This window comes from Polistes dominula, unplaced genomic scaffold (assembly GCF_049000335.1).
Source record: "Polistes dominula isolate Pdom_NZ unplaced genomic scaffold, Pdom_raw_medaka contig_26, whole genome shotgun sequence".
Classification (NCBI taxonomy): Eukaryota; Metazoa; Arthropoda; class Insecta; order Hymenoptera; family Vespidae; genus Polistes; species Polistes dominula.
The window spans coordinates 1,068,561-1,212,739 of NW_028300939.1; the positions used below are offsets into that span (position 1 = coordinate 1,068,561).

Genomic DNA, 144,179 nt, shown 5'->3' on the forward strand with positions numbered 1-144,179 from the left:
TTCTTGAAAGCCGTGTCTTAAAACTAGTATTTAAAGTACCAAATTAATGCAGGACTTTAAAATTTTATAAGAGTGATAGATATATTTTTCTTCTATCACTCTCCGTTGTCGTGACGTCACGCCGAATAAATTTTATTTAAAATAAAATAAATTTAATTTTTCACGACTGCCGGGATTCGAACCCGCGATCCGCGGATGCAAATCCGAGACTCTAGCACCGAGCCACGAACAGTTCTTGAAAGCAATGTCTTAAAACTAGTATTTAAGGTACAGAATTTGTAAAAATTAATAAGATATTATTTACCTTGAGATGTTACAACTCTGCAATTATTTTTTTGATGAATGTTGAGATTTTTTATTAAGGAATTGGTTTTACAAGATAGAAATAATCTTAACAAATTTTTTCATTTTATTTAAGTATAATTCATTCATTTTAATCTCTTACAGACACTCTCTTTTACAATTCTTTATTGTAATTTTCATTTTTGAGATAGATAAATTTTAATTTACATAAAAATTTAACACTGTAAAACGTAGTACGTTGTCCTTTAGCCGCTGATGTGTGTTAAAAATTCAATGGATGTCTTATGATTGTCCTCTTAGTACCAGGAAACTTTTTGTAAGTTCTCAAATATGATGGGAATCAAATATATTTTTCGTCTGCTTCAATAATATGTCGTGCACCTGTAACAATAATGTACAATTTACATTAAAAAATACATCCAAGTATTTTACCAGATGTATTAAAAATCCTAAAAGAATGAAATTATACTTTAACATTCTTTTCGGTATTCGTTGAATCTTACCTTTTCTTTTCATAGAAGCTTCAATATTGGTGAAGAACGTTGATCGATTCTGCCATTTATTCAGTCAAACACATGGGGAAATGAAATAGTGCATAGTTTTGCAAGTCTGTTGAAGACTAGACGACAACGACAACGACAACTACTACAACGATAGAAGATAGGATTATATTGAAATTCGTAGGAGAATTTCCTTCTCTGGAGGTGTCTCTCGATTGGTGACAACTCGCGAACACATCAAGATGAGGAATGAGTAAGGAAACTGAAACAGAGAGTATCACCTAACGTAATACAATATACGTGAGTTAACGTTATCTATGTGGCTTTAAATCTCTTACCAACTCTCTCTCTCTCTCTCTCACACACACCACACACACACTCTCTCTCTCTCAACATTTACGAATAAAACTAAAACAACTCGTCGAATACGGATTTTCCCCCTTTTCTCTGGATTACCAAAAGATTGGAGGTAAACCTGATGAATTCGGCTAGTAGTAGTAGTACTAAATAAATAATTCAAAAAACAACAAATAAAATGTAAAAAGAAATACCTTAATGAATAAAAACAAAGAGATCCGTAGAGTTTTTTTTTTTTTTATTGGATATGTCCATTACTTGTTTTCTTTTTTCTTTTCCCATCGAATTCGAACGTCCAAACTTATCCTCTTTCACCAGCAATGGTCTCAAATGATTTTACCTAAAACCAATTAAAAATTAATTAATAAAGTATCTCGATGAATAAACTCCTGTACTTTAATTTTTTTTTTTTCAAACTCACGTCAGTAAAACACAAAAGAAAAAAAAAACAGTTTTATTTTACCTTTCTTCTTGTATCTGCAAAAAAAGAAAAAATGATCCGTGAACTTGGTTGAGATTGGTTGATCAATTCTAATCGTCCATTAATTTGTCTGATCTAAAACAAATAAAATAAAATAAAATAAAATAAAAATATTAGAAAAATGTAGAAACAATATAATTGTGTTAGTAAATCTAAGATCAATTAGGAATGTTAAATGGTAATTGCAAGATTGCTAGATGATACCCAGAATTGGTTCTTCCTCTCGTTACTTTAGGTATTCTCGTTTGAGTAAAGTGTATGAGAGAGAAATAGAGAGTGGGTGTGTGTGTGTGTGTGTGTGTAAGAGAGAGAGAGAGAGATAGAGAATGCCAAGAAACAAGATCGACGTTCTCACCTAGGTTAACTTCCTCTCCTTTATATCTCTATCTTTGTCTCTCTCACTTTCCCTAACATGAATCCGAGCTTTTAACTGCGTTACGTTCAATCTCTCTCTCTCTCTCTCTCTCTCTCTCTCTCTCTCTCACTCTCCCACTCTCTTTCTCAAGAGCCAAGAGAGAAGCCAATACAGATCTCTTCTCTCTGTAAATTTGTTCTTAAACGATACCGTAAGGTGCAATCGAAAATTTATCGACTTCTTTGCCAATAAAAAAATTTCAGATAGAAAATGTAGAGGAAATGGACAGGAAAAGAATGATAGAAAAAAAGAGAGAGAACAAAAATATATTATATATGTATATGTAAAGAATGAGAAAGAAAGAGAAAGAGAGAGATTAAGAAAATGATAGAATGAAAGTTAAAAACGAAGAGAGAGAACAAAAATGAATTATATATGTAAAGAAAAGAGAGAGAGAGAGAGAGAGAGAGAGAGAGAGAAAGAGATAATCGTTTAAAGTACCTTTGATATTTTTCAAAGAAAATAAAAAATACAAAAAGTTTATAGTAGAGATTTATTATTTCCTTTCTTTTTTTTTTTTTTTGAAGTTAAGAGATAGAAAGAAAAGAATAGAAAGATATAGAAAAAAAGGGTTGCTTGAAAGGTATGTGTGTGTGTGTGTGTGTGTGTGTGTGTGCTTTCACAAGAGATTTCATCGCGAATTTTCACTTTTATTCGCAAAACTTGGTCCCCAAAACCCTTCCCCTTTACCTCTAACCCCACTTCCCGAAAAGGCACAGTTTTCGTTTGAATAAAAAGAAATAAAACAAAAAAAAAAAATCAAAAGAAAGGTACTTCTTCGTTATAGTACATAGAATGGAAGTGAAATGAGCTGCACGAGTGAAGGTACACGATTTAAAACGATGAAAAGGGTTGGCTTTTGGCAATGAAGAAGCATCAAGGGACGATAGAAAATGCCACGAAATGAGAAAGAAATGGAAATAAACGAAAAGTGCAAAGAAAACTAAGAGAATGATGAGGTGGGTTGAGAAAAGGAAGAGATGAGGAGAGGGTTTGAAAAAGTCAAATGTGTATTATTTAACATTGAATCAGTATTGGTAATATGTCATTTGTATAAAATTGTATATCAAAAATTAAAATAATATTAATAGAATATTTGTATACAATTAATATAATTAAATAAATTAATAAAATTAAAATTACATATATATGAATTAACGAATTGAAACGAAGGGAAATGAAATGTGAAATGAAAGGAAAAGAAAGGATCGATACGTTCAGTACATTCAAATGTTCTCCTCCCTTGAATATTAGCATCCCCTTTTTTTATTTGTTTCATCTACCACCTACCACCTATTAATACCCCCCACAATAATTCCTCGCGTGACTTTATAAATAAAACATCGTCACGTTTCCGTGTTTTAGTTAAGGAATATTATTACGGTCACCATAAGTTCGTCGTCCTGTAAGATTGTTGAATATTTATTTCCAAAAGAAAGCAACATTTGTAATGTTTCCAAGATTTATTTCGTAGCAAATAAAAAGGGGGATATTTTGTAATCGTATTCAACGTTCCTTCGATTGGATAAATTATATCGATGGTTAAAAAATTGTTATTTGTTTCGTTTTTTTCTTCTTCTTCTTCTTCTTCTTCTTCTTCACTTATAAATCCTATTAATGTTAATTACATTCAACATTAGGATCAACATTTACAATAAAAGAAACATGTGTGCATATCACACAAGTTAGAAATGAAACCTTCAAATATAAACAAGTTTCGAGGATAATTTACTATATAATATTATTTGTATACTTTTAATTTGTAATTATTTATTTAATTATTAATTTAATTATAAATATGTGCGCCTGCAGAGATGCAACCCTCCAGACACACTTTGAAAATGTTGCTTGCAAGCGACATCTACTGGGACGGAATTTTTTTGCAGTCAAAACTGTTCATACACACGTGTATTACGGGTTGCCTATCTTTCAGGCAGAATAGAAATATATATAGTGTCTGGCGGGTTGCATACGAACAGGCGCACATTTTTATAATTAAATTAATAATTAAATAAATAATTGCAAATAAAAAGTACAAATAATATTATATAATAAATTATATATATATATATATATATATATATATATATATGTATATATAGTTACTCGTACTATTCTAGCCATTTCGAAAATAGTTCACAAACGATGTAAAAACTTTCTAAACTACAATACATATATATCCTACCTACCCAGAAAGATAATCTTTTTGCACTTTCGAGTTAGATCAATCGAATGGAAAATCTGTTATTTTCTTTTTTCCTATTACATTTCTCTCTCTCTCTCTCTCTTTTAAGAATGAAACTTTGGTGAAATCTAGAATGTTACTTTCGTTGCTTATCCAAATTCGAACGTCTTTGCATGGGCCATATACTTCAAGGAAAGCTTTGCAAAGAAAGAGAGAGACAGAGAGAGAGAGAGAGAGAGAGTCTTACAGAAATAGAAAGACAGAAAGAGAAAGAGAGTGAGAGAGAGAGAGAGAGAGATTTTGCAATCAATAGTTCGAAAGACATACGCTCGTAAAATTCTCCTTTTACCTCGAAAGACTTTACAACTATCCGGTGTGTGTGTACAATTTCCTATATCTCAACCCTTCCTATCCCCCACCCAATGGTTTTGATGGTGATAGTTTGATGGTGATAGTGTTGTCTAGTCCTTTTGATGTATACAAGCGTAAACCTCCTACTCTCTGCTATAGTATTCACGATCTTTTACACAATGAAATCGTCTACTACCACCATCACTTCTCTAAGATTCATCCTATCCTCCCCATTGCCTCTTCCCCATCATTCTGCCAACGCCAACGGCACCATAGGAATATACCACTTGATCACGATAAAGCGGAATAGTTAATTTACTGACACGAGAGGAGAATCACGTTAAAGTGAACTTACGAATAAACCGTACGTACTTCCCTTTCCCTTACCAACCAACCAACCACCCACCCACCCCCTCGGCCCCTCGCCCCTCTTTTCCTTCCACTTTCTAAATCTATCAATAAACTTACCAAGTCCACTTCCTTTAAACTCTTGACAATTTGAGTCAATTAAATCTTTGATTGAATTTCTATCTCACTTTCTCCTATTTCTATTTCTATTTCTATTTCTTCGTTTTTTAACAACTAAACCAGTAATATAAGTTTTTTTTTTTTTTTGAACACCTTTGAGATGAGAGTTAAAAATGTCAGATTTTTTTTTATTAATTATAATTTAATTAATTTTAATAATATTATAATTTAATTTTTATATATATATATATATATTTAAATATAATTAAAAATTAATTAGAAATAATTTAAATTAAAATTACAAGTAATTAAATTACAATCAAATTGTAACACATTATATATAATATATATATATATATATTATATATATATTTTCTTTTAGTTTGAGACTTTTTTGTAAAAAGAAAACAAGAGAAAAGGGTTTTTCCTAGAAAAAGCGTCGGATTTCTTAACACGAATCGCGTGTACGGTTATTCATACGGATACAGTTCGAGCTTGTCTGGCAAAAGCGGAAATATTTATGCGCTCGCGTTACTCGATAATGTACAACGTAAAATACGAGGAACGATAAGGATTTCTCTCTCTCTCTCTCTCTCTCTCTCTCTCATACACTCTTACACTCACAACGTCTCTTATATACGAAAAAACGAGACGGAGAAGAAGAAGAAGAAGAAGAAGAAGGAGAGAGAAAAAGAAAGGGGTGGAATAAAAAATAGGAAAAATTGTGAAGAGCTTCAACGTAAGTAAAGAAGGGGACGCTAACGTTGGATTATGCTACAGAATGTAATTTTAACTACGCAAAACCGGTGTTCTTTCTTTCTTTCTTTCATTTTTTTTTTTTTTTAAGACTTTTTTTATTTTTTTTATTAGCTCTCCGAACAACGCTCAGTTTTTTTCCACCATGTCCAGAGTTCTATGTGTGTGTGTGTGTGTGTGTCTGTGCATGAGTGAGAGAGTTACTTTGAACAAGTGTTAGTTACCTTTCATTTCTCATTCCATTCTTTTGATTACCTTCTTAATTTATGCATGTATAACAAACAAACAAAATAATTATTATAAGAAAAAAAAAATTGTCCTATTACTCAATCGTTGAATTATTTTTCGAAAAAAAAAAAAAGAAAAAAAAAAACAATTAAATATCTTCTGAATAGTATGTTGCACGTTTTATTTGATTGATTTGGGTGGGTGAGTAGGGGGAATACTTTCTTTTTGATTTTATTCGTTGATTTTTGTTTGATATTTTTTTTTTTTATAATTTGCTATGGTTTTTTTCTTTCTCATTTTATTTAAAGAGATTTTTTTTCTTTTTTTTAAACGAACGAACGAACGAACGACTAGAAAAGTGATTAACGATTTTGTTCAAGTAATCTAAAGAAGAGTTCATTAATTAATTTTATTCAAAGTTATTTTACACATTGTCTTTTTTATCATCTAAGATATATATATATATCTTGAATTGAAAAGGTTCTTTTACCTAAAAAAACATAAAATCAAAGAAAAAACACGTTTGATAGATAATAATTTTGGTCTCGTTATTATAATAACCCTATCCTTCGTCTACTTTTTAATTTATTTTATAAAAAAAAGAGGGAAAGAAGAAGAAGAAGAAGAAGAAGAAGTAAGAGTGGAATAAATAAAAGTAAAAAAAAGAAATTAAAACGTAAGAAAGAAAGAGATAGAGAGAGAGAGAGAGAGATAAGAAGTAAAAAAAGAACGAAAAAAATAGAAAGAAAATCCATATCTTTTTCGTTGATAAATTTCAAACGAATAAATCGCATTTTTTATCCCCTTTGACACTTTCCGCTCGAAGGAGGAGAAGAAAGCTCTCCTGGTTGGATCCTTACTCGTCCGCACGTAATAAATTATACCAAGAGAAGCTTTTGAAAGGCTCGAGAGCTTACCATTTTTTTTTTGTGCTCTTTCTCTTTTTATTTTCTTATTTTTTTTTTTTTTTTCATTTTTTCATTTCTTTTTTTTTTCATAGAAGAAGAAAATTACCAAACGCCTTGAAGGAGGAGGAGGAAGAGGAGGAGTAGGAGAATGGGTTGCTTTAAATATTACAAAAACATAAAAAAAAATATATATATATATATAATAATAATAATAATATTAATAATTAAATTAAAAAATTTAAATATTATATTATTTATTTAATTATAAAATATCAAATTAATATTAAAATAAATTTCACAATTAACCACTAATACTCCAAAATAAACCCCATATAAAAAAGAATAAAAAATAAACAAATACCAACCTAACTTCTGATAATGAATCGAAAAACTAATTAACAACCATAAGTTAGTTTCCATAAGTATGTTACTAATTATAATAACATACATTTGCTAGAAATCTGTTTTTGGTAGTGTAAAATTAGTAAAAGTCATAAATCTTACGAGATAGATCTTTCACCCTCTCACCCATGGTCAAACTGGTAAGCCAATGTCCCATTTGCCACCGCAGTTTCTAGCTAATGCTAGGAAGCATACCTGAACACCCACGTTGACTATGGTTTCGATGGTTCTACGAACGGAAGAGAAGGTGATGGTGAGGTGAAGTGAGAAGTGAAGAGGGTTGCACAATGCAAACGATGCACATATGCATTCACGAACAATCCGTATGTATGCGATGTCACACGCGTGTATGCTACCTGCCGACAAGGATTTCACCATCAAAACCCATCTTCCCCCTCTCCTTCCCTCACACCTTTACCTTCTCATTATCTCTCTCTCTCTCTCTCTCTCTCTCTCTCTCTCTCTCTCTCAGATTAGTATCACTATACCTATATCTATTACTATCTTTGTCTATCTACTTATCTCTGTCTCTGTTCCTAATATCTTCGTAAGCTCTCACTCACTCACTCACTCACTCACTCACACACTCATTCACTCACTCACTCACTCACTCACTCACTCACTCACTCACTCACTCACTCACTCACTCACTCACACACACACACGAATCACTTAGGGATTCGAAGCTTATGTTAAATCTATGCAGATATGTCATACTCGTCACGTTAATTACATGCTTATGAACAATCCTGACGTGATAATTGACACCATTAATTATTATTATAATTATTATTATTGTTAGTATTGTTATTATTATACTTAGAATGATAATAATGATGATGATGATGATTGCTGTGAAGATCTATTCGTAGATAGAATTGATTTAGAATATCGTAGGAGGAGTTACATCTATAATCAAATCATTTCTATTAGCTTCAATATAGGAAGCATTACTATACAATGTAGAATAGTTATATACATTATGGGGATATGTGTATAAGTGTGTATGTATGTATGCATGTATGTGTATTCATAGATTAAATACGACGGATGTTATTATTATTATTGCTAATTAATTCTATTAATTGAATATTATATGATGTTAATTGACAATAATATATATAAAATATAATTAATAATAAATAAAAATATAATAATTAATAAAATATTATATATTATATATAATTAATAATTTTTATATATTATAATAAATAATTGATTAGAAATTATTCATCAATAATTATTTCACATCAGTAATCATCGTGTAATAAATCATTTAATTATATTCATTCATTCTTCATTGTTTTCTATTTCCTTCTCCTCCCCTTCTTTTCTCACCCCCACGTTTCTTTCCTCCCTCTTTTTTTTTTTGTTCCTTTTTCTAATCACCGAGACCATTTGAAAAAAAAAGAAAAAAGAAAAAAAAGGAAGTCCAGACGAGAGTGCGTTTCGGTAACCGCAAAAGTACCCCGTGTGTACAAAGACCCTCCTACTGGAAATGGGAAACTTGAGACGCGTTAAGTCGAGTCTTTGGGGGGGGGGGTGAGGGGGGTTGGAAAAGGGCGGGGGAGGATACAGAGGTAGTTTCAGAGAAAAAGAACGAAAAAGAAAAAGCCAAAAAAAAAGGAGAAGTAAAAAAAGAAGAAGATGGAAGGACCGGAAGATCGACAAGGAGACCAAAGGGAGAGGAGTACAGGGTGGAAGGGATAAGGGTGAAAAAGGTGTACCGACGAAACTTTAAAGGGCAAGCTTCAAGGATTTACGAGATCCTCGTGTCTTAAATCTTAAATATTAAATCATCATGTAACCCCTTCTTTCTTTCTTTTTTTTCTTTCTTTTACTTGGTGAAAAGGGACACGAGTTGTGGTTTAAATCTTTCGAGGATATTTGCATTAAAAACTTTCACTTTAATTTTTTTTTTTTTTTATATATTCGTAAAGTTTAATAAATCAAACGACTTTCTTTTCCATCTCTCTCTCTCTCTCTCTCTCTCTCTCTCTCTCTCTCTCTCTCTCTTATTCGTCTTAATTATTCTTCAAACGAAATTTTTACTTTGATGTTGCCAATTACTTTCTCAACTATATTAAAATGTATTTATAGAGTATACTAACATATGTAATTATGTATTATATATTTTCCACATAATTATTTTTTTAAATTGAATAAAAAAAAATAAAACAGTAATTAAATTATGTATATATAGTATACTTTTATATTTTTTCATTATTTTATTAATTAATAAAAATTTGAATTAATAATCATAAAAATGTGCGCCTGTAGAGATGCAACCCACCAAACATACTTTGAAAATGTTACTATAATTATTTTTGAAAATTAAATAAAAGAATACAAATATAATTAAAATATATATTTATATAAATATAGTATACTTTTATTTTTTAATTATTTTACTATTTAATAAAATATGAATTCCGTCCCAAGAGGTGTCGCTCGGAAGCAACATTTTTAAAAGTATGTCTGGAGGGTTGCATCTCTACAGGCGCACATTCTTATAAATAAATAATTTATCACTCATTCTCATTTGATACAATTGAATATATTTATTGATTTAGATTACTATAAATTTATATTTTATTATTATTATTATTATATATTATTTTATATTTATCAATATCATATTGTTTTTATTATTCTATTTGGTTAATATCAAATAGAAAGAGAGAGAAAAATGAAATATTATATGACAGATAAAATATTTGAACGATTCAATATTACATTTTATTAATATCTTCCTATAAGTGCAATTGACTTTTTGTTCATTTATCTTTTTTTTTTTTATGATAACATTTCGTTTCTTTCTTATTCTACGTTATATTTTCTCATTTGAAAAGAGAGAGCAAATAATAATAATAAAAAGTAACTGACCTATCTAAAAACTTGACTTTCTTTACTGTACTGTCAATTCGAGTTCATATAAGTCGGGTGAAACACATTTCCGAGAATATAATCTAGGTCAGAGTAGATCATGCGCAGAGTTTACTAAGAGTAAACATTATTGCGTATACTTTAACTTATTAACGATTCGATGATTTAATGTAACGTGTTCTATTATTTCGTCTCTTTTTATGTTTTTTCTTTTATTTTTTATTCAACATTATTACCAATAAATTAAAACAAACAATTCTGCTATTGATACACATAATACATATATACATTATATCACCACATACATACTAATCATCATATACATAAAAACACATATTCTCGAATGAATTAAAAAAAGGTCTATGAAAGTCTATGGAAAAAGATTGTTATGTGTACTCATGTACACCATACTACAGTACAAACATTAAAAGAATAAATTCATGGAAAATTTCGATGATAAAAAGTGCATACTTGTGTTAAAGAAAACTCATGATTTTGCATAATTTTGACACATAGACAACGACTTTCAGAAAAATACACATACAGGTGAAACGATAAACGAGTGAACATGGGAAAAGAAAGAGAGAAGGGACGGGGGGGGTGGTTTATATGAAAGGGAAGAGGAGATCATGCAACCTCTTTTGTAAACTTCTTCTGACTGTTTTCATAGTTATGGGGGGAGGGAGGGGGGAGTGATAGTAATAGTAGCTTTGAACGAGTTGAAAAAGAGAGATAGTAATGAGACAAAGAAAGATACATAAACGTTCTTAATGGTATAAAGGAAATTGTTTGTTTGTTCTTCTTCTTTGCTTACAAGGCTAGCTAAAGCTTTTCTAAGGTTTCTTTTTTTTTCATGCTTTTTCGTGTAATTACAAAACGTTGTCGTATGTGAAATTTTTATTGGTGGGTCGGTGGGTGGGTGAAAGGTGAAGAGGAGAAGGAGGGAATTAGTGGTGGTGGTAGGTTGAAACAAGAAAAATAAAAGTAAAAATAAAAATTAAAAAGAAAAATGATGAATGAAATAAAAAAAAAAACACACACACACACACAAACATAAGAGAAAGTATGCAACTAAAAATAAAAATAAAAATAGTGAAGAATGTGATAGGCTGCCCTCTTTTTATTTTCCTATTTTTTTTTCTTTTTGACTTTTATCAAGAGGTCTCATATTTTTCTTCGAGAATTTAATAATTCGAAGCACACGTGAAAAACCAGAGTAAAAATGAGTGAGAAAATATATGTGTGTGTGTTTATGTATATATGTATATGTATATGTGTGTATATATGTGTATGTTTTGAGAGAAAGAAAATTTATTGCACGAAACTCGCTATCTTTCATTTAAAAATGTCGAACTTTCTTCGTAGAAACGTTTTGAGGAAAAATTTATGTGCTTGCTAGAGAAGTTCGCCAGGTGAAAGTCGAATTCGTAGTCTTTGGTGGTAGTAATGGTGGTGGTGGTGGTGGTGGTAATGGTGGTGTTTGTGTTGTGTTAGTGGGGTACTTCGAAGGAGAAATAAGGAAAAGGGTATGTGGAAGAATTTACACAATATTTACGAAGTAAAAGTTGGAAAATACATAGCCCACTTGTTTATCGATTTATCCACCTTTTCCTATCTGCAAATTTCATTCTCGCAATTTGCGTCTTTTTCAAATATCTTCAGAAATTTTCATATGCATATGTGTATATGTGTGTGTGTGTGTGTGTGTTACTGCAAAATTCGACGTTCTTAAAAATACTTACATTTATGTATAGTTGGTTCAATATATATATTTTTTATTTAAGAAATTTTTTAAAGTAATATATAATTTTTTAGTTTAAAAATCTTGTCATTGAATGTACGAACGAACGAACGAACGAACGAACGAACGAACGAACGAACGATTTCAATTAAATGTTAAAAATTATCATTTTTATATGAAGAAATAAATTATTACCTTTCTTTAATTCTTTTTATTATATATATATATATATATATATATATATATATATATATATATATATATAATTTAATTATTTTTTATCTTTTATTTATTATAATATAATTAATTTAATTGTGTTTTTTAAAATTAGATTATTATTCATTAGAATTATATTATTATTTATTCCTAATGCCAATTATTAATAATAATATAATTTTTTTAAATAATTGTGTAGAGCAACATTTTCAAAGTGTGTCTGGTGGGTTGCATATCTACAGGTGCACATTTTTATAACTATTCACCCTAAATATATATATATGTAGAAGAGACAGGGCGTCAAGATCCTTGATCTTTGACTGAAGAAAAAAAAAGGGAAAGGGACTTTTCAGGAGAATGAAACGATAACACTAGGTTTCAATTTACGAGGGTGGTAGAGTGTGTGGTGGTGGTGGTTCGTACAACTAGCAGGCTTACATCTTGCTTTGATGTGACAGTATAAATATATATATATATATATATATATATAGAAATGAAGTAGTACATCTTTTTCATTCTCTCCCTTATTCTCTCATCTCATGTCTGAACAGTTCATTCCACGTGACAAAGAGAGAGGAAAATAAGAAGAAGAAGAAGAAGTAGAAGAAGAAGAAGAAGAATAAGTGAACGATCTTCTCTGACAATCCCTTCTAGGTGGTATTATATATATATATATATATTTCTTTTCACTTTTTATTCTGTTCAACCAATCTAATTCGATTTTCTTGTTAACCTTTAAAACCTTCGTGTAAGGGATCATTGTCTGTTGATAGAAACACTTCTCTTATATTCTTTTCTTTTTTTCTTTTTTTATTTTTATACTCATATTTATTTTCCTTTATTTAAATATAAATATATATATATATATATATATATATATATATATATATATAAAATATATAATCATTAATTTTTGAATTATTAATTAAATATATTTTGATAAATTAATATAATAAACAAAAATTAACTAAATAAATAAATATAATATCCTATATAAAACAAGATTGAAATAATATTCGAAAAAAAAAAAGAAAAAAACCAAACAGAACAAAACTAAAAACCATCATCCCAATTCGTTTTTATCTAATGAAGTAGAAAAAAGAAAAAAATAAAGAGACAAATATAGAGAAATGAAAAGACAGAGAGAGAGAGAGAGAGAGAGAGAGAGAGAATGATAGAGAGGAAGAGGAAGAAGAAGAAGGAATAGAAGGAAAATAGTTGAAAATAGTTAAAGTAAAATAACCAACAGAGAAAACAATTACCGTAGAAGTAGAGGGCTCTTTCAAATAGGCATTCCAAAGGCCATTTATCAAACGGACACCTCGTAGAACTTTATCCTTGGTAATCAATCAATGTTCCATTTAATGGAAAATCTTCCTATCTAATTCGCGATGTCCTTTCTTTCTAGTAAAGGCAGGCAAATCTTTATTCAAGATGATAGAACGAGAACTTAGTGTAAATCGTTGAAATATGCATTTCCGTCATTTCTACCACCACTTCCTCTTCTTCTACTTCTTCTTCTTCTTGTCAAAAAAAAAAAATTAAAAAAAAAAAATTATTAAGATGATATTTCTATCATCTTACAAAAAAATTAGAAAAAACGAATCACAAAGAGTAAGAGTAAGAGTAAGAGAGAGAAAGAGAGAGAAAATAAGAGAGTGTAAGGATAAAGTAAGAGAATATTTTTAAATGCACGCTCATGAACATGCACGGCTTTTATATTCGAATCGTTCAAGAAAATCCTTCAGTCTTGTCGTTTAAATTTACGATCGAGCACGTTCTACGAGTATCAAGCAAGCAACCCACCAAGCATACAACCCACCAGAGTAAGAAAGAAAGAGAAAGGAACTGAATGAATGAATGAGTGAGCAAGTAAGTGACTGAGTGAATGAAAGAGATAAAATAAAACTCATGGTAATTTTCAAAGTGATTGTACCATACGATACATAAAATGTAAATCTATTTAACGTTGTAACATTCGAGAATATTTGTTCTTTTTGTTTTTCCAAGTTCACATTCTAATGAAAACTTGTATAAAATGGGTGAGGTGATTTGTAAACAGATGGGAGACTTTAAAACGACAGGTAGACATTAATAAAACAAACGAACTCGATTAAACGAATAAAAGAATGACAAATACTCATTTAGAAAATATGAAAGTTTAATTTGTATGATTTATTATTTATTAAGAATGGGCGCCTGTAAGGATGCAACCCTACAGACACACTTTGAATATGTCGCTTACAAACGACATCTGTTGGGGAAAACAATTCCGTCCCAACAGGTGGCTCTAGTAAGCAACATTTTCAAAGTGTGTCTGGAGGGTTGCATTCCTACAGGCGCGCCCAATATTTATAAAATAAATGTGATCAAGATTTAACTATAAAAATATTAACTTTATATATTTATAATTATAATTTAACTTTATAAATATTTTGTAAAATTAATTATATATATATATATATATGTTTAGAATAATATTTAATATCTTAAATAAAAAAAATAAATTGGTAAAGATTCAAAATTACTCAATGTTACGATATCGAAAAATAAAAAATATTTCTAGTGTTAAATCTTTAATCATTTTGATGGTTTAACTTGAACGAAAGGTGCATTGTAATTAACGGGTTTTCACGTTAGCGGTTTTGAGCTTCAGCCACAGCCCTATCATGCCGTTTACCTCGTTCACCTCGCGTCCACCACCTATTTATATGCTTTGTCTTTAGGATAGCTTTGTGATCCATGCTCTGTAAAGGAACCAACCAGAAAGAGAGAGAGAGAGAGAGAGAGAGAAAGCTTGGTTGTCTGTTGCCCAGAGCTTCGCTGGAATATTGACAACGACCATGGAAATTAACTGCGCTTCGTTGATTTTTGCTTAAGTGAAGAATCCAAAAAAAAAAAAAAATAGGAAACAAAAAATCCGAAAAAGAATAAAATAAAGAATAAGGGAGGAAAGAGATGGGTGTAGAAAAAAAAATAAATAAATAAATGAGAAAGAAAAATATTGTGAGGAATGTTGTTAATTAGTGTCCAATGGTTGTTGAAAGTAGATATTATGAAGTATCTGAATAAAAGGATTGAAAGGTAGATAAGATGACAAAAAAATGTATTAGATAAACGAATAAAAAGGTTGGAAAGGGATTGGTGAGATTAAAAACTCATTAGTTATTCTTGAATTTTGACGTAATCGTGAAAAAAATACTTCATTGCTTGTGTAATTACCATTTGTAAGTTTGGTATTTTAGTAAGTTCAGAAAAAAGAAAATATAAAAAATATAATATATATATATATATAAAAAAAATCATTTCTACCAAAAAAATGAAACTCAAAAATACAAAATTAATATATACATGTGAATATAAATATATATATTCATTCTTTTTTTTTTTTTTTTTTTATAATAATATCTTAAATTCTCTTTAACGTTTATTGACGATCGAAATTTTTATGATGGAAGAAGAATAAAGAAGAAGTCTTAGAAAGCTATTCCAAGAACTTTATAAAAATGTCGAGTATTAAGAGGATGATCTATAAGCCAACGATAAATAGCCTGATGTTCCACGAGCATACGTAGTTGGAGAGTTCATAAGAGAGATCTAAGCATAAGAGAGAGAGAGAGAGAGAGAGAGAGAGAGAGAGAGAGAGAGAGAAAGAAAAAGAAACTAGGAAGAAAAGGTTATATAAAAAAAAAAAAAAAATGGGTAAAAGACTATGCCACGTGTTTTATACAAAAGAAAAATAAAAAATAAAATGAAAAGTAAAAAAATGAGCAAATAAGAAAAAGAAATGAATAAAAATAAAAAAATAACATTTCTTTCTCTCTCTCTCTCTCTCTCTCTCCTTTCTCATTCTCTTTCTCTTACAGCCCTTTTTTCTCTTCTCCCGCTCTTTCTCTTTCCGAACACATTTTTTTTTCTAGAAATTTCACAAAAAAATAAAAAAGTACCGAGGACACAAAAGGACTGAACTAAGTTTTTCCATTAAACTGAAAGTCTTCTTCTTACCCCTCCCCTCTTCTTCTTTTTATATATTTCTATCGGTTTCTTTTTCTTTCTCAATTGCCACCATAGTTCTCTCTCTCTCTCTCTTTCTCTTTCTCTTGCACTTGCGATCAACGAAACACAATTACATAATGTTCACGTTTAAGTGAACATAATTAGACTATATAAACATGAAAAGAGAAAAGGATAGAGAGAGAGAGAGAGAGAGAGAGAGAGAGAGAGAGAGAGAGAGAGAGAGAGAGAGAATTTGATCTCGAGGGATGAATGCACCAATTCTCAATATTGAGAACAACCATAAGTGAACAAGCATTACCGTAACTTCAATGGGGTGGTCTCTGTATAGTTTGTATTGTCGAAAATTCTCAGAATTAATTAATACAATTGATACATACCGATATATATATATATATATAGAAATCATGCATATATGCATCACTATGTTGTTGCACCAGAATAGGAATGAAATTATATTACAAAGTTATATTTATGTTTTTTAATTATTTTTTTTTATCAATAAATGTAATGGTTAATATAAAAGCAACATATAGTTATTTTAATTTGTAGATGATACTAGAAATAAAATGTAGAAGGTTTTTAAAAATAAAATTTACTATAAATGATACATGAAAGGTTTCTACAAATAAAAATTACTATAAATGATACATGAAAGGTTTCTACAAATAAAAATTACTATAAATGATACATGAAAGGTTTATAAAAATAAAACTTATTATAAATGAAACGTGAAAGGTTTATAAAAATTTTTTAAAAAGTATATTAAAAAGATAGAAAACAAATGTACTATATTATGAATAAAATATTGAAATAAAAATTATGATATTATCATAATTAAACTATTATTAATATAATACTACAAAGAGCTTCTACTACTATTATTACTATTATTATTATTATTATTATTGTTATTATACCAATATCAAGAACGTAATATTGAATTTTGAAATGCACATTGATCGTGAATAACGTCGTGATTTTAAGTACTATGCTAGAATATGTACTATATAGGATCAATTGCAATACCAAACAATTGCTATATTACAATTCACGTGAACGGTGTTGCAATGACCGTAGCAAATGTTCCACATTCGTATGATTCAAATAACACAATCCTGATGGACAATAACATATTATTATTATAATAAATGTTGTAATTTAATGATTCATACCGATTTATATGTAAACCTAAATACATATATAGTACATATACGTTGTTAAATCTATTACTGAATATTCAACCAACAAAACCTTTTACCAAAATGATGATTACTGTATATATATGTATATATATCTACATAAATATATAAAAAATAGAAAATAACATAAAAAAAGAGAGAGAGAGAGAGAACATACATTTACATACATTTACTTATGGGTTTAAAACGGAGTTATATTTTTGGTTAGAACAAAATACATCTTTAACACATGTAATGCGAATGTTCTGTTAAAATTATCGAAATTTTACATGAAATCATCACATGTCGTACATATGAAATCTTGTTTGAAAATATTTGTCGTATATCAAGAAATAAATAAGAAAGTAACGAAAATTCAATTCATTCATAACTATAACAAATTGTAAAACAACTTTTAACCTGTTTTTTCTAAATAAAGTGGTTTTAAAAGGTTGAAAGAAATTTTTATTATTTTAGAATACCTAGGAGTTTAAACTATTCGTAGGAAATATAAAACCATTTAAAAGAACACTTGTCGTATATAAAAAAAAATTAGAAAGTGACCAAGATCAAGCAGGTTTATACCATGACAAATTGTAAAACAACCTGCACCTATTTTTTCTAAATAAAGTGCCTTTTAAAGGTTGAAAGAAATTTTTATTATTTTAGGATACCTAGGAGTTTGAAGATATTCGTAGGAAATAGAAAACCATTTAAAAGAACACTTGTCGTATATAAAAAAAAAATTAGAAAGGAACCAAGATCAAGCAGGTTTATACCATGACAAATTGTAAAACAACCTGCACCTATTTTTTCTAAATAAAATTCTTTTAACAGGTTGAAAGACATTGTGTGTTCGTTTAGAATGTCAAGGATTTTTAGGTTTTTTTTTGTTTTCTACACAAAATTTCCTATTGTCAAAAGTCTTCCTTTTATGTTGAATAGACAGTCATAAATTTTTATTGGAAAAAAAAAAAAAAAGGAAACAATGAAATTTTCGTATTTTCGAAAGGGTCGCTTTGTAAAAATATTAAAGAAATGTTTATTTCCACATTTTATTTCTTAGTGGTTCACCAAATCTATTCGTTCCAAAGGGGGGGGGGGGGGAGGGAAAAGAGAATCGAATTGATTTCTTTTCATTCTCTTCTTTTTGATTCAGAGTTTATTAAAAAGTATTTTTCTTCTCATTTTCTTTTTTTCTTCTATTCTTCTTAGTAACCTTAGATATAATTTTTTTCTTTAATTCTTCCAGATTCTTCAAGGCTTCCTAGATTTTTTATTTTATTCTATTATCTACATAAAACCTATTCCATTTATTTAACCTATCATTAATCTTACTTTTTCCATTGACAGTTGAAAAGCTGTCAGTTGTAATATGTCATCTTTTATATTTTTTTAACAATAAAATTTTTATTATTCTGTCGAATTTATGAAAAATTTAATATCTTTGTATAAACTAGCACTTACTTTTTTTTCAAAAAAAAAAAAAAGAATTGAAGAAAACATTACAAGGTTATTTTCGCATTCAGATTCCTAAATCCAAATACCCCACTTTCTCTTTTAATTGTCTCCCTTTGAAATCTTTTCTCTCTTTTTTTTTTCCATCTATTTCTATTTCAGACTTTTCACTTGTTAGTAATTGTAAGTTGTATCAGTTTAATTACTCATCCTTCTGTTTTTCGTAATTCAAGCGTTTTCCAGCAATTAACGTGATAACGTTGTTTTGTCCTGCTTACGTTTCATTAAAGTACCATAAAACATTGCTAGAGATAGTTCTGTAGTATTATTATCATGCAATTAACTTCATTGTCTTTTCTATCTCTTCTTGTTCACTAATATCTTCTTTCTCTTGTTTTTTTTATATATATATTTTCTATTTATTATAAATTTTATTTTATTCTGTGGACAGGTTCTTTCTCATGGTCACTTATAGATAATTTTTTTAAATAAAATATTCAAATAAATTATATTATTTCTATAGAAATTCTTTTTATTCAAATGTAATGTTTGATAGATTGAAAAGAAATATACAATTTAGATTATTAATTTATATTTTAAATATTATTAAATATATTTATTATTTTAATTCGTGGATAGAATCAGTTATAGATATTTTTATTAAATAAAATAATATAAAATAAATTACAGTATTTCTATATACATTTCTTTTACTCAAATCTAAAGTTTGATAGGTAGAAATATAATATATTATAAAATTTATATTATTAATTTATATTTCAAATATTATAAAATAAAATATTAAAGTAAATTATACTATTTCTATAAAAATTCTTTTTATTTAAATCTAAGGTTTGATAGGTAGAAATATAATATATTATAAAATTTAGATTATTAATTTATATTTTAAATATTATAAAATATATTTATATTTTATTTTGTGGATAGAATCAGTTATAGATATTTTTATAAAATAAAATAATATAAAATAAATTAAAGTATATATACATATAAAATTCCTTTTTTTACAAATCTAACGTTTGATAGGTCAATTAAAAATTTACTTCAGTTAATTGTTATATACAAAATTTATATATATATTTATTTATTTCTATTTCTTTTTCTCTCCTGGTCATCCACTCATTTTATCTTTCTTCTTGTTCCAATTTTTTTGCTTTTTTTTATTCTATCTCAGAGTCATCACCTTTCTCTCTTTCTATTTAACAAAGGAGATACTTTAAGCCGTTCTTTGTCATTTCCTTTAGAGAAACTTTAGCGTTCTTCGTGGCTTTAATATTACCGACGGGAAGATATATATATATATATATATATATATATATATATATATAAATGAATTTAATTCCAGAGGGCAAGCTTTAACGAGTCACGTGCAATGTATTTCTCTTTTCTATCCCTATTCTTTTTATATTATTTTCTTTTTTTTTCTTTTCTAGCTATTATCATAGTCACCACTACCTACCACCACCACCACTACTACTATCACTGTTGTCATCATTGTCGTTATCCGTCTGTTTGAAAAATTATTCCTCGTAGACTTTTTTAAAGCTTCTGTCATCTAACAGTTGTGACACACTCGTTGTCATTTTCTATGTCATCTCTCTGTCTCCCTTTTTCTCACTTTTTTTCGTTGATCAGCTTATTATGATAAAAACAAATTAAAAAATAAAAAATGATTTAGAAGTAATTCTTTTATTTATTTTATTTATTTTATATAATATATTATTCATTTTTGTTTTAATTAACGAATTTATTCTGTCACACGAACAACAAATATCTATCTATATATATAATATAATAAAATAAATATAAAATAAATATATATATAAATAAAATAATATAAAATATATAAATATATAATATATTCGTATTTTTAATATATATTTAGAATATATAAAAATAAATAAAATATATATATAACAAAACCGATACCAATTGACAATTATTTTGACAATTACCTTTTCATATCATTTTATATTCTATCAATTAAAATTTCACCATATACATATATACTATTAAATTAATTCTATATACTTGTGCATTACCTTACGTCTTACTTTATCGTATGCAAGTATCCTTGATAAGCGATTCATACTAATTACTATACGAGTTAATAAGAACATTTTGGAACGATGCCAACCAAGTCGCAGCTGGCTGATTCTGTACACGTGTATTTGTTAGACAGAAGGAGACAGAAACACAAAGAGAAATAGAGAGAGAGAGAGAGAGAGAGAGAGATAGAAAGTAGTTTGATAGGACAGGATAGCTGACAACGGTGATACTGTCCTGAGTCCTAATTCGTTAGTATTAGTGACCACATAGTACATACATTCATACATGCATATATATGTGGATCATAACACACATGTACATACATATATAGATACAATTGAGGTTGGAAAAATCGCTGATTCGTGCGTACATGTTCTGCACACGAACGAACAAATGCATGTGCACAGAACCGAAACGTGAAACGCGTTCTGCGTTACTTCGAAACCAATATATGTATAGATAGATATATATATATATATAGTATTAGGATTAAATCCATTGTCACGGTTATCGAGGCGAAATGTTTCCGATGCATTAATAACGCATAAATGTCAGTTTGGTCGGGCGCGTGATTTCTGGCACTTTGCCAATGAACGACGTGTTTCTGGTTTCCTCTATTTAGGAGAAATCCATCACTTTATTCATCTATCTTTATCTAACATATCTAACTATCTTCTGTTATTCATCTTTTATCATTATCATTTATCGATAGTTGTTGTTATTGCTTTTTCATGACTTAATACAATAACACACTTACGATTAGTTCATCTTATGATCATTATCTATCTTCATTATGGTTATTATCATTAACATATTAATGGATTATTCATTTTTTATTATTTTGAAAATTTAGTTAGGAAATTATTAGAAAAGTGTTTGGAAATAATATTATCATTTTTATGTAATCAATATTGTCACACATTGATGACAATTAGTATATTGCAACATGCGAGTATTTGATATATAATATTTTTGTATTTTGTCTTATTTTTATTTTTATTTTTTTTTCTATAAAACATTTTTTATATTATTATAATAAATATAAAAATATATAAATAATAATATAATATTAAAATAATAATCTAATAATCATATAATATAATATATAAAAATATAAAATTTAATTATTATATATTTATCGTTATCTTTATTATAATGAATTTTTTCTTTTTATTTAATGTTACGTGTCAAATAATAATTATATTAATCGTTATTTATTATTATTATTATTATTATTATATATTATTTATATACTATATAAATATTAAAGATTGTATATTTTATATTAAATAATGTAATTTCTATAACATTGCAATATAACATTGAGCTATGTTAAGTTAAGCATAGTACATATACATTTACTTAATACATAATATAACTAAATAAGTTACATTCTGTTGGTAGTACATATATATATATGTATATATATGAAATGAGAACTTAGGAAACACGAATTAACTTTTAGGTAATAATAATACTAAGAGATACCAAATTTAGTGACTGACGAGAAGAGGTTTACGTGGAATATGACATTTGAAGTGTACAGATAAAGGAGAAGATGATGTTTCAAACAGTTAATGTTATATTCAAACATATACATTTTCTTCACGAGATAAAAGATAAAGTGTTATAAAATGAACAAGAAAAATTAAAAAGAAATCGTCCCCCCCCCCCCATACAATATTCTCTCACGTTTAGAAACATTCCATCTCTTCCTAAATTTATTTTATTCTCATTTTATTCTCCTTTTCTTTTTTATTTGTCTTTTTTCTTCTTCTTCTTCTTCTTACATCTTTTCAATGAATTTTTTTTCTTACGTGCATTCATTCTCAAATGAATAATTTAAAATGCAACTGAAATTATATTTCATTCTTTTCTCACCAATGTATGTATGTATGTATGTATGTATGTGTGTGTTTTTTTTTTATGATTTTACTTAACTTAAATCATATTTGAGATGAATTTCGTTAGAAAACAGCTGTTACGAGCATGGACTTGCATAAATGAAGACCGATAGTATTCGTTATGATGAAGAAAACGGAAAAAGTTGTAGAATGGGTGGTGGCGGGGGGTTTAGGGGGTTGGTAGAAAGAGGGATGAGTAAACGGGAGTGGGGGGGGGTGGGGTAGTTTCTGCGGTCGGATAACGAGCGAGCCCACGGCCCATGGAAATATGGAAAAACTCGTTTCATCGTTGAACAAAATTGGCCCTGGTCTGCAGAAAAATCCCTAGTGCGAAATATGATTAAGGGATAAGCGTGAATTCGTATGAAAAATCTCCTAGACTTTTACATACATTCGCAGCATGTGTGTGTAGGTTAATACACACACACACACACACACACTATGTAGATATATACATGTACACATATACATTTGACATAAAATTGTGTATGTAACAGACACAAGTCAGACGCGTGTCAGACACTTGGCGACTTTTCCTACAATGAAAAGCAATTTTTTCTTTTTTTTTTCTTTTTACTATTCTATTTTTCATGGTATTTTATGGTGGAAAAAATGTTCTCCAACATTTTCTTTGAAAAAAAAAAAAAAAAAAAAGAGAGAACTTTGTTAAGTGAAACAATTTGAATAAAAATTGACAATAAGAATAGAAAAACATTTGAAAGAAAATTTGTACGTTCACGTTTCTTCTGTACAATCAGTTATATGAGTTATGTGTATGTGTGTACATGTAAATATGTCATATATATAGGTATATATATAAGGGTATTAGATAGAACGTTTAACGGATGATTACAACGATCATTAAAGTACCCTTTCAATGATAGAATTATTAAGCTCGTAACTAAAGGGTCTTTATAATTAATCGCATAATTGATCTAACGATAATGTAACACATATTGTAACACCCTATACATATATGTCATCAAGTACGATAGATAGATAGATGCTATATTTTCATTTGACGTTGACATTATGTTAACATAAATGTAATTGCATTTCATTTATAATCATTAAAAAGATCAAATATAATAACACATGTAGTAACACATGTACATATATGTCTTATATGTATGATATATAATCAATAAATAATATATATATATTGGTAAAATGTAAATGTATGGAAACGTATAAAAGCATCAATCTTGTCAGCATAGTGCACGTACGTTATCATAATGACTATTATCGTCTGGACAATATGACCTATTAATTTAGATTTAGATTATAACGTACACCACACAATTTCAATTATTCACGCGTTGCAAAACGATTTCTGATTCATTGTTATCACGTTTATAATCATTCATCGGTGGATTGAAATTCTCCTAAATTAAGGAACAATTGATAACGAGAATTATTGCAATTATAAAACAAAAATGCTACTCTTGTCACATTTTTTTTAATGTAACTAATCTTCAAAAATAAATGGAACAGTAAAAAGAATGAAAAAAGATAGATAGAAGTTTGTTTAATTTTTAATAAAAAAAAAAAATTTTTATATATATATATGTACATGACAACGTGGTACAATTTATTTCAAAAATTGTCAACAATCTTTCAGACAACTGTTAATAAAATATTTCTTTCATTCTTTCATTCTTTCTTTCTTTCTTTTAATCTCGTTTTTATTTTATTTGAAATAAAATATCGATTAAAAAAAGAAAGAAAAAGAAAAAAAATGTAATAAAAAGAAAAGATAATGAAGAAGGATCTTACGGTTAGTTATATCAACAAATCGACTAAGAAACGATATATCGAAAAGGAAGTTTACTTGAGCTAGAAACGCTTATCGTGGCAACCAACCACGAAAAGTTGTTAAAGAAGGAAATTGAAAGGTAAAGCCTTAACTCAATTGGACTATCTCTATTCTATCTATCTATCAATCTATTTATTTCTTTCTCTATCTCATACACATACACATACACATACATATATACACTAGAAAATATACACACACACACGCAGGCAGGCAGACATACACACACACACACATTGTTTTAAAATACTATTTCAAGTAAAGGAAAAGTTCAAACAGGTATGGAGAAGAAGACCAGGGAGAAAAGAAAAAGAAAAAGAAAAAAAAGGAAATCAAACAAGACGAGAGAATTAACGTTGAACTTTTTTGCGATGCCGGATTTGATCATGTTCTTTCTTATTTTTTAATTCCAACCTTTTATTTTTTTTCTTTTTTTTTTTTTTAGTTTGTAACGAATTTTATAAAGAAACATCACAGGGAAATATTTAAATTGAGGAAAATTCTAAATACCTTTTTTTTTCTTGTTTTTTTTTTTTTTTTTTAATATCCCATTTTACCTCACAGTCTATACATTTTTTTTTTATTACTTAAAATAATATTATTTATTAAAATTATATTATTTTTTTCTTTTGTTCTTCAATATTCTACTTTACCTGACATTTTATTGAACATTTCTTTTTCTTTTTCTTTTCTTCTTTTTCTTTTTTTTTTTTTTTTTTCAAGTATTACCGAAGGCTCGTTAAAAAGTACATCGTTCACGTCGTCATAGTTTTCATCGTCATAGTTTTCGTCGTCATAGTTTTCGTCGTCATAGTTCTCGTCGTGATCATAGGAAATGTTCGCGGATCGTTATTTGGCTTATCGGACCGTATGTGGGTGAATACCACCCACGATGCAGTTAAATTATGCAGTGAATGCTAATGACCTAAAACGGACTGACTGATGAGCTCGTCTATGGAATTTTCCCTACGAAAATTCACATTCGATGTTATTGAAAAATCATCGAATTTTCTAACTTCTTCATCATCTACACATATCATACGTGTATATATACATAATATGATGTAATAACAAACAAAACAAGTAACAATTTCAATGTAGTTTACTAATCAATGTATTAGGTGATTCGAAAAGTCCTTTCATTTTTTGTTGACACAATAATGGTTGCATTAGTTGATGCAAACCGACAAATAGTAACACCTAAGATCGATCGACAGGTTAATTCAATTTATCAAATTCAATTATTTATGACCACTTCAAAGATTGACGTTTAATCTCCAAGCAATAATTGTTGTCTTCATTTTTACAAAAGAAAAACGAAACGAAACTTTCGACTTTCGACTTTCCCAATCGCCTAATTTATATTTGGGAATAAACTCTCGTTAATTATTCTAAAAACGGGTTCAAAGTATTCAAAATACTCTTTCCTTTTTTCTTACATTCATTTCTTTTGTTTGTTTACTTGTTTACTCATTCAAACATGCAGCAGGTTCATGCACGCATGCACATATACGCACGTACATACGTACGTAAATATTGTAATATTACAGTCACTAAATTCTATTGAGAAATATCAAGTTTAAAGATGTAAAATATTGAATCATGAAAATCTGGGTGTATTCTGATATTCTGAATAAATCTGTATAAACCTTTCGAGTGTACACGTGTTACGTAATGTTGTGTGATTGCATAAACAATGTATATTTATGCGATAGCAGAAATTGCGGTTGATTTGCTGTCATTTTTTGAAGATTTTCATTATCTGTCTCCGAAACTCATCATCAGATTTATATGAATTTTAAATGGGATCATTTCGAAATAAACCTTTTATATGACCAAGTTATTCTCGAACATACATATAAAGAAGAAAAAAATACAAACATCCGAATTGAGAACCTCCTCCTCCTCCTCCTCCTCCTCCTCCTTTTGGAAATCGGTTAAAATTCTTCTGTAATTATCAAAACGGTTGAATGTTAATTTTTTTCTTTTTGGTCATTAAAAAGATATTTAAAATTTATCTAATCTCAACCCCTTTTGTATCAAATCAAAAGACGCGTTGACGAATGTAAATGTCGTAAAATTACAGGTACAGGTAGTAATTCCATTGCAAAAGAAAACGCCGAATGATGTAAAATGATATTGAATGAAAAAAAAAAATATTCTGTAACTTGGGAATCGGTTGAATGTTATCTCATCTTTTTCTTTTGGTTATTAAAAAAAGATATTTAGAATTTATCAAATCTAAATTCATGTTGCGTTCAATCAAAAGATGCTGTAATAGTCCGACGGAATATTAACTCAACCTTTTTTTTCTTTTGATAAAACTTTATCAATTTAAATAGATCCTTTCGAAATCATTTCTGTATATTTCAATTTTTCTATCTACATTTTCATGAAGGAAGATATTATTCGTGATAAGCAAGTTAATTATCAAAAAAGAATTTTGTTATCTTTATCAAAAGAATATTGTTCAGCCTTATATGTTCAAAATTTTGTTTCTTGACCATGAAACCAATTTTAAACGTCGTAGAAATCCTTTGTAGAAATGTGTGAGGGGGAAGAATGGAAAAGTACGTGTTGGATCATGTTTAAATCAAAGAGAAAAACTCGGAGATGATTCGGAATCATCAAAAGATCTGTTGTAATTCCAAGAAAATTTTCCTTTTCTTTTTTTCGGTTTTTTTTTTCATCTTCTTTTGAATAAACCCCAGTCAAGATTTGATGGATCTGCGCGCCCTTCCTATTATCATTGTATCCAATTACATTTTTATTATTCTACATTTGAAAAAAGAAAAAAAAATATCATTCGTGAGAATAACAACGTCGGCAAATATCTCAAAGAATTTATTTTTACAATGGACCAATTTGGCCTTGAATTTAAAATGTTTTTTTACCTTCTTTTAATACAGTTTCCAGCTCCAGGGGGTCCATTTGTTTATGGGCAAGGGGGAAGGAAGAGAAAGATTAACTACAAAAGATATTTGACGAAAAAAAATCCTTTTCATCTTAACACAATGGATAAACCTTTTTTTCATCAAAAGTTGGAAACATTAAATATTTTCTAATACAATTGTATTTCAGAACTATTAGATTTTAAAATGTTTTTAAAACCTTCAATGCAATAAAACTTTCTCTTTTCTAAAGATTTATCTCAACGAAATTCTAAACCCTAGATACACGAAATACTTTCTAAAATTGTTTCATATTGAAGATTTATTTTTTTTTCTTTTTTTTTTTCAAATAAAATAATACATTGATTAGTTTAATAAGTTTTGTTAAATGAAACGTTAAATTCATTTAAATATTACATTTTATATGTATATTAGTATTTTATATTTGTCGACCATTTCATTTTAACGTTCAGCTGCCATGATAGTAAAGTGAGCCTTGTGCACGACCCTATGGACGTCTCGTGACGCTATTCGGGCAGGCAGGAGGAGGGATCTACTGGGAATGGAGGAAATATGTTACTACGCCCTTCACTTTTGGTTTGCTTAGGCTTTACTATTTCCTCATATATATAGTATTTTTTAAATTAATAATAATAATAATAATCATATATACTATATTTACTACTAATAATAATATTGTAAATAAAATTAATTTATTAATATATATTCTTATCACATAAATATATGATATATAATATAATATAATATAATATAATATATATATATATATATATATATATATATATATATATATATATATATATATATATATATATATTATATTATATTATATTAATAATAAAAGTTTTTTCTCTAAGCATCAAAAATGACATTCTCTTATTAATTTACATTTCTATTTCCCTGTTTAAAATACAACCATCAAATAACTTTGCATTTGAAGCTTAATATGTCAATGTTTAATAATAATTTAAATATTTAATTATAAACAATTGTAAACGTCTTTAATTCTCAATGTTCCATCAATATTTTTGTCCAATATTCTAAACTACGTAGAACTATACACATAAAAGATCAGAAAAGTCTTGATAAACATTTTTTTTTCTAACTCTCCCCATCTCCCTCCCTCCCTCCCACCCCTCTTACCTTTCAGTTCCCCTTATCACCGAATTTTGAAAATTGCCGTAAGGTAATTAAGGTAATCTTACAAAATGAACCAATAGAAAGACAATAGAATTGTATTATGCGCAAGCGCGTCGTTTAATTAAGGTATTCTTGGGACTTACGAAATATTAAATATCTATAGTCTTATTGAAGACGTTTGACATAAACGAACTTTTATCTTTGACGTTAATTCAGTGTATCGTAAAAGTTTGTTTGTAATATTCTAGTAGCTTCAGTTGAGTCAGATGTTTCAAATCTATTGAAACATTAATTGTAAAATTTTATCAAAAGTGACGAATAAATTGAAAGTGTACGAGACTTGTTGTTGTGCTACATTAATTAGTGAAATTAAGAAATTATCGCAAAGATGAACAACAAACATCGAGTGAATAATAAACGTAAAGGAAGACGTAATCAATCAAATAGAACATGGATCAACAGACAGTCTCATACGGAAATTATGAATCACGTACCATCGAGACATCAACAGATGAATTTGCAATTGGATAGAAATCAAATTGATTATCAACCATCGATCCCACAAATGCGACATCACAATTCTTATCAACATTTGATGCCACAAATGCCTGATCCGCAATATTTAAATAGAATTACAAGGAGGAATCCATCAGCTTATACAAGAACAAGTATGGATAGGAATGATATACCAAACGTCTATGACTATTGGAGGCAACCATCTACTTCACGAATAGATAATTATATGCCTAATATACCTGATCTGAATGAGGAGGAATGGTGGCATCAACGATCTACTTCACGTATAGTTAATTATATACCTAATATTCCAAATATAAATGAAGTATCATATTGGAGAAGAAAACAACAATCTACTTCTCATTCATCTAATGAAGTAACAAATGTAATTATTAAAAATGAACCATCGACTTCACAATCACGAGAAAATAAACGATCACCTTTAGAAATTGCTAATGTAACGCCTAGAGAAAAAAAACAAGTGGATTTGGGATTTGGTGAAACAATTGATGTTCAGATTAATTCAATACCAAGCAAAAACGAAGAAGGATACTTTACAGGAGCACCTGTTCCATCAAACGACACAAAATTCCAACATCCAAATGAGGCTAATGAAGTTCTAGGCCCCGTTAATTATCTACCTGTACAGAATGTTTATGAACATATGAAGATGGACGAAGATGACAAATACATGTCTCCAACTTCGGTATTTTCAATAGGAAATATTGTAATAAGCCAAAACTATACGGAAAATATTGTTCATAATGTTACTTCAAAATCGGGATCATCATCTATGGGAAATATTGTAATAACAAAAAACTATTCGCAAAATATTATTCATAATATGCCAACACAATCAAATTTAACTACTGGCAATATTATAACTGCTCAAAATTCTCATGTAAATATTGTTAATGTGCCATCATCAACGTCGTCGGGGATAATTACAAAAGATTATCAACAATGTCAAGAACTATGTGAGATAATTTTGAATTATTTTAAATCGTACAAACAAACAACAACTGTTCAACAAACAGTTACTACTCAACAAACGACAAAAACCACACAAACTATAACTACACGAAATAATAGTCCAGAACAAAAGAAACAAATGCAATCACCTAATGAAAAATTAAAATTTGAACATAGACGAGTGTTTATGGCAGAACAACAGGACCCTGATGATTATATAAGAGAAAACAACAACACCATGGAACGAGAAAATGGCAATAGTGGTGTTATACAGAGTACAACTGGAACAAATTATAGAAATAAACAAAATTATAAACAAAAATGCAATACGAGAACAAATAACAGATATCAACCATACAATCTACAAAGAAATAATTTAAATAACAGTAATTATAATTTTATAACTCAACAAAACAATAGTGATAGTAGCTACTCGAATAATCAGCAAAACAATCACGATAAGGAAAACGATAATAACAATACTTCTAATGATCATCAATAAATTGATGATGATGATGATAATAACAGTCGTTCAAAGATTAAAATTAAAACTGTTGACAATTGAACACTGACAATATACAAGAAATTACACAAAACAAATAACAATAATAAAATATATAATTTGACTGTACTTTCTACAAGAATTCTCAAACGTAATTTTCAACGCCATTCTCAATGCCAGAAAACGAAACCAGTTAAGATACCATTTTTTAACACAGATAAAGTTGCCGACAAGCTTACATGGAAAATATTCATAGAACATTGTAGAAGGTTTTAATTTCAAAATTGAAAGTAACGTACTCTTTTAACGATAATTAACTATTGCAATTTTTGTCTTTGTTTTTGTTTTTTTACAAATTTTGATATATTGACTTTTTTTTATATATATAAAAATTCTTGTTTTCGTAAAATCTTTTTTAACATGATATACAAATTTTTTTTATAAAACTTTATTGACATCATCAAAAAATGTATTTAGATTGGAGTGACAAATAATTAATTGTGGATTTTTGAAAAAAAGAAAATAATTAGTGTATCATTTTTTTTTTGATTAGTTAATTGAATTGTTAATTAATTGTCAGACAAAATTCAATTCTTTTTTTAACGTATAATGTAAATAAAAATATTCATATCCCTTGAACATTGTAAAAAATATACATTTGTAACGATGATTAATTGAATGCTACAATTTTTTATAAAAATAAAATATGATTTTTACCAAACTTAATTTTGTTTTTAATTAATAAAAAAAATCTAACCCTCAATGTAATCCCAAATCGTTTATGTTATATATGCTATATCTACGAAAATATTATACATGTAAGTATAAGTTTCAATATAAATGAACATTAACTTTTGAAATAATAAATATTATAAAATATATATTTTTATTTTCTTCTTGAAAAACGTTATATTTAATTGATCATTTTTATTAATAAGTAAAAGTTTTAAACTTTTATCAATTTCCTGATATACTTGCCATATACCTTATTTCTCTTCTTCAAGTTTTGAAACTAATAAAACATTTTTATATAAATAAAAGTATTTCATTTATTATAACGAATTAAATTTCATTTTTAAATAATCCAAAAGTTTCTAATTAACGTGAATAAAAAAAGAAGTATAGGTTATTAAACCTTTTGAATACAGAATTAATTAACATTAGATATATAAGACCAGTCATTTTAATTAATTTGACAGAAATTCATTTACATATTATATATATATATATTATAGAATTATGAATTAGAATTATACATATTATAGAATTATGGGCATAAAATATTTGGAAAAATCTTACAAGATGGTTATGTTCATTTTATCCCTTTCCCTCTTTTTTCCCTTAGCGTCTACATCCCTTCTCTTTTCCCTTAAATCTCAACCCCCCTCTCTTCACCATTCATCTCTCTCACACATATTTCTCAATCAACGAATCAACGCAGTTTTTACTGTGTCACTTTGAAACGCGACCAATAGGAAGATGACAAAAGTGCATTTCGTTTTACCGCCTAAATAAATTTTCGGTCCTGAACCAAATAATATATACGAGACTTACAGTCATAGCATAGACGCCTAACAGACAAGAACCTGTATCTTTAACGTTACTTCAGTCTGTGGTAAAAGTTTCTTGGAAAATACTAGTAGCTTCAGTTGAGTCAGTGTTTCAAATATATTGAAAAAATATTAGAAAAAGTTATCAGACGTGACAATATATTGAAATATAAACTAAAATATTCACTGCAGTTTAGTAAAAGTGCAAGAGACATTTGTTGAAAGACATTCATATTGTATGAACTAGTAAAATTCATCATTTCATTTTTACTTTCTCAAAATATCAGTTAAAGAAGTTATTACGAAAATGGATAACGAATCTTTTGAAGTAAGATATATATATTTGTGTTACCCGCCTTACGGCAGTTTTACCTATTCATCGATCTATAGAGATTACATAGATAGTATTTTACAGTCGCCAGTACATATTAATCCTCATACAATTCCTGAACTTATTCCTTACCCACAACCGGTAGACCACCAAATTTATGCACAACCGGTAGACCACCAAATTTATGCACAACCGGTAGACCACCAAATTTATCCACAAATGATTGACGGTCTATTGCCTAATCAACCTAATCAACAAATCAATGAAATAAGATATGAAGAGGGTCACCAAAATATAAGAATTTTTCATGAAAATGCTTATGCACCTGATGAAATAAGAAATGAAGAGGGTAACCCAAACATCATGAATTTTAGAAATGCTTACGAAAATGCACCTGATGAAATAAGATATGAAGAGGGTCATCAAAATATAAGATTTTTTAATGAAAATGCTTATGCACCTGATGAAATAAGAAATGCAGAGGGTCACCAGAATATAAGATTTTTTAATGAAAATGCTTATGCACCTGATGAAATAAGATATGAAGAGGATCCTAACATGATGATCAACGATGTGGGTGATCCGAATGAAATAGTTTTGGATTCTGATGATGAGGAGATGTACGAGAACGAAGCATCAAGTCCAGAAAGTATTGAAGTAATAGATATAACTAGCGACGACGATATGATAAGCGAGAATGTAGTGTCTTCTACAACAGTTGAGTTTGTAGACCTCACAGAAGATACAGAAGACATGAATTACGAACATACAGAATGACATTATGCATATAATAGTCATTAACTTATGACAATTAAAAAAATTGACGACGTTGGGGAGTACAACTGACCAAAGCTTTACTCCAAATGATATTTATGACATGGCCACGTCTGGCATGTCAGCAAGCAATATTACAACTGATTACAATTTAACAACAAACGGATTAATATCAACTATCACAGAAACATGAAGAAGACTAGACGAACCAGTACACCTGAACAACCGACGAGAATTGCAACACCTCAAAGATGACTTAATATGTAAGGACAAGAAAGAATCCTGATATAGGAGGAACACTTGCCAATGGTATAATTTCTCGGAATGCAAGAGGAGCAAATAATGTAAAATGAATCTAAAAAGTAAAAAAAAAATAAAAAATAAAGTAATAAAAAAAAACTAACAAATATTAACGATAAACTAAATATAATAAAACATTAACTATTTTGTAATAATAAATATTATAATGTATGCATGTTATATTTGTTTCATGAAAAACGTAATATTTTTGTAATTGAACATTTTTCTATGTAACATTTTTTGAATATTCTCTACTGATTTCTGATAAAAATAAAATATATTTTTTACCAAACTTAATTTTGTTTTCAATTAATAAAAAAATCTAACCCTCGATGTAATCCTAAATCCTTTAAATCATATATGCTATATCTACGAAAATATTAGACATGTGAAAATAAATTCAATATAAATAAAGGTTAACCTTTAAAATTATTAATATTATAAAATATATTGCAATTATCTTTTTGAAGATAGTAATATTTGTAATTGATCATTTAAAATTTACAATTTTGTTTTATTAGAAATAAATTTAACTATAACAATTTGAATTAGAATATTCTTTGGTATTACCGAATGGCAAATAATGTAATACTTGTCATAGGTAAAATAATATTCAATTTGTCTTCCTAAAGGTTTTTTCAATCTACTGTACAGATTTGTGATAAAAATAAAATATGATTTTTACCAAACCTAATTTTGTTTTCAATTAATAAAAAAATCTAACCCTCAATGTAATCCCAAATCCTTTATATCATATATGCTTTATCTCCGAAAATATTATACATGTAAGTATAAGTTTCAATATAAATAAAGGTTAACCTTTAAAATTATAAATATTATAAAATATATTGCAATTATCTTTTTGAAGATAGTAATATTTGTAATTGATCATTTAAAATTTACAATTTTGTTTTATTAAAAATAAATTTAACTATAACAATTTTAATTAGAAAATTCTTTGGTATTACCGAATGGCAAATAATGTAATACTTGCCATAGGTAAAATAATATTCAATTTGTGTTCCTAAAGGTTTTTTCAATCTACTGTACAGATTTGTGATAAAAATAAAATATGATTTTTACCAAACTTAATTTTGTTTTCAATTAATAAAAAAATCTAGCCCTCAATGTAATCCCAAATCCTTTTTATCATATATGCTATATCTCCGAAAATATTATACATGTGAAAATAAATTCAATATAAATAAAGGTTAACTTTTGAAATAGGAAAAATATTATAAAATATATTGTAATTATCTTTTTGAAGATAGTAATATTTGTAATTGATCATTTAAAATTTACAATTTTGTTTTATTAGAAATAAATTTAACTATAACAATTTTAATTAGAAAGTTCTTTGGTATTACCGAATGGCAAATAATGTAATACTTGCCATAGGTAAAATAATATTCAATTTGTGTTCCTAAAGGTTTTTTCAATCTACTGTACAGATTTGTGATAAAAATAAAATATGATTTTTACCAAACTTAATTTTGTTTTCAATTAATAAAAAAATCTAACCCTCAATGTAATCCCAAATCCTTTATATCATATATGCTTTATCTCCGAAAATATTATACATGTAAGTATAAGTTTTAATATAAATAAAGGTTAACCTTTAAAATTATTAATATTATAAAATAAATTGCAATTATCTTTTTGAAGATAGTAATATTTGTAATTGATCATTTAAAATTTACAATTTTGTTTTATTAGAAATAAATTTAACTATAACAATTTTAATTAGAAAGTTCTTTGGTATTACCGAATGGCAAATAATGTAATACTTGCCATAGGTAAAATAATATTCAATTTGTGTTCCTAAAGGTTTTTTCAATCTACTGTACAGATTTGTGATAAAAATAAAATATGATTTTTACCAAACTTAATTTTGTTTTCAATTAATAAAAAAATCTAACCCTCAATGTAATCCCAAATCTTTTTTATCATATATGCTATATCTCCGAAAATATTATACATGTGAAAATAAATTCAATATAAATAAAGGTTAACTTTTGAAATAGGAAAAATATTATAAAATATATTGTAATTATCTTTTTGAAGATAGTAATATTTGTAATTGATCATTTAAAATTTACAATTTTGTTTTATTAGAAATAAATGTATCTATAACAATTTTAATTAGAAAATTCTTTGGTATTACCGAATGGCAAATAATGTAATACTTGCCATAGGTAAAATAATATTCAATTTGTGGTCCTAAAGGTTTTTTCAATCTACTGTACAGATTTGTGATAAAAATAAAATATGATTTTTACCAAACTTAATTTTGTTTTCAATTAATAAAAAAATCTAACCCTTAATGTAATCCCAAATCCTTTATATCATATATGCTTTATCTCCGAAAATATTATACATGTAAGTATAAGTTTTAATATAAATAAAGGTTAACCTTTAAAATTATTAATATTATAAAATAAATTGCAATTATCTTTTTGAAGATAGTAATATTTGTAATTGATCATTTAAAATTTACAATTTTGTTTTATTAGAAATAAATTTAACTATAACAATTTTAATTAGAAAATTCTTTGGTATTACCGAATGGCAAATAATGTAATACTTGCCATAGGTAAAATAATATTCAATTTGTGGTCCTAAAGGTTTTTTCAATCTACTGTACAGATTTGTGATAAAAATAAAATATGATTTTTACCAAACTTAATTTTGTTTTTAATTAATAAAAAAATCTAACCCTCAATGTAATCCCAAATCCTTTTTATCATATATGCTATATCTCCGAAAATATTATACATGTGAAAATAAGTTCAATATAAATAAAGGTTAACTTTTGAAATAGGAAAAATATTATAAAATATATTGTAATTATCTTTTTGAAGATAGTAATATTTGTAATTGATCATTTAAAATTTACAATTTTGTTTTATTAGAAATAAATTTAACTATAACAATTTTAATTAGAAAATTCTTTGGTATTACCGAATGGCAAATAATGTAATACTTGCCATAGGTAAAATAATATTCAATTTGTGGTCCTAAAGGTTTTTTCAATCTACTGTACAGATTTGTGATAAAAATAAAATATGATTTTTACCAAACTTAATTTTGTTTTCAATTAATAAAAAAATCTAACCCTCAATGTAATCCCAAATCCTTTATATCATATATGCTTTATCTCCGAAAATATTATACATGTAAAAATAAATTCAATATAAATAAAGGTTAACTTTAAAAATTAGAAAAATATTATAAAATATATATTTTTATTTTCTTCTTTGAAAACGTTATATTTAATTGATCATTTTTATTAATAAGTAAAAGTTTTAAACTTTTATCAATTTCCTGATATACTTGCCATATACCTTATTTCTCTTCTTCAAGTTTTGAAACTAATATAAACATTTTTATATAAATAAAAGTATTTCATTTATTATAACGAATTAAATTTCATTTTTAAATAATCCAAAAGTTTCTAATTAACGTGTATAAAAAAAAAGTCTAGGGTATTAAACCTTTTGAATACTAAATTAATTAACATTAGATATATAAGACCAGTCATTTTAATTAATTTGACAGAAATTCATTTACATATTATATATATATATATTATAGAATTATGAATTAGAATTATACATATTATAGAATTATGCGCATAAAAGATTTGGAAAAATCTTACAAGATGGTTATGTTCATTTTATCCCTTCCTCTTTTTTTTCCTTAACATCTAGGACCCTTCGCTTTTCCCTCAGATCTCAGCCCCTCTGTTCTCCATTCATCTCTCTCACACATATTTCTCAATCAACGAATCAACGCAGTTTTTACTGTGTCACTTTGAAACGCGACCAATAGAAAGATGACAAAAGTGTATTTCGTGTTACCGCTTAAATAAATTTTCGGTCCTGAACCAAATAATATATACGAGACTTACAGTCATAGCATAGACGCCTAACAGACAAGAACCTGTATCTTTAACGTTACTTCAGTCTGTGGTAAAAGTTTCTTGGAAAATTCTAGTAGCTTCAGTTGAGTCAGTGTTTCAAATATATTGAAAAAATATTAGAAAAAGTTATCAGACGTGACAATATATTGAAACATAAACTAAAATATTCACTGCAGTTTAGTAAAAGTGCAAGAGACATTTGTTGAAAGACATTCATATTGTATGAATTAGTAAAATTCATCATTTCATTTTTACTTTCTCAAAATATCAGTTAAAGAAGTTATTACGAAAATGGATAACGAATCTTTTGAAGTAAGATATATATATTTGTGTTACCCGCCTTACGGCAGTTTTACCTATTCATCGATCTATAGAGATTACATAGATAGTATTTTACAGTCGCCAGTACATATTAATCCTCATACAATTCCTGAACTTATTCCTTACCCACAACCGGTAGACCACCAAATTTATGCACAACCGGTAGACCACCAAATTTATGCACAACCGGTAGACCACCAAATTTATCCACAAATGATTGACGGTCTATTGCCTAATCAACCTAATCAACAAATCAATGAAATAAGATATGAAGAGGGTCACCAAAATATAAGAATTTTTCATGAAAATGCTTATGCACCTGATGAAATAAGAAATGAAGAGGGTCACCAGAATATAAGATTTTTTAATGAAAATGCTTATGCACCTGATGAAATAAGAAATGAAGAGGGTCACCAAAATATAAGAATTTTTCATGAAAATGCTTATGCACCTGATGAAATAAGAAATGAAGAGGGTAACCCAAACATCATGAATTTTAGAAATGCTTACGAAAATGCACCTGATGAAATAAGATATGAAGAGGGTCATCAAAATATAAGATTTTTTAATGAAAATGCTTATGCACCTGATGAAATAAGAAATGCAGAGGGTCACCAGAATATAAGATTTTTTAATGAAAATGCTTATGCACCTGATGAAATAAGATATGAAGAGGATCCTAACATGATGATCAACGATGTGGGTGATCCGAATGAAATAGTTTTGGATTCTGATGATGAGGAAATGTACGAGAACGAAGCATCAAGTCCAGAAAGTATTGAAGTGATAGATATAACAAGCGACGACGATATGATAAGCGAGAATGTAGTGTCTTCTACAACAGTTGAGTTTGTAGACCTCACAGAAGATACAGAAGACATGAATTACGAACATACAGAATGACATTATGCATATAATAGTCATTAACTTATGACAATTAAAAAAATTGACGACGTTGGGGAGTACAACTGACCAAAGCTTTACTCCAAATGATATTTATGACATGGCCACGTCTGGCATGTCAGCAAGCAATATTACAACTGATTACAATTTAACAACAAACGGACCAATATCAACTATCACAGAAACATGAAGAAGACTAGACGAACAAATACACCTGAACAACCGACGAGAGTTGCAACACCTCAAAGATGACTTAATATGTAAGGACAAGACAGAATCCTGATATAGGAGGAACACTTGCCAATGGTATAATTTCTCGGAATGCAAGAGGAGCAAATAATGTAAAATGAATCTAAAAAGTAAAAAAAAAATAAAAAATAAAGTAATAAAAAAAAACTAACAAATATTAACGATAAACTAAATATAATAAAACATTAACTATTTTGTAATAATAAATATTATAATGTATGCATGTTATATTTGTTTCATGAAAAACGTAATATTTTTGTAATTGAACATTTTTCTATGTAACATTTTTTGAATATTCTCTACTGATTTCTGATAAAAATAAAATATATTTTTTACCAAACTTAATTTTGTTTTCAATTAATAAAAAAATCTAACCCTCGATGTAATCCTAAATCCTTTAAATCATATATGCTATATCTACGAAAATATTATACATGTAAGTATAAGTTTCAATATAAATAAAGGTTAACCTTTAAAATTATAAATATTATAAAATATATTGCAATTATCTTTTTGAAGATAGTAATATTTGTAATTGATCATTTAAAATTTACAATTTTGTTTTATTAAAAATAAATTTAACTATAACAATTTTAATTAGAAAGTTCTTTGGTATTACCGAATGGCAAATAATGTAATACTTGCCATAGGTAAAATAATATTCAATTTGTGTTCCTAAAGGTTTTTTCAATCTACTGTACAGATTTGTGATAAAAATAAAATATGATTTTTACCAAACTTAATTTTGTTTTCAATTAATAAAAAAATCTAACCCTCAATGTAATCCCAAATCCTTTATATCATATATGCTTTATCTCCGAAAATATTATACATGTAAGTATAAGTTTTAATATAAATAAAGGTTAACCTTTAAAATTATTAATATTATAAAATAAATTGCAATTATCTTTTTGAAGATAGTAATATTTGTAATTGATCATTTAAAATTTACAATTTTGTTTTATTAGAAATAAATTTAACTATAACAATTTTAATTAGAAAGTTCTTTGGTATTACCGAATGGCAAATAATGTAATACTTGCCATAGGTAAAATAATATTCAATTTGTGTTCCTAAAGGTTTTTTCAATCTACTGTACAGATTTGTGATAAAAATAAAATATGATTTTTACCAAACTTAATTTTGTTTTCAATTAATAAAAAAATCTAACCCTCAATGTAATCCCAAATCTTTTTTATCATATATGCTATATCTCCGAAAATATTATACATGTGAAAATAAATTCAATATAAATAAAGGTTAACTTTTGAAATAGGAAAAATATTATAAAATATATTGTAATTATCTTTTTGAAGATAGTAATATTTGTAATTGATCATTTAAAATTTACAATTTTGTTTTATTAGAAATAAATGTATCTATAACAATTTTAATTAGAAAATTCTTTGGTATTACCGAATGGCAAATAATGTAATACTTGCCATAGGTAAAATAATATTCAATTTGTGGTCCTAAAGGTTTTTTCAATCTACTGTACAGATTTGTGATAAAAATAAAATATGATTTTTACCAAACTTAATTTTGTTTTCAATTAATAAAAAAATCTAACCCTTAATGTAATCCCAAATCCTTTATATCATATATGCTTTATCTCCGAAAATATTATACATGTAAGTATAAGTTTTAATATAAATAAAGGTTAACCTTTAAAATTATTAATATTATAAAATAAATTGCAATTATCTTTTTGAAGATAGTAATATTTGTAATTGATCATTTAAAATTTACAATTTTGTTTTATTAGAAATAAATTTAACTATAACAATTTTAATTAGAAAATTCTTTGGTATTACCGAATGGCAAATAATGTAATACTTGCCATAGGTAAAATAATATTCAATTTGTGGTCCTAAAGGTTTTTTCAATCTACTGTACAGATTTGTGATAAAAATAAAATATGATTTTTACCAAACTTAATTTTGTTTTTAATTAATAAAAAAATCTAACCCTCAATGTAATCCCAAATCCTTTTTATCATATATGCTATATCTCCGAAAATATTATACATGTGAAAATAAGTTCAATATAAATAAAGGTTAACTTTTGAAATAGGAAAAATATTATAAAATATATTGTAATTATCTTTTTGAAGATAGTAATATTTGTAATTGATCATTTAAAATTTACAATTTTGTTTTATTAGAAATAAATGTATCTATAACAATTTTAATTAGAAAATTCTTTGGTATTACCGAATGGCAAATAATGTAATACTTGCCATAGGTAAAATAATATTCAATTTGTGGTCCTAAAGGTTTTTTCAATCTACTGTACAGATTTGTGATAAAAATAAAATATGATTTTTACCAAACTTAATTTTGTTTTCAATTAATAAAAAAATCTAACCCTTAATGTAATCCCAAATCCTTTATATCATATATGCTTTATCTCCGAAAATATTATACATGTAAGTATAAGTTTTAATATAAATAAAGGTTAACCTTTAAAATTATTAATATTATAAAATAAATTGCAATTATCTTTTTGAAGATAGTAATATTTGTAATTGATCATTTAAAATTTACAATTTTGTTTTATTAGAAATAAATTTAACTATAACAATTTTAATTAGAAAATTCTTTGGTATTACCGAATGGCAAATAATGTAATACTTGCCATAGGTAAAATAATATTCAATTTGTGGTCCTAAAGGTTTTTTCAATCTACTGTACAGATTTGTGATAAAAATAAAATATGATTTTTACCAAACTTAATTTTGTTTTTAATTAATAAAAAAATCTAACCCTCAATGTAATCCCAAATCCTTTTTATCATATATGCTATATCTCCGAAAATATTATACATGTGAAAATAAGTTCAATATAAATAAAGGTTAACTTTTGAAATAGGAAAAATATTATAAAATATATTGTAATTATCTTTTTGAAGATAGTAATATTTGTAATTGATCATTTAAAATTTACAATTTTGTTTTATTAGAAATAAATTTAACTATAACAATTTTAATTAGAAAATTCTTTGGTATTACCGAATGGCAAATAATGTAATACTTGCCATAGGTAAAATAATATTCAATTTGTGGTCCTAAAGGTTTTTTCAATCTACTGTACAGATTTGTGATAAAAATAAAATATGATTTTTACCAAACTTAATTTTGTTTTCAATTAATAAAAAAATCTAACCCTCAATGTAATCCCAAATCCTTTATATCATATATGCTTTATCTCCGAAAATATTATACATGTAAAAATAAATTCAATATAAATAAAGGTTAACTTTAAAAATTAGAAAAATATTATAAAATATATATTTTTATTTTCTTCTTTGAAAACGTTATATTTAATTGATCATTTTTATTAATAAGTAAAAGTTTTAAACTTTTATCAATTTCCTGATATACTTGCCATATACCTTATTTCTCTTCTTCAAGTTTTGAAACTAATATAAACATTTTTATATAAATAAAAGTATTTCATTTATTATAACGAATTAAATTTCATTTTTAAATAATCCAAAAGTTTCTAATTAACGTGTATAAAAAAAAAAGTCTAGGGTATTAAACCTTTTGAATACTAAATTAATTAACATTAGATATATAAGACCAGTCATTTTAATTAATTTGACAGAAATTCATTTACATATTATATATATATATATTATAGAATTATGAATTAGAATTATACATATTATAGAATTATGCGCATAAAAGATTTGGAAAAATCTTACAAGATGGTTATGTTCATTTTATCCCTTCCTCTTTTTTTTCCTTAACATCTAGGACCCTTCGCTTTTCCCTCAGATCTCAGCCCCCTCTGTTCTCCATTCATCTCTCTCACACATATTTCTCAATCAACGAATCAACGCAGTTTTTACTGTGTCACTTTGAAACGCGACCAATAGAAAGATGACAAAAGTGTATTTCGTGTTACCGCTTAAATAAATTTTCGGTCCTGAACCAAATAATATATACGAGACTTACAGTCATAGCATAGACGCCTAACAGACAAGAACCTGTATCTTTAACGTTACTTCAGTCTGTGGTAAAAGTTTCTTGGAAAATTCTAGTAGCTTCAGTTGAGTCAGTGTTTCAAATATATTGAAAAAATATTAGAAAAAGTTATCAGACGTGACAATATATTGAAACATAAACTAAAATATTCACTGCAGTTTAGTAAAAGTGCAAGAGACATTTGTTGAAAGACATTCATATTGTATGAATTAGTAAAATTCATCATTTCATTTTTACTTTCTCAAAATATCAGTTAAAGAAGTTATTACGAAAATGGATAACGAATCTTTTGAAGTAAGATATATATATTTGTGTTACCCGCCTTACGGCAGTTTTACCTATTCATCGATCTATAGAGATTACATAGATAGTATTTTACAGTCGCCAGTACATATTAATCCTCATACAATTCCTGAACTTATTCCTTACCCACAACCGGTAGACCACCAAATTTATGCACAACCGGTAGACCACCAAATTTATGCACAACCGGTAGACCACCAAATTTATCCACAAATGATTGACGGTCTATTGCCTAATCAACCTAATCAACAAATCAATGAAATAAGATATGAAGAGGGTCACCAAAATATAAGAATTTTTCATGAAAATGCTTATGCACCTGATGAAATAAGAAATGAAGAGGGTCACCAGAATATAAGATTTTTTAATGAAAATGCTTATGCACCTGATGAAATAAGAAATGAAGAGGGTCACCAAAATATAAGAATTTTTCATGAAAATGCTTATGCACCTGATGAAATAAGAAATGAAGAGGGTAACCCAAACATCATGAATTTTAGAAATGCTTACGAAAATGCACCTGATGAAATAAGATATGAAGAGGGTCATCAAAATATAAGATTTTTTAATGAAAATGCTTATGCACCTGATGAAATAAGATATGAAGAGGATCCTAACATGATGATCAACGATGTGGGTGATCCGAATGAAATAGTTTTGGATTCTGATGATGAGGAAATGTACGAGAACGAAGCATCAAGTCCAGAAAGTATTGAAGTGATAGATATAACAAGCGACGACGATATGATAAGCGAGAATGTAGTGTCTTCTACAACAGTTGAGTTTGTAGACCTCACAGAAGATACAGAAGACATGAATTACGAACATACAGAATGACATTATGCATATAATAGTCATTAACTTATGACAATTAAAAAAATTGACGACGTTGGGGAGTACAACTGACCAAAGCTTTACTCCAAATGATATTTATGACATGGCCACGTCTGGCATGTCAGCAAGCAATATTACAACTGATTACAATTTAACAACAAACGGACCAATATCAACTATCACAGAAACATGAAGAAGACTAGACGAACAAATACACCTGAACAACCGACGAGAGTTGCAACACCTCAAAGATGACTTAATATGTAAGGACAAGACAGAATCCTGATATAGGAGGAACACTTGCCAATGGTATAATTTCTCGGAATGCAAGAGGAGCAAATAATGTAAAATGAATCTAAAAAGTAAAAAAAATAAAAAATAAAGTAATAAAAAAAAACTAACAAATATTAACGATAAACTAAATATAATAAAACATTAACTATTTTGTAATAATAAATATTATAATGTATGCATGTTATATTTGTTTCATGAAAAACGTAATATTTTTGTAATTGAACATTTTTCTATGTAACATTTTTTGAATATTCTCTACTGATTTCTGATAAAAATAAAATATATTTTTTACCAAACTTAATTTTGTTTTCAATTAATAAAAAAATCTAACCCTCGATGTAATCCTAAATCCTTTAAATCATATATGCTATATCTACGAAAATATTATACATGTAAGTATAAGTTTCAATATAAATAAAGGTTAACCTTTAAAATTATAAATATTATAAAATATATTGCAATTATCTTTTTGAAGATAGTAATATTTGTAATTGATCATTTAAAATTTACAATTTTGTTTTATTAAAAATAAATTTAACTATAACAATTTTAATTAGAAAGTTCTTTGGTATTACCGAATGGCAAATAATGTAATACTTGCCATAGGTAAAATAATATTCAATTTGTGTTCCTAAAGGTTTTTTCAATCTACTGTACAGATTTGTGATAAAAATAAAATATGATTTTTACCAAACTTAATTTTGTTTTCAATTAATAAAAAAATCTAACCCTCAATGTAATCCCAAATCCTTTATATCATATATGCTTTATCTCCGAAAATATTATACATGTAAGTATAAGTTTTAATATAAATAAAGGTTAACCTTTAAAATTATTAATATTATAAAATAAATTGCAATTATCTTTTTGAAGATAGTAATATTTGTAATTGATCATTTAAAATTTACAATTTTGTTTTATTAGAAATAAATTTAACTATAACAATTTTAATTAGAAAGTTCTTTGGTATTACCGAATGGCAAATAATGTAATACTTGCCATAGGTAAAATAATATTCAATTTGTGTTCCTAAAGGTTTTTTCAATCTACTGTACAGATTTGTGATAAAAATAAAATATGATTTTTACCAAACTTAATTTTGTTTTCAATTAATAAAAAAATCTAACCCTCAATGTAATCCCAAATCTTTTTTATCATATATGCTATATCTCCGAAAATATTATACATGTGAAAATAAATTCAATATAAATAAAGGTTAACTTTTGAAATAGGAAAAATATTATAAAATATATTGTAATTATCTTTTTGAAGATAGTAATATTTGTAATTGATCATTTAAAATTTACAATTTTGTTTTATTAGAAATAAATGTATCTATAACAATTTTAATTAGAAAATTCTTTGGTATTACCGAATGGCAAATAATGTAATACTTGCCATAGGTAAAATAATATTCAATTTGTGGTCCTAAAGGTTTTTTCAATCTACTGTACAGATTTGTGATAAAAATAAAATATGATTTTTACCAAACTTAATTTTGTTTTCAATTAATAAAAAAATCTAACCCTTAATGTAATCCCAAATCCTTTATATCATATATGCTTTATCTCCGAAAATATTATACATGTAAGTATAAGTTTTAATATAAATAAAGGTTAACCTTTAAAATTATTAATATTATAAAATAAATTGCAATTATCTTTTTGAAGATAGTAATATTTGTAATTGATCATTTAAAATTTACAATTTTGTTTTATTAGAAATAAATTTAACTATAACAATTTTAATTAGAAAATTCTTTGGTATTACCGAATGGCAAATAATGTAATACTTGCCATAGGTAAAATAATATTCAATTTGTGGTCCTAAAGGTTTTTTCAATCTACTGTACAGATTTGTGATAAAAATAAAATATGATTTTTACCAAACTTAATTTTGTTTTTAATTAATAAAAAAATCTAACCCTCAATGTAATCCCAAATCCTTTTTATCATATATGCTATATCTCCGAAAATATTATACATGTGAAAATAAGTTCAATATAAATAAAGGTTAACTTTTGAAATAGGAAAAATATTATAAAATATATTGTAATTATCTTTTTGAAGATAGTAATATTTGTAATTGATCATTTAAAATTTACAATTTTGTTTTATTAGAAATAAATTTAACTATAACAATTTTAATTAGAAAATTCTTTGGTATTACCGAATGGCAAATAATGTAATACTTGCCATTGGTAAAATAATATTCAATTTGTGTTCCTAAAGGTTTTTTCAATCTACTGTACAGATTTGTGATAAAAATAAAATATGATTTTTACCAAATTTAATTTTGTTTTCAATTAATAAAAAAATCTAACCCTCAATGTAATCCCAAATCCTTTATATCATATATGCTTTATCTCCGAAAATATTATACATGTAAAAATAAATTCAATATAAATAAAGGTTAACTTTAAAAATTAGAAAAATATTATAAAATATATATTTTTATTTTCTTCTTTGAAAACGTTATATTTAATTGATCATTTTTATTAATAAGTAAAAGTTTTAAACTTTTATCAATTTCCTGATATACTTGCCATATACCTTATTTCTCTTCTTCAAGTTTTGAAACTAATATAAACATTTTTATATAAATAAAAGTATTTCATTTATTATAACGAATTAAATTTCATTTTTAAATAATCCAAAAGTTTCTAATTAACGTGTATAAAAAAAAAGTCTAGGGTATTAAACCTTTTGAATACTAAATTAATTAACATTAGATATATAAGACCAGTCATTTTAATTAATTTGACAGAAATTCATTTACATATTATATATATATATATATTATAGAATTATGAATTAGAATTATACATATTATAGAATTATGCGCATAAAAGATTTGGAAAAATCTTACAAGATGGTTATGTTCATTTTATCCCTTCCCCTTTTTTTTTCCTTAACATCTAGGACCCTTCGCTTTTCCCTCAGATCTCAGCCCCCTCTGTTCTCCATTCATCTCTCTCACACATATTTCTCAATCAACGAATCAACGCAGTTTTTACTGTGTCACTTTGAAACGCGACCAATAGAAAGATGACAAAAGTGTATTTCGTGTTACCGCTTAAATAAATTTTCGGTCCTGAACCAAATAATATATACGAGACTTACAGTCATAGCATAGACGCCTAACAGACAAGAACCTGTATCTTTAACGTTACTTCAGTCTGTGGTAAAAGTTTCTTGGAAAATTCTAGTAGCTTCAGTTGAGTCAGTGTTTCAAATATATTGAAAAAATATTAGAAAAAGTTATCAGACGTGACAATATATTGAAACATAAACTAAAATATTCACTGCAGTTTAGTAAAAGTGCAAGAGACATTTGTTGAAAGACATTCATATTGTATGAATTAGTAAAATTCATCATTTCATTTTTACTTTCTCAAAATATCAGTTAAAGAAGTTATTACGAAAATGGATAACGAATCTTTTGAAGTAAGATATATATATTTGTGTTACCCGCCTTACGGCAGTTTTACCTATTCATCGATCTATAGAGATTACATAGATAGTATTTTACAGTCGCCAGTACATATTAATCCTCATACAATTCCTGAACTTATTCCTTACCCACAACCGGTAGACCACCAAATTTATGCACAACCGGTAGACCACCAAATTTATGCACAACCGGTAGACCACCAAATTTATCCACAAATGATTGACGGTCTATTGCCTAATCAACCTAATCAACAAATCAATGAAATAAGATATGAAGAGGGTCACCAAAATATAAGAATTTTTCATGAAAATGCTTATGCACCTGATGAAATAAGAAATGAAGAGGGTCACCAGAATATAAGATTTTTTAATGAAAATGCTTATGCACCTGATGAAATAAGAAATGAAGAGGGTCACCAAAATATAAGAATTTTTCATGAAAATGCTTATGCACCTGATGAAATAAGAAATGAAGAGGGTAACCCAAACATCATGAATTTTAGAAATGCTTACGAAAATGCACCTGATGAAATAAGATATGAAGAGGGTCATCAAAATATAAGATTTTTTAATGAAAATGCTTATGCACCTGATGAAATAAGAAATGCAGAGGGTCACCAGAATATAAGATTTTTTAATGAAAATGCTTATGCACCTGATGAAATAAGATATGAAGAGGATCCTAACATGATGATCAACGATGTGGGTGATCCGAATGAAATAGTTTTGGATTCTGATGATGAGGAAATGTACGAGAACGAAGCATCAAGTCCAGAAAGTATTGAAGTGATAGATATAACAAGCGACGACGATATGATAAGCGAGAATGTAGTGTCTTCTACAACAGTTGAGTTTGTAGACCTCACAGAAGATACAGAAGACATGAATTACGAACATACAGAATGACATTATGCATATAATAGTCATTAACTTATGACAATTAAAAAAATTGACGACGTTGGGGAGTACAACTGACCAAAGCTTTACTCCAAATGATATTTATGACATGGCCACGTCTGGCATGTCAGCAAGCAATATTACAACTGATTACAATTTAACAACAAACGGACCAATATCAACTATCACAGAAACATGAAGAAGACTAGACGAACAAATACACCTGAACAACCGACGAGAGTTGCAACACCTCAAAGATGACTTAATATGTAAGGACAAGACAGAATCCTGATATAGGAGGAACACTTGCCAATGGTATAATTTCTCGGAATGCAAGAGGAGCAAATAATGTAAAATGAATCTAAAAAGTAAAAAAAAAATAAAAAATAAAGTAATAAAAAAAAACTAACAAATATTAACGATAAACTAAATATAATAAAACATTAACTATTTTGTAATAATAAATATTATAATGTATGCATGTTATATTTGTTTCATGAAAAACGTAATATTTTTGTAATTGAACATTTTTCTATGTAACATTTTTTGAATATTCTCTACTGATTTCTGTTAAAAATAAAATATATTTTTTACCAAACTTAATTTTGTTTTCAATTAATAAAAAAATCTAACCCTCAATGTAATCCTAAATCCTTTAAATCATATATGCTATATCTACGAAAATATTATACATGTGAAAATAAATTCAATATAAATAAAGGTTAACCTTTAAAATTATTAATATTATAAAATATATTGCAATTATCTTTTTGAAGATAGTAATATTTGTAATTGATCATTTAAAATTTACAATTTTGTTTTATTAGAAATAAATTTAACTATAACAATTTGAATTAGAAAATTCTTTGGTATTACCGAATGGCAAATAATGTAATACTTGTCATAGGTAAAATAATATTCAATTTGTGTTCCTAAAGGTTTTTTCAATCTACTGTACAGATTTGTGATAAAAATAAAATATGATTTTTACCAAACTTAATTTTGTTTTCAATTAATAAAAAAATCTAACCCTCAATGTAATCCCAAATCCTTTATATCATATATGCTTTATCTCCGAAAATATTATACATGTAAGTATAAGTTTCAATATAAATAAAGGTTAACCTTTAAAATTATAAATATTATAAAATATATTGCAATTATCTTTTTGAAGATAGTAATATTTGTAATTGATCATTTAAAATTTACAATTTTGTTTTATTAGAAATAAATTTAACTATAACAATTTTAATTAGAAAATTCTTTGGTATTACCGAATGGCAAATAATGTAATACTTGCCATAGGTAAAATAATATTCAATTTGTGATCCTAAAGGTTTTTTCAATCTACTGTACAGATTTGTGATAAAAATAAAATATGATTTTTACCAAACTTAATTTTGTTTTCAATTAATTAAAAAATCTAACCCTCAATGTAATCCCAAATCCTTTATGTTATATATGCTATATCTACGAAAATATTATACATGTAAGTATAAGTTTCAATATAAATAAAGGTTAACCTTTAAAATTATAAATATTATAAAATATATTGCAATTATCTTTTTGAAGATAGTAATATTTGTAATTGATCATTTAAAATTTACAATTTTGTTTTATTAAAAATAAATTTAACTATAACAATTTTAATTAGAAAATTCTTTGGTATTACCGAATGGCAAATAATGTAATACTTGCCATAGGTAAAATAATATTCAATTTGTGGTCCTAAAGGTTTTTTCAATCTACTGTACAGATTTGTGATAAAAATAAAATATGATTTTTACCAAATTTAATTTTGTTTTCAATTAATAAAAAAATCTAACCCTCAATGTAATCCCAAATCCTTTATATCATATATGCTTTATCTCCGAAAATATTATACATGTAAGTATAAGTTTTAATATAAATAAAGGTTAACCTTTAAAATTATAAATATTATAAAATAAATTGCAATTATCTTTTTGAAGATAGTAATATTTGTAATTGATCATTTAAAATTTACAATTTTGTTTTATTAGAAATAAATTTAACTATAACAATTTTAATTAGAAAATTCTTTGGTATTACCGAATGGCAAATAATGTAATACTTGCCATAGGTAAAATAATATTCAATTTGTGTTCCTAAAGGTTTTTTCAATCTACTGTACAGATTTGTGATAAAAATAAAATATGATTTTTACCAAACTTAATTTTGTTTTCAATTAATAAAAAAATCTAACCCTCAATGTAATCCCAAATCTTTTTTATCATATATGCTATATCTCCGAAAATATTATACATGTTAAAATAAATTCAATATAAATAAAGGTTAACTTTTGAAATAGGAAAAATATTATAAAATATATTGTAATTATCTTTTTAAAAATAATAATATTTGTAATAATCATTTAAAATTTACAATTTTTTTATTAAAATACGCATTTGGCAATATACTTTCGATATACGTTCGATAATCTATATAAGATCCGACTTTTTCTTCGTAAAGTTTGGAAACTAATATAAAAATATCAATTTTTCTATTTACAATTTCAAGAAGGAAAATACTATTCGAGGTAAGCAAGTTAATAACCAACAAAATTGTTTATCTTTATCAAAGAATATTGTTCCACCTTATGTTCAAGGTTTTGTTTTTTCTTCACCATCAAATCAATTTTTAACATAGCAGAAATTCTCTGTAGGAATGTGTGAGGGAGAAGGATGGAGAAGTGTATGTACGATCACGTAAAAAGATGCTTTAATGTTCCGTAGAAATATTGCTTTCTCTTTTCTTATTTTTTTAAACCTTTACACGAACTCTTCTTCCCTTTGGAAAAATCATTTTGTCAATTTCCATTTCTTTATCTACATTCTCAAGAAGGAAAATACTATTCGAGATAAGCAAGTTAATATCCAACAAAATTGTTTATCTTTATCAAAGAATATTGTTCCACCTTATATTCAAGGGTTTTTTTTTTCTTGACCATTAAATCAATTTTTAACATAGCAGAAATTCTCTGTAGGAATGTGTGAGGGAGAAGGATGGAGAAGTGCATGTACGATCACGTAAAAAGATGCTTTAATGTTCCGTAGAAATATTGCTTTCTCTTTTCTTATTTTTTTAAACCTTTACACGAACTCTTCTTCACTTTGGAAAAATCATTTTGTCAATTTCCATTTCTTTATCTACATTCTCAAGAAGGAAAATACTATTCGAGATAAGCAAGTTAATAACCAACAAAATTGTTTATCTTTATCAAAGAATATTGTTCCACCTTATGTTCAAGGTTTTGTTTTTTCTTCACCATCAAATCAATTTTTAACATAGCAGAAATTCTCTGTAGGAATGTGTGAGGGGGAAGGATGGAGAAGTGCATGTACGATCACGTAAAAAGATGCTTCAATGTTCCGTAGAAATATTGCTTTCTCTTTTCTTATTTTTTTAAACCTTTACACGAACTCTTCTTCCCTTTGGAAAAATCATTTTGTCAATTTCCATTTCTTTATCTACATTCTCAAGAAGGAAAATACTATTCGAGATAAGCAAGTTAATATCCAACAAAATTGTTTATCTTTATCAAAGAATATTGTTCCACCTTATGTTCAAGGGTTTTTTTCTTGACCATTAAATCAATTTTTAACATAGCAGAAATTCTCTGTAGGAATGTGTGAGGGAGAAGGATGGAGAAGTGCATGTACGATCACGTAAAAAGATGCTTTAATGTTCCGTAGAAATATTGCTTTCTCTTTTCTTATTTTTTTAAACCTTTACACGAACTCTTCTTCACTTTGGAAAAATCATTTTGTCAATTTCCATTTCTTTATCTACATTCTCAAGAAGGAAAATACTATTCGAGATAAGCAAGTTAATAACCAACAAAATTGTTTATCTTTATCAAAGAATATTGTTCCACCTTATGTTCAAGGTTTTGTTTTTTCTTCACCATCAAATCAATTTTTAACATAGCAGAAATTCTCTGTAGGAATGTGTGAGGGGGAAGGATGGAGAAGTGCATGTACGATCACGTAAAAAGATGCTTCAATGTTCCGTAGAAATATTGCTTTCTCTTTTCTTATTTTTTTAAACCTTTACACGAACTCTTCTTCCCTTTGGAAAAATCATTTTGTCAATTTCCATTTCTTTATCTACATTCTCAAGAAGGAAAATACTATTCGAGATAAGCAAGTTAATATCCAACAAAATTGTTTATCTTTATCAAAGAATATTGTTCCACCTTATGTTCAAGGGTTTTTTTTCTTGACCATTAAATCAATTTTTAACATAGCAGAAATTCTCTGTAGGAATGTGTGAGGGAGAAGGATGGAGAAGTGCATGTACGATCACGTAAAAAGATGCTTTAATGTTCCGTAGAAATATTGTTTTCTCTTTTCTTATTTTTTTAAACCTTTACACGAACTCTTCTTCCCTTTGGAAAAATCATTTTGTCAATTTCCATTTCTTTATCTACATTCTCAAGAAGGAAAATACTATTCGAGATAAGCAAGTTAATATCCAACAAAATTGTTTATCTTTATCAAAGAATATTGTTCCACCTTATGTTCAAGGTTTTGTTTTTTCTTCACCATCAAATCAATTTTTAACATAGCAGAAATTCTCTGTAGGAATGTGTGAGGGGGAAGGATGGAGAAGTGCATGTACGATCACGTAAAAAGATGCTTCAATGTTCCGTAGAAATATTGCTTTCTCTTTTCTTATTTTTTTAAACCTTTACACGAACTCTTCTTCCCTTTGGAAAAATCATTTTGTCAATTTCCATTTCTTTATCTACATTTTCATGAAAGAAAATACTATTCGAGATAAGCAAGTTAATAACCAAAAAAATTGTTTATCTTTATCAAAGAATATTGTTCCACCTTATGTTCAAGGGTTTTTTTTTCTTGACCATTAAATCAATTTTTAACATAGCAGAAATTCTCTGTAGGAATGTGTGAGGGAGAAGGATGGAGAAGTGCGTGTTTGATCTCGTCCAGGTCAAAGTGCAAAATTTGAAGTTACTCAGAATCATCGAAAAGATGCTTTAATGTTCCGTCGGACAACTATCTTTCCCTTTTTTTTTTTTTTTGGACGAAATAATCCTTACCGCTTTACATGTATTCTTCCCGCCCGAAAATATTATTTTGTATATTTCAATCTATCTATCTACATTTTAAAGAAAGAAAATACTATTTTAGGGGAAACACGGTTAATATCTAAAAGAGGAATGTATTATTTTCGTGAAATATTTTTCTCTACCTGATGTCAAGGTTTTTTTTTCCCCCCTTTTCTTTCAAATCAATTTCTAGAATCGCGGCTCCGTTTGAATTCGTACGAGGGACGGATTTATCTCAACAGCTCAAGGTTAAATGCAGCAATAAATCTAAATGACCCGAAATTATCAAAAGATTTGTTCAAATTCCTCGAAATACTATATTTCTCTTTTTTTGTTATTCTTTTTTTCTTTTATTAAACCGTGCCTAATTTAATTGCTCTGCACTTCCGTTGATCATTGTACATATAAAAAAAGAAAATAATATTCCCGAAAGAGAAACCCAGTTAAAATTTAACAACATTTCTCTACCTCAAGATTAAAGTGTTTTATTTTTTTATTTTTATTAATTCAGTTTTTAGCTGCAAAGGTTTATTTGTTCAAGAGTTTGGGGGGGGGAAGGAAGAGAAAGAACAACTACAAAATGTCTTTGAAGGAGATAAACCTTTTCATATTAATACAATAGATAAACCTTTTTTCGTGAAAACTTCGAAAATAAAGAGATTTATTTAAAAATATTCTAAAAAAAATACCCGAGATTCTATCTCTTCTTTTTCACATGCCATGGAATCGTATATATATTGAAAAAATGTAAAAATAACGTTTTCCTTTTTTAATTTCAGACGTTCGTCTTCAGTAATATTTTTAATCTCATCATTTTATACTTTTATCTTTTTTTGTTAATAAAAATGTTATATGCACAAATCTGGTTTTTACGTTAAAAGTTTAAAATGATTCCTATAGCAAATGCATTTCAATTAATCGAATAATGAAATAAAATATCCTTTCTCATATTTCACACGTTTGTCTTCATTACGATAGTATTTTAATCTCATTAGAATTTATATTCATTTATTTTTTTGTTTCTCTCTATAAAGAATTTGACACATACATACAAGTAAGTTTGATTGATAAAAAGATCATTCTAGAAACAAAATCAAATGTATTTTCAATGTATCATACGATACGTGTGTTTTAAGTACACATGTTCAAGATTGTTTTATTCAAATAAAATAATACATTGATTAGTTTAATAAGTTTTGTTAAATGAAACGTTAAATTCATTTAAATATTACATTTTATATGTATATTAGTATTTTATATTTGTCGACCATTTCATTTTAACGTTCAGCTGCCATGATAGTAAAGTGAGCCTTGTGCACGACCCTATGGACGTTTCGTGACACTAGTCAGGCAGGCAGAAGGAGGGATCTACTGGGAATGGAGGAAATATGTTACTACGCCTTTCACTTTTGGTTTGCTTAGGATTTACTATTTCATCATATATATAGTATTTTTTAAATTAATAATAATAATAATAATCATATATACTATATGTACTACTAATAATAATATTGTAAATAAAATTAATTTATTAATATATATTCTTATCACATAAATATATGATATATAATATAATATAATATAATATATATATATATAAGTTTATAATATAATAATAAAAGTTTTTTCTCTAAGCATCAAAAATGACATTCTCTTATTAATTTACATTTCTATTTCCCTGTTTAAAATACAACCATCAAATTACTTTGCATTTGAAGCTTAATATGTCAATGTTTAATAATAATTTAAATATTTAATTATAAACAATTGTAAACGTCTTTAATTCTCAATGTTCCATCAATATTTTTGTCCAATATTCTAAACTCCCTTTCCCTCTCTTCTCCCTTACCATTCGGGAGGTCTTAGTCCCCTTCTTTTCTCCAAATATCTTTGTACCATTGGATCCTTGCATTCATCTCTCTCACATATTTCTCAATCAACGAATCAACGCATTTTCTACTTGTCCCTTCCCGAATAGAAAAAAGCGCCAAAATTTAAAAAAAAAATCTGTACTAAATCAAATAACAAATTAAATGTTGATAATTTTGATTCAATGTTATTTTTAATCAACGTTTCTAATATACAAATATTAATAATATCTTTTATTTTATATAAAAAAAGTGTACGTAAACATTTTTGAAGCTTCTTAAAAAATAGACCAATAGGAAGACGATTAATGTCCAGGGCCTTACGAAATAGCCAATGTTATATGGACACAGGCAGTGTTAGTTTAGAAGCTGATGGGGAAGGACGTAGGTGTATCTGTAACGTTACTTCAGTCTTTTAAAAAAGTTTGTTGGAAAATTCTAGTAGCTTCAGTTGAGTTAGTAGTAACATTCATTGAAAAAGTTATCTGACGTGACAATATATACCGAAATATAAACTAAAACATTGATTGCAGTTTAGTACAAATTTAAGAGACATTAGTTGAAAGACCTGTTTTGTTAAATTAAAAAATTAGATACCTAATTAAATTTACTTTCTCAAAATATTAATTGAAGAAGTTATTGCAAAGATGAATAATAACACCAACGAAGTAAGTAATCATCAACATGCAGTTGATGATTCAACACCAGCAACAATAAATGAAGCAAAAATAAATGAAAGAGTATTCCGAAATACACAGTCCACTTCACAAACAACCGCAATAATACAAAATTCGGATAATACAGATGAAATGGATTGGGAGCCAGAAGAAGATGTTACAAATCTTCAAAACGTACCGATGGAAATTGATGAAAATATAAATATAAATGAAACTAATATAAGTAATCAAAGCAGTAACCCAAATAATGCTTATGACGAAATTTCACTTATAAGTGAAATGATTAGAAAGCGAAAAATTACACTTGAACTAGAAAAAAAATTACTCATATTTTATAATAAAATTAATAAGAAGAAAAGACATAATATAATAATCAATAGTATTTTGATCAATAAGAGAATTTTCAAGACTATCAGGGGAGTAAATAATAATAACAATCAACATTATGAACGAAAAGGAAACCCGATGAATACTAAAAGATTCCATCCATATGGGGATATAATCACATTTTTACGATATGTTAAAACATAAATGTAATAACTCAGCAAGAGGTAATTATAGTGATCATTATTATTCAAATTATCTATACAATAATAATATTAATAACACTAACAATAATAACAATAATTTCAGGAGATCATCAATAAATTAATGGTAATAACGACAGAAAACACACGACAATAATATAATATAATTCGACTGGACTTTCTACAAGTGTATCAACGCCATTTACAACACCAGCAATGAATTCATTCCACAATGCCATATTAAGCGATTGAATTCATTTCCAATGCCATTTTCAATGCAGACCAAACCAAATCATTTGCATCACACGATCTTCTAAGACGAACAAAGTCATCGACAAGTTGACTTGGAAGATATTCACTGAAGGTAATAAAGGTATCAAATTTCAAGATTTCAAGTAATGTACACTTTTGACGATAATTAACTATTGTAATCTTTTATTACCAATTTTTATATATTGACTTTTTTCTTATATATATATATATAACTTCTTCTTTTCGTAAAGTCTTATTCAACATGACATACTAATTTTCATAAAAGTTTATTAACGTCATCAAATAATTGCACTTATACTGGGTTGACAACTAATTTATTATGAATTTGTTCAGAAAAATGATTGGTGAATAATTTTTTTTATTTGGTTAATTAAATTGATAATTAGTTGTCAAACCAATATAAAATGATATTCTTAAAGATGAGAAAGAAAGAAGTACCACACTTAAAAAATGTAACAAATATACATTTTTGATGACGATTAATTACTATTGACAATTGTTAATATTACATAATATTATATTATTTCTAATAATATATATATATATATTTAACATTATATATATATATTAATTATTTTTAATATTATTTAATATTACAATTTTTTATTACAAATGTGATATATTCGCATTTGTATTTTTTTTTTTTTCAAAAAAACCTCCAAAAAAATTATAAAAATCATAAAAAATTTTAATTATATTGGATTGACAATTAAGTAGATAATTGTGGATTTTACTAATCATCTTCTTTCAAATATTCACAATTACTTCTTACTTGTCAACCCAATATATATTAAAAAAAAAAAAAAATCATTATTATAACCTTAGATATTAGTAGTTTGTAAAAAATGAGAAAGGAATATTACACTTTTGATGATGATTAAATATTACAATTTTTGATTAGAAATATATTCACTTATTTTATATACAAGTTTTCTTTGACATAATGAACAAATTTTCATATATATATATATATGAAACATTACAAAAATTATCAAAAATTGTAATTATACTGAACAATTAAGTAATTGTGGATATGATCAATCACATTTTTTTAAATATCCACAATTACTTACTTGTCAAACCAATATAAAAAAAAAAAAATCATCAATTCACATAACAAAAGATGAAAGTAGATTGTAACAGATGAAAAAGGAATACCACACTTAAAAACACAAACTGGTATACACATAATACATACTTTCGACTATAATTAAATATATTACAATTTGTTATTAGGAATAGAATATATGTAATATATATATCTTATATATAGGATACATATAGGAATATATATGTAATATATGTTATATCATCATATATCAATAACGCATGACATGTAACACATAATGCATGACATATATATTGCATGATATGTAACATATATATATATATAATATATTTCTAATATAATATATCCTATATATATAGATAATATTTGTCATATATATTCATTCATTATATTTAAAAGTTTGTTTTAACATATACATATATACAATTTTCATAACATTATAAAAACATCAAAAATTGTATTTATACTGGATAGACAAATAATCAATTGTGAATTTTTAATTGTGAATCTTTTTTTTAACTGGTTAATTTAATTAGTGATTAATTGTAAACTCAATATAAAAAGAAATGATAGAAAGTGGTAAAACAAGACAAAGGAGTACTACACTTAAACATGTTAACAAATTTACATTTCTGATGATGATTAATACAATATTACAATTTTTTATTAGAAGTAGGATGTATACACTTATATTACACAAAAATTCCTTTCTCTGGAATGTTCTTTGATCCTATTGTGCTAATTTTTTATAAAAATAAAATACTTTTTGTAACAAACTAAATTTTGTTTTCAATTAATCAAAAAATCCCCATCAATGTAATCCCAAATCCTTTATATATAATATATATTTAACAAAATATTATACATGTAAGTATAAATTCATTATAAATAAATATTAACTTTGAAAATTATAAATATTATAAAATATATTTTAATTATCTTCTTGAAAATAGTAATATTTGTAATTGAACATTTAAAATTTACAATTTTTGTTTTATTAGAAATAAATGTATCTATAACAATTTTTATTAGAAAAAAAATTTTTGTATTAGAAAATGCATTTGGCGAAATATTTTCGATATACTTTCGATATACTTTCGATATACGTTCGATAATCGATTTAAGATGGGATTTTTTTCTAAAAGTTCTGAAGCTTATGTAAAAATCTTCAGAAAAATAAAACCTTTTATTTAACAAACTAAATTTCATTTTTAAATAATCCAAAAGTTTCTAATTAACGTGTATAAACAAAAGATATCGGTTACTGTATTATATAACACAAGATATACCAGACCAGTCATTTTGACTGGTCGGCCATCTTGATTCCAAATCTCTACTTCATGTAACATTTGATTTCTGTAAATAATTCAGAGTTTTGTTATTTAAAAATGACTACAAATACATTTATCTGTTAAAATTATTATTGTTTAAACATTATTTCTTATTTTTTAAGAGTAAATAAAGATTGGAAGCTTTGAAAAGCATTTGTTTCTGTACATCAGACATTTTTACGGGTGTTGTAGATATAAATATACTTTGAATGGTGGTCTATCTAGTATTAAATAAATATATATATTATTTCAATCCAATATAGAACATAACTAAATTATTAAATATATATTAGATAATTGAAATATTTCATTAAAATAAATATCTACATAATAATAATACATTTGAATTGGAATATATTTATATTGCTGATATAAATATATAAATGAAACAAAATTGAAATATTTATATATATATATTTATTTATTTTATATATTTTATATATTTTATATAAGTTTCTTAAATTCTGATGATGAGCCTAACTCGTCAAAAGTACCCAAAAAGGAGAAACCATTAGCAATAATAGAATTGCTTCTTATGAAATGGCCCTCCCGATGCTTTCCTAAGGAACTTGGTATTTTTGGTATATTTGATGCCAGTGCAACAGAATTCGAGAAGCTTCCGAAATTTGTCAACTGAAGGAAAGATCTTGAAAAACCATCTTCCAAAGATTTTTCCACATCTTCAACAGCAGCAGAAATATCAGGTAAACTAATATTTCTTACTTACTTCATAGGTCGCAATATTTGTAATGATCATTTACAATTTACAATTTTTTTTTATTAGAAATAATTTTATTTATAATAATTCTTATTGGAAAAAAAAACAACTTTACAAACTTTTCTCAATTTTCCGCTATACTATCGATATACAATCGATAATCGATATAAGATTCGATAGTAGAATTGTATAGTTCCATAAAGATGGCACTAGTTATGTTTGACAAGGAACGCTAGGGAATACACTATCTAGTAACCAAATGGTTCATGCTCGTAGTAAGCCGTCAGAGGACGCCATGTTTATAGTGTAGGTGGTATAGTGTGAGAATACGTGTTATTCATTATTTTCGACAGAGAGGAAAAAAAAAAAGAAAGAAAGGAAACGTTAACCGTTACTTTATTTATTTACACAATTAAAGATAGTAGAAGTCATCCGGGATGTATTAAACGGTGGTTTACAGTGAACAGTGCATGATTACCTTGACTTCATTTATAATATTTTTCTTTCAATTCGTCAATTCGAATGCAAGTCTGACGCGAAAGATCTACGAAGCTGCGGACATAATTTCTTTATGAATTTTTTCCTCCTTACTTATCTTACAATTTGTTTACAATACTTTTCCCATTGTTATTTTACATCCGAGTTGTTAATCATACAGAAAGTGCATCTTATTCTAATATAATACCAATTCCGTTTCAGGAATTGTTTCTAATATTTTATAAAGACCACCCTATGCTTTCTTAATGCAGACATTTCAGGTTTTTATAACCTGATTACGCGATCAAAAGGTTCAATTTGTAATCTTATTCAAACATGTTTCTGGATCTTTGACAGAACAATAAACGGTAAGAATCAGAACACATCATTGCTGATTCTTTTTTTTTAATTTATCTTCTAATTATTTTATTTTCATTTCATTTCATTTCATTTTCATTTACATCAATCAACATCAAATTGGATTTCCCCCCTCATTAGTTTTGGAATATTGACACATTTTCTTTTCCTGCCAAATTATCATCATAACAAAATGCTAGTATGACTTTTTTTTTTTATCTATTATTAATGTTTACAATAAATGTTTACATTGTTTATATGTGTTTTAGATTGCATTTGACAAAAAAAACACAGATTCGTTTCTTTCTTTCTTTTTATATTTGTTGTTGTTGTTGTTGTTGATGTTGTTGTTGTTGTTGTTATTGTGAATGATTGTTAAGACTATTCATTAACAAACTTCATTATTTTTTATTTACAGGAAGTAGAAAATAAAAATTAAGAAGAAGCTAACCGACTTAAAGAAGAAATCTCAAATATGTGGGGATCTCAATCGGTTAACTCTAACTCAAATTCCAATTCTAATTCCAATTCTAATTCTAATGCCAATTCTAATTCAAATTCAAATGAGAAAAAGGATAAAACTAGTACACTAGGTATGACATCGGCTATTAGTATGGCCGAACCAAAACCTAATGACTATATTAGAACAAATGAATTAAAGGAAGCTTTAAAACCATACAATGTATTTGAATCGGAAGAAGAATTGAATCATAGAATGGAAATATTGAGGTAAATATTAATATAGATACTAATAAAGATTTAGAAAAATTCAGATATCAAATCTTTGAATTTATCCGAAATATTATTATACTAATAATATGTAACATTTATTTTTCAGTAAATTAAATACTTTGGTAAAGCAGTGGATTAGAGATATTAGCTATGCAAGAAATATGCCACCTAATGTTGCAGATAACGTTGGTGGAAAAATATATACCTTTGGTTCATATAGATTAGGTGTTCATCACAAAGGTGCTGATATCGATGCCTTATGTGTTGCCCCAAAACACATATATAGATCCGATTATTTCTCATCGTTTTTTGACTTATTAAGAATGCAAGAAGAAGTGACTGATTTAAGAGTACGTATAAATGAATATAATATCATTATTATATTTACTAATTACATTCACATTAATATTATCTTGCCATGTATTAAAACTGCATATGCACTGTATTAAAAAATTTATTAAAAAGTCTGCAAGACTTCTTGCTTGTTTATAAAATAAACTATGTTATGATTCTATGTCTACACTTTTGTTTGTTTACATTATGAAATGAACTGTTACATTTCATGTTTACCATATACATAATGTTTACATAATACTTATATATATATATATATAAACTATGTTTTGTTTTGTCTTTATAGGCAGTGGAAGAAGCATTTGTACCAGTTATTAAAATGAAATTTGACGGTATTGAGATTGATATGTTGTTCGCTAAATTATTGTGTAAAGAAGTTCCAGATAATATGGTAATTTATTTACTTATATTTATTTTCTAATATATGAATTATTAAACATACAAATTAAATGTTAATATTACATGGAAAATATTCATTTATATTTACCCAGGATCTTAAAGATGATTCTTTGTTAAAAAATCTTGATCAGAAGTGTGTAAGAAGTTTGAATGGATGCAGAGTAACGGATGAGATTTTACGTTTAGTACCTAACATAGAAAATTTCCGATTGGCACTTAGAGCTATTAAATTATGGGCTAAAAGTTAGTATTCAAATAATATTCATCTATTTTAATAAATCATCAACATTACTAATATTTATAAACTACATCATGTTATAACTTATATTTTGATTTTTCAGGACATGGCATTTATAGTAACGTTTTAGGATACCTCGGTGGTGTATCATGGGCAATGCTCGTAGCTCGAACATGTCAACTTTATCCTAATGCTGTAGCTGCAACATTGATTGAAAAATTTTTCCTTGTTTTTTCTCAATGGAAATGGCCACAACCTGTTCTACTAAAACAACCCGAAAACTGTAACTTAGGCTTTCCAGTATGGGATCCAAGAGTAAGTATTAATAGTATTTCAATTTTACAATATTTTTTATACATTCTTTAATATCAATTCTAGATTATCCTAATAACGTTTCAATGTTACAGGTAAATATGTCAGACAGATATCATTTGATGCCAATAATAACTCCAGCATATCCACAACAAAATTCAACATTTAATGTATCTGCATCGACACGAAAAATTATGCAGCAAGCATTTGACGCTGGTTTAAGAACAACCGAAGAAATTATAACAGGAAAAGCAACGTGGGACAAATTATTCGAACCATCCCATTTTTTCACATCATATAAACATTATATCATATTATTGGCCAGAAGTTTAACACCAGAAGATCAACTAGAATGGTGTGGACTAGTTGAATCCAAAATACGTCATCTCATAGGTAATTAATAAAACATTTTTCATTGATTCTTCTAACTATTTGGATTCATTAATTAACACAGAATTTTGTAATCCTTATCTTGTTTATTCATCTAATAGAATTATCCTTGTTGTTTTTCTTTTTCAAATGTTAATAATTCTGATTCTTGTAAACAGGTATACTGGAAAGGAATCCTCATATCAAATTGGCTCACATTAATCCAGAAGTTTTCCCACCATTAAAACCAGAACCAGATAGACAATGTTCTATGTGGTTCATTGGATTACTTTTTGAATCCAGTGAAAACTTAAACATTGATTTGACACATGACATAAAGACTTTTGTCGATACGAGTAAGTACAAAATCTAATAGTTCCTAATTACTATAATACAATGATGTGAATCTTGATGAATTTTGGATTAATCTTTTCCTATGATTTTAGTTGAAAGGCAGGCCGAAGCAATAAAAATGTTAAAAGAAGGCATGTGGATAGAAGTAAAACATGCGAGAAGAAGAGATTTAATCAACTATCTTCCGGCTTCATTATTAAAAAAAGAGAAAAAGGTTTGTTTTTAATTTATATTCTCCTACTATACACATGATTCTTTATACTTCAATTAAATTCAATTTTCATTACAAACAAAACATTATGTTATGTTTCAGTCATCAAGTGGGAATTCACACCACAACGGAAATATTGCTGGAAATGGAAAGAATGGCGGTGTTTCTTCCAGAAATCAAGATACCGCTAATAGAAAAAGATTATCCGATCAAAGTCTTGATAGTAATGGAAAGAAACGAAAAGTTGTCGAGAATGAGCAACAAGTATCACAGGTAAATATTATTTTTACAATACGCGATATAGATAGAGGTGTGGTATTATCAGAATATTATGTCTGTATACCGTACGTTCGAATAAAATGTTCAGGCGGAAGACGAGTCGTTAGTGGTTCAGTCATGTGGAGATGATAGCAACTCTGGCTTTAGTTTGGACGATTACAAGCAGACTGTAACGATTACTAAGGATTTAACAAATTGTACATATAATGAACAATAGACACATCATTAAACAATATTAGGTAACTACACAAGTAAACCTAGAGAGAATAGTAGGTCAGATTATTTTCAAAAATCAAACAAAAAATTTCTATGATCAAAATTATCTGAGGACAACGAGGTAAGAAGCGGATGATAACTGAAAAACTGAGTGTGTCCTTACAAACTATTCCGCTTCTTTCATACGCCTTACAAAATATATTATCGTCGCTTTTGATATACATTTTGGAAACTTTATAACTTTAAATGGATCTACATGTTTTGTTTGTTTTTTCTTCAAATTGTTACAGGAAGGGCCTACCGATACGTCTACGGAAGCACAAGACGGATATGAATGTACTTGACCAATAAAAAGTTACTACCTCACACCGATCCACAGATGTTCTTCTGGGCCATCTAGACTGTAAGCACTTTTCACGCAAAACCATCCAACGTTCTCACTGTAATTGTCCCACGTTATGTAAAAGCAAAACCAATGTTCATATATCGAAGAAGGAAAATAGAAGAAAAAAAATAAAAAAAAAAAGACAGACAGATAGACAGACAGACCGACAGACATAAATAAGCAGCTAAATATCCGTTTGTAAAACAATTGATGAGCAATTGTATGAAGTTAAAAAAAACAGGACGCGCTATTAATAATCTTAGGATTTATAGAATTATTGTCACGAAGTCAATGGGAGCAATTTAAGACGAACGACAAATATCTGTACGATTTATGCCAGTGTCAGTGTTTTCACTTGATCGCTAAATATATAAACAATTTTTTGATTTAATAATGACTAAGTGAAGATTTTAATCGCTGCCCTTTTCAGACTAATATATATTTTTATTTTTTTATTATATTTTGTATATATCACTTAAGGTAATATTTCTTGGCCCGCATAAAAAAGACAATTCAAAGTCTAAGGAAATGCATTCAAGTAGAAGTTAAAAAAAAAAAAAAAAAAAAAAAAAAAAACGAAATAATAGCAATATTATGCAAAAGAGAAGTATATTCTTGTACACGATACATTTCTTTAGCTCATATAGAGAGTCTAAAAAATATTAATAAGTAATCGTCTTTTTTCTGCTATCTATTTAAAAAAAAAAAAAAAGAAAACGTGCCAAGCTTATAATTTAGCTTTAAAATAAAACAAAAAGAAAAAAAAATAAATAAAGATAAAAATAAAATTCGAATGACAACAAAAAAAAAAAACGACAAAAAAGTGAAAATAAAAAACATCCAATCTTTCTTGTAAATATAGTCGAATTTAAATATAATAAACGTCCTTTAAAAATATATTTAAAAAAAATATAAAAAATTATATTTCTAAAGTTGATATATAAATAATAATGTCTTAGCTTTATTTTCTTGTTGCAACTAAGCTATAACATTATTTTTATCGCTTTTCAACTTTAGAAATATATGATTATGGACACACACGACGTTTTTCTTTTTCTTAATTTAGTATATAATTTGTATAAATAATGCAGTAAGTTTATAGATTTCGAATAATTATATTGTTTTATTTAAGCGCGATGATAACTCCTTTTGTTTTGTTTTTTTCTTTATACTTTTTTTTAAGAGAAGCAAGGGGCGCAGAATTATTTTTCTTCTCAACTTTGTTTTTTTTTCTTTCAAACATTTTCTTATCTATGAAATGATAATAATAATAATAATAATAATATGGTCTCTTCACATTTAAAAATCGTCATGCTATTTTATCAGGAATCACTGACATTGGCATAATACATCTATGTTTCATTTACAGATACTACCGAATATAATATGTAAAAGCTAACTTTGTACGGTTCTGTAAACGAAACATATTTCCAAGTAGACCATTGACTATTTTGTTAAATATTTTCTGTTACACACGAACGAACTATTTCGTATTATAAAATCGCTTTTTAGTTTTTCTATTCATTCACATCTGTCCTTAATTATCTTTTTTCTTTTTTTTTTTTTTTTACATGTTAAACTACTATCTTCAATCTTTAATAATTATCTGTGTATAGTTGTAATCTTTAATTCTAATTGGTTTTCTTTTTTTTTCTTTTCTGATCAAAACACATCCCACACTTTTCTAGAATATTTTTTTTTCTTCTTTTTTTGCAATGTATGTTAAAAGCATGTCAAATCTTTATTAATATTTTCTATTAAGCGATTTTATTCACGACTATTATTTTCATGATACATAATATGAATGTATAAAAAAAAAAAACAACTAATTGTAAAACGAAACAAAACCATAGAATAATAATTCTTATGGCGTCATGACTACAATGTGAGAAGAGAGAAAAAAGAAAACAAAAAAATAATTCTTCACATTTTTTTCAATATCATTTTTGCCTTTTTTTTTTGTCCACCATGAATATATCTATCAATTTGTAAATTTTCTCTCTTCTCACATTTGTTCTACGTTATTATATGTCCACACTGTAAATGATATTTTCACTCTCTTTTTTTGCTTTTTTTTCTTTCCACCCAACTTTTTTTCTTCCTCCCTTTATACATTTCTTTTGCAAAATTTACAATTGTATTTCTTTCTTTCTGTCTTATTTTTTGGTTTTAATTTTTTTTTTCTTTTTTTTTTTTATATTAATTCTCCCTCAATGACTCAATGATTTTGTAATGTATAAAGGAAAAGAAAAAAGATGAAAAAAAAGAAAAAGAAAAAAAAAAGAGAGAACAAAAGAAAGAAAGAAAGAAAGAAAAAAAAAAAGAAAAACGTACTTGCATATATTACGATGAACTACTTTGTTTTCTAATTTCTACAAACAAAAATTATACTATTTTTTAAAATTGTATTCACATTATTGTCATTTATATTTACCCCTGACAATTGTTTCTCTATAAATCATTGATAGATAAAAACGTAATGTACATAAATCTCATCCTCATGAAATAAGAAATGTCCAATGAAGTTAATAGTTTATTTATATTATTATTCTTATAATTATTACCATTATTACATTTCGTATTTCATATATATATATATATATATCTATATATTTTTTTTTGTATTTTTTTCTCTTTTCTTTTTTCAAAATACATACATACATTGTTTGAGAATGTAATTAATTAACAATTTCTTTCCATTTAAATTGTATTTTATTTTTTTAATTATTTTTTTTTGTTCTCTTCTCTCGTCGTCGATATTATTATTATTATTACGTTGTAAAAATAGATAAAAACGTAAAAATAGACATGTCTGTAGCACATCTTCGTATCACCCCATCTCCCTCAAAAGCCCACTCCCAGACAGGGGGTGTTACAGGGCCCTTTTAATCCATCTAAAATTCCCTTATTAAAATGTCGTCGTATATTTGCTAAGATTATGACGAGATAAAGCTTTCGAGTAATACGATTAGTGAAACGTTGTACTATTACACCATTCACAACCATTTACAATTACCCATCACCCCCATAATTCTTCTTCTCTTCTTCTTCTTCTTCTTCTTGACGAGGCTCTTCCTTCTTCCATCTCTTCTATGAAAAAAAAAAAAATTAAAAATAAAAAAAAAATAAGAAAAGCGTAAAAAAAAAATAGTGCTGAAGGCGAACCCTTAGTTTCTTCTTCTTTTTTTTTTTCTTCTTTTTTTAATTATTCAGTGTACGAGAAAAAAAAGTAAAAAAAAAAAAAAAAACACAAAAAAGGAAAAAATACAAAACGAATTTTTTGCGAGACATATTAATCTCCTCCCCACATATGTAGCAACCGATATAATATAAAAAACACATATTACACACACGTCGAGCATAATTACATATACAAGCACGATTTTGTGTCTCGCCTAGGATTTGCATAGGACGCATCGATGTCCTTGTATTTATAAAAATCTAATTACACATATTACATACACATCACACGATATTTATGCATAAGCATATGATATATTACACATAACACACATACACAGTACATACATATAGTAATAATATTATACATACAACATTATACACACATTACACTTAAAGTTCGCATTGATTAATGAAATATTATTTCACGTGAGAATAAATGTGTGGCATGTGTGTAAGTTTGTGAGAGGATAGAAAAGAAAAAAAAAAAAAAGATTATAGAATAAAGTATAAATGAAATTTTTATGAATAGATGCATCTTAAAGTTTGTGCATATAACATCATTAACATATGCATAAACCAGCCCCCAATTACCCTAACGCCGACGAAATTGTGAATGAATAAAATGTTGTGTGAGAGATAAGGAGAGAGAGAGAGAGAGAGAAAAAAAAATAATCTAATTTAACATCGTGGCGTTTGAAACATTTATAAATTGTTTGTAATAATCCCCCCCCCCCTTAAACCCACCCAAATCCCCGTCGTACGGTGCGCTAGATAAATCCTTTGAACGATTTTTTTTTCTACGAAAGATTTATACGATATATTGTAATATTTAGAATACGAAAAGAAAAGTAACGACGAAATGGAAACTGTGAAAAAAAGCGAGTGTGTTATAAACAGTGTGAAAGAGAGAGAGAGAGAGAAAGAGCGAGAGAGAGAGAGAGAGAGAGAGAGAGAGGTAAAAATGAAACCAAAACGAAGAAAAAAAAGAAAACAGACAAAAAAAAATACATAAATAAATAAATAAATAAATATGTAACGTATATTAGCGTCGTCGAAAAAGTTCAAACGAATAGATGTTTTTAAATGTAACGACGATGCCTAAGGCTCGATCGATTTATTGAGCACATCGTACGTAAAAAAAAAAAAGCTATTAAATATTATTATTATTATTATTATGATTATTATGATTATTATGATTATTAATATTATTATTCTATTATATTATATTATTTTAATATAATTTCTATTAATAATAATATTATTATATTATATTATATTATATTATATATTATTATGATTATGATTATGATTATAATTATAATTATTATTATATTATGATTTATATGTATAATCGTATTTGTTTAAGTAGAAATAACGTCGGCAAAAAAAGAAAAAAGAAAAAAAAAACACTAAACCAACGTGCTTCGAACTTTTGCAATAGTAACGAAACGAATTTATTATTTATATCGTGAAGCACAAAAAAAAAGTAATAAAAATAAAAAACAATTCGTCTTTTTTTAGCTCGCTAAATTGTACACTGTATGTATAACACTTCTGAAATAAACAATAATAAATTTTCTCTTAGTTCCTTCAGCCAAAAAAAAAAGTAATCAAGTTGTTTTTCCTTTTCCTTTCCCTGTCATACTTTCATATCTTTTTTTTTTTTTTTTGTTATTCTCATTTCTTTTCTAACTAATTTGTTTACAATGGTGGATTTTAAAATAAGATTTAAATGTAATTTTTATTCTTACTTTGATTACGCAATTGTTCTCAGAACTGAGAGATATGCCATGGAAGCTTTCATTATCTATAATAAAAATAATATTATAATTTATATAAAAAGAATAATACCAAAAAAAATTAAAAGAATAAATAAATTTGATTAAAAAACTTCGTAAATTGTGCTTACAATTGCAAAAGTTTCTAATGAAAATACATAAAATTGTCCAGCTGTTATATAAGACGGTCTTCTTGATCTGGCAATGCAAAACATCATCGAACGTATTTCTTTCGTTGGTAATTCGTACCAATTAGTAAAATAACAAGCCAAATCAATTGCACTACTCTAAAATTAAAAAAAAAAAAAAAAAAACGTGAAATAAATGTTTAACTTTATTAATTAATATCTTGATTAAAAACAACAACAACAACAACAAAGATGAAGACTCACTTCTTCGATCAAACATTCTCCTAAAAAACAATAACAAAACGCGAGAAGTACAACTGCACAGGAATATAAAACAAAGTGTACTGTGTTCATATCCTTGCCATTTTCTGACGTCTAATTAAAAAAACATAAATTAATAGATTAATTAAAAGATCAAATATAATTCTATAATTATTTAAATAATTATTACAAAGTCACATAGTTCGAGTTATTTTTTTTTTTTTTTTTTAAGACAAATAGTTGCACCACCACCATGTACCCATGTCGCAGCACTTTGTGTACGCTTTTTATATTTATTTAATTTATTTTTTATATCCTCGTTTAATTATCTACAAATTTATTATTAATTACCGTTAGCAATTGATAGGCCACCACGCAGAGAGAACAAATCAAACCTAATGTTTGCACGAACATAAGAAAACTGAATGCATTCTTCAAAATCGTAGCCAATCTGTAATCAAATTACATTCAAAAACTTCCTACATTTCCCTTATACATATACATATATTTCTTATGAATAAAATTAAATAAAAAATATCCCTAAAATAAATCACAATTTTCTTTCTTTTTCTTTTTTTTTGTAAACTCTCATCGACGTCAAAAGCAACGAGGAATAAAAATAAATGTACACATTTTCAATATTATCTTATCATTCCTGGGGATGTGTGGGTTTTTTTTCATTCTTCCTCCCCCCTTCCTTCCTCCTCCTTACCACCCAACCTCCCTCCAACCTCCCTCCAACCTTCCCACCTCTTTTTCGACTTTTCAAGAACTAAAATCAAATCTCACCTTAAGAGTTCGTCATGTCGATCGATCAAATGTTTCATTTCGCAATGATACTTTCCCATTTCTAGATTAACGTTTTTCAAACGATTACCAAGAATCGATAATTGTCCGCATAGATAAAACGTCAAAGTAACTAGAAGACTATCCGCGCCAGTTGCACCTACGGTTAACAGAGTACTGGCTGGTATCAACCAGATACAGAACAACGCGTACTTACGAGCATCTGTCACCTCGTAAATATGATTTATTCGTATTGGTAATTCATACGGTAGCGTGCAATTATCGAAACCTGTGAAAAAAAGAATTAAAAAAAAAAAAAAACCAAAACAAAGCAAACAACAAAAATTACTCTGAAAAAGTGTTCATACAAAATATTCAATATTTTCTATCAATAGACGAACAAAATGAACAGAGGTAAAAAGAATCACAAGAAATATAATACAAAATAAATTAATTATAGTTTAATATATCAAATGAATTGATAATGTGTCATTCAATCAAAAAAAAAAAAAAATAAATAAATAAATAAATAAAAAGAAAAAGAGGAATCTTACCGGATAGAATGCATTCGAAAATTGGTTTGCCATAAAATAAAGTAGGAACGAAGAAAAGAGACATTGCTGAGGACGTTGTAAACATAGTTGCTGCCACATTATACCAGACTATTTTTTCCCTTTCTTTATCCGTTCGATATAATCCTTGTGATATGTCTCTTCTAACAATTTTCAAGATCGGTAAAACTAAATGCATCTTCCAACGAAACATCAATGCTTTTAAAACGATCAATATAGTTGGTAATGAAAGGGTTACGTTACGAAGAGTTTTGTCAAGATCATTTATACTTTGAAATAATCCAACGAGTTCTAAACTGGTGAATAATATTACGTAAATAACGTAAAAGAAAAATCGAAAATCGTTACGATCTTCTGGCCATAGTCCTGGCAATGTTAAAAGTCGTTTACTCCATGTCAATACTTTGTCATCGTAAAATATACCCGCGTATTTTTCTTCCACTCTCATAATTTTTTTTTGTTCTATTTTTAAAACTATCAAGATGTATGAGAGTTAATTAATAAAATTGTAAAAATATTTCAGAGGTAGAGTTCGTATGTTAGGAAAGTTTGCTAAAAGACTGACAACTTTTTTATCGAGTATTTTTCTTAAAAAAAGAAAACAAAGAAAATTATTGTAATCGATAGTTTTAGATATGCTATTACATACGATCACGGATAGTTTTTTTTTATTAATGAATCGTTTACGTATTCTTTCGCGTTACTTTTGCAAGTCTTATCAAAGTTATCCGAATAATAGCTGAATTAGGATTAATAATTAATTCGTTGGCACGTAAGGTAAGAGATTTAACACATGCAACGTAATGCAACTTTGTCGAGACAAAAAAAAAGAAACAAAAAAAAATTATCGTGGAAGAAACATACGATCATAAAAAAAAAAGTCTTCATGTGATTCGTGACAGATGCATTTCCTTGAACAACATTTTACGAAGTGAAACAAAAAATATCTTGTATTTATCTTAAATAAATAAGAATCTAAAAAAAAAAGGAGACAAACAATATTCGACTATTCTATTAAATCTATTAGATAATCATATGCAAAGATAAAAAAAAGGGAAAAATATCAAATGAAAGAGTACATAATACACGTAACGTTATCTCAAAACCGCGATATATATTCTAGAAAGTATTAGTGATTAAAACGTAACCAGTTCAAGCTTCGATTAAGCTTTCCCTTCGGTTGGTTATCAATTTTGCAAAAAACAAAAAAAAAAGTGGAGAAAATATAGAAAGATTTAAAACAAAAACAAAAAAATCTAAATTCAAAAGTATAAATAAGTGTAGCAGCTTAATACGATCAAATAAAATTGTATCTATGTACACGAATATAAGAAAGGATCATAGTTTTGATCGATCGACAACATTTCTAATGAAATTATACGAATCATGTTAATCTATGAAGAAAAATGGTGGTATTTTATTAGAAAGACTAAGAGCGCGTGTGCGTGCGACTTCGAACTTGCAACGAGAAAACGAATGCAACCAGTGTTATACGGTCTTGTGTCGAGTGATAATCGAACACGTGGAAAAACTAAATTAACAATAGTGTTCAAACAATTTAATCAATTTTCTTTAATTTCTATGATAATAAGTTATCCCAAATTTGTCAAATAATTTTCAGACCAAAGTTTTACAGTTAACGAGCAATGATATATCAAAGGATAGCAGCGATCGGTGTATCATTGATCCTAACATTATTCTTGCTTTTTCTCATTATGTATTACTTTAATGAAAGTAAGTATATTTAAATTAATATTTCAACGTTAACTTTACATAATTATTTATATCATTAATGCATTTCATTTCTTTTAAATGTTTTTTATTTCTTTTATTCTATCAACACACATTATTTAAGAGCCTCATGAGATTGCTTTTACGTGTTTTTTTTTTTTTGATTGTCAAAATTTTAAACGTTTCAAATCATTCTCGATTAGATAAAAACAACCCTCGAGGGTTGAGAAACATGAAACGATCAATTATTTAATACACTGGTTACTCATCGAACGATGATGGAATAATACTGTATTTTAATGATAAAATATATTCAACTTTGTGACAAATCGAATTTGAATTCTTTTTTTTTTTTTTTAAATCAATCATATTAACTTCGTTTAATATCTGACTTTTTTATATGAGGATAGATAATAAATGATTCTGATATAGTCGATTCGTACAACGAAGACTGACGTAACTTCATTAAAAATAATCTTTTACAATTGACACATTGGAGTTATTATACATAAGAAAATCATGAGAAATTTAAATACATCGTTGATTGACATTGATCGTTCGATTATTAACTTACTCGTGAAACTAATCGTATTATTACTCAATCATATTATTCAAATCTTGATTGCAGATAATTGTCCAATTGGTACGTTTCCATGTTTGAATAGTACAATTTGTAAATTACAAAGTAGTTGGTGTAACGGTATAGATGATTGTCCATATGGTGACGACGAAACAGCTGAATTATGTGGTAAGTTGTAAAATAACAAAAATAAACTAAAATTCAATTGATTAATTCAAGAAATATTAACAGTTTACAAGTTTGTAATCGTTTGTATTTAATATTACATTTAGATGAATGAAATTTGTAACAAACTTTCTTAGTGAATTAAATTTACAATTATTTTTAAAAATTTACAAATTACATTTACAATTTTAGTCGATTTAAACGGAGATTGGAGTTGGTTCTTGAAACAGGATAAACTTACAGAGATGCAAAATGACGATTGTGGTAATTCAAAGTTATTTTATTAACATTTCTTTTCTTTTTTTTTTTATATTAATTATTAAGATTAAAAATTGTTGATTTTATTCTTATAGTGATCGAAGATATTCCCGAAGGATGTATTTACAATCAATGTCGTGCTACTTGCAAAGGATACGAAGACATTCCATTAAATTTATCATCAGAAATTGACAGATTGTATGAGATTTTTAAATATTTCTTTATAAACATGATTATTGTATTATAATATAAAACATATTATTCTTCCTCTTTAGAATTTTAACAAACAATTCTATTAGAACAATTCAAGCCGATCCATTGAAAAAATATACACAACTACGTTTACTGTAAGCTATTTTTTTTATTATATTTTCATTTATTTTAAATTATTTTCGTCTAAATACAATATTATTCTTTCATTTGTTAGATATCTCGACTATAATGACATAAATGAGATAGAGGAAGAAGCTTTCGTAAATCAAAAAAAGTTAATTTGGCTGTAAGTAAATTGAAAAATAAAAAAGAAAAAATTCTACATTATTAAAAATAAAATATTACATCATAAATATTATCTTTTCTCCTAGTATCCTATCGAACAATAAATTAAGCGTTATTAAAGTCGGAGATTTAGCTGGTCTATTTAATTTGGAGACTCTCAGGGCCAAGGATAATCGATTAATGTCCGTTGATTTGTCTGATTTTGAAAATAGTACGAGTTTAGATTTGATGTAAGATACGTAATACGATATTTTATTATCTAAAAAGAAAAAAAAGAAAAGAAACATCCTATGAAAACGAGACCAAAATTGGATTTTTTTTTCTTTCAGAGATTTTCGTAAGAATTTTTTAAACAGCACGAACTTCAAACTTCCACGATTACCTGTTTTAAGAGAAATGTAAGTTTTCAAAGACTGTTTGTTAAATTTAATAATAATCGAGCATGATAACATATACCTCGTTATACGTAGATTTAAAGTTACATTGCAGAATGTTGAGTGAAAATTATTTCGAGACTATAACAGCTGATATGTTCGATGGTGTACCTGCTTTACAATCGTTGTAAGTATTAAATCAAGACCTTTAACTAACAAAAATATTTAAAAAAAAAAACATGTATTATATTTTTTACAGGAACATGGAACGTAATTATATAAAGATCATCGACGAGAATGCTTTTAAGAATTTAAAACAACTTGTCGAGATGTAAGTATTATATTAGTTTGCATTAAATAAAAAACGATTATATTATTACACGTTTGATGATGATAATTAATAAATATAATAATAAATAAATCATATTTTTGTTGTCCTTAGTAAACTGGCGCATAATTATATCATTTCTCTGAATACGAACGTGTTTAAAACCACGATAAATCTCACGAAACTGTAAGTAAACCGAGTTTAATCTTCTACGTGTCGTAAACATATTTACTTGTACTTATGCACGTGTATATTATCACATTGAGGTATAGATAATTGGAAATGTCACGTATCTTAATCAAATCTAAACTACTTCCATTTAAATAGATTCCCTTAACCTCAATCCTTTTCATAATGGATTATCAAAGCCCTTTGTAATTACAGATTGATCGGTTATAATCCGATAGAAGATTTCTCGACTGATGTATTAGATCCTTTGGTCAATCTACGATCTCTGTAAGTTTGATCTCATTTCATTTTTATATAAATCTTTACTCTCTTAATTAAAATCTTAATTCATTATCTAAATGTAATAATTAATAGAAAACTTTTCATATTTTATTTTTTATTTCAGTGGTGTCGAAGGAATCAAAATGGATAATCTAGACAAAGATTCGTTCAATGTTTTCACCAGTTTAGATTTTATGTATGTTAATTTACATTGATATTATATATTTTTTATATTTGTTAATTTAACTTTGTTGTTTTTTTTTTATTGTAGATATTTTGAAAAATTTCATTACTGTATGACATTTGCTTCTAAAGTACAAAAGTGTGCACCAACCACCGATGGTAAGTTATAATCGATAATAACAATTATTTCTATATTATATTTTAATTTATTTAAATTATGATAATAGGTCTTTCATCTTTGACGCATTTGCTGAGCACGTCTATGTTGAAGGGTGCAGTATGGGGAATTTCCTGTGTAACTTTTATAGGAAATGCTTTCGTACTTTGGGAAAGGTTCACTGCAAAGGATGAGAATCGTGTTTTGAGTATCCTGATTAAAAATCTTGCTGGTTGGTTATGAACAAGTATTTTTTATACAGTAAATCTTAATGTCATTAAAAATCATTGGCTAATTTCCATAATCTTCATTTAATTGAAACGTATTATAAATATTAATAAATAAAACACGTATAGAGAGTAGCTACTGATTAACATTATGATTTCGAACGATGGAAATAAATCATGAAAGCAAAAGAAAAATATAAAAAAATATTTATAATAAAAGGTAGGGGTAACGTTAGATGCCTCGACATAGAATATGCTATTCTTCTACGCTTTGCGATATTATTAGACGATACGATTTACAACACTGGTGCAACGATGATCCACCGGACGATATGAACCCAACTATAAATCATAGAACCGTTGGTTATAGCAATAGCATTGTGCGTAATCCCTTTTACAGTGTCCGACATGCTGATGGGCGTATACTTGTTCATAATCGCTTTGGTAGACTTGCAGTTCCGTGATAACTACAATAAGGAAGCTAGCTCATGGATGTCATCCTGGGCTTGCACTTTTCTTGGAGTTTTAGCAATGATCTCGTCAGAAGTAAGATTATTCCATTTAATTTATATTAATTGGCTTTTAAAAAATAAAAATAAAATATAGAACGTGATCACAGTAAGTTCTGCTACAATTAATTATAATATCTAATTGGTTAATTGTTAAAACGATTTCAAAGGTATCCGTGCTGATCCTATCATTTATGTCTTGTGAACGATTCGTATTGATTGCTGCACCGTTGAAAGGTCATCATGCTATGAAACCACAGACAGCTACAGTATCGATAATGTTCATATGGATCATCGGTTTTATCCTCGCTATTATTCCAGGTACATCACGTTATGATTCAATGTTCCTATATGGATTACAACGTTCAACTAAAATGACCTTCCCCCTTGTCTTTTTTGCTTTTTAACATTTTCACACTTATCACGCTTATATATAATATGATTGGTCGTTTAACTAAATTGTTTGCACATTTTTATCGAACGAAATTTCTTTGAAGTTTTAACAACATTTTGTCTTAATATTTAATATTACATCAAGTTATATTTTTTTGGTTATTATCGATTATATATGTAATTTGAAACTAACTGGTATATCACGTTATTAAATATGTTATTTTTTTGTTAAATCAAATAATTTAATGACTATGTTTAATACAGTTATTCATTGGAGAAACAGCACAAGATTTTATGGGGCTAATGGAATGTGTTTTCCATTACACATAGAAGATCCTTACTCGATTGGATGGCAATATTCCGCATTCATATTTTTAGGAGTTAACTTGTTAGGGTAAGACTTGATATTTTCCCGTTAGAATAATAATTCGTTACTTAATCGACGGGAACCTCGGAGTTAATGTGATTTAATCGTTTAATCAACTATACTTTCATTGAAACCCGATTAACATTTGCAGACTGATAACGATCGGCTACGTTTACGTTGGCATGTTCGCAAGCATTTGGAGAACTCGTCACGCAACCCCACTATCAGCTGGCGATATGGAATTTGCTCTAAGATTCTTCTTGATCGTCTTAACGGATGCAACTTGTTGGGCACCGATTATCATTTTGAAAATCTTGGCTATGATGAAATATCCTGTACCAGGTATATAAACCTATCTTATATTCGATCATGGGTGATATATGATGTAAAATAGTAATGATAATGCTCCGATAAAATTCTTTCCTATCATTTAATGCAGAAATATTAGTACGAGATATTTGCTTTTACGATGATGATGATAATGGCAATAATAATTTCCTTTTAAATATCATACATGTAGAAATATTCTCGTTGAAAGGTAACAACGATTAACGAAATCAAATGTAATATAATTAATTAAGCACTATGATTACTATTCATTTACAATATCGACATATTCATCAATCATCTGTAGATTTTTCAACTATTATACAACTTCGTTTTTAGCGGAACTTCACGCCTGGGTCGTCGTTTTCGTACTTCCCGTTAACAGTGCAGTTAATCCACTTTTATATACTTTCACTACGCCCAAATTTCGAGAAAGATTAATTTGCTTTAAATTTTTAAACAAAATACGAAATTACGTATCGAGAAAACATTCGTCTCAAGGTTTGTATTCGATTCAAATTCATGAGATTAAAGTATCAAATTGATGAAACTATTTTAATATCATAAATATAATTAATTAAATTATCAAATTATTTTCTATTGTATTTATTTTATTACAGAGTCTCAAATGTCTATTACATTAAGTAGTAGAAATCTAATGTTTTCGATATCGTCGAATAAAAAAAACGATCCTGAGAAGGTACCACCATTGGTGATAGTAGAAGATGATTGGAACGATGATATTATGCGACGTATCGTTAAATAATATCGTTTTATTTCAACATTTTTCTCGTAGATCATCCATTAAATGTTTCACCATGATCTTTATCTAACGAGATTATAAATAACATTTGAGATTGTGCCATGTCTTAGAAAATATTGTAAAACAAAGCTTGTTACAATTAAAATATTGCAATATATATATTGTAAGTACGATCGTAGGAAACATTCAATGGAAAATTCGAACACACTCGTTTCAACCTGACCATGAGGATATCCGCCTACGTTGAGAGATCATGCTTTATGTCGTTCATAAAATATTTTAAACGAGGATCGCAAATGCATTTGCAAAATTTATGGCATCGTCTCAGATCTATTGGCGAATCGTGTTCGACCTGGCAACTCCGTTAGAAGGAAAATATACTTAAGAATATTGCAGCCACTTGTTGTATCCCTTTTTGCTCCCTATCTCTCTCTCTCTCTCTCTCTTTCTTTCTTTCACTATCATTCTTTCTGTCTCTTTTAACAACTACATAATTCATAATTTTTATCGTTATCAAGAAAACGGAAGATATGTCATTTTGAGTGTTTCCTCGATCTATATGTAACTTCAATGTTGCTAGATTTAATACATATTTACACACAAACACATATATCTTAACCTTTCACTAATATTTTCCGTACAAACATTACAAATTGATAGAACATATAACAAGCAAAATCAACTACTACAATTTGCAGAAAACGTTTAAACAAATCTCACCCAATATCTTATCTCGCAGAAACTTCTCTCGATTAATTTATCTCGATTGAATTTGTAGAGAGGCTCATCGATGAAAAATTAAATCGCTTATCGATTTCGTGCCAACGAGCCGGTTAATCCCATTAGTCCTTCTTGAGTATGGAACCTTATTGGTTAGCTAAGTTGAAGGTGTAACCCGGTGAAACGATCGAAACCGACGTGACTGTGATCGTAAATCATTGAGGCAATAGAAAAAAAAAAAAAAAAAAAAAAAGATAGTGTGAGAGAAAAAGAGAGAGCGAGAGACATTTTAAAAAAAATATTTAAAAAAAGAATGGTTCGTCCTACGAATCATCGTTCAAGTGACCGATGACACGTAGATAATTTATGGTGTATAGTATAACGCATACATAAGATAGATCCCGTTAAAAAAACCTTGATACTTGAGATACTCTTTTCAAAGTGATTTTCGAGTTCAATATTATCTGTGTAGGTATATTATATCAGATTGATTATATGTATAAATGCGTGTCATGTACATTAGGACCAAAATATTTTCTATTATCGTAATATAAGTCTTGATATCTTTTCTTTGTGCGTTAATCATCAAGATGATAGAAAAGAAAAAAAATGGGTTCGTCCTAAGAATCATCATCGTTCGAGTTTCGAGTTACCGATGACATGTGTGTAATTTATGTTAGATAGAATATATAAGTGGATCCTGTGTTAAAAAAATGTCTTCATATACTCGAGATACTATTTTCCAAGTAATTTCTCGAATTCAACGTTATGTAAATTGATTATACATGTACATACATATATATATATATATATATATATATGTATATGTTACACCGTAATATTTCCTATTATCGTAATAAGCCTGGTGTGTATCTCTTTGTGCAACCTTCTGAAGGTCTTCATCTTTAAAGTTTCTCATCGAAATTACTATGTTGAGTCGGAAAAGAGAGTGAAAGGCCGCTCCAGATTCGTTTGCCGATTCGAGACGAGAGTGTTGCGCTAAGAAAAAGAGTATGTTACAACAAGGAGGAGAGAATGATGATGTCGAAAGTGCATGCCACCGATTCGTTGTTCATCTTACGACTACGATCGTGCGAACGAAATAACTTCTTCTTCTTCTTCTTTACTATTACGAATAAATGTTTAAGAGAAAATATTTATATCAAATATCAAATTCTATTATTTATATTTCGCGTATATGCAGAGAATATGATTTTAAATAAATAAATAAAAAAATACTTCTTAAATTCGTTACCAAGAAAAATTGAACTTTCGTTTATTACTGATTCAAAAAGATGTTATGAAATTTACGACTTTTTATCACTCGTACGATTCACTTTGCAATGAATGATCTTGTGTAAAAAAAAAAAATAAAAAAATATGTATATATATCCGCGTTAACTCGAATAAGTTGATACTACTATTAATCCTGCAGAAAGGTTGATATTTACAGTTGTCTCTTGAGATGAAGAAGAAGAAGAAGAAGAAGAAGGAATAATAAAAAAGAATAAGAGATGGTCTACAGTCGTCTCTAAAACGTATATTAGCCGATAAATATTCGTAGAAAGAGAAAGAGAACTATAAGAGTTAAAATAATATAATGTAGCAAAGAGAAAAACGTATATAAACGCCTACGACAAGAAAATGTAGTTGTAGTAAAGCGTTGAATCTTCTGGCAAACTCGACGCCTTTCAGTTTAGAGAATTGATCGCTAACTAAAGCAAAGCAAATCGACCTTACCGACGTATTAAATAGTCTTTAACGACCCGACCCAAGCGTTTCCTGGAGAAGATTTTAGAACATTTGGATGGCCCCGTACAACAAACTGAAGAAGATTCTGTCGCCAAAACACGCGAAAAGCCATTGGCCGTTGGTCATTAAATCACGTTACCACGTGCTACTATTTACCCACACGTATAATGACATACACAATTACACGATTTCCGCATTGTACTAACTCTTCTTGGTATCTCTCTTTAAAGTACGTTTAAATTTGTGGAAGTAAGCAATGGATTAGTTAATTAAACGCGTATATTATTTTTCTTGCCTCATCAAATGGAAAATTTACTATTATCGTGAATGGATTGATGATAAGATCCAATACCCGGTTACATTTCTAACGTTAACGCGTGTGAGAGAAAAAAAACTAGATAGAGAATTGAAAAATCTAAAATATCTATTTCAAATGTTTCTATATACTCAATTACTTCCGTATATTTTCTAAAGGAAACAATTAATATCTAGTACATTAAGTAAATTTGTCTATGAACTATGAATGTTAATGTATCCGATATATCAACTCGTTATAATCGTTCTCTTCCTCTTTCATTCTCTTTTTATTTCTTTTTAGCAGACCGTTATTGTTAATTCAAGTATATCAAAAGTACGAGTGAACTATTAAATCAAACTATTATCAAGATCTCGATCTAGCTTGTTATATTGCGTGGGTGCATTGAAGAAGATAGTGAACAACGAAGAAAAGATAGAATGAGACACTCATATAGTCATCCAAAGTAGAAATATATGTTATATATGTCGTCGTGTACAAACTCTCGAGAGATTTGTCTTACATTCGGTCAAAGGAAATACGCAAAGTAGAAAAGGCGGGGGCGGCAAAACGTTTTAGCGTGCGCGTTTGAAACGTCCACGACGAACGAACGGTTAGCCGACTTGGAACGGTATTCGAATGCATTTGGATAATTTAACCGGAGAACGAATGGAGCCCTAACAATAGGTTTTCAAGTCCGCTTATCGTGTTAGATCGGACAAGCTGAACCTCTCTCGCGTGGCACGCCATGCTACGGTTTTATAAGCTTTGGCTATATACACCCTGGAGAAAGTACTCGATTATATCGAGCAAAGGATCAACTATGACCTCAAACAGCAGCCTCTCGCGACGTGAAATCGTATAGGTAAATAACAAAAAAAAAATAAATAAAAAGCTTCTTCTAAGTTCGACTGAAACGTGAAACGTGATTTTCGAATAATCGATCGGTTCTAATGTAAATTATTATATCTTCTTTAGAATATTTGTTTCAATAAAAATAAATCAATCGTACGTAGATATTTTATATGATAATAATCATCACGAAAAATATAATTATTTTTATTTTCAAAGACAAGATAGGGTAGTTTCGTTTGAGATAAATTAATATACGTATTATTTATATAGAAGATATTATATATTACATAGAACGAACGATTTATTCGAGTTATTCTCGAACTCGGACATATTATGGTATCGTGCGTTTTATTGGAAAGGGGCAAGGCCGCCAGATAGGTTCGAAGACCAGCTTGCCGCACGATTTCATTATCGATCGTGACATTTTGCTTCCTCCTCTCGGATCCACCACCACTTTTATTCTCGTAGCCATATAACAGATAGATAGCCTAGCTAGCTAGCTTAGCGATGTTACTCGGTAAGAGTCGGATACTCGAAGAAGAAAAGTCGAGGACATAAAACAGCGAGCAACATATCTCGATTCTCGAATAGACACGATAGAACGCGGGGATCGTTCGTAAATCGCGGCAATAACCGATTCGCCGATTAGACGTCTAACAAAAAGAAAAAAAAGAAAAATAAAAAGAAGAAAAGTATTTTATCGATCCACCCTCTCTCACAATCGTTCCGTTTATAAAACATTAACGATCTCACGATGGATTCTTCGAGCGAAAGTCTCCTCGTCGTGATCTCGAGAAACCCAATCGACGTAGAACACAAAACCAACCACACTGTCTTGGAATTCTGGAAGCGTGCCGGCGATTCCCTTCCACTACTTAAATCACACAATTGTTCTGCTCGAATGATTTCCAGGTTCTTTGAAATTGCTGACTTGGGTTGGTTATCGATCGTGCTATGTCATAATATTCTGCTGCGGTAACTACTTTAGTCTTTTTTTAATTTCAAATATAAGAGACCAACACCCTTACTTTTATCGATTAGATACAATTTTAATATTCTATACGTGTATGTAAATATGATACAAAATTATTTATAGATCATCGTGTTGACTGAATTTATGTCTCTATTAAAAAATACCAAATTACTATTCTACAACCGTTTTATTATTTATTTAATATATAGAGTTATAAGATTTTCTATACGAGAATTAGAGAAATCGTTCGAGAGATTTACCATATGATTATTATTTTGTACCAGGTAAAGAAGACAAAAAAGATTTCCTTTTCCTAACAAGTTTTAGAAAAGATAAAAAGAGATATGCATTACCATTTGTACCATATGAAATAGAAATACCTTCTCTTCGTATAGACTAAAAAAAAAATAAATGAAGTAAAAAAAAATAATATGAAAAATGTCAAACGACGGTGGCAATCATGGTAAGAAGAAAAATCTACAAAGGACAAGTCGCACACGCTTGAACCCGATTTACAAGTTGGAATTGTAGGTTACCTTTATATCATAGTATAGAAATGATTGCTTTCGAACGATAGAGGAAGGCGCGTGCCATGTTTCTCGAAGACCATGGGTTTATAAACGTTATATTTTATTCGATACCGAAACCACATTCGATCCTATCGAATCGATTCGAAATGATTTCTACCGCGACGATTCTGAGGATAGCCTCCAGTCGTAGGTAATATCCTTTGTACTATCGATCATTCCTTATTGTCGTGATTCCAATCGATATGATCTCGAGACGAGAAAATAGAAGGAAAGAAAGAAGACAAGATTTGTGTAGGGTAAGTTAATGCTTTAAACAGAAAATCTTTGCAAATCAGGAATAATCATTTCACGTACAACAAAGGTAACTAATATTTTCATTATACCATACAATATTTTATTTTATAATTCAAAAAAATCATCTAAATTTTATCTATTTATATGAATTTCAAAAGAAAAAGTGTTACGTTTTATTTTCTATTTTTTAAATCTTTGTACTTTGACTCATCATATACATTTTTTCCATGGATATAATTGTAAGGTATCCGAAAACATTTTTACCACTTGATAGACAAGCACGAATGAAGGGATGAAATCGTTGCTAATTCAGCAAAACGCGAACGTAAATCTTCCTTCCCACGATTACTCAGGATAAAAAATCTTTTGAATTGAAGTCACGCGAACGAGTGACGTGGTGGTACCATCGACTGGAATGAACCCCACGAGACATGCGGTTGGTTTTACGTCCTCTTCTTTTACAGATCTCGAACAAGAATGCGAAGGAACACGATTTAGTCGATATATCGATACAAAAAATCTCTAATAATTTGTTTGTATCATTATTACTATTATTATTTACAAGAATTTCAATATACAATTTCAACAAACATAAATGTTCATGATTGTAATTTAGATTTCATTTCAAAACTATTTAATATTATTTTAAATCATACCGGTATTTTAAATTTACCTATCTATAACTATACATCGGAATAATGATCATATTTTTGCAAATTATAGACATATTTTATTAATTTTTATTTGGAATATAATATGAATCATATATTTATATTAAAAGTAACGAAATCAAAGGACAATCGATTTTCTACGTAGTAATCTTCGTTTATCCGTGCTTCCAGGTGATCCTTTTATAGATTCGACGTCCGTAATCGAATTAAACGGAAGACCGTGACGATCTCGATCGATACAAGCAAAAGAGAACACTTTAAGAAAGGTTTTCTCCTCTCTTCCAGGATACGAAAGGAGAAAGAGAAGAAGAAGAAGGTGGTGGAGGAGGTGGAGGTGGTGGAGAACGCGTAGAAAGAAGGGAAAGGACGAGAGCGTATATCGGGTGCGCACATCCAGCCATTACCTTCTATTACGTTGCATTACGTTGCATTACGTTTCATTACGCGCTCGAAGGAACATCGAGAGGCGTTCGCAAGATCCAAAGGAGGAAACAGGTAATGAGAGGATCACCGGCATCCTGCCGATAATAATTGCTTTCATTGTGGATACATTGATATGAGAGATGGACTATCTACCGGGTGAGATGATCGTAGGGTATGCGATATATAAATGTTCTTCTTATATATTATATTTTCTTTCTCTTTTTCCTCTTTGTATATTCAATTTTTTAATTATACCATATGTGATCACCATTCTGCGATATTTCGAATGAATATTTTAAAATATACGCGTTTAAAAATGTCTTTATTTATTCCCTAATAACAATTCTAAATATTTTTTTAAGTTGTATAATTTAATTAATAAATAAATGTATATTGTGAAATAATATGATTTTTTGGGAATAAAACCTTGACATTATAAGTTAGAATTTTTAAAGAAATGATATCAGTTCAGTGAGACAATACTTCTTAGAATTTATATAGGTCAATGACTTTGTTATTAATATTTTTTTCTCTCAAGATTACTTCTAGAATAATTGATGCTTCATCTTCTTCTAAAAAGATTAGTCAAACATTTACAATAATTCTCGATAATTATCAAAGAACAAAAGTTTCGATTCTATCTACAATAATTTAAATGAAATACTCGCTAAAGTGAATATTACAGGTAAATATAAAATTGATTAAAATGTAACGTTATAAACATTAATTAACAGTAAAATTATTCTTGTACAATTAAAGAAAATAAAAAGAATAATGAAAAACAAGAAAAAAAAAACTATATTCTATTTCTATTGAAAGTTACAAGAAGGTAATATTTTTCGCGATGGTGATCACACAGGACAGACACTCCCATTTTGGTCGTGCCTAAAAATGATTCTGTCACGGTCTATAACCGCGAGAACAATGACCGAGGCACGATTTATTATCTCTGAGAAATTAGCATTTTCGTCAAGGTGATAGGACAAGGTAGGCGAAGAAAAGAAGAAGAAGAGAAAGAAAATCTCTCGTCTCAAGTTCTTAAGAATAATTTATCATAATGAATAATACAAAATATGTACATATTTTTTCAGTGATATGAAATTAATGAAAAATCTGTTATCCACAATGAAAAAATGTATCCTTTAATCATAGAAGAAGTAAAATAAAATGATTTTTCCATGTGGAAGGTTAATGTAAGTAAGGTAGTAAGTATATATATACAAGAGAAAAGAGAGGAATGAAATTGCTCAGGCAACGGTAGTTAAGTACGAAAAAAGGAAGAATGCAAGGAGTTAAGCGTTCCAGCAAAGCGATTACGCGACTTTCTACGAAAGGCGATAGGAGCCTTGCCTTTCTTGTCAGATACTCGGCTCGGATTATTCGAAGAGACTCGTATCCGTCACTCTCAACGCCCACGCAAGGTAAACTCACTCACTAACTCAGAAATATATTCACGTATGAAATACATATATGTATGTATGTATGTATTTGTATCGATAGATCAGTGGAATCGATCAGCAGAATCGGCAGATAATATTCTTAAGGCTTTTATAGACGTTGAAAAGTGTTACAATGCATGCATCGATTTATAAGACTCATACTAAATGTTGCAATTAATTTAAATAATTCCACATCAACAAATCTAAATTGAAGGGCAAAGTTCCCTTTTGCCCTTCTAAACGTCCCTACCCGCGTTTGAAATATATTGCAATTTTAGCAGCTACACTTATGTTTCATTACTAATATACAAATTATCGACGATATTATTAAGTTTGACCATAAATAATTTACCTTTTTCATAAGACAGATATTTGTCTTGTATAGTTGACAAAATTCCTATTAGAAAAATAAAAGAACACATAAAATCATTACCGTATTAAACCTGAAATAAATATTTTCATTGATTAAATAAGAAAAATAAAAAAAAAACTCTACAAAAATTAAAAAATAATAATTCATATTTAGTGTTTACGTGTGTGCCTTCAGAAATGCCATTATACATACATATATTCAAAATGAAACAATTTTAAGAACTAAAATAGTAAAAGATCCCAAAGGTTTGTTGTTAAATCCAACGATGATCACCTGTAACAAAAAGAAAACTATATTAATTATAGAATCAAGTGAGATATAATAGCCTGACATATGAATCGTCCAATTTGCAGATGCACTTTTCAAATTGAATTCCCTATTTACTTTTTATAAAAGCTCTATTTAAAGTTGCAATAAAATTGAATTTAAACGCGTGATTTGACATTTACAAAAAAATTAAAAAAAGTAAAAGTACAAATATTAATTTAATAGAGAAAATAATAACTATTAATTATTATAACTAATACTTTTAAACTGCATTATATAGAAAAGAAAAAATTACAAATTTAATAAAATGCGATCAAAGTGAAAAATCTTAAAGACAAAAAAAAAGAGAGATTACTTTAATATTAAAAAGACGATAATTATATTTCAAAATGTAATAAAAAGGAAATTTAAATATTTTGACTCGAACTAACTAAACACGTATGCATCTTTTTGACGATATAGACACGCATTTGGTGTCCCAAGGAGATGGAATGGTCCATCATCTCCAATTACAACTAGAAATTAATGACGAGCAAAAAAGTAAAACAATAAAATATAAAATATGACTAGAGAGCCATTCTCTAAAGGTTCAAACTTGCTGTTGAACCTTTGAAAATAACTCAATAGCCTGTAGTTGCCCTCTTGAGCCACAATTAAGTGGGGGCCTCTTCGGCATTAAGCCTCTTCTTTCTTCATTCCATGAAAACTGCATTTGGACATTTCCTACGTGCGAGCAAGATAAGATCTTTCATACTAATTTTGCAAATGAACTCGTATTTTGTTATGATTCTAATTCTCAATTATATTAAAAAATTAATTTACATTTCGCGTTCACTTTTCTATCTCGTGGACCATCAATGAACTTGGAGTTCATTGACCATACACGAGAATATTTAATCGAATGTCCAAGCAGATAATAATTTCCCTCGATGACCTAATAACACTTCGCACTTTTAACGTCGAGTAATAAAATGGAATTGAAATAAAAAGTGCAATAAATGCAATGCATTTTCTTGCAATACTTTTGTTATATTTAATTATATCAAATATTTCTAGCTGTAAGATAAAATCGCGATAGTGCGTAGTGCTAATCCTGAAATACTTAAAACTAAGTATCAAATGCATCAAAGAATTTGCGAATTTGATTCGACTCTATCTCGTTCGAAATAAAATCGAAGTAGAAATAAATTTTTCAAATGGTTGCAAATACCTTTGAATCATGATACATAATAAAGATCACAGAATAGTTACAAAATAAATTAACAAATCAAACATAATATAGAATGAGATGATCAAATTTTGTAACAATTCTGTATAAACCAGGAGGCGGAATTTCCACTCCGGAGTGGAAGCAAGAAGTCTAATGCCTTTCCTGGATCCTACCTACTTAAAATTAAAGTTTTCACATTCATTCAGAGAAGTATACTACCTGCCTGCCTATTACCCATATTTTTACCCATTTTAAGAAAAACCATACATACCCACCCACTCACTCCACGGTTCTCACACATACCACCAGGGTGCAAAAGCCTACACTAGAGAGCATGCCCCGGGGGCACCTCCGACACCCTAGTTCAACCACGTTTTCTAAACTTATATGCTAATGGGTATACGTACGTATTTTGCTGTAATCGACTGCCAAGGCTAATGATTATTGCATAAAAAACTAAAGCAAAAATACAAGTATACACTAGTATATATATGCATACTAGTAATATACAAGTATATCAAAGTTTCCACAAATAAATGCAGTAACTATACTATGCAAACGAGATTATCAAACAAATTAGAAATATTTAATATAAATATAAGAATACACAGAAACGTGATATGAGGAAGTAGTGCTTTGAGTATTTAATAATGTATTAAATGAATAAAAAATATCGCGAAACGATGTACAATACACACTACCTAATACGCACACACAGGTGTAAAGTACATCGTGCAATCACTAGCACAATAACAGCCGCCAATAGGGGAAAAACTAAAACCAAACCCACGCTAACTGTTTCTCACCCATACGTGTAACACCTGGGCACACGCATAGATGAGAACGCAGAAAGTATGGGGGGGAGAAACGGGAGATTAGTATATTAGAAGCTGAAAATCCTGATCTAAAAAATATGATTAAGACATAAACACATAAATACATTTGTATAAAAATTCATCTAAGCGACTAAGGACTCTACAAGTCATTTGGTGAATAATGACTTAAACAAGCGAATGAAAAAAAAAGTTACCCCATATGAAACAATTATAGCTTCGAGGTAAAGGTTGTATTAAAAGACTCTACAATAATGATGGATATTTTTTGCAAACCTCGGACGACTCCTTTCATTAAGTTGGCTGTTCTAATGAAAGAACTGGGCTTTGAGCCACCACTTAACTGCCAAAGTCTATCCGTCGCGAATAAGTTTGTCTTCTTGCTCATTTATTTAAAATATCAAAGTATTGATATATCAAAATTAATTTCGATTAGATAAACTATGTACGAAGCAATGCATGTAAGACATTTATTACATGCTTTTATAAACGTAATAAAAAAGAGAGTGCATTTATAAATTGCATTATGAATTAAATGAATTTAACCGATGAGACAAGAAAACCTATCCTGAACTAATAATAAAACATACAATAAAACATATAATAAAATATACAATTTTCATGAGTAACTCCTAAAAAGGAATTACTCATGTGCTCGTCAATAATTTATTTAAATAATTACAACCAGTAACTCGTGCCGATTTGGACCTTTCATCCTCGGCATGATTGAGCACTGGAGGGACTTTAAATAAAAACTCATGGTTTAAGAAGTTCTGCGATGGCTCCAAAACACTCCTACTTCGCAATATAATTTGCGAATATAATATTGTAGTCTGACCATGGAAGACGATACTCGATTTGCCATTGAAGAAGATCCATCGAAGATCCATCGAAGATCCATCGAAGAATTCATCCAACATCTTTGAAAGGAAGAGAATCCATGGTTATATCTGTAAAATAAAATAAAACAATACGATAAGTTATCTAGAATATTATCCAAAATCATATAAAATAAAATCGAATAAAATGTAAATAAAAATGAATACTTACAATGCATTCCAAGGAGATGCAGCTCTATTGCACCATGGTGATGCACCTCGCGTGAATCTAAAAACGCGGTATGAACGAAAATAAGAAACTATAGATGAGTTTCTTATCGCGAAACCGAAATTTTATTACACGACGAACAACACTGACTCTAATTCGCGTTTGATTTTAATTTATTACTGCCCGATCACTGATTCTACAACTAATACAAAGACTGCATTGCACGCAGTTTGATAATACCACCATAAACACTGCACATATTGCTTCACGCACTATTGCAATCTGAAACTGAAATAAAAAACAATACTATTAATATCATTACTATTACAGAAAATCATTAAAATTTTTGAGGAATTATTTAATACAAAAATATACTCACTTTAAATCTTTATTGATGAATGCACAATGGGTCTCCTATCCTTAGGATAATGATGTCAATGCACAAATAATGACTATAAAACATATATAATAATTAATGCAATTAATTCAATTAACACTAGATTTATGGACTGAGCAAATGTGATTCATTTCAAACTTTTTTGTTACATATATATAAAATAGAAATATTTCAATTAATTGTAATTTAATAAAATTTAAATTTAATTACTTTTAAAATAGAATATTTTTTAAAAATATATATTAATTTTTAATGCTGTAATGAAATATGCATAAATATTAATTCCTCTCCTCTACCAACTTTTTCATTTAAACAATGTTTGTAAATTTTTAAAAAATAGTGAAGAAAACAATAATGAACAAATCTAGTGTTAAACGAATTTCTAAATGAATTTAATTAATAAAATGTGAATACCATTCCAACGATGATCTGAAACACAAATAAAAACAAGATTATATAAATCTTTGTTATATAAAAATAACTATAATTATGGAAAAAATGTTTCATATAAAAATTAACTTACGTTTTTTCTTCATTGATGAATGCACGATGGGTCTCCTACCCTTAGGATGACGATGAACACACGTTTAAACTTAATAAAAGAAACTTGCGAGTTTCTTAACCGAGCAAACGAAACTTTAATATGCGACGATCAACACTGAATCTACTTGTCGACTTTTTTATATTTTATTTTAACACGATGCAACACACGAGAACCTCATTGCCTACGCGCTCGATTGCAATGATTTTCTGAAACAGAAAAAGAAAAAGAACAATTAAGATCATTGTTGTAATAAAAATCAATTGAAATTATCATAGAAATGTTTGATAGTAAAATATACTTACTTTTAGTCTTCGTTGATGACTGCAGGATGGGTATCCTACCCTTAGGATGACGATGTATAAAATAAAATTAAATAAAAAGTCTGAAAAGCTGAAACATACTAAAGACTATATTACAATATTTCCTGTAAATCATTTCTGAAGGCAGGGCACACATTAAAACCATTGAATATTTTTGATAGAATGGTATTCAAGTTATTAAATATTTGTGAAATTGATCAAAGTATGTAATGTTAGTATAAATATTAATTAAAAATCTTTAAAGTTGTCTAAATAAAACAGTAATTGTATCAGCAAACGCAATAAAGAGTAACATAAAAAATAAACCAATTTTTATACCATTCTATGCAATGAAAAACTTTTTAAACTATTAAAATCAAAACGATAACGTTAGAAATAAAATTATTAAATAATTTAATACGTCACTTTTTCGTTTATGTTGTCTCGTCGAAGGATAGAAAACGAATACGAGCTACATTACTACGTAACCTTGGTAGAGGAGATCTTCGGAATGTCGAACGCTCGGCTATTATACCTATGTTATCGGCTGTTTACGTTTTGTCGTCGACTCGAGAAATATCTACAAATATAAATACACATTTATATAATAGCTTATATGTAGAGTGTATTGTTTTCTTATTCTTCCTCTCTCTCACACACTCCTTCTCTCTCACTCTTTCTGTAGTATTTCTATATGCTTATATGCTTATACTTAAGAAAAATAATGCTCACCTCGCCGTATATGGAGTAGATAAAAAAAGTTGCCACAAGATTAAAAGGTTAGTGAATTCGTGTTGCAACTCTCCCCATGCTCAGAAAGCTAAAAAAAAAGTAAAATATGAAAAAACACGTATAAAAATTATGCATGTAGTATGCATTTGATATATAACATTCGTTATATATCATTTAATATATAACAGGAAGGTGTACATTAAAATATTAATTGAAACAATTACCTGAAATTAACGGGATAACCAAATCCGCTGCAACAAGTATACAGATCGCAGGTTGAAAACTTCGAAAGATTCGCCATATTGCAGTGCATAAAGCAGGCGCGTAAGATTGGCGCGAAAATACTGCATGCGCGAAAATGATGCGCAGTATGTCTTCCTTCCACCTATATTAAAGAAAAATTTTGAATGATTAAAAATACGATATAGAAGCATAAAAATTGTCAAAATATACTCAAAAAATCAAAATTGATCCTTATATCCTTTATATATTATAATAGAAAGGTGTAAACCTTACAAAATATCTATTAATTACCTGATCTTAACGGGACGATGACACTCCGATGTGTTCTCCACGAAAGACGCCATGAAACTGAAGAATTCGGACGAAAGCTTGGCCGTGATTGGCTAATTCATTTTTTTGAACAAGAAAAGGGTCATCACGGCTTCCTACACGGACAGAATCTGACCTTCCTCATGACCACGCTGGTCAAACTACATATGATAATTTATTTATTAAATAAATTAAAAATCATTTCTATTTTTCTAATAAATGTACACAATACTTAAAAATATTCTAAAAATAATGAATAGAATAAAGACAATGTAGACATTAAGAGATCTTTGTCGTTTTGCACAAATAAACAAAATCGTATAGAAGACAATTGTCGATAGAAAAATGTCTAATATGAAATGCAGCATATGAAAGAATAAATTCCCAAAATCTGTATCGATAAAGAATCCTCACAATTGAAATACTTTCACAGATGCATAATTGTTTTAAAAATATTCACAATAACGTCTATACACGATTCACACAAAGATTATTCCACATGATTTTCTATGCTATAAGATACTACATTCTCTTTATTCTATTCATTATTTTTAGAATAATTATGAATAACATGTACGTTTAATTTCTAATCGAAAAAGAAACATAAATTTATAATAAATCAAAATTATTCTCCTCTATTTAATGTATGTTAAAACATATGAAATGTTTAAACCAATGTATATGCATAGAAACAATCTGAAATGTAATTAGACAATATTAGAATAATAAAATAATTGTTAAATAATTAATATAAGTGCATTTTGTTATCTAATAACTTATTACATATGATCTATCTACCTTTCCCTTCAAGATTTACCTTTTAACTGAGACATTATCCTCTGTGAAAATGCTTTTATTTTAATGTTGTTTAGGTTATTTTCCAAATCTGCCCATATATGAAACGCAAATAACATTCGAAATAAACAGAATTTCAGATTATAATTATCTTATTTTTGCATTTTTTTCACTTTTACACAATACTTTACACACTTTAATTGTAAACATTACAAAAATAATGAATAAAATATAAAAAGAATGCATAATATAAACATTATATCATTGCTCACGAGATCATAATCATGTAGAACAGAAATCTTGTCAAAGAAATTTGTAAAACAATTGACAATCTATCGCTTGCCAACAATAGAAAAGTCCCTATAATTTGTTTCTTTAACGTAAATACTCGCCTTTATGATAAAGATTTAATTTTATACGTGTGGTATACGTATAACGATTGTCAATTGTTTTACAAATTTCTTTGACAAGATTTCTTTTCTACATGATTATGATCTCGTGAGCAATGAGATAATGTTTATATTATGCATTCTTTTTATATTTTATTCATTATTTTTGTAATGATTACAAGTTACATGTGTATTTAATAAAAATAGTAATAACATAAAGAGAGTTATAATGTGAATCTCTGTTTAATTGGAATGTTTTGTTTTGTTACATACATGGGCAACATTTGGAAAATAACCTAAACAACATTAAAATAAAAGCATTTTCACAGAGGATAATGTCTCAGTTAAAAGGTAAATCTTGAAGGGAAAGGTAGATAGATCATATGTAATAAGTTATTAGATAACAAAATGCACTTATATTAATTATTTAACAATTATTTTATTATTCTAATATTGTCTAATTACATTTCAGATTGTTTCTATGCATATACATTGGTTTAAACATTTCATATGTTTTAACATACATTAAATAGAGGAGAATAATTTTGATTTATTATAAATTTATGTTTCTTTTTTCGATTAGAAATTAAACGTACATGTTATTCATAATTATTCTAAAAATAATGAATAGAATAAAGAGAATGTAGTATCTTATAGCATAGAAAATCATGTGGAATAATCTTTGTGTGAATCGTGTATAGACGTTATTGTGAATATTTTTAAAACAATTATGCATCTGTGAAAGTATTTCAATTGTGAGGATTCTTTATCGATACAGATTTTGGGAATTTATTCTTTCATATGCTGCATTTCATATTAGACATTTTTCTATCGACAATTGTCTTCTATACGATTTTGTTTATTTGTGCAAAACGACAAAGATCTCTTAATGTCTACATTGTCTTTATTCTATTCATTATTTTTAGAATATTTTTAAGTATTGTGTACATTTATTAGAAAAATAGAAATGATTTTTAATTTATTTAATAAATAAATTATCATATGTAGTTTGACCAGCGTGGTCATGAGGAAGGTCAGATTCTGTCCGTGTAGGAAGCCGTGATGACCCTTTTCTTGTTCAAAAAAATGAATTAGCCAATCACGGCCAAGCTTTCGTCCGAATTCTTCAGTTTCATGGCGTCTTTCGTGGAGAACACATCGGAGTGTCATCGTCCCGTTAAGATCAGGTAATTAATAGATATTTTGTAAGGTTTACACCTTTCTATTATAATATATAAAGGATATAAGGATCAATTTTGATTTTTTGAGTATATTTTGACAATTTTTATGCTTCTATATCGTATTTTTAATCATTCAAAATTTTTCTTTAATATAGGTGGAAGGAAGACATACTGCGCATCATTTTCGCGCATGCAGTATTTTCGCGCCAATCTTACGCGCCTGCTTTATGCACTGCAATATGGCGAATCTTTCGAATTTTTTAACCTGCGATTTGTATACTTGTTGCAGCGGATTTGGTTATCCCGTTAATTTCAGGTAATTGTTTCAATTAATATTTTAATGTACACCTTCCTGTTATATATTAAATGATATATAACGAATGTTATATATCAAATGCATACTACATGCATAATTTTTATACGTGTTTTTTCATATTTTACTTTTTTTTTTAGCTTTCTGAGCATGGGGAGAGTTGCAACACGAATTCACTAACCTTTTAATCTTGTGGCAACTTTTTTTATCTACTCCATATACGGCGAGGTGAGCATTATTTTTCTTAAGTATAAGCATATAAGCATATAGAAATACTACAGAAAGAGTGAGAGAGAAGGAGTGTGTGAGAGAGAGGAAGAATAAGAAAACAATACACTCTACATATAAGCTATTATATAAATGTGTATTTATATTTGTAGATATTTCTCGAGTCGACGACAAAACGTAAACAGCCGATAACATAGGTATAATAGCCGAGCGTTCGACATTCCGAAGATCTCCTCTACCAAGGTTACGTAGTAATGTAGCTCGTATTCGTTTTCTATCCTTCGACGAGACAACATAAACGAAAAAGTGACGTATTAAATTATTTAATAATTTTATTTCTAACGTTATCGTTTTGATTTTAATAGTTTAAAAAGTTTTTCATTGCATAGAATGGTATAAAAATTGGTTTATTTTTTATGTTACTCTTTATTGCGTTTGCTGATACAATTACTGTTTTATTTAGACAACTTTAAAGATTTTTAATTAATATTTATACTAACATTACATACTTTGATCAATTTCACAAATATTTAATAACTTGAATACCATTCTATCAAAAATATTCAATGGTTTTAATGTGTGCCCTGCCTTCAGAAATGATTTACAGGAAATATTGTAATATAGTCTTTAGTATGTTTCAGCTTTTCAGACTTTTTATTTAATTTTATTTTATACATCGTCATCCTAAGGGTAGGATACCCATCCTGCAGTCATCAACGAAGACTAAAAGTAAGTATATTTTACTATCAAACATTTCTATGATAATTTCAATTGATTTTTATTACAACAATGATCTTAATTGTTCTTTTTCTTTTTCTGTTTCAGAAAATCATTGCAATCGAGCGCGTAGGCAATGAGGTTCTCGTGTGTTGCATCGTGTTAAAATAAAATATAAAAAAGTCGACAAGTAGATTCAGTGTTGATCGTCGCATATTAAAGTTTCGTTTGCTCGGTTAAGAAACTCGCAAGTTTCTTTTATTAAGTTTAAACGTGTGTTCATCGTCATCCTAAGGGTAGGAGACCCATCGTGCATTCATCAATGAAGAAAAAACGTAAGTTAATTTTTATATGAAACATTTTTTCCATAATTATAGTTATTTTTATATAACAAAGATTTATATAATCTTGTTTTTATTTGTGTTTCAGATCATCGTTGGAATGGTATTCACATTTTATTAATTAAATTCATTTAGAAATTCGTTTAACACTAGATTTGTTCATTATTGTTTTCTTCACTATTTTTTAAAAATTTACAAACATTGTTTAAATGAAAAAGTTGGTAGAGGAGAGGAATTAATATTTATGCATATTTCATTACAGCATTAAAAATTAATATATATTTTTAAAAAATATTCTATTTTAAAAGTAATTAAATTTAAATTTTATTAAATTACAATTAATTGAAATATTTCTATTTTATATATATGTAACAAAAAAGTTTGAAATGAATCACATTTGCTCAGTCCATAAATCTAGTGTTAATTGAATTAATTGCATTAATTATTATATATGTTTTATAGTCATTATTTGTGCATTGACATCATTATCCTAAGGATAGGAGACCCATTGTGCATTCATCAATAAAGATTTAAAGTGAGTATATTTTTGTATTAAATAATTCCTCAAAAATTTTAATGATTTTCTGTAATAGTAATGATATTAATAGTATTGTTTTTTATTTCAGTTTCAGATTGCAATAGTGCGTGAAGCAATATGTGCAGTGTTTATGGTGGTATTATCAAACTGCGTGCAATGCAGTCTTTGTATTAGTTGTAGAATCAGTGATCGGGCGAGTAATAAATTAAAATCAAACGCGAATTAGAGTCAGTGTTGTTCGTCGTGTAATAAAATTTCGGTTTCGCGATAAGAAACTCATCTATAGTTTCTTATTTTCGTTCATACCGCGTTTTTAGATTCACGCGAGGTGCATCACCATGGTGCAATAGAGCTGCATCTCCTTGGAATGCATTGTAAGTATTCATTTTTATTTACATTTTATTCGATTTTATTTTATATGATTTTGGATAATATTCTAGATAACTTATCGTATTGTTTTATTTTATTTTACAGATATAACCATGGATTCTCTTCCTTTCAAAGATGTTGGATGAATTCTTCGATGGATCTTCGATGGATCTTCGATGGATCTTCTTCAATGGCAAATCGAGTATCGTCTTCCATGGTCAGACTACAATATTATATTCGCAAATTATATTGCGAAGTAGGAGTGTTTTGGAGCCATCGCAGAACTTCTTAAACCATGAGTTTTTATTTAAAGTCCCTCCAGTGCTCAATCATGCCGAGGATGAAAGGTCCAAATCGGCACGAGTTACTGGTTGTAATTATTTAAATAAATTATTGACGAGCACATGAGTAATTCCTTTTTAGGAGTTACTCATGAAAATTGTATATTTTATTATATGTTTTATTGTATGTTTTATTATTAGTTCAGGATAGGTTTTCTTGTCTCATCGGTTAAATTCATTTAATTCATAATGCAATTTATAAATGCACTCTCTTTTTTATTACGTTTATAAAAGCATGTAATAAATGTCTTACATGCATTGCTTCGTACATAGTTTATCTAATCGAAATTAATTTTGATATATCAATACTTTGATATTTTAAATAAATGAGCAAGAAGACAAACTTATTCGCGACGGATAGACTTTGGCAGTTAAGTGGTGGCTCAAAGCCCAGTTCTTTCATTAGAACAGCCAACTTAATGAAAGGAGTCGTCCGAGGTTTGCAAAAAATATCCATCATTATTGTAGAGTCTTTTAATACAACCTTTACCTCGAAGCTATAATTGTTTCATATGGGGTAACTTTTTTTTCATTCGCTTGTTTAAGTCATTATTCACCAAATGACTTGTAGAGTCCTTAGTCGCTTAGATGAATTTTTATACAAATGTATTTATGTGTTTATGTCTTAATCATATTTTTTAGATCAGGATTTTCAGCTTCTAATATACTAATCTCCCGTTTCTCCCCCCCATACTTTCTGCGTTCTCATCTATGCGTGTGCCCAGGTGTTACACGTATGGGTGAGAAACAGTTAGCGTGGGTTTAGTTTTAGTTTTTTCCCTATTGGCGGCTGTTATTGTGCTAGTGATTGCACGATGTACTTTACACCTGTGTGTGCGTATTAGGTAGTGTGTATTGTACATCGTTTCGCGATATTTTTTATTCATTTAATACATTATTAAATACTCAAAGCACTACTTCCTCATATCACGTTTCTGTGTATTCTTATATTTATATTAAATATTTCTAATTTGTTTGATAATCTCGTTTGCATAGTATAGTTACTGCATTTATTTGTGGAAACTTTGATATACTTGTATATTACTAGTATGCATATATATACTAGTGTATACTTGTATTTTTGCTTTAGTTTTTTATGCAATAATCATTAGCCTTGGCAGTCGATTACAGCAAAATACGTACGTATACCCATTAGCATATAAGTTTAGAAAACGTGGTTGAACTAGGGTGTCGGAGGTGCCCCGGGGCATGCTCTCTAGTGTAGGCTTTTGCACCCTGGTGGTATGTGTGAGAACCGTGGAGTGAGTGGGTGGGTATGTATGGTTTTTCTTAAAATGGGTAAAAATATGGGTAATAGGCAGGCAGGTAGTATACTTCTCTGAATGAATGTGAAAACTTTAATTTTAAGTAGGTAGGATCCAGGAAAGGCATTAGACTTCTTGCTTCCACTCCGGAGTGGAAATTCCGCCTCCTGGTTTATACAGAATTGTTACAAAATTTGATCATCTCATTCTATATTATGTTTGATTTGTTAATTTATTTTGTAACTATTCTGTGATCTTTATTATGTATCATGATTCAAAGGTATTTGCAACCATTTGAAAAATTTATTTCTACTTCGATTTTATTTCGAACGAGATAGAGTCGAATCAAATTCGCAAATTCTTTGATGCATTTGATACTTAGTTTTAAGTATTTCAGGATTAGCACTACGCACTATCGCGATTTTATCTTACAGCTAGAAATATTTGATATAATTAAATATAACAAAGTATTGCAAGAAAATGCATTGCATTTATTGCACTTTTTATTTCAATTCCATTTTATTACTCGACGTTAAAAGTGCGAAGTGTTATTAGGTCATCGAGGGAAATTATTATCTGCTTGGACATTCGATTAAATATTCTCGTGTATGGTCAATGAACTCCAAGTTCATTGATGGTCCACGAGATAGAAAAGTGAACGCGAAATGTAAATTAATTTTTTAATATAATTGAGAATTAGAATCATAACAAAATACGAGTTCATTTGCAAAATTAGTATGAAAGATCTTATCTTGCTCGCACGTAGGAAATGTCCAAATGCAGTTTTCATGGAATGAAGAAAGAAGAGGCTTAATGCCGAAGAGGCCCCCACTTAATTGTGGCTCAAGAGGGCAACTACAGGCTATTGAGTTATTTTCAAAGGTTCAACAGCAAGTTTGAACCTTTAGAGAATGGCTCTCTAGTCATATTTTATATTTTATTGTTTTACTTTTTTGCTCGTCATTAATTTCTAGTTGTAATTGGAGATGATGGACCATTCCATCTCCTTGGGACACCAAATGCGTGTCTATATCGTCAAAAAGATGCATACGTGTTTAGTTAGTTCGAGTCAAAATATTTAAATTTCCTTTTTATTACATTTTGAAATATAATTATCGTCTTTTTAATATTAAAGTAATCTCTCTTTTTTTTTTGTCTTTAAGATTTTTCACTTTGATCGCATTTTATTAAATTTGTAATTTTTTCTTTTCTATATAATGCAGTTTAAAAGTATTAGTTATAATAATTAATAGTTATTATTTTCTCTATTAAATTAATATTTGTACTTTTACTTTTTTTTAATTTTTTTGTAAATGTCAAATCACGCGTTTAAATTCAATTTTATTGCAACTTTAAATAGAGCTTTTATAAAAAGTAAATAGGGAATTCAATTTGAAAAGTGCATCTGCAAATTGGACGATTCATATGTCAGGCTATTATATCTCACTTGATTCTATAATTAATATAGTTTTCTTTTTGTTACAGGTGATCATCGTTGGATTTAACAACAAACCTTTGGGATCTTTTACTATTTTAGTTCTTAAAATTGTTTCATTTTGAATATATGTATGTATAATGGCATTTCTGAAGGCACACACGTAAACACTAAATATGAATTATTATTTTTTAATTTTTGTAGAGTTTTTTTTTTATTTTTCTTATTTAATCAATGAAAATATTTATTTCAGGTTTAATACGGTAATGATTTTATGTGTTCTTTTATTTTTCTAATAGGAATTTTGTCAACTATACAAGACAAAAATCTGTCTTATGAAAAAGGTAAATTATTTATGGTCAAACTTAATAATATCGTCGATAATTTGTATATTAGTAATGAAACATAAGTGTAGCTGCTAAAATTGCAATATATTTCAAACGCGGATAGGGACGTTTAGGGAACTCTGTACCTTTTTTTTCTTTTCTCTTTTTTTTTTTTATTTTCTTGACCGAGCAAAAGACAATGTGAGGCGTGGTCCAAAGAACGAAGAAATGATCACCGTTTCTTTCGTCCGGGTTTGGCCTACCTTTTCGAATCTCTGTCGGTCGATGAGTCAGAAATTTCGCTCGACTTCCGATCGTTCATTGCCCCAAGTTATGCGTTTCGTCCTCGGGATGACCTTTTCTTCTTTGACCGCCTACATTTCTCTTCTCTTCTCGTATTATTCATCATGTGCCTTTTATCAATTATTTAATCGGAAAGGATGATATTCTTTTTTTTTATTTTAATTTTTTTCAATTGCAATTTTAAGGTAAATTTAAATGGAAAAAAAATAAAAATATAATTTTGATAGTAATTCGATAGAATTTTAAGAGAATTATATTTATCGGGTCAATAGTTTTAAATATTTTTTAAGCAAGTATTTGAATTAAATTTGTATTTATAATAAAAAAATATCAGTATTGTCTATGTTACATAAAATTTTGTATTATATCATGCAATACAACGATGACTATCAGTATTTTTCATTAAAATATTTGCTAATTTTATTATTCATCAATAATTTAAATAGATGGTTTTTATATTAGGTCATTATCTGTTCTAAAATTTTTAGTATAATTCGGAAAAAAAATGAAATTATTTATAAAAATATTGACCAGATAAATAGAAATATTTGAATGTTAGTATGTTTTGGAATGTTACTACGACTGCTTAAAGCCATAGAGAACTAATCGGATCAGGGTATTAGACTTGCAAGTAACTTTCTTCTTCTAATAATCTTTCTTTGTTTCATTTGTTTAGACAGCGTGAATGAGGAATAGGAAACGTGTTCGGTATTGTTTTCAGAAAGTAATACCATTCTCATTATTCTTACTCTCACCGTGAAAATATGTTTGGATGTTTGAATATTCATTATCATTAGTTTAATTATACTTCATTGCTAGCGTCCTACAGGATGTTTTTAAAATGATGTCATATTCTCATTCTATACACCTCAATAATACTTTCAGTCTCTTTTTGTACGTTTATTATGATTATTTCGCGTATTTCTAATTTATGCAATCTGCCCAATTAATTTCGGTGACATCATACTAAAAGCATCGTTTCGCATATAAAAGATTCTTTGAAAGTATTTAGTTTTTTGTACGTGTTAAAGAAATTTTGCGTAATCGGTAATAATGAAAAAGACAAATCGACGAAAGTTAGAATTTGAAGTCCATTATTCCAACACATTGAAAGGGAGAGTTGAGAAAGTTTGTTAATTATCCCAAGTAAAGCACGAACGTCTCTTCGAAATTACATGAGAAACTAACATGAATTAGTATACGTGTTTAAGTAGTATATGTTATTTAAGATCGATTTGTTGCTTCTACCGATTTAGTTGCATCGTCGTTTCCGCTTTTCCAGATTGGTTTCTTCTTCTTTCCTTTTTCTTTTTCGTTTTCTTTCTATCGTGAACATTCTCAAGGCTTTTTGCAACTGTTCAACGCACCGGAAACTCCGAGCACTTAGAAGTTTGCAGCCAAGGAAACGCACTTTTTCGTTCGGTTCGTAGAATACGTAAGAGCACCGATTAGAGCATAGGATCGTTTCTTACGAATTTCATTTTACACTATAAGACCGTTCTTTTATTTTCTTCTCGTTCCTATAGTCGATATAAAAAAAAAAAACAAAGTATTAGAAAAAGAATTTTTCCAATATAAAATAAATATTGTAGAAGGAAGAAAATGCAAAGAGAGTTGCAACTTTCTGTAACAAATTTTTCCGCGAGAAAACGTACACTTTGTAGAAAGTCGAATAAAAGTCGCATTAATTCTTACGTCAAAGTAGTAAATTTGAAGTACGCGTATTTACATTCATATAAACATACTTCGAGCCTACATACGTGTCGTGCGTATCAGTGGTTTTCAAATTACTTTTATCAATAGTCCACTAGTATTCTTAATCCTTTCAATACGGCATATAGTTCGCGTGTATTTAATTATTTTATCAAATATTTGTGTAATAGAAAAATTGTAGATTACAAATTGAAAATTATCTATTTATACTTTACTCTTAAATGTTATTATATTTAACATACATCTAAGATTTTGAAATAGAAATAGATTAAACATATATATATAAATATACATACCTATATTAAAAAATAAAAAAGAATTGAAGAGATAATTTTGGATAAATATTTGAAAACCACTGGCGTATGTAGTACGTGCGTGAGTTTCGCGCGCGTAATTCAATAGCCCGGTACTTTCTCGTACAAAGGCAACATTGAAATTACGAGCCATAAATGAAAAACGTCTACGAGGCATCTCGTTATGCGTTCTCTCCCTTCTACATGTATAAATATATGTGTATGTATTTTATATATATATTATACGAGCTCGTAGCTCGTTCGAACAAAGCTTGTCGTGCTAGTAAACGTTCGTTCGCTTGGTGATGGCCTCGCGATCTCTACATAATTAACCGCCATAATAACCAACGTAATTATATCATAATTGCTTTCTCGAAGAAGGCATACGGGACACGTTCTTCCTCCTCCTCCTCTTCCTTCTTTTCTTCCTCCTTACGAGCGATCTTTACGACTGCCATCTTCTTCGTCATCATCGTCATCTCACATCAACGATACTTTTACCTTTACTATCTTCATATAAATAAATGTCTGTTAGTAGATGTATATGTGAACAAAAAGTATATCATTGTTTTCCACGAATAAAGTCATGAACGACAGAGAGAAAGCGAGATTTCAAAATCGAAGAGCCACCAACTCCTTATGAGAAAGCTAAGGAAGTACTATAATATACGTGGGTAACACATGAATTTAGATTTTCCTTCTAGCCGATCGTTTAAACATTGCTTAGTCAACGAATAATACAGTCAAGTATATTTTTTAATAAATTTGTCTTTGCAAAAAAAAAACACTCTTACATTTTTAGGTATTTGTCGCATCATAAGTAACACTAATTAGGTTTAATATATTACATATGAGCAGTCTGTGAATAGAATAATTATTTTTAAATATATAGAATAAGATTTGAAATAGATACTTACATGGAATTTGAAATTGACTGAATTTTAAGTATAACGAATGAGTAAATACGTATGTAAAGAGTATATATATGTGTTTCCCCTAAGGGAATTAAATCTAATTTCGAGTCGTATGCATAAATGGGGTTCTATAAGCAGCTTGATTAAAAGGAAATAAGTATATACGTATAGTGCGTTAGTATATCAAAGAGAAACTATCAATTTTCATAAGTACTACTCCAAGTCCAATGAAATAATAGTTATGTCGGTTATTGAATTCATTCGGATTCTTGAATACACATTGGATTTTAGCATCATTGATTAACATTAATTTCGTATCATTTACATTTTTTTATTTCTCTTATTATCGATCGAATGGAAGGAAAATATGATTATGTTTAAAGTAAGAGAGCAAAAGAGAAAGACAGAGAAACAGAGAAAAAGAGAGATATAACATTGAACGAGTTCGTGAAATGATATGCCGTATCATGCAGAGCGAATCATAAATATTAGGTGTACGTGTAGGTCGTTATCGATGCGCCAAATAGCTGCGTTATCTTTACTCTCACCTCAAGACGTGGTCGTAGTAGAGCTGATACTCGAGTAGATAGGCGGGTCCCGATGCTTAGATAAATAGATTATAACACGTAGACCACGCGAAAAGACGACGCTGACTAGTTTGTGTCAAGAGCAAAAACAGATAATACTTATTCACCCACGAATCATCAGACTTTTCTTTTTTCTTTGCTAAAATTATCCTTATCGAAACAGGAGAAACTCGGGATAAAAATTATAAATTGATCTTATCGTTTAGCCTTATCTTTAGCATACTTATGATACATACGAAACATTCAAATAATTCATATGTTATAAAACTTTTAAAGATTTTTTTATTTAGAAAGTTATGAGACAAATCATATTTTATTAAATATGTTTCATTATTTAGACTTTATTTTGTAGTTATTTGTCGCGTAAGTGAGATTATTTAGATTATTCGGTATTAGGGTATAGAAAAGATAGAAAAATTCTGACAGACCGGAAGGACGATTAAAGTTAAATAAAAGAATAAAATGCAAACATCCTTGCCGGGATTGAGGATGATAATCGAGCGTTCAGTAAATTCCACGGAGCGCCGGATAAGATTTACGGTGGACACGACGATGCCAAAAGGCGACGTAGTAGTAAGGGCTATCTTTTTGTTGAAATCGCGGTGTACGCCCACGCATTCATAGCGCCTCGAATTATTGCTTGGCGAAGAACCAAATACGTTGACTCTCTGGATACTTCCTCGAACGCTGTTCTCGACGGGTAAACGTGTCTCTCTTTCTCTCTCTTTCATTCTCTCTCTTTTAGTTTGCACGCGTGCGAGCAACGAGTAAAACCTACGAAAAAAAGTAAGAGAAGAGAAGAACTTGCTTGCCGGCCATGAATACACGTTCGTGTTTCGCGATTCGCACGCGTGTGTAGGTGGTGTCGGCCTGTTTCTCAGATATCTCTTGTTATCTTTTCGTCTCTCTTTCTCTCTGCATCCCTTTCTCTCCCTGTACCACCTTCTCATTCTGTCTCGTTTACTCTTAGGAGCGCACGCGAGTCTCATGATAAAGCCGGTTACGACGCGCGAAACACCACTTTTACCGGTACATTCGTTTCGTTTCGTTTCGGTTCGGAGCTTTCAAGCTTTTTCAGATGTCCAACGAAATAAATCTGATCATGTTTCTGATCTAAATCATTGAAATGTACACGGGTTAAGTTGAGAATTTTTGTCTTGTCTCGATTTGGTGACGTAACAAGGAAGAAATCGTTATATCTTCTTTTTTTATCTTCATTTTTACACATATTATGTTTTTCTCTTTTTATCATTATCTTTCACTCTACAAATAAGGCATTATCTCGTTTGAGTATCTTCGTTAATTAGTCAACCGGTCTCCAGTACCTACCGAGAGTTGTCACTCGTTACCAATGTGTAAACATTAGGTTTGAATAGAAAACTTACACGTATAGAAACACATTCTTCTTTTCAGAATTGCACCAAAAAAAAAATGTTCAGGTTGTAAAGTCAAAGGGTTGTTTGTCTTCTAAAAAAATGTTAGAACGATTCAAAAAAGAATTGTTTTTGTCGCATAATTAAAAATGTATCCCTACGTTGGATTCTCCGATTTACGAGTGCCAAGTTGCGAAAAGGAAGGGAAAAATATCGACTCTCGGGATACTCGATACTGTTTACGAAACTCTATCCACCTTGGACGGTGTGCACACGCGTGTATGGACGCATGCGAGGACGCACGTGTCTCATCTTCGAAAGAGAGAAAGAAAGAGAGAGAATAAGAGAGAGAATACACTGCATGGCGGGTCGTGCATCAATGTATAAAATGACACGACAGCTGGGAAGTGCGTTGGTCCAACATACCATCTTCCTTTCTCTCTCTTTCTCTCTTTATCATTCTTTTTTAACACACACACACGTTTCCTATCAATGTTCGTCTAATCATTTAGCGTTCGAATTCCAAATAAATTTCCTGTTTTTTAGACATTTTCGTTACGATATTGGAAAATACTTTTTAGTATTGAAATTCCTAGATATTTTATGATTGTGTGTATGTCTTTTTAAATATATCTTTTAAGTATATATACTTATAATATTATTATATACGTGTGTGTGTGTTTGTACGGGCCGAACCAAGCAATGTACTCAGATGCCTATCGACATTCCATCCACCCACGATCGGCAAGGAAAGGACCGACGTGGAAGTGGAGACGATCACGAAGAGTCTCGCGCTCGGCTGCTCCTCGAAGCGGTGATTCAGGATTCAGATTACTTAGCATAATGATCGCCAGAGACGACCGTGGGCCATCGAGATCATCCGACAGCCGGTGCCTCGATTAAAGGAGATTATATGCTAATAAATCCCTTCGTTCTCGACCGTCGTTTTACATCTCCCTATCTTTTTCTCTTTCTCTTTCTATATCTATCTAGATAGATATATTTTTTCTTTTCTTTTTTCTTCCTTTCCTTAACCATTTCTGCCGCCATTAAGTCAGCTGATTAGTTACGAACCGTCATTCCCGTTTGCTTTCCGATCGACTTACGAAACGTGCTGCACTCCCAATTGCTTAATCGACGATTATTTTGAAAAATCACTCGTTGGTTTATTTTGTTTCATTCGTTTCAATGTTGATCTCATTTTTTCGTCAATATTTAATTAATAATTGAAAGAAAAATAAAACAAATGTGCTCGAGATTAAATGGAACGTAAGTTATTATCGTCACGAATATACAGAATAACGTCAACTATCAGTAGGTAGTCAGAATGATTGATAATATCAAATGAAATGAAAGATAATTATGATTAAATCGATATGGCATGCTATTTTACGGTAATAAAATATCGAAGATTATTATACGTTTCGAAGATAGTCTTCTTGTGGTCTCTCTATATCTGGAACGGACACGTCGAGGATGTTGTTAATGATACATTGAGAAGTATGACGACGATGTTAGGTGCGTCGACATAATGACGATTTCTGTTCGTTTTTGACAGACTTACTGGCAAATATAAATCCTCTTGTTCGCGGTTACAAGGTTCGTTCTAATTTCTTTATTTTTCTTCTCGTGCAAAATAAGCCGCTGTGCAATCGTTGATCTTATCCCCTTTATCTCTCTTTACCTTCACCTCCTCCCCCGCGTTATGCTGCTACTAATACATCGTCCACGGTGAGAAGGAAAAAACGTTAAGAATAAGAAGAGGAAAAAGAGATTGGCTCTTAATTAGGACCGGCTAAGACTACTCGTGGGAGATTTAACGAGCGCGTTAAGTTTGATTTACACGAGAGACCTTCTTCGTCAGTGGACCCCTCGTTAAACCACCACCATCATCCCCTTTTCTTTCTACGTTTATCATCTTGTCTCGTCACACGCGTCCTTCTTTATTACTTCATTCGCTGTGTACTCTTTAGATCAACGTTATAAACAAATCTTCATCTACTATTTACGTTAACACAACGTTTGTTAGTCAAATTTTATTCAAGCAACACTTTCGTTTAAGATATTCAACGAATGTTCAACTTTTTTAATGATCCTTGCAACTATTATTATCTTTATTATTATTACGTGACAATTTCTTTAATCCATTTTCGTGAAATCAAACGACCCAGTCTGTTAGTATAAGTTGATAATTTTTCTCAACTACACGTTGTTATCTTCTGCAATTTCTTTTGAAAGAAAAATGGTAGATAGGATAGAGAGAATCCTTCGGTGAATTGAACGAAGGTCGGCAACTTTGCTTATAAAATTTCACGCGAAACGCACGCTAAGACGAGATGCAAAGTGATACTCTCTTCTCGGAGGGCTGAACGAAGATCGGAGATCGGAGGAGACGCGTCCTCCTTCGAAGGTCGAAAGGGCGGGTACTAGTGTGGGTGAAACGAGCTGTATATATATAAAAATCATATATCACGTATGTGGGAGAGAGAGATAGATAGAAAGATGACGCTTTTTCCGTGGTGTGTTGTATTGCGTTGACTCGCGGTGTCGTGTTGCTGTATCTGCCAATTACGAAGCCGATCTTGCGGTCAGTTTTGCCGTGATAAAAAGAACAGACACTTCGGACGCGTTCTGACACGAGATGACCATAGGGGGGAAAGGGGAAAGGAACACTCGCCCTTGTTTTTCCTTATTTCTTTATCTTCCTTTTCTATTTGTGACACGATCAAGGTCGCTATATTTATCGAGGTCTCCTAGTACAAGAATGTTCATTTCTTTTTTATCATATAATTCAGATCGTACTCTGTGGAGATTTTTCAAGCTCTTCTATATTTTACCTCTTTCTCACTTTTTGTTTTATTTAAGAAAAAAAAAAACAAATCTCGTTTTAGCTTCTTCTTCTTCTTATCGAATTTATCCTGCAAAAGATCTCCGACTGTGAACATTTCGTTCTTTTAACATTTCAAAGGTTTTGAGAGCAAAAGAGATAATGGAAATTCGCATAAACGAAATTGCACGAATTCGCGACCACGCCAAATTAAATGCACCGAACGAACACGCGTGAAATACCAGGAAAATTATCTTCCATTCGAAATAATTAGTCGGGCACCAAAGCAAAAATTCGACGAGAATATTCTCGATGATCGTTGGAATGCGGTTGATAAAAAGTACAAAATCGTTTATTTGTTCTAAACATTTCTGTTTCACAATGTTCGTTTAATTAAATTCTACGAATTTTGCGACCATTTATTTTTATTACTCTTACGTGGAATTCATTTTCAATTTATTTAATCGACGTTCAACAGTTTGTACCCCACATCGTTTCATTTCTAATTGTTTTTAGAATATCGAGATAATCCTAATCGATTAAATTACTAATTTCATTAAAAAGTAAATAAATTTTTGATCAAACCTTTTTGACCAAACCGGACTCTCCCAATTAGATAAAAGATTTAACTAAGAATAAATATATCGATGAGATAAAAATTATCTTTGTTTTGCTCTCCAAATCCACCCACTACCCAACCTTTAAAGGAAGGGACCTTTTCGAGGCCATTTTAGGAGTCGTCGTCGTCAATTCTTCGAAGACGGGCCGCGGAAACTCGAGGCCGCGGCCTCATACTCTTTCGGTCATTAGCTCTGCCGTATCTCTCTAACATACTATTTGCATCCGACGTATGTAAGTCTCGAAGGAATGCATACAACACACTCGCTGCCCGCTACAGAATGCAGCCGGCGCAAGTGCATACTTTGAGGCGCCCGCCCTAATCATCCCGAGTCCTAACACTCCGACCTTACTCTTTCTGTCTCTCTCTTTCTAGTTGTCTGTTTCTGTCTATCTCAGTCTCTCTCACTCACTCACTTACTCACTTTCATTCACTCACTCTCGCCCACAACTTCGTGCATATCGCATTATCTTCTAAAACGAGAGTTCCTCTTTATTAGAGTACTACTTTATCTGTAATGACGCATATAACAAATGGAAAGAAAAAAAAAGAAAAGAATTTATAGGTAAAACGATTCTTCTCTAATGTACTGTGAAAACGATAAACCTATTTTCGTTTAGGGCTATCGAGCACGTAATGATATTCTCAGTTTACCTTTCAGTTTACGAGAGTTAAGTACTTTTAATAGGTTCTTTTTGTTTTATTTTACATTTCTGCAATTTTTGCAAGTTCTTTCCGTTTTGGTAGGATATTATATTCATAACAGGAAGTGTATATTCAATAGAGATTTTAGTTTTCTAGTTGATCTGATGAAAGTAGAAATTGATTATTATTTCCGTTTGCATATAGGGTTTCCGTATTATGGCGTGTTGCAGTGAAGGAAGTAGACTTGTTTGGTTTAACCTATTGATTTATTTTAATTAGTTGTTATATGTTTCTCGTATTATAAATAAAATTTCATTCGTGATTCCTTTGGTCTTTGAATTTACATTTGAAACGATATAACTTTGATATACTATCTCGAGAAGGATCTATATATACATTCGTAGTATTTGAAATTGATATTTCATTTAGTTTCTCTCTCTCTCTCAATACGTATGTTACAAATTGGCATATCCATTTAGGTTTGAAGAAAATAACTTTGTAATTTATTTGCAAGTACATTCTCGATAATAGAAACGACGCTAATGATACTAACGATCAAAATAAGTCACGTAAAATTGTCAAGAAATTGATATGGTTCGAAGTAACATATACACTTATCTTAAAATACGCATATACATTTATATGCATGTTTATCTACATATACACGAGAAAATGCACAAAAAATTGATCGATAAATTAATCGATCGGCGGTAGGTACTTAAGTAGTACCAACGTGAAAAATATTTTGCCTAAGGCATCGTTCGCTAGCCTAAGTCTAGGAAAAAGAAAGACTAGATCATAGATCATTTGGACATTTGGCCCGTGAGTTTAACGCACTCTCTCCTCAGTTTGGGCCCTTTCATAACTCTGTGAACTTTTGTGAGCGAATGTTATCCGGTGACTAATCGTATACTGTTTAAAGCTAAGCTAAATGTAGCGTGAACCCCATACTGTCTTGGTTATGCAACCTATCTTGGAAATAATGAAATAGAAATAGAATAATTTCTTTTTTCTTTTATTATTTATTATGTGCAATTTTTTTTCTCAAAAGTGTATCAATTGTCAACAAGTTTTTTCTTTCATCAAATATTCAGTGATCATTAGTTGACGAAATAATCTTTGATTAAACCTTGCTGCTATATGTGTGTATATCTTCAGGTACTTAGGTATAGATGCGTGTGCAAATATAATAATGACTCGCTAGGATCGTCAAGAGAGATTCTCTCTTCATGTAGGATTCACGAGCACCTCTTGGGATGGATACCTCATGAGATTACGTCGATCCACTCGACCCATGTTTAAGGGTAAAAGAATTCTATGCGTAGATAGATCATCATCGTCTTCTCTTGACATTCCAAGGACGGTTTAATCGTTTCGAGTGTGTAACCGCTATTAAGCTTCTACTTTTATTCAATTAAACATGAGATATATCTAAATGAGAATACTTGAATGAAATTATACTACTACTACTACTGATGTATCAACAAAACACTACTTTATCTTTTAAACGGTATTCGAATATTTCACATTTTTCTTTGCTAACGTGTATAAAAATATTTAGTAGGCTAAAATTTAATATCAGTTTTGTTAAACTTTTAGAAAAATTGATAATGTGTTAACCATATTGAAATGTCTGTTTTTATTACTCGTATAATATATATTTTATCGGTATCATAAATAATGGAGGAGGAAATAATACAAAACGCACATCGTTGATACACTCGTCGTAGTAGTCGTTGTTCCAACGAATAGGTAGATCGGTGAACGACAATAAGGAAACGAGATGAAGATAATAAGAGAAAGGATGACAACGAGAGAGTCGTACGATGATTCAAGATGCACAACGCGTCCTGTTAAAGACGACAACGACGAGCCTCACCCGATGTGGGCGTACCAAGAGTTCAAACATATACGTACGACTCTCTACGTACTTGCAATACGAAGGAAGAAAAAATAAAAAAAATAAAATAAAGAAAGAGAAAGAATGATCGACCATAACGGCCGATCGATAAAGAACACGATGTCAGTATTGTTACGTTTTCCAAACAAACGCGTTGACGTCACGAAATACCGGTACCGTTAACCGCGACACGAATCAAACTGCACTTATGTTGGGACTTAAGAAAGGGGGAGAACTGGCTAAGCGAACGAGGTAAAAGGTGGGAAGGAATTGAATGCTCGACCCCGATTACGAATTCTCTGTGTTCAGTCAATCCCCGACCCTTGTATCCCTTTTTATTTTCTTCTTCTTTTACATTTTTCATTCTTACTATATCCCAAAAAGATATTCGAATACGTGTGGTTTAGGTAAATTCTCATTAATCGTAGATAACGTTTAGGGGTAGTAGTATCTTTCTTTTGTCTGTTTAGCAAATTTTTCTAAAACATTTGTAGAATTTGATTTCTTTATAATCTCTCACGTTCTCTCCATTTTTATATTACAATAATTTATTTTAATATTATTCTCTTATATTTATATAAAATATAAAAATTCACGTTTTGACTACTTATGTATTACATAAATTATTTTGAAAAAGTAAAAAAAGGAAAAAAGAAGTCTGTTGCAGCAAAAGAAAAAAAGAAAAAGGTAAAGGTAAAGGTAAGATTCGTCTGATCGAATGACTCGCATACAAAGTTGCGACAAGGACGCGACGATAGGTCGATAAACGAAGGGTATAATTCAGGATAAGAGCGTGGACATGCAGAGGAACGTGACTATCCGAGGCACGTGCAAGGAAGTTGTAATATGGCGGGGGAAGCTCGCTGACGCATAATATTCTGAAATTATACGTGCCTCGAGGGCTCGGTCAGTGAGGCGAGGTTGGTCCAGGCTATTCGCTTGGGACCGGACGTAGCACGCGAGAGAACGTGAGAGAAAAAGAAGAAGAAAGAGAAAGAGAGAGAGAAAGAGAGAGAGAGAGAGAGACGAGACTTGAAGTCATTCGGTGTAGTGGGTGAACAGCAAAAGAGCCAACGGTATTTACTCGGCGTATCTCCATCAAATTCCTTGATTATTTTATTTATAGAACGTTCATAAAGTATAGCAGCGAAGGTTTTATGCGAGATCGCGAGAAGCTTCTTCTTCGATATCAATAAATTAATGTTGATAGATAATATACTCGTTTTTTCTTGATCTTTTCTATCTTCTGCATCTCGTGCTGAAATTAAATTTGTTATAATGCGTGTTTGTTCATCTAAATTATTCGATAATGGGTTTTATTTAATCCCACTTGGCAGATTAGTTGCGGTAATGTATCTTCCATTTCTCACTAAAATTTATAATGTTCTTCTTCTTCTAATCGAGAAAAATCGATGAATTTAAGAGTATCTCATCTTTGTTTTAGAAAGAAATTAGAAAAATTTCTGAATCGGGGATAGGGGTGAGAGATGATTTTCAAAAGATACTTAAAGTAAATTACGAGTGACAAGTTAGCAAAATTTTGAAGTCGAGTTTATTTATTTCTCGTTCATCCCCCTCTTAGGGAGTAGAGCAGTTCGTGAAAAGGTCTCGGACGAGAGAGAGACTTCTTCATCTTCGTTTTACCAACCAAGCTTAAATTATTCGATAATAGCTCTAAGCTAATCCACCCCCTGTTCACCCCGCAGCAGATTAGTCTGGCTATCCGTCAGTCGTGCACGGCGGATAAGAGTATTAGTCCCTGTCAACGTTCCTCGACAGCATATGTAACGGACAGTATCTTCTTCTTCTTCTTCTTCTCCTTCTTCTCTGTTTTACTCTATCTATCTATCTACTTATCTATTTCTCTATTTTGCCAGAAAGATATTTGCGTCTTGCTCGCGATTCGCAAAAACGGTCGGTCGGTTGGTTCGCGCGTGCTTCATTTCGTTTCGTTCCTTTCAACTTTCGGCCAATTTCATTCTAACTTTTTTTTTTTTTTTCAAAATAATTTATAACTATGGTACATATTTATTATTTTTGTATTTTTTTACAATATAACAAAGCATACTGTCGATGATATGTAATTATTAAAGTATCGTATAGAATGGTAGTATCATTAAACTATGACAAATTCAATTATACCCATAAGGTTTTATCGAAACGATCTTAGATCGAATAATTGTTATTTGAAATGATTCAAACACTTAGAAATAGATTGGTAGGTAAAGGTATCAGAATAAGATACGTAATAGGTCCGGTGAAAATTACAATAGATAAAGAATATATTTGTATTAGCTAGAACGTGTTTATTTTTTGATGAAACAACGAGTATACACTGATTCGATCTCACGTTTATATAATCCCCATTGAACACGAGTCACGGTGTCTAAAAGTTCGCGTATAAAACGGCGACATGTATCTCCATAAAGGTTCTCGTGCTTACTAAATAAGTAACAGTGACGTGGAATAAAATAGGGGAAAAAGGGGGTTAAACGCGAGGGTGAGATGACTTTAAGTAAAACCGAGATAAGTCGTATGATACTTTTTTAAAATATTTTTCTAACGGAATTCGCGTAAATTGGCCTCGAAATAGTATCGTGTCGCATACAGGGAAAGAAAAAGTTGAGAGACTATACCTTGAGTAAATCTCGTGCGCGGGTCAGGGAACCAGGATTCCTTCTTGAAACACAGAAGAAGAAAAAGAAGATTACGAATAAAAATAAGAAGAAAGAAAAGTAGGAAAGATGTAACGAGACAGGACTAACCCGTCCAACGAATCAAAACGAACGTTAACCCTTCCTTTTACGAGTTTCTTTTAAGTTTTACCAAAAGTAAAGTCTCGAAGAAATTAAGCTGTTAACTTTATTTGCTTTTTTGTTTCACGTTCCACGCATATTCTATCGTGATTCTCTATTTTTGTCTATTTTTTTGTTTTGTTATTTTGCTACAAGAAAACGGGTTGTTGTAAAATATATATTAGAGATGTTGCCGGATGTCTCGAGGGATAACGTGAACGAGAAATATGGGGTGTTCTCCGAAAACGTGGAAATTATCAGAAAACAAGAGTGTTATTTATAATTAAAAAAAAAATAAATCTAACAAATAGATAATAAATCTTTATTTCTGTAATGAAATGAAATTGTATATTTATGAAATATTAATGCACAATAAAAAGGGACACGTTGACAAAATAATCAAGTCATTAATAAATCAAATATAATTTTATAAAAAGGAACAAATTTATTTCTAAAGAATATAACAAATGATTCGTATATTTAGTTGAAATTGATGATGAATAAAATTTATGAAGTCACATTGTATATAGAGTAAAAGCACGCGTGCCGCGATCCTGACATTCTCGAATCGGAGCAAAAGCTTTTCTAGTAAGACGGTAAATACCATTCGTTAGTTGAAATGCCGAGACTCTAATGTAAGTTTGTTGTCATCGTCTAACTAACTATAACGTAGCTATATAATATGAGAAGGGGGAAATGGGGGAGGTTTCAACACGTCGGTGTGGTGATATCGTTCGCAAGATTTATCAAAGCTATTCTCGAGCGTGCCCGTGTCGTGCCTTGCCTTGCCTTGGCTTGCCGGCTGATCGAATTAGAAAAGATACCTCCTTCTACCCTACACCTTCCTCGTTCGTGCCGAAATTTCTCGGGAAATTCGTAAATTAGCCTCGAAATAGTACGCCACGGGTACGAGCTAGTGAACTAGCTAGCGAGTTAGTGAACTACCTAACTCATGAAACTCTCTACCGGTCTCTCTTACGTAAATCTAATATCGTTCTGGTATTCTGGAAAGGTACGCAAACTAAACACGTGTGTTAAGACATGTGTGTATATGTGTCTGTATATGTAGAAAGGATTTTGTTAACCATTCGAAAGACCGTATCAAATTCCAACCAAGTTCACAATTGGTTTGTTGTTTTTATTTTTTATCCATGTAATCAGTAAAAAAATCGGGACAATGAGAAATATAAAAAGTATTTAAATCATTTTTAATTTGATACGAGATAAATATGCGGAACGATATGTTTCATTTCGTTTGTAACATGCTACTCGTTTGTCCAACTCGAAAGAGTTAATCTCACTCTCTCTTTCTCCGTTTTTTTTTTTCGTTCTTTTAATCATTTTGGTTTATTCGTATTAGTCTCGCTGTTGGCGCAATGATTATCCTTCTCGGTCGCGTTAACACCACCTTCAAGAAAAGCAAAAAGAACGGACACGGACTTGGGAACGATCTCAGCACGACAGATTTAACGTATCTGCCGAACTAATTGGCCTCGTAGCTTGTTTCTCTCTCTTTCTTTCTTTATCTTTGATTTTTTTTTTTAAACAACCCCTCCCTATGGAATTTAGCGAAAGACACACACACACATATCTCTTAGGTCGTTTTTATTTTTTTTATTTTGTTTTTTTCTCTTTCTTCCTCTTTTCAATTTGTGAAACTCCCACGCTGAAAAATAGGAGGGATGCAGACACTCGAAGTGGGATATGTCGAATAGGGATGCACAGGGAACACTTGGATGATAGAATTCGACGTGGATTCCAGTGTCGGATGAAAATAGAACGGCCACATCGAGAATACTCGCGTGCCTCACGCTCACTGCAATACCAAAGTTCCATATAGCTTATTCTCTAATCCTCATGATAGTTGTTTTATATATAACACTCATTCTCTCATTTTTTTGTTCATATTTAGTTAGTTTTATTTTCAATTCTTCAAGTTAGGAGATAGAAAAATTCAATCTTTTTTTTTATGCACCATGGTCCAGGTGGTAGTCTTCATCGTTTTCAATTTAGGACGTTGTTATTACTTTTATTTTTATTATGATTTATGAAAGTCTCGTTGAACGATAATTCTCCTCCCCTTTCCTTCTCCTAACGTTTAAACTTCAAAAGCAAATTGTGTTTTCAACATTGGTAATTCGAGTTTAGACTTGACCGGTTCTGATATTGTATTGCTCGAGTTAATGTGTAATTTGAAAAATAAAATATAAATAACGTTTAGTTGGTTATAGTATGCAATAATATATTATCGCTAATCGAACGAAAGTGAAATCACCGTTAAAACTTGCCTTGAATCTACTATGCTCAAAGAATAATCGACAAACTTTCTTAACTTTCCTCTAATTCGTTTACCATTCTACGTAGTACGACGTCTCGTCCGTGGCATACTTAAGAATTAGGTATTACATACATGTATATACAGTTATACGTGATTTACCATCAACGTTTCTTGTACAATATATTATGTACAGAATTTTGAGATATATTTCATTGCAATTAGAATACATATTAATAGTTCGGTTATCGTTGAATAAATTTGAAAATAAATCAAAGTTACTATCATTCAAAAAAGTATTTTATTTTACTTAGTAGAGTTTAGATTTATTTTTTTTTATTTCTTAATAGTTCAGATTAGTAGTCCCACCATTTACCAAAAATTATTGAACATTCTAACGTTTCTTAGAATTTTTTGTCTACCTGTAATAACTTAACCTGCTGTTACTTGGAGTACGGAATGTTGACAACTGCACGATCCAGTGATCTGGATCAAATCTACCGGTTCAGACGATATCACGCGATATTTCCATTCAACTGGTTGGTGGGGTTGAGTTTAGGTCATCGACCTACAGTTTAAATAACGCAACCGATATTAATTGCTTTATAATTTCATATTTGTACCTTTATTTTTTTTTTTTTTTAAATTTCTTCGTTTAACTATAATTTTCTTTTTATTTTTTATTTTGTTTTCGTTGGTTAGTTTTATTAATCATTTAATATCTTTCATCTTCTGTTCGTATCTTTCATACGCGTGAAAAGTCGTTACTTTCGAATGACCACACTTCGACGACGTATCGTATTTTTTATTATTTTTTTATTATTTATTATTATTTATTATTATTTTTCTTCTTCTGCAAGACGTCACGCGATGCATTACGTGTCGAAACTAATCCGTGTTACCAGACTATCCGGCCGCAAAGATCCATGACGACATTCGCAAATGCAATTTCCTGTTGAAGGTTTTACGATAGGAGGAGGACGATCACATTGGTATCCCCATAACGCTAATATTTTTCAAACTGTGAGTACCATAGGTATATGGCAAACTTCTTTCCTTCGTTACGTGTAATATTTTGTTTTTCTTTTTTCTTTTTTTAAATCCGTAGGTATCTTTGAAAACCATTAAATCGAATATACCTGTACGAGTTACGAGCTTTTCTAAAGTATACGATAATATTTTCTCATTATTATATTTTGCCATCTTATTTCATAACCAATTCGTTCCTAACATTAAAGATAAAAGATTCATACACGTGTCATTTTTCTTATTTTTATTTGAAATGATCTTTTAGAAAAATGTAAACTTAGTATTAACGAGTTTGTACATACACTTTGACAATTTTGTAATGAAATAAAAAAAAGAAAATGAGAGAAAGTTATACTTTACAAATTAATTTATGCATCATATTACTTTGAAAATTTTTGTGTAAGATTTAAAACTCAAAGGGGAAAGAAAAATAAAAAAAATAAAAAAATAAAATAAAATTGAAGAGCTCGTTAATAATGTTCGACGAAGGTGTTATAGCAACGAGAAGTAAATAATAACGTTAGTTAATAATTATAATTAATATAATTAAGAGTACGATTCGTTATAGCAGTTGACGAGGAAGGTTGGTTGGTTGGTTAAGTTGACTTGGTGTGTTAGTGAAAGTAATGTGAATCGGATTTCATCGTGGTAATTCAAGGTGCGGGTTTTAGTAGCCTTCGGCAATTAACGTGGTACGATTAAACAATGTGCGTTAAAGTTCTTCCAATTATAAGTAATTATAAGAGATTCCATCTTAAGCATCTCACTGTTATTTCTATCTCTTTCTTTATCTTTTTTCTTTTCTCATTTTCTTGATTGTCCACAATGGGTTGGAGATTCAAGTTTGAACAATCGAGTTTCACGAAAGGTCTCTTTTTATCTTTCATCGTTGAATGCTTTCTACGTAGTAAAACTTTTCAAGTACTTTACAAGACGCATCAGGAGAATTTAATTGTTTTCAAGGCAAACGATTAAAATTAAACGAGTTGACCTCATCACGACTCATTTTCTCGACAATGAGATGAAAAGGTGAACGAGTTCATTCCATAGGTAAACGATCTTTCATCCTCTTTCATACTACCAACTCTCAAAGCTTTGATTCGAAAGAACGTTTCATCATTTGTTAAAAAAGATCAAGGTGGTTTTATTTATATATTTTTTTTTTCAATGTATGAACACACGTAGAAAATATTTCAAAGTAATGTAGATTCGAGTATTAAATTGATTTGCAATCGTTTTTAAAATTTATTTAATTGTAACTATGCAAATGGGATATTGTTTGAATTATTTTTTCAATTGATTTAATGGTCTTCATTTTGATAATTAAATTAATTCGAGCGAAATAATTTGAATTTGTTTCACTCGAATGGATTATTATGAACGTGTGTCGTCGTGAAAGTTTCCGGAACAACTTCCGTACCGTTGTTGCTGCTGCTTCGATTTGCTCTATTATGTTACGAATTTTAAAAGCGAACGAGAACAGATTTTTTTTGTTAACGATTTTCTATGCGAACAGGGTATCAAAGGCGTGAGGATGATTTAAATAAATCGAACTGGAAAACTCTCTCTCTTTTTTTTTATTTTTCTTTTTTTTCATTCTCTCGTCTATGGAATAAATCAGAAGAGAAAGGTGTTATCACACGGTTCGTAAATCGAATTAATGATAAAATCGATATCGATTCCTATGGTACTTAAAAAAAAATACATAGTTCATTTTTGAATATCTTCAATATTATTTTATTTAAAACGAGAGAAATTAGATTTTTATTTGCTGTAAAGTTAAAAGGTGTAGATACCATAAAAATCAAGAAGTGTAAAATTATTTTTTTGTTTAAATAAAATTAAATAAAATCTCGTCAAAATTAATTTGAAGATTTTATAATTTAAACTAATTACTTTTGAAATTAATTAGATTGTTTGTTAGATCGGTTATTATTATTATTATTATTATTATATAATAAATAAAAAAAGAAATCTACTAAAAATTGATGTGTAATAAATTTAGGTGTGTAAATTCTTTGAATAAAATAATAATATTTCATTTTGTCAATAATTTATTTTGGAAATATAACTTTCGTGGAATAACTTTCGCTAATTTTCTTTGTGTTTCTTTTAAAAGTGGGATAATTTAAAAAAAAAAAAAAATGATTCGATAAATCATTGTAAAAGGGATAATATAAATTCGTGGAATATTCGCGACCGGTCTCGAAAGTGGCTATTTGTAATGGACCGTTAGAGACGCCTTAGCTTTAAGCGTTTTCTCGAATCCCCCATAGGACTCTTTACCCCACCCACAACCATCGATTAAACTTTCTCCATTGTCGGGAGTCTTTTGATTATCATTGTTACGATCGCACGAGTTGATATTAGTAATCGGTTTAACTTGATTTACCATTCATCAAATTGTCATCGAAAAGCAAATTATTTAATCGACGTGTTGATTTCGTATTATCTACCATATTGATAACACCATCATTATTTTCTTTTTTTAGATCTTTAATACCAAAAAATTTGGAATAAGTTATTTAGTTAGATATATATAACAAAAAATAGGAACAGTTAATTAAATATTGAATTTGAATTATTTTATATACAACCAAATTTATATTTCTATTAATTTTTAATCTTAATTACTTTTTTTTAATTATCAAATGTAGATAATAATCAACACGTGGTATTGGTGATTTGAATAATAAATAACATTATTTTTAAGTTAGATATAATTATAACAAAAATTATTGATTTATCAAAGAAAGAAATCAATGACAAACTCTAATGGGGATTTTAAATAGAAAATTTAATCGATGGAGGTGGTATTACATTGACTGTCAATTATAAAAGATTTATTCCATATTAATAGAGAGAGTGAGAAAAAAAGAATAAAAGAATAAAAAATATGGTAGGCTCGTATTTCATAAAAATCAGAATCTTTGACGTATAAAATCGATCCAATGAACAATTATCTTTAACATTGACCATTGTATACTAAATGAAAAAAAAAAAAAAAATCGTAAAAGAATGATTCGTTATTATTTAATACGATGCAACATATTTAAAGTACGAACGAGATATAGAAGTACAAAAGTTTAGAAAAAGAGATTTACGGGGTTGAATGATCTATGATAATTTAGTGATTTTATCAGATACATATGGCATAAGCCATAACGTAGCTAGCACACATTGCAATATAATTATATTTATCGTGTCGATTGCTATAACTATATAGAAACGGTCTTATGTAACAACCTTTAAAAAAAAAAAAAGATAAAAAGAAAATAATCTGATTGTGAGTGTGAGTAAGTGTAAAGGAAAATGAAGAAGAATGATGAATAGACTAGGAGTACGATCTATCGATCTACAGATCAATAGATCGCTGAGTTTATCGATCCACGAGCATCATCATCATCATCATCATCATCATCATCTGTTTCTTCTAAACAACACTACTTCCTATTCGAGTCGGTTTATCAAAGGATTGCTTAAGAGAAAATCAACAAGTAACGATCTTATTTGAAGAGATAGATAGATCGATTTCATAGATCGTATTGTAGGTACGAAATGATAAACTGGTTTTATGTTTTATTTTTCATTTATTATTTTTTATTTTTTATTTTTTTTTTTTCCATCGATCTAGTCATAGGATAATCATAGTCTTAGATATTAGAAGAAAATATTGATTAAGTGTAGTGTAAGATGAATTTTTTCTGATTCATATTTTTATAGAAATCAAAAATAGAATTATTAGTATGGGGAATATAATAATTTGTTTGACTTGTCAACCAAACGTCAGAATGAAAATTAAAGTTTTTTGCATTCGTTTATATTTTAATACTAAGGTCGAATTTATAATATATTATGCGTTTGTATAGGAGCGAATGGTTTAAAGACTTTCCACCATGTATCATATACTTTTACTTTCCAAGGTTTTTCAATAAGCTACTATTAAAACCACTAGCTTTGACCGAACATTCGTCTTAATACGAACGTGTTTATGCATAAATTTATATTACATGTTATATAATATCATATTATCCAAAATATATCATAATATAAAACATATAATAAATATGGGTATAACTTTAATTGGTGGTAAAAGTCTTGGTATTGAATCAGTTGTAATTTTGTAATATTTTATAAATAATTAAAAAAAAAATATATATATATATATATATATATATATATATATATATATATAATAAAAGAAACATCGAGAAATATTTAAGATGATTTAATTATTATTTTAATATACATATCAAGGTGTTTACCTTGAATACTCATAGTGTTCGTGTATGTATAACTATGGTGTATCTATGCATAACAACGCAGTGCAATAATCGTTAGATTTCTATCATATTCACGCGAATGTATTTCAAGTTAACCCCATAGAATCATCGACAGTATTCTTTTAATACCACATAGAGAAGTACACAGGTTGTGTTGTGAGGTTATATCAGGAAGCGATTATCTACCGAATGTAGTTGCAAGAAGGTATATGTGTTGTAGCTTCCTTTCGCACGGATCGAGAATGATGTTGCAATAGAAGTACTGTCGATGATTTCTATCTCTTTTACTCTTGATAAAAATATTATTCTTGTTAATTAGATAAAATCTGAAATAATTCATAATACGTATGGAACTCGTTATAATTATATAGGATTTTAAAAAATAATGTTAAGTTTCTTGAACATTTATTTCTTTTTGTTTTTGTTTTTGTTTTTATTATCTTTCACTCTTTAAATTTGATTTAAAAAAAAAAAGCGTAGATTATTCAAAGTTACTGATGACTTTTGTTTAAACTCGTTAGTCAATGTTCGTAGCATTTAAAAGGATGGTGAGGGTGAATGAGTTAATTAAGAAACTTGAAGATCTTTGAACGCGTTGGACGGTGAAAACGGTAGTCGAGGTTTTGCAAGTTAACGCGTTAGAGAAGTCTAAGTTCAGATCGTTAACGAGGAAATAATACGAGGTCATTGGGCGTGGCATATATCTATCTATTTATCTTTTCTTCTTTTGCTTCTCTCTCTCTCTCTCTCTCTCTCTCTCTCTCTCTCTCTTTCTTATTCAGGAAGAGCAATACCAAAGGTAAAAGGAATTTAAATGGTCTTACAATGTTCGAATCCTAGTATGATGCATGTCGTTTTGTGGAATCCACCTGAACATACCACACAGAAGAACATAAGATAATCTACTACTACTCCACCCACAAAACAAGGATGAAAAACCCGTGAGAAAGACTTTCCATTCGGTGGATCTCGCTAGAGTGAACACAAACCTTGTTACGTAAGAAAAACCTTTCTTTATTTAGGACCACGATTATGCGTTTTAATCGAAACGTTTGTTCAATTAAACGTATGCTAGGTGTTATAATAAAAACAAATGTAATACTAGAAAAATTATTATTAGAAATAATTACATGATTAGATATAATTTATTTTTTTTGTATTATATTATATGTGAAAAAAATAATTTCACATTTTTTATTATACTTTCGTAGTTCACTTTTACTTTTATGTTGTTTTATAGCTTTTTTATTAATTACTTTTAGGTAAAGGGTATATAACGTATTCATTATGAATATTTAACGTATTCATTAATGAATATTTATATAGTATTGTATGTAAATTAGTATATTTTATTTTATTTTTTTTGTATTATTCGATGGCTGAAATAAATTAGAAATTTGAAATATAATTTAATAAATATTACGTAACGAAATGATAATAAAATGAAAATAATATATATATAAAAGGTGCATGACTAGTTGTATCGTACTTCAATGATTCGCATATTTAAATTCCAAAGGTGTTGTGTTGTTTATTTTTTTCTCTCTCCCTCTCTCTCTCTCTCTCTTCTCATTTTATTCTTATTTCCAAGCATCTCTCTCCTATTACTTTCTATTATTTCTCTGAAGGCATAACGTTGGATAGTTAAGGCAAGGACGAACGTTGATTCTTCTTTGAGTAGTTGTACTTCTTTGAACGAAGTTATCTGCTTATAGGTGGTGGAGGGCTCCGGATCACGTCCATATAAGTATTCCTAGACGAGTGAAAGGCAATAATCTTTTATATTTCTCACAAGAACGTAATAGATCCTTCCTTCTCTTGTTACACGAGAGTTTGAAGTTACGTTAAGGAAAGTAACTCTGACTTCAACGAACGAACGTACGAACGAACGAACGAAGTGCTTTCGACGAATCTCATCACATAGCGTGTCTATATTCTCCTCTGTTAGGATAGCATTTATATTTCTAGATAACCCATTAGAAAATGATTAGATGATAGTATTTAAAATATGTTAACAGGAAGTTTAAGATCTTTTTAAATACATGCATATACCACCTAACTATCTATCTATCTATCTATCTAATTATCGTGCTGACGATAATTTGTTTGAAATTATTATTAGATGATAGATGATGCATTTATATAATATAAAAAAATAAAAATAAATAAAAGAAAATACAGTTTACAAAATAAATATACCGTTCGATAAAACCAACATGAAAAAAAAAAAAGAAAAATATAATAAAAATGGGTGGAGGAGGAGGTGGTGGTGGAATAGGGGGGTTGGGGGGTTAGGAAGAAGGGTATAGTTTCATGTGAGGGCGTGACGTCGATAAAACATTATTTACAACACGTACATGAGTGTACCTTTACATATACACACACACACACATGTCTCATCGTCTATTCTACTCGTTGTTTCTATTCGTTACTTTCCTATACTATCATAGTGAATCTATACGTTTTAACGTATAGTTTGCGTTATTCCCCAAGTTTTAGCGGTGTAAATTATCCGACAACTTACCGAGAATATTTCATGGCGTTGACGGTAAACCTTGCGTTAATGTCCGACTTGCTTGTCCGCGTGAATTTACGAGCAATGTCAACGCACGTCTTATACTTGTGGACCGGACCAGACCGGACGAGACCGGAGTACGTCTTTGCTGTTTTCGCGGTTCCTTTCTTTTTACATCTTTCTCTTTCTTTTTCTCTTTTTCTTCTGATTTTTTTGTAAAAGTGTACATCCCTTATTCTTTTTTTTTTTTTTTTTATTATTTTATCATCTGTTAAAGAAAATATTTAAATAAGTTGTTATCAGTCATCTGTTTTTTTTTTTTTTTTTTTAAATAAATTAATTTAGTTAAAGAAAGAAAGAATAAAAAAATAAATAATATGTAAAATGACTTACTTTGGGTCCCTTGTACTTAAAGAGAGTTATGAAGACATACACACACACATGGTTTTAACCCATCCATCATAATGATGCCGCTTGAATAATTAATAGCGTTAGACTTTATCTCTCTTTAACTAGGATCTTTGTGCTTTGCATTCCGAACCACGGTGCCCAACACTATGGTAACGCCCCAAAGTCTTTGAGTTTGCTTCCGAGTTCTTTGAAAGAGAAAGAGAAAGAGTAAAACATTTAAGAACAAAAAAAAAACAACACTCACTGAGAAGCTTTATTACAGTGTCAAATAATAGTCAAAGTATTTTTGGTTGGTCATTAAACCTAACGAAATCATTTTCTAGGAAGTAATTTGAAAAATTTCACCAATTACACATTTAAATAATTCATTCAAATTGTTATTCTTTTTTATGAGAAACATTTTGGAAAATATGTTAAATAAACATCTGGTGTTTTTTTTTTTTGTTTTAGATTTTAAATTTAAATGAAAAAATGAGAAACTCCTCTAAAGGGGGTAGAAAAAAAGTATTAGAAGAAGATTGTAATTAATAGTAAAATAGAAAGTATAGATGAAATATGTAGGTAAGATAAATAATACCTATTGTTAATATAATAATCGATCGTAGTGATGGTAATTTGAAAATAATTAGATGTATGTAGAACGTTTCTAACGATAGATAGTCATGAACGTCGTCATTATTTAATGCGTTTAACAAACGTAAGTATTAATATTGGTTTAGTTAGAATTAATAAACAATGCGGAATTCCTTGAAGTATTTTAATGTTGTTGTTGCTTCCTAGTTGCGTGGGTGCTTCTGTAACGCGTATTCATGTGATAATAATACGTTAATACTAGGATATATGTGTATCGTATAGTTACTTAAAAGGTGTTACTACGGAAGTCGTGTTACTTCGTTTCTAGGATTATCGTAATAAAACTGAACAACTAAAAGTCACGTAAAGTCTATTTAAACCTATCACGTGAGAGAAAAATAATATACCATATGGGAGTTATACAAAAAAAGAAAAAAAGAGAAAAATATTGAGCGTGTAACGTAATTACACGCTTCACGGGATTAAGTTTCTTTTTGAATTAATGTAATTTGCAAAAATAAATCACACAATTAATTGTAGATAGAATTATTTTATTTCATTGAAATGATTTTCCTGTTTCTTTATTTGTAATTTTTTGTCTTTTTTTGTTTTTTTTAATTTCAATTTAAAATCGTACGAAGATAAACATAGATTCTTAGAAATACAATAATAAATATTTTGTTGCATTTATTTATTATAATTTTTATTTGTAATAAAATGTAAAAGAAAAATGATTACGTGACACCTTTTTCTGTTTATTTTGTTGTTGTTGATAAATTTATCATTCGTTGGATAAGCAAGAAGGATTTTTCCATTTAAAAGGATTTGCTTTCTTTCTCATAAAAAAAAAAAAAAAAGAATGGTGAAGAAAAGAGATCGGCTTTCGTTTCAACAAGACCAAGTTGTCGATGGTTGTGACAAGTATATACTTCCTCTTCCGGTGCATCGACGTTTATGCTCAGATGGACGGAACCGATGGCCCAATTTCTCTTTATCTTGCATTGATGCAAATCGTGCGAAAATTATTTTCTCGTGGTGTGAGAGTCATTTTCTAAAATTCCAATTGATCCCGGATATCTTCCTTAGGGGAGAAAATACGATCTAGTGCCAAAGTTTTAAAATTTTTTATTAAAAAAAAAAAAAAGAGATAATATTTAAATATAAAAATTGAAAAGGATAAGATAGGAAAATTGATTCTTCCGTTAGAAAATATCATAAAATTTGAAAATAAATGTTTACTGTGTTTTCTTTACATATGTATACATTATAATGGTTCATAAATTATTTTCTATCTACAAGTGTTAAATTATTTTCATAAAAAAAAAAACATACATTTCGTGTTTTGAAAAAGCCTAGTGATAAAACTATAAGATTTCTTCCTAGATTTTTCTTTTTTATTTTTTATGAAAAAATCAATTTCCGTCTAAAATTATATTAGAAAGTTGTTCAATGATTGAAAGTAACATAATCTATTAATAATTATGATAAAACAAAATCAAATAAAATAAAATAAAATAAAATAAAATTCACATACGATAAATAAATAAAAAAGTATATTACAGTGATTGCAAGGTAAACAAGAAGAATATTATTCCTTACCATAATCACAAAGATGAAAGATGAAAGATTTCCGTTCATACTATAGACTTAGTTAGATATTATTCCTAAGATCCTTTCCACATTAAAAAAAATAATAATAAAAAAAAACCATAATAGTGAAACAGGACTTTATAAAATATGAACTTAAATAAAAACAAAACTAACCTACCTAAAAAAAGAAAAAAAAAATCAAAATGATAACGGATATCATAGACCGTTAGAAAACGTCATAACATTGATTCGTTCTAACACAAATAGATAGATAGATAGATAGATATCTAAGATATTCTTAAGAGTAAACGTCAGTAGAGGAACACGATCCATTAAGAAACAACTCGCGTTGTTCATTCGTAAACGTGTAAGACTACCGGAAGATTATACTACCTGGCCATCTGTTCGCAAAAGAGGAGGAGGAGGAGGAGGTGGAGGAGGTGGAGGAGGATTCTTGCCAGCAAGCAAGCAAGCAAGCACATACGCCCACATACGCAAGAATTAAAGGTCTATACGATCGTCATAACTTGAGCCTAAGTCTTCGTTCTCTCATTCTTACACTAACACATTCTCATTCTCAGACTATACTCTGAAGGTATCACGAAAATACTCGAGTCTCAATGTTGCGGCCACGTTTTAAAATGAATTCGATCTTTCGTCTCACTCTCTTTCTATATTTCTATCTTTCTCTATCATTTAGTAAGCATGCAAAGAGGGATAGTCCGTTCATAAAGGAACATTACGTTAGATTATACGGGTGCCAAGAGAAGAGAATCGCGTTACTCAGCATAATCGTAAAGCAAGTTACATCTTACAACTAGAAAAATTGTCAAGTTTTTATTTGAAATGATCGTTTCGATAGGGGGGAAGGGGAAGAGGGGGAGGGGTTGAAGGAGACTGGAGAACCTAGAACGCATTATTGCTATGCTTTTAACGTCATCTAATACACGCCCACGCTAAATATTATACACATTGGTATGTAGATATACAATACACGTATGTATATGTGGTCTAAGGGGATTTTCTAGGTGAGGGTGAAGATATACTAGAGACGGTGAACTCGAATTACGAAGGACGTGTGTGATCTTATCCGTGTTATACCTGAACTGAAGTACGAGAACAACGAATACGTGTACGTGTTACTTTACTGAACGATTTGAAGATTTTTTTTTTCTTTTTTTACGATCGCTCAATTCGCAATCCTTTCTTTCTCATTCTCTCTCTCTCTCTCTCTCTCTCTTTCTTTGTGTGTGTGTGTGTGTGTTTCGATTGACCAGGGTACGCTTAAAATCTCTCTTGAACGCTGGTTTTACTTCGGTCCGATGCGTATCGCAAAACTGGTCGTTCAGAATGAGAAAAAGAAAGAGAGAAAGAGAGGGATTGAACAGGACTGTGAGTGAGAGTAAAAGAGAGATAAAGAGAAAGAGATATACTCGAGACAGGATGAAATCGACAGACGCGTTTCTCTGGTTTGCTGCCGTTCCTTGCTACTCACATGTCTCTTTGCTACTTCTACATGGCAATGATCGTTATTCTACAGAAGTACACGAAGGGAATCCTCTTCTCAATGTGTGCCTCTTCATCTTTATCCTCATCCACATCCTCTTTTTTTTTTTTTTTTGAAGTGAAAACTTCTTTAGAATAGGGAGTGATTTTGTTTGAGGAGGCTCGTTCACGAGGCTCTTGATCATGTCTCATTATAACAGACCTACGAACTTTTTAGAAAAAAACCTACGGACTTTTCGGAAAAAATCTCACATTAGAATCTAGTTTAATAATAAACAATTCTGTTTCTACAAAATATTTTAGATAAAAGTATTCAACACTGAAAGGGTTAACCCTTGAATAAAATAAAAAAAAATAATTATTTGTATAACATTTGCTTAAACAATAACTCACGTTTAGGTATATATACATACGTGTATCTTAAAATATGTTCATATGTATTTGTTTGTCCATGCATATATGGTTCCTTGTAACAAGTATAGGCATTGGCCTTGACACGTTCAGCCTTCGAGAATGGCTGACATGAAACGGTTAAACGATCGACTAGTCGTTACTAGTAAACCGCTAGAAAAGCTGTCAGAGACACGTACACACATACATACATACATAAATATACTAGTTAAACCGTATGCATTTGTACGCAAGCACTTATGCATGCACGCAAGCAAACAAGCACGCATTCTCGTTCGATTAGCACATTCCACGCGTGTCCCCTTAAACATATGCGTAGGTGTATGCGTATGCATGTGTGTAGGGTTATAAATGCATATGTAATAGTACGCATACGTTAACGTTAAGCTCGTATTGTAACCGTTACAATGTGTTACTCTTTGAATTGTCAAGTACATTATCTTTTCAAAAATATATCCACCCTACGAACTTTTCAGATCAATTAGACGCTTACTGTGGGATAATTCAAAGTTGATTCTCATAAAAACAAAGCTTCAAACGAAACATTTTTATTCTGTATTTTCGATTTATTTTTTCATGTAGAATCAGCCCCTTTTCGCTTGTACCACTAGTTACCGATCACCCTGTATATTAATGCACATATATTTGCATATGCATATATTCCTGTGACTTTTACGTTGATTTTGCGATTCAAATAGAATTGTAAATCGATAGATGGGAAAGTGGACTTTTAATATATCCAAATTTACTCTTTTAATTTTTTTTTTTTTTTTGAAACTATAATTCGTTTTCATTTTGAACGTTTGAAAATTCATTTGGAATTTTGTAATAACGACGAGGATATAAACGTTTAAGTTGAGAGATAAAAATAGATAGAAGATGAAGACGTGTTACATGATGGAAAGAAAAAGAGAGAAAGAGAAAGAGAGAGAGAGAGAGAGAGAGAGAGAGAAATATTCACTGTCTGGTATTTCTAACACGTCACTCCATATATCATAGATCTTGACGAGTAATTCGCATAGAAACTGCAGCTAACACATACATACATGCACACACATATGGTGGTGGTGGTGGTGGTGGTGGTGGTGGCCCCGTGTCGGCTTATTTAAGACGATGCACCGATTGCATCAATTAACGGTAACGAGTGTCCGCATCGCGGTTTTCTTCAAACGATCGGAGATTAATATATATGATCGTAACTATGCAATCTTAGATTAGACTACGACAACTTAGTCGAGAATACTTTTATCATTTTCAATTTGTTCCATATTTATTATATGTAATAATATTCTTCTATAATATTATCTAAGATAATCTAAGATAATAATCTAATGATTGTATTCAAGTAATCTTGAAATTATGTCATTTATTTGTCTAGAGTTTGTTTGATATTATTATTATAATGCAAATCTAATGTGAATCTTAAAGTGTTTTTGATAATTATAAATAAAGTGATATAAATTAGAATTTGTATTTGATAATAAAATTTGTTTTTTTTTGTTTGTTTTTTTTGGTTATTTTAATAATTTAATTAATTTATAATATAGAAATATTATATTTTTTGCTGTCCATGTAAAAACAGAGAAAAATAAAATAAAAAATAATACGAAAATTTAATTTAATAAATATATAAAGTACACTTATGTCATATGTATTAAAAAATATGTGTGTTGTGATCATAGTATTTTTATTTTTTAATTAAGATATATTATTACAATTAACTTACTCAATCATGAAAAAAAGAGAACACATTTGTCAATAAATTTATTCCTGCATTGAATTAACTTATGTTATGTTAGTTTAGTTACTAGAAATGCATACAAATGTGTGTCTGTGTACATGCATAAGTTTACGTGGGCGTAACACTTTCACTCTAGAATCAGAAATGTCAAGGAATCCTTTAACGTAATTGATCGAACGTTCTAATCTACGTAATCGTAGGAATCGTTCGTCCCTGCCAAGAATTTCCATTGTTCTATTTATTTATTTATTTATTTGTTTGTTTTTTCCTCTGTTTTTTTTTTTTCTTCTTTGCAAAGAAAGAAATACGTGAGATCTTTTTTTTTATTTATTACACGCAATCATTTGGTTCTTGCAAAAAAATTAAGTGATGATTATGATGATGACTCATGTTGATTGAATGTTCAAATATAAATACACACACACACACACGTATATATATGTGTACTTAATTTCAGGTGAAATTTGCGTATTAACAATTCCGATGAGTTGTAAAACCACCATCCACCAATGATGTTTTTTTTTTAACGATCGTGTTAAAAAGGGAGTGGCACGAGAGGGTCGGATACGTGATAGGTGCGCGTGAATGCACGCGGGTACAACTTAAATGCCAAAATGCATTGCTCGATCTCGTAATTATCCCCCCTACACACACCCACCCCCACCCTAACCCAAAAGATAAGGTTCTTTAATGATCGACTCATTACTAAATGCCATTCTCGGCTTCGTAGTAAGACCAAAAGGTGTCAGGTTATTTAATGGTAACAGAAACACCATTACCATCACCCTACCACCACTATCACCATTAACATTACCATAAAAAAAACGACAACAGTAACAGCAGCAAAAGCAAGGTTCTTTTGCGTTCACGATTAAATCGTATACTCATCTACATACATGTTATCCTAACTCACACACATCAATAAGCAACAGGTGGGCAAACGTTCTCTTACATTACCTACCTCAATGTGTTACGATCTTATGAAATACTTTTACGTTCGTCTTACGTCATTTTCTCTTTCGTTTTCTTTTTTTCTTTTTCCTTTTTTCTTTTTTATCAATCTTATTCACTGTATTTTTATTTTTTCTTATTTATTTATTTCTTTTTTTTTCAATGAAGAAATTTACACTCGATCTTTGGTCAGGTAATATTCATAAGATGATTGGTGGTAGTAATATTTGAAAACAATTTATTGAATTGCATTAGTAAATGTAGCTGTTAAGAGATGATAAATAAAATGATTGATTAATGGCAGTTATTATCGGCCCATTACCGGCATTTATTATCGGCCCATTACCGGCATTTATTATCGGCCCATTACCGGCATTTATTATCGGCCCATTACCGGCATTTATTATCGGCCCATTACCGGCATTTATTATCGGCCCATTAATGGCAGTTATTATCTGAAGGTCCCCTTAATTGAACAGTTTATTTTGAAAGTACCCCTTAAACTTTATTTATCAAAAATAATAAAAAAATTGAGTTAGTAACTTAATTAGTTACATTTTTACCTGACGTTTTCATTCAGAAAGTGAAACAATTTGTTATTAATATATTTGACAATCTTTATAATAATTTCTTTTTTGTAAGCCTTTCAGACAGATGAGAATTTTTTTTTTTTGTTTTATTTAAGAAAAAAGTGTAGGTGTCTTTTTATTTTGTTTTTTATTTTTGGTTGGTTGTTGTTGTTTCTTTTATTTTTTTTTCTAGGAACAATTTTTTTTCAATTAATTTGAAGAATTGAAGAACTAAACGAAAATGAAGATTACAAAGAAATAGATTGACTTTGTCGAAACTCGCGTGAGCTAAATTCTCAACTGTCTTACCTTTTTAAAGGATAGGTACCTTTAGAATGATTATCTCGTAAATTGAACGGCACGTAGGGAATAATTATCGTCGAACGATTCGACCCTTGACGTCGAATTGAAGGAATCTCGTAATCCTTCCCACAGTTTCAAAAGGGAACTCGAACTCTTTCAATCGTGTAACTTTTGTCGAGAATTATTGTTAAATCATTTGTTTGATAATATCTTTAAATCTCAATTAATTATCATTTAATTATTATATTATACTTTAAAGAAAATAAAACACACACACACACACACACAGGTATTACGTAAAGTTAAGTAAAAATAAATTTAAACAAAATAAATGGGAGATGATAGGGTTGCATTTGATTGGTAGGTTGTTGCTAAACCTAACCATAATTACATTTAATCTATTAGTCCATGTTTATCCTCGAACATGGTGGTAATGGTGAATAGGGGAATCGAAATTAAATAGTCCAGGTGTTTACAAAAAAAATAATTAACAGGTTTTAGTATACCAACAGCAAAAGAAAACGATGAAAATACTAAAAAAAAAAAAACAAAAAAACAAAAAGACAGTTTCTTTCTGAGTTAGTGAAAATCAGTTGGCACAAACGAAAGGCGGATGCTGCAGGGACTTGAGATTCTTGGCAACCGAATGGTTGTCTCTCTAAGTTGGTACCACCATAAGGATCGCGGTCGTCGGATGTTTATATTCGTGATAGTGGCTTCTTCTCTCTGTCCCCAAATAACCAACGGACCTATGGCAACCGATTCTCGTTGACGACGTTTCTTCTTCTTCTTCTTCATCTTCTTCATCTTCTTCTTGGTTGCTTCCTACGATGCATCGGACGACTCCAAATAGCATTTCTAACTCTCTCTTTCTCTCTTTCTCTTTCTTATTTACTCACTCATTTATTCAGTAAGTCTTTCTCACGTTTAGGGTGGGGTTGGGTTGCGGGTGAGGGGATGGGAAAGAAATATCGTCACGATTCACGATAATTTGTGTCCTATCCGGTCTGGTACAAATTAACCCTAATAGCGTCAGTTGTCGAAAATCTTTGAACGTGATGATCATCACTTTAATCCCCATCCTATTTATTTTTTATCACAAATAACAAATATTTTTATTATTATTATTAAATAACTTAAAATTTAAGCTAACACTTAAAGAAGAACAATAACAGCAACAAAATATTAAATTGTTACCTTATCCATTCCTTTTGCTTTTTTATCAAAACAAATAAAAAAATATTTAATTATTATTATGATTTGTATTATTCTATCATTCGAAATTTGAAACACTTAAAGAACAAAAACACCAACAAAATAATAATAATAAACTAGAATAGAAAATAAAAGTAGATTTAAAAGTAGGAATAAAATATTATTGAAATAAATTTCTTATCTCGTGTGTGTGCATTTTAATTTGATTGATTAGTATGATTTATTTAATTATACGATATAGTATACTAGAAGAAAAAAAAACATTGAATAAATAGAGAAAGAGAGATAGAGGATTAGTTAAAACAAAGTTTGTCTATCGTCATAGGAAAATAGAAGAAGATGATGAAGAATAAGAAGAATAAGAAGAAGGAAGAAACTTCTCTCGCGTTGAGGAATCTTGGCGCCACCGATCTCACTTACTCACTCACTTACTCATACTAATTCACTTACTGAGTTACTCACTATGTTCGATTTTTCCTCTACGTACTTGTCGGCCCGTTATGCAATGTCGCGGAGGACGATCGTTATTTTGGGCAGCCCTTTTACTTCGAGCCCCTACCCAAGAGACACTTATAACTCACTGGAGAGAAAGAGAGAGAAACCTAGCCTCATATGTATCTTCTCACTCTCTCATACTCTCACTCATTCTATCTCATTCTATCTTATTTTATTTTATTTTTTTTTTTTTTTTACAAAGTCCTAAAAAAAAAAGAAATTGTAATAAATCCAATAAAAAAATAAAACCATCTTAACACAATATATTAACTTAAAAAAATAATAAAACATAAACCAAATAAAAAAAAAATATATATATATATATATATAAAAACAAATTAAAACATGTAAAAAGAAAAAATATTTATTATAACTAAAATAATTAATTGAAACATTTATTTAAAAACATACATCATTTCCAAACTCACACAAATTTCACTAAATAATACAATTAAAGACCAAACTATATTATTATAATAATAATTATAATTCCCAGGTTAGTTCTGCCTCTTTCTAAGAACTTCTAATTACCAAAATGACACGATGAAAAGATAATTAAAAAAAAAAAAAAAAAACCAACAAAACTAGGAAGAGAATTAAATCCATGTGTTCTGTTGCAAAAAAAAGAAATGTAAACAAAAAGATTTGTTCGCATTCCATTTAATCTTTTTATTCGACTCGACAATAACTAAGTCGTCGTCTTCTTCTTCTTCTTCTTCTTCTTTTTCTTCTTCTTCTTCTTCTTAGAGAAATAGAAAAATACAAATGAAATAAAAGTAAATAAATAAATAAATAAATAAAGAAATGAAAAGACGAACGAGAAACGTCGTCAAGTCGTCTTCACGATCTTGTCTTCTAACGGTCATAATGCTTGACCGTTAAGACGAACGTATTAAACGCAACTTTTTCATCTACTACTCCAACTACTATTACTACTACTACAAATACAACTATTCCAACTATTACTATGACGTTGTTGTTGAACAAAACGTAGTTTCTCTTATTCCCAGTTTTATCCTCTAATAACATCAGCACAGGTATAGTCCTTTCGTAAATACACACCGTACTTTATGATTTATTATCACCAAACATTTCTCATCTCATCTCATCTCATTTCATCTTATTTCATCTTATTTCATTTCATCTCTTTTCTTCTATCAATAACTTCTTCTTTGGCTCTTATAGTTTAGTTAGAAACGTTAGAGACTTTGTAGAAAAACACATTCATTACAAAAGAAAAAAAAAAAAAGACAAAAAGTATGAAGACTTTCTTCATTCCTTGCTGAATTTGACGTTGCGTATCGGTTAGATATTTCTCTTAAGAAATAAATTGAAAGATAGAAAATAAAAAAATAAAAAAACTCCCAAAAACTTAACGTGAAGAAATTCAGAAAGCAAGCCGTAGTGGTTTAAAACTCGTGGACCAGTTCCAAAGTAAAGCCAGGCGGCATTCATCACGTTTGGATTATTCGCCTGGGGATTTTGCATCCTCGCCTAGTCTTCTAACTCTAAATTTATATACCTTGGCCCATCGTTATTATACGTAACGTCCAGCAGTTTCTCTAATTCTCCCCTGTATTCCTAAACCCCCACTTCTACCCCCCTATCTAAAAATCACCTAAACGGGTTTTAATATGAGTCATGATACTCAACTTGATTTATTTGTTAGATTTTTGTAAAAAAAAAAAAAAAATAATGTCTCGAAAGCCACATAAGTCAGTTGTATATCATCTCACTTATTGGTCAATATATTGGTGATGGTGGTGATGGTGATCATGATCATCATCAAGAGGCACGCGCAAAAGTAAACTTATACCCACAGTAACGGTCATTTTAACCGTTTCATCGAACCGTTCTTCTTCCGCGTATGAAATGGATTCCTAGGGATCGAGAAAGAGAAAATAGATGATCAGAAATCTCATGGTCGAGAGTCATGGAATAGTGTAACCTTGTGCAACAGGAAGCCAGAGGCTGTCCAGGGGTATCACTGATGTGTAAATATACTTCTTCGGTTGCTGATCAACCGCAAATCTCTTTCTCTACCAAGTTTCTTTTATCTTAAACTATCTTATAAAGATATTAGTTGACTAGTTGATATATATATATTAACAGGATAAATAATAATAAAATTCTTTCGAAGTTTTGTCCCCCTTTCTTACCACCATCACCATCACCATCCCTTTTCTCTTATTCTTTTCCTTGACCACGTAGTAATTTGAGATGGTTTGATTTATACGTGAAAGGTGACGAGATGATTCATGGTAGAATTATAGAAATAATTATTAATTTAAATTGAATTATTGATTATTTATCTTTCTTATGTTTCTTTCTATTTATTTATTTATTTATTTTTTTAATTAATATTATAACTTTGAGATAACTCACTTGATGCATGGGTTGGTTGCAACGTTTATAGAAAATAAAATAAAATTAAATTAAAAAAATTAAAAGAAAAATTTTTATAAACATTATTTAAAAAAATATAAATTATTTAAATGTTTCTCAAATATATATATATATATCATTGAAATTTATTATACATACGATTTTCTATATCGATATAAATCGATATGATTTACATCTGTTGCAATTTGAAGAAACATGATAGGAAAATAGAAATGTAAATTGTAATCTTAACTGTTAATTCACACGGTATACAGTTTATAAAATTTGATTCAGATAGAAGGGAAGATAGTCAAAAGAAAAACAAAACAAAAATAATTGCAATAATTCTGTTAGTTTTTTTTTTATTGATTTTCTAATATCAGGTGTAAATCCCACGTTTAACCTAAATTTGTAACGTTCATGATATATGCATATATGTGTCTTGAAATATTTTTTTTTTCTTTTTTTTTATTCTAAGATCGATAAGAGGGATGGCTAAAAAATGTTCAATGTATATCGCCAGAAGACGTGAGTAATCTCTTCCGTATTTTAACGCTTCGGCGCATAAAAGCGGTTGCCTTTTAAATCATCGTCAACATATACACATATATATATATAAGTGTGTCAAGTAATTGAATCGAACTATAAATTCTATAAATTTATTCCATCATTTCATTTATTTTTGTTTAAAACATGCAACCACATCAATGCACTTGTGTTAAAAAAAAAAAAAAAAAAATTGCATAATTTGTTCCACCTACAATTTTATTTTATATTTTATTTTATTTTCTTTTATTTTATTTTATTTTATTTTATTTTATTTTATTTTATTTTATTCTTTCACTTATTTGCACAAGGGTACTATAAATAAATTAAAATGTAAAATCAATTTACTTTGTTTAAAACACGTAAAAATATTGTACGAATTGTCTGTATTTTTTTTTATATGCAATTGCATTGGATGCACTTTGATAAAAACTTGCAGTTGATTTAAAAAATTCCATATACTTTTCCTTTTCTTCTTTTATATTATATATTTAAGAAACATTGAAAATATAAATAATTGAGTTATACAATGTACACCTTATAAATAAATTAAATATATAAAAGATATAAAAGATAAGAAAGTGCATTTTAAGGTTTTATATTCAGCCACGTTGCTAAGTAGACTGCTACTCGTTGAGGTGAACGATGAGAAGATAAGACACGGATACTTCAAAGAATTATACGATACCACCATAGCTTGTCGATATTCTCAAATTTCTATGGGGAAGAGACAGTTATCCACAGACCGTTCATCAAATGATTCGATACCGTATGAGATTCCATCGGATAAGTTTTTACCCATCAAAATTACTCAGGTATACAAATTCTTACCTTTTATTTTTTTCAATTTAACCCACTTTTTTTGTTAAATAAAATTTTGTATGAATAATAATAATAAATTAAAACAATAAATTATAATAAAGAAGAATATATTCAACGTGTAAACGCACGTGGCACAAAACACGTGGCACAAAACACGTGGCAATGTTTTGTTTTAGTTTTGTTTATAGAAAAGAATAATTTTTCTCATATTTTCCTTTTTCTTCTTTTTCTTTTTATTTTCATATATGAAAGAAAAAACCTTTGATATCTAAAATTCGACCAGAAGATCTGCCAATAATTCAAGAAACATTAAAAAAGGGCAAGGACAGAAATGATGGTATCGATGAGATTTTAGGAAAATGGAATTGGAACGTACGCAAACCTACAAAATAAAAATTATATTATTTTAATATAATATTAATATATATATAATTAATTATTTAAATTAAATATTTATATTAAAATAAATGTATACATTTAATAATTAAATTATATTCTAATTGGATTGTAAGGAAATTTTTCTTTCAAAAATGATGATATGAACAAAATAAAAATTAATTACAAAAATAAATTATATAATAAATAATATTATAAAATTAAATACGCATGTATATATATATATATATATATATATATATATATATATATATATATATATATATCCATATATATTAAAAAAAAAATAATATAGCGTTCCTCTTGGTATTGGATATACCGCAAGAAAACCAACCAACCCACCCACCCATGTGAATTTATGCTCGTGAACTCGGTTGAACTTCCGAACCCGTTGTCTCTCGTCTCCTTCTTCAAGGACAATGAGGACGACTAAGGGAATGGCATCCATCCCAACATGCGTGTTGGTTGGTCTCATCGTCATCATCGTTTGTTGTTGTTGTTGTTGTTATTCACGTGTTCATGTGTTCACATGTTTACGTGTTACTCGTACGTGTATCTTCAGCTTACACCACCCTCACTTCTCCCCATTTACGGGACTTTAGGGTGGTCTGTGTGTTTGTCTGTCTGTCTGTTTGTCCTCGAGTGTTCTTCGGTTTTTTTTTTTGTATTGCAAATTACACTTCCTTGACTTAAAAAGAAAAAAAAACACACACAGACACAGACACACAGGCACTTTTGGTCGTTCTCGAAATGAGGAGAGATGACTTTCAACGAATGGAATGGAATGGTGGTTTTGTTACAGGGAACGTTTTTTTTTTTTTTTTTGTTTTTTTATGAAGAAGAAAGAAAGGAACAATAAAAATAAATAAATGCATAAATCGTAATGCGTGTTTACGATCGTTAAAATTAACTTACGGTATTATTATAACTGTATTCTTATTGGATGGTTTGGTTAAAAGGGAAAAGTAGAAAAAAAAAAATATTCTTAGCAGAGCGTGGTTTCGATCCACGGACCTCTGGGTTATGGGCCCAGCACGCTTCCACTGCGCCACTCTGCTTCTCGTAAGGGAAGAAATTTAATAACAAATTTCAATTGGTGTATTTAGAATTGATTTTTTTTTATTTAATATTCTTATGATTAAATATAAGTATTTTGTAAATTATTATTATGTTTATGTTTTATTTTATATTATTTATATTATATTACATGTTAAACATTATACCATTTTAGGTAAAAACGTGATACCCAAACACCATAATAAATTATAAATAAAATAAAATAAAATAAAGCATTTTTTAACTAATACATTTACTCGAATATATATATGTGAATAAAAGGTGGTTGAATTTTGAGTAACATGTGTGCTAGGTGTACTTTTAAGAAGTCGGCATTTAACAAAGGAAAACTTGCATTCAGTTTAGTTTCTCACTTGGATGACCAACAACCCCTCTCACCCTTTACCTCTTTTATCCCTCTCTCCTTTCTCTATTTCAATCTTTCTTCTCTCTGTGCACTTTCTTATTTGTCTTTTACTTCCTCCTGACGTGTCTGACTAAGCGTTCTATTTCAAATCACCCTCTCTGAAGCTCTGAGTAATCCTTATACTTGCTCGCGAGAAAGTAATCATCATGTGAGATATATGTATACTAAAGAAGAAAAGGTGGTAGAGAGTGTTAGTGGTAGTGGTAGTGGTGGTGATGGTGTCCAGGAGGATATCCCGGAAATTGAAATTGAAATGACCAAGATGTTGCATATCATTTGATACAAAACCACACACGTAATCCTTTCTTAAGTATAGATGTACACCTGTAAATTTATATCAGTTATATAATTATTGTAATTATATTTGAATATATAGAATATTATTTTATTTTTAATAACATATATAAGGTTGTTTTATTTTTTAAATTTAATTTGAATACAAACATTGAAAAACTTTGTAATTTTTATTTATTTTTTTTTATTTTTATTAGGATAATATATCAAGGAAATTTATGTGTTTTTCTTTTTTTATTTATAATTTTTAAATAGTTACGTTCACCTTATTAAAGATAATGATGCAAATGAATTAGTTAGAAAAAAATAAAAATTGTGTACATATGAAAAAGAAATTAATGAACATTTTACTTATGCATTTTTCTATGCACATTTCCATGCACATTTTCTTGCACATTTTCATGCACATTTAAAAAAATTAAGTTTAGGAGCCACATGAACTTTCAGTAGACCTAGAGACGATGATAATAATCTCAATGCAACATAGAGCATTAAATCAAAGTGCATACTCATGTATAGGTTGCAAGTAGAAAGACCGTAGTTGGCAAGAAGGAGGAGGAGGAGGAGGAGGTGGATTCGATGGTGCACTTAACAAGTCGCCCACGTGGCCCGCATCGATCGGACGACACCGATCCGTAAGAGAAGGTTGTTAGTTTGTATTTGTGTGTATGTGTTATTATGTTATCCATGTATGCATGCATGCATGCATGCATACTTGTAAACGTGAACCCAAGTGCATTAGAAAAGAAGAACGGTATGTGCATCTTTTGATTTTTTTTTATTTTTGTTTCTTCTTTTTCTTCTCGCACCTTTAATGTCGATCGATGTTCTCGGATGACGAAAAGAAAGAAAGAAAGAAAGAAAAAATATAAAAAAAATAAAAAAACAGGAAAATAAACCTTCTTTCTCGAGAGAGAGATACCTAATCGAGTAACGACACGATGTACATATGCATGTACACGCGTGTAGTACGGTTTTACGATCTTGTTTTTGAAACGTTAACAAATAAAATATTGAAAGTTATTTTACAACGTTACTACTACTACTACTACTACTACTATTTCTTATTATTTTTATTTTTATTTGTTTTTTTTTTATATTCTTATTCTTTTTTTATATTTAATTTAAAGTATACTCGTACACTTATTTTATATTTTTATAATTTATTTGAAACTGACAGCTGTTATAATACTAACACAGATATTATTAATATTTACTATAATTATATTAAAATATTAAATATATATATAATTGTATATTATAATAATAATACAAATTATATTGTATTATATTAAATTATATTTGATTATAATTAAATTAATCCATAGTATTATGTCATTAATATACTATGGTATAATAATATATTTTGGTAAATATATATAATATATAATTTTATTATACCATATTATTATAGTTAATGATTTTTCTTATTTTTTTTTTCTACATATCTAATAAACTATTTATTATATTAAATATTAATTGAGTAATGTCATTCAATATTATTATTTCAATATAATCATTTATTTCTCAACTTCGATCTTAGGATTTTTTGTCTACAAAACTAAAAAGTAATTAATACAAAATTGAAAAATATGATTATTTTTATTTTTATTTTTTGTTTTTGTTATAAAATATATCTCTTTCTTTTATTCTTCTTATACTCGACTCGATCTCATACCGGAGACATCTCGGCACGATATTATACGTAAGAATATCTTAACACTATAATCATTTCGGTAAAGCAACGAGTATCTTGCTGATAGCTAGTTATCGTTCGTAGATAACTCCAAGGCACGTTGTTTTTTTTTTTTTTTATCTTTCTCTTTCTCTTTCTCTTTCTCTTCTTTTTTTTTATTTTACAAAAGGTTTCGGTTTCTTTGCAAAGTTTAAATTTTCTCACGTCGTCTAAGAGAATCTAACCTCGGAAGGTAGGTGGTGATGATGGTGATGGTGATGGTGATGGTGATGACCTGTCCCGTTCCCTTCGTCCCCCTTCCCACTTCCCTTCCCTTCCCTTCCCTTCTCCCTTTACCCTCCCCCTTTCTATATTCCCTTCTACGTTATTGTCATCCTTCCTTGTCGTCGACTTGTCGAGTTAGTTGTTGTCCCTCGTTTTGTCGTTACGTCACGAACGAACAGCAAACAGCAATGTTCTTACCTGTAAGAAAAAAAAAAAAAGAAAGAAAAAAAAAAGAACTTTCGTTTTGCGGGAGACACGATTATGCAAAACATCAGTGGAACACCTAACGATATGCAGGAATGTGTTTATAGAATCGCTTTCGTAGACAATGCGACGAGAATCAGGAATCGGTGCTGAGGTTTTTTTTCTTTTTTTGTTTTTTTTTTTTTAACTGGTTAAAAAGAAACACACTTCTCTTACCTGGTGTTTTCGTATGTATATAAGTATATTTATTTTATTTAAAATAAAATATTGTATTTTATTTTATTTTCTTTTACAAACAAGTTATACTAGGAAACTTCAAAATTCGTTAACACAATTATTTCGTATAATTTAAAAAAAAAAAGGTTTTGAATTAAAGAATTCACCCCCTCCCCCACCCCATTCTAAGGAAGTTTTTACTTGAAAAATTAAATAAATAAATAAAATAAGAATGAAATAAAAGATACGTCATCCTACTATCTCTTTTTATTATGAAAGTTGTTCGAAGGAAGATATTCCAAGACGGGCGTATCGCGTTCCTTCCTGAAGGACGAGGAGGAGTCTGAAACAAAGGGGTCCCAGATGGTCTTGGAACCAACCATCTTCCTGGTTGTAATTTAAAGCGAGAAAGAAACCCACAACACAACAAAACAAAACACAATAACGCTTTCTTCCTCACTCACTCACTCACTCATTTACTCATTCACTCACACGTTGGCCCCCTTTTCGTGGATAATTTCGGCCCTCCCCTTA

General features: G+C 28.9%; 3 protein-coding genes, 3 long non-coding RNA genes and 1 other non-coding gene across 10 annotated transcripts in view; 3 read left to right on the plus strand and 4 right to left on the minus strand.

Moving 5' to 3' along the window:
- Positions 1-260: 260 nt before the first annotated feature.
- LOC107073302 (uncharacterized) lies at positions 261-93,332 on the minus strand. Its single transcript, XR_016176200.1, has 9 exons — positions 93,248-93,332; positions 92,938-93,098; positions 92,714-92,801; positions 92,408-92,561; positions 87,364-87,408; positions 1,624-1,716; positions 1,355-1,500; positions 807-1,065; positions 261-684 (listed from the first exon to the last, which is right to left on the minus strand). It is a non-coding gene; the product is annotated as an uncharacterized LOC107073302 (long non-coding RNA).
- hrg (poly(A) polymerase hiiragi) lies at positions 60,634-65,625 on the plus strand. 3 transcript variants are annotated; one of them, XM_015334183.2, is made up of 12 exons: positions 60,634-61,203; positions 61,611-61,921; positions 62,031-62,274; positions 62,565-62,669; positions 62,770-62,920; positions 63,019-63,230; positions 63,323-63,620; positions 63,776-63,952; positions 64,043-64,164; positions 64,264-64,434; positions 64,529-64,679; positions 64,947-65,625. In XM_015334183.2, exons 2-11 carry the CDS (start codon positions 61,668-61,670, stop codon positions 64,655-64,657), a joined length of 1,863 nt encoding a protein of 620 aa, XP_015189669.1. In that variant the 5' UTR covers positions 60,634-61,203; positions 61,611-61,667; the 3' UTR covers positions 64,658-64,679; positions 64,947-65,625. The 3 variants fall into 3 exon arrangements, with proteins under 3 accessions (XP_015189669.1, XP_089027794.1, XP_015189671.1); XM_089171668.1 differs by having other exon boundaries at positions 64,529-64,625; positions 64,945-65,625; XM_015334185.2 differs by lacking the exon at positions 64,529-64,679.
- On the minus strand, positions 66,583-73,180 carry LOC107073493 (4-vinylanisole receptor). The gene is made up of 7 exons (XM_015334182.2): positions 71,732-73,180; positions 71,181-71,466; positions 70,743-70,842; positions 70,395-70,505; positions 70,134-70,289; positions 69,976-70,031; positions 66,583-68,131 (listed from the first exon to the last, which is right to left on the minus strand). The coding sequence occupies exons 1-6, from the start codon at positions 72,195-72,197 to the stop codon at positions 69,981-69,983; spliced, it is 1,170 nt and encodes a 389-aa protein (XP_015189668.1). The 5' UTR covers positions 72,198-73,180; the 3' UTR covers positions 66,583-68,131; positions 69,976-69,980.
- Positions 71,450-83,669, plus strand: Lgr3 (Leucine-rich repeat-containing G protein-coupled receptor 3). 2 transcript variants are annotated; one of them, XM_015334181.2, is made up of 22 exons: positions 71,450-71,591; positions 73,371-73,483; positions 74,109-74,228; positions 74,418-74,489; positions 74,579-74,681; positions 74,759-74,830; positions 74,911-74,982; positions 75,068-75,211; positions 75,311-75,379; positions 75,471-75,542; positions 75,615-75,686; positions 75,798-75,869; positions 76,068-76,139; positions 76,258-76,329; positions 76,405-76,475; positions 76,544-76,705; positions 77,101-77,246; positions 77,380-77,530; positions 77,867-77,996; positions 78,121-78,311; positions 78,636-78,797; positions 78,917-83,669. In XM_015334181.2, the coding sequence occupies exons 2-22, from the start codon at positions 73,396-73,398 to the stop codon at positions 79,060-79,062; spliced, it is 2,259 nt and encodes a 752-aa protein (XP_015189667.1). In that variant the 5' UTR covers positions 71,450-71,591; positions 73,371-73,395; the 3' UTR covers positions 79,063-83,669. The 2 variants fall into 2 exon arrangements, with proteins under 2 accessions (XP_015189667.1, XP_089027793.1); XM_089171667.1 differs by lacking the exon at positions 71,450-71,591 and having other exon boundaries at positions 73,343-73,483.
- A 2,219-nt stretch (positions 93,333-95,551) lies between the features above and the next one.
- On the plus strand, positions 95,552-101,521 carry LOC149032860 (uncharacterized). Its single transcript, XR_016176219.1, has 5 exons — positions 95,552-95,636; positions 95,786-95,946; positions 96,084-96,171; positions 96,324-96,477; positions 101,477-101,521. It is a non-coding gene; the product is annotated as an uncharacterized LOC149032860 (long non-coding RNA).
- A 38,953-nt stretch (positions 101,522-140,474) lies between these two features.
- TRNAM-CAU (transfer RNA methionine (anticodon CAU)) lies at positions 140,475-140,546 on the minus strand. Its single transcript has one exon. It is a non-coding gene; the product is annotated as a tRNA-Met (tRNA).
- Positions 140,547-143,303: 2,757 nt separating this feature from the next.
- LOC149032862 (uncharacterized) overlaps positions 143,304-144,179 on the minus strand; it is a 19,301-nt gene continuing 18,425 nt past the window's right edge. Inside the window, exon 3 of the long non-coding RNA XR_016176242.1 lies at positions 143,304-143,423. This is a non-coding gene — a long non-coding RNA (uncharacterized LOC149032862). The remainder of the gene's footprint in view (positions 143,424-144,179) is intronic.

Bases quoted from the DNA above. Each gene is read 5' to 3' on its own strand.
- Lgr3 (XM_015334181.2), top strand. From the start codon at position 73,396: ATGATATATCAAAGGATAGCAGCGATCGGTGTATCATTGATCCTAACA. The intron at 75,687-75,797 runs GTAAGTATTATA...TGTTGTCCTTAG, and splicing joins TTAAAACAACTTGTCGAGAT to TAAACTGGCGCATAATTATA. The intron at 76,476-76,543 runs GTAAGTTATAAT...TTATGATAATAG, and splicing joins GTGTGCACCAACCACCGATG to GTCTTTCATCTTTGACGCAT.
- hrg (XM_089171668.1), top strand. From the start codon at position 61,668: ATGTGGGGATCTCAATCGGTTAACTCTAACTCAAATTCCAATTCTAAT. The intron at 64,435-64,528 runs GTAAATATTATT...TAAAATGTTCAG, and splicing joins ATGAGCAACAAGTATCACAG to GCGGAAGACGAGTCGTTAGT. The intron at 64,626-64,944 runs ATTTAACAAATT...TCAAATTGTTAC, and splicing joins GACTGTAACGATTACTAAGG to AGGAAGGGCCTACCGATACG.
- LOC107073493 (XM_015334182.2), bottom strand. From the start codon at position 72,197: ATGAGAGTGGAAGAAAAATACGCGGGTATATTTTACGATGACAAAGTA. The intron at 71,467-71,731 runs GTAAGATTCCTC...TTTTTTTCACAG, and splicing joins TTTCGAATGCATTCTATCCG to GTTTCGATAATTGCACGCTA. The intron at 70,506-70,742 runs GTAATTAATAAT...TTTTTTAATTAG, and splicing joins TGGCCTATCAATTGCTAACG to ACGTCAGAAAATGGCAAGGA.